We start from the raw sequence: 120,176 nt of genomic DNA on the forward strand, positions 1-120,176 counted from the left end.
CACACACACACACACGAAGTCCCAACATTCACACGGAGACACACACTCTTGACACTCGCAAACTAAAAGACAAATACTTGTCATAAAGGAAGACATGCACTGTCCTCATACCCCTGACCTTGTTCAGCGACACATTCCTCCAGTGCCACTGCACAGATCCAGACAACGCAGACACACAGACACTCCTGGCATGCTGAGTCCCAGGCCCTGGTAGACCACCCCCCGCCCGCCATGCACACCCCAGGTGCACCGTGTTGCACACCCACACACAAAAGAAGAGTCCACTTCTGAAACCACGCTTCCTAGGGTTTCCCGGAGCACTCCAGCCCCAAACACTGCAAGCTTCACCCTAGCCTCAAGATCCTCTCTTTCCAAGTGCCAGAAGACTCAGAGCCAGAGGTAAGGGGGCAGGCATTACCTCCCCACCACTTTCCTTGACTCTCAGGGGCCTTCTGGGCCAGGGGTCTTTCTAGGAAAACTGAAGCCAAGGCCTCTGCAGAGGCAAGGATGGGAAGGATGTCTGTGGGTTACACGCTGGTTATAGGGGACTAGCTTTCTCCACTTCCTGACAAAGCCCTTGGGAACAAGCATCCCTCCCAAGAACCAGTCCCACTCCACTCTCTGGGACTCTGTAGGCCTGGTGGCTCCGTCCTCAGGTCAGGTTCAGCTTCCCGCCAGGATCAGGCCAGCGGCCGCTGTGCCCCTGACCCCTCAGTGACCTCGACCCCGTGACCAGGTCAGGCCTGAGCCCGCGGTCAGGAGCCAGGCGCTCGCAGACGGCGGAGATGCGGCGGCGCGGCGGGAGGGTGAGCCTGGCTGCTGTCGAGAGCTGCAGGCCCGCAGCTCTGCAGCGCGGAGAGCCCAGGGTAATCCTACTCGGGGCCCTGGTTGCTGGGCCCGACTCTCCGAGCCCTTCCTGTTCCCGCGGCGGCTCAGAGTCAGAGCCTGGACCCGACCGACGCTGAAGCCCGGACCGAAACGACGAGGAACCAGAGACAAACAGGCGCCCGGGATCCGGGCAGGACCCCAGACTCGAAATGCGACACTCGGAGCGACGCCGGAGTCTGAGTTGAGCGGGAGCCGGAGATGGGGGCTTAGGACGAAGCGTTTGGGTATGGGACGGGATCTGAGAGCTGCGAGGCTAGTGCTTGCAGCCCGACCAGACCCAGACCCACGGAGGAGTCAAAGGCAGAGCCGGAGCAGGAGACTGGAGCCCAGCTCGAGGTCGGCCGGGAAAGACGCCGGCACGGCCGAATCCGAGTGGGGTGGAACCCAGAGCTGGAGCGCCCTGGAGGTGCAGCCAGATCGCGGCCGGGATCGGAGCGGGTCGGGGCGAGCGCCCAGGATGTCAGAGCTCGACCGAGGCGCTTGGGTCGGAACGGGAGCCAGACACTCTGCAAGACCCGAGACGGAGCCAGAGACGCGACCAAAACCGAGTGGCCCGCAGGAACCGGAGGCGGGTCGCGGGCCCGGACCTGTGCCGGCACCGGCGCGCGGCCTGGAGCTCCTCGTTCGGGGCGCCGAGAGCGGGCGGGCTGAGCCGGCGCGGCGCGCAGGGAGTGCACTCGGGGCCGGGGCTTCGGCGCCAGAGACCACGCGCCGCCAAGGAGTCCTCCGCGCGCGCCGGGGGGCCTGCCTGCGGCGACACTGCTGTCCCGGCGGCCGCAGCCTACCTGAAGTAGTCCATCTTGCAGAAGATTTCCTTGTTCTTGATGTAGCAGCTGTTCTGCTGCCTCAGCGACGTACGACACACGGAGCACTCGAGGCACCGCACGTGCCAGATGAGGTTGTTGACCTGGGGAGGGGGCGGAGGTGGGGGACGGCTCAGAGCGGGCCTCTTTTCACGCCCGGCCCCAGCCTCCCCGGCCCAATTTGCAGATACTGTAGCTGGAGGTCTGAAGGTGTGTATGACTTCGCTACTTTCTTCTGTAACAAGGAAGCTTAGGAAGGTAGAATTACACTCTTCCCATTTTTCAGACGGAAACCGGGGATGCAGAGAAACGCTAAGATTTGCCCAAAGCCGCACTGTCAGGCAGCGGCTGAGCCAGGATTAGGAATCTAGTGGACCTGACGCCGGCGTTGCGGTCCTCAGGGATGCAACCCACACCCCGCCAACACACACGCAACACCCCGCCCGCGTCTCACCTTGAGCAGATACCGGTCCAGGATCTCAAGGCCGCAGCTGGAGCAGATGTTCTTGCCCGCGGACGGCACGGAGGAAGCGGCGGAAGGCGGTGAGCAGACAGATGGCGTGCTGGGTGTGCAGGGGGAGGCCCGGCCCTCGTCCTTGTCCAGAGCGCCTGCCAGGGCCTCGGCGTCCGACTGAGCCTGCAGTCGGGGAGAGAGGGAGAACCGCGCGCTGAGCTGAGCGCCCAGCCGGGTGCCCAGCGTTGTTGCTGCCTCGGAGACCAATCTGGGGCCCCAGCGCATCAATTGACAACGAAATTCTCCCGAGACACCGTTCCATGGGCTGCAGGATAGGAATGGAAGGGCCTATTGGAGAGGCAGGGACGGCCCCAACTTTTAACCCGCGCGTCCTGGGTGCTGGGGACGGTTAAAGTCTACATTTCCGGCCGGAAAACCGAGGCTCAGAGAGGGGCGGCGCCTTCCCGCAGTCCCCCGGCGCATGGGCAGCGGTTCGGGGCCGGAAAGCCGGTCAAGGTCCCCAGGGCCGGGCAGCCCGCGGACCGGGGAGCGAAGGCAGGGCCGAACGAACTCACCATGGCGGGCGGCGCGGTCCCTTCAAGGCAGCGGGTGGTCGCTTTGCAGCCGGACCCTGGCTGGGCCATCACCTGGGGGAGGGGGAGGGAACTCAGGCGGCGGCGGCTGCAGAACTGCCTCCGCGCAGCCTGAGCCCAGCGCCTCCCCGCGCCTGTTATATAAACCGGCGCGGAACAATGAGTCTTAACTTTGTAGTGGGCATTTAAAGCCCTTCCCCACAAAAGCGGTGTCTCTCTAATGAAGCAATTTGAATTTGGATTGGATTTTTTCCCTCTCTCTCCCCCTCTCCCTGCACTTAACCCGTGGCTCTTGAAGTAATCGCTTAGTTCCCTTGCAATCCAAGCCTCTGAGGGGGAAAAAAAACACGCGCACACACACAAACTACCTGCAATTAGAAATTGTCGTGAATGCCCAAGATAAGAGGTAGCCAGAGTGTCAATTCCAACTGTCAATCAGTGAGATCCATCAGGCCGCCCAAAGAATTGCAAATTTGATTTTTTAATGGTAGTAATTAAAAATCGAATTTTTTCTCCCTCCACCCACCCCCCTTCCTCGCTCCCTTCTCCTCCTCTCGACACAAAATGCAAAAAGGAGAAAAGAGAGAAAGAAAGAAAATAAAAAGGAGATGGGGGGGCGTTTGAGGAAAATAAAACCCGGAGCGCTGGGAGCATCAGCTCGCTAGCCCAGCGCGCGCTGCGAAATTGATGCGGCGATATTGACAGGAATTCAGGCGCCTTTCGAGGGCCAGTCCGAGGGAAGCCCCGAGCAAAATGGGGGCGCAGTCCGGGGGGAAATGGGACCAAAAAGAGAAAACAGAGGCGTCCAAGAAGAGGAAAAAGCACCGTCCAGCCCCTCGGCGCGCCCGGGACCGGCCCCGCGTCGGGATTCTCAGCGTTGCGCCAGCACAACCCCCGGCGCATCGGCGCTATCAGCGCCTATTCAGACGGACAATACCCGCCTCGCCTCCTCTTGATTCGCCTGTGTCTTTGCTAAATCGCTTTTTGAGAAATTCCTCCAACATTTGCATAATGTGTTCCCGCTTTCCGCGACCCCCCCTCCGCGCTCGCGCGCGCTCACACACTCACATACACACACTCACAGGCGCACCCCCGAACCCCTCCTCCCCGCGGCCGCCCGCCACCCGGCCCGGCCCGGCGGGGTCCCGGCCCCTGCCCGACGGTGGCCCGGGCCGCTCGCCCACTCGCTCGCTTGCTCACCTGGTCGGTGGCGGGGCCGCCCTCGGCCGGCAGCCGGCAGCCCTCGGGCAGCGCCGGGGCGGCGTTCTCATGCTTCCAGTACATGGGCCGGGGAGCGGCGGGCTCGGCGGGCACGCAGCGCGGAGAGCCGCGCCGAGAGGGGCCACGGCCGCAGCGGGAGCAGAGGCTGAAGCAGGAGCTGGAAGAGAGCGGAGGCGCCGGCCCCACTGCCCCGGGCCCGGCCCCAGCCCCCGCCCCCGGCCCGCGCGCAGCCCCGGCCTCCCTGGCTGCTGCCGCCGCTGCCTCGGAAGAAGGTCCCGACAAACTTGGAGAGGCCCCCGCCCCCTCCTTCTCCTCCTCCTCCCCCTCCTGGTAGTCCTCCTCCTCCTCTCCCTCCTCCTCGTCCTCCTCCCCCTCCAGCTGCGGCGGCGGCCGCCCTGCCGCTGGAGCCCCGCTCGGTTCAAGATGAGTCATGCGTGACCAATCCCCTCCCCGCCAAGGCAGAGCGAGACACACACAGCGAGGCAGCGACCCAGAGACACACACACACAGACATATAGACACACAGAACCTCAGAGCTGCTGACAGAGACTCAGACAGCTGACATACAAAGGCATCAGCCCCCCCACCCCCACTTCCACTCAGCTCTCACTACCGCCCCTCCCTCAGGGGGCACCCACGGCCCTTAGGCACAGCCCTACTCGCAGGTACAAGAGGGACCCATGGTCACACTTCGGACCGAGATGGATTCCATATAAAGTCGCACATTATACTCTGCTGATGTAGTCCCACTCCTGGTGCGTCTGTGTACATACTGATGCAAACGATTATCTGTTCACACCACTTACAGGAATACAAGGCGTCCATCCATCCACACCTGCACAAATGCCTCTGCTCCCTAACAACCAGAGTGGACTGGCTCCTAAGGGCTGAATGGGACTGGGTTGGGTGGGGCATGGGGAGTTACTTGGTGTGTGTGTGGGGAGGGGGCAGCTGTTGCCCTCAGTTCTCCTAGGAGGGATTGCCTGGGATATCCCCATTCCCTTTGGGATTTGCTAAGCCATCCAGGCTCATGCACACCTCACCTTCTGTAGGGTTCTACTGCTAGAGAAGTGGGCAAGGCAGGGGAGCCCAGGCATGCAGCTGGGAGCCACAGCCTCTACACACACAAAACCCTCAGCCTCAAATGTAGAGGCTTACACATACTAACACTCCACAATACACACACACAAGTGGACACTCAGCCTCCAGCCCCCTTCTCCACACACAAACTGAGCCTGGAGAGACACATGTAAATACACATCCTCGTTGAAAAACAAGTATGCACACTCAGACTTAGATCCAGCCTTACTGACATCACGACACCCGCACCCCCCGCCCCTGCCATCAGGCACACCGTCACAACCCCTAATTGCCCTCATTTACAGATGTGCACCCCACACAACTGTTTTTACACCTGTACTCAGAGAAGAAAGCACAGACACCTACAGAGCTCCAAACCCACGTAAAACCTCACGTCCTCTACTCGGACCCCCACAGATATGTACGCACATCCCTACAGATGGCAAAATAACCATTTATAGGCGGAAAAAGACACAGGATTCCCGGTAGTTACAGCCTCAGTCATGCACACACGTGGGCACACATGGCAGGCAAGGGTATCTGCACACCAATGTCACACTAAAAACCTACACCTACATCCCTGAAAGATACACATACTCTTCCACTACAGACACTAAGATACACAGTCCCAGCCCCAGCCCCAGCCGCAGCCAATGGCATCTCCCACCCCCTCCTAGTCATTTCCTGCTCTCAGATCCAGAAATTCGGAGTGCAAAGTTTCTCTCTGAATCCTAACCTTTTTTTTTTTTAAGATTTCATTTATTTATTCGACAGAGATAGAGACAGCCAGCGAGAGAGGGAACACAAGCAGGGGGAGTGGGAGAGGAAGAAGCAGGCTCATAGCGGAAGAGCCTGATGTGGGGCTTGATCCCAGAACGCGGGATCACGCCCTGAGCCGAAGGCAGACGCTCAACCGCTCTGCCACCCAGGCGCCCCTGAATCCTAATCTTTTACACGAAGAGCACGATTGCAATGAGAAAGCGAGTGAGGTGTGTGCATATACACATGTGTGCACACGCATACACACGCACCCTTAAACATCCGTGTAACCACAGATGAACAACCTCCACCCCCTTAATGATCTCTTTGCACTGAATAAACTCAGCTACTATAGTATACTCCTTAACCCTTGCAGCAACCCAACAAGGACCTTATGTTATTATACTTATTTTTTTAAGGAGGTTGCATGCCTAACGTGGGACTCGAACTCACCACCCTGAGATCAAGAGTTTGATTGCTCTTCCAACGGAGCCAGCCAGGTGCCCCGTTATTATATTTTGTGTAGTTGAGGAAACAAGCTTACAGGAGCCTCATCTCAGGCTGTAGTAGCACTCAGACTCAAAAACCCAAACTCTTACCTACTATGCGGTTCCGCTCCTGAATTCGGATTAGGTGCTCAGGAAATCAAAACTGGGATAAGGGGTGTTAATCTCAATAGTGAGAGAGACTCTGGAGCCAGACTGCTGTGATGCCAGTCTTAGCATTGCCCCTTATTACCTGGTAACCCCCGGACAAGGTATTCAGTCCCTGGCTCGGCCTCAGTTTCCTCATCTGTGAAATGGGGGTGACAACAGAGTCCACTTCTTATCCTTGTGGAAACTGAGCAAATGATCCATGTCAAAGGGCTCCCATCATGACAGCATGGACGGGCTACATTTTCCAGGTGTGATTCTACTAGAAGCTGTATCAGTTGTTTGTTTTGTTTTGTTTTTGATGGGGATGGCAGGGCATACATCAACCAAATAATCTAATATTCTTCTGAATAATTTACCTAAGGGGGCTGCAGAACCCTTATTCCAACCCAAGGCTTGCCTGACCTCAAAAAGGACAGGAGTGAACTTAACTTTGGAAAAGAAATCTCTCTTCTAACAACTCCTGACTCCAGCAGAAAAGAGTCCATATGTGAGTGACCTTGGCAAAATCAGGATCGGCAAACTCAGGGCATTCCATTGGGATACTTGATTTCTTCCTACAGGAGACTGTGGGCAAGTCACTTAGGTTCTCTGAGCCTTAGTTTCCTTACTTGCAAATAGAGATACCAACACTTATCTCTCAGGAATGTAATGACAACGAACCACCTATTAAAAACTAATATTTTAAAGTGTCGCCTCAGTTTCTGGCACCGTATAAGCACTTTAAGTGTATAATGTCATTCGGAGTCTGTATCTACAATGTCATCAGCATCGTGCATGTGTGACGTCATAAGCATCCTGAAGGTACAATGTGATCTAGTCCTTACCTCATTCTTTCTCCTGGTCACTAAACAGGATGTGGTCATCTCATCCTCCAAGGTGAATTTTGCCATCTTTCTCCACCTGAGTCTAGGTCCAAAGTTTGAGTTTAAAAAGAGGCTTCAAGAGTAACTGGATTATTCAAGGGAGCTCCCCCTGCAACCCCCAGCAGCGGTTCCGCCCCACTGGGGTGTAATTCTAGGAAGGTAATGTGAGCCCAGGGGAGGCTAGAGACCCAGCTTCACATTTATTTACTCTGACAGCTAAATTGGTGAGCAAGGGGGGGGACGTTAGATGAAAGCCATTTCAGAGTAAATACTCAATACAAGATTTAAACATGCAGGTTTGACAAATGGGAAATGAGCAATGGCTAGAGACATAGGCAGTACACCCTTTCCCAGCTCGGGACCCAGTCCTCACCTTGTGACCCTCCTGGGCATTTCCTGTTTGAGTAAAGGAAAGACCACAGAATGGGGGACGGACTGTATGACCTGGGCAAAAGCAATTTGCTCCTCTGGCCTCGGTGTCCCCGTCAGTAAAATGTGTGTGTTATTTGAATCAGATCACCAGGGAGGTGATGGAAACAGCACTAGCCTTGAAGTCAGATAGATCCAAGGTCACTTCCTGGCTGGACGAACTTGGAAAAGTCACCTAACTGGACTTCCGTTTTCTCACCTACGGGGATGATATCAGTCTCAGAGGCGTAAATGGAATAATCAGTGTGACAGGGCCTTTTAGACCTCAAGTATACAGCGAATGTGAGCAACCAGAGTCACCCAGAGTCCCCTACCAGTTCTGACATTTGCTGTGTGAATTCAGGCCAGCTCTTACTCCTTGCCAGGCCAGGCATTGGAAACACAGAGTGAACAACCCTGGTCCTCGCCTGTGAGGAGCCCAGTCTATGGGGAGAGAAGACAGCCCCAGCATTTGCAGCCTGACGTGACAGGAGCTACACAGTGGGTGGCACAGAGGAGGGGCGTTTCACCTGGCTTACAGGGGAGGTGTGGCAGGAAAAGCGTCCTGGAGGAGGTGACCTCTGAGCGGAGTCCTAGAGGATGAGTGACTGTGACTCAGGCTGCGCCTGAGGGGAGCTGGGTCAGGATGGAGAGTGGGTGCCCAGGGAATGGTCTGCTGGATGAGGCTGAGGAGGTCCAAGGAGCCAGACCGTGGCGGGCTGAGTGCCAGGTGAGGAGTTTGGGTTCATCTCGAAAGCTACGCGTCTTGCAGCCACACTGTACAGAAAGCAGCAGAGGCAGTGTGACCTGGTGACTAGGGAGTCTGGGTTTGGAGTCGGGTAGCCTGAGCTCCTCCTGACGCTTTTACATGCTGGTTGGGGGGGCCTAAGGGAGGCACCAAACTCTAGGAGCCTCGGTTTCCTTAACCATAAACGAGGCATTAACAGAGAACCCACATGAGCTGCGATGAGCCCGGAAGACCAAGATACATCTCCAAGTTAGAAGCCTGGCACCGGCCTGGCACCCAGCAAGCACGTGGTCGCCCAGCAAGCGTCACGAGAGCACAGAAAGTGCTCATTAAGTGGTGAGTCCTCAAAGGGCTCGATGTCCCCTCCTCACCGAATTCTGCCCTGGCCGCACTGTTTGAAGATCTCTCCTATTAACCTTTTTCCCAGCAGAGGGTAGAGAAGGCTGAAGGACAGATTACACTAAGATAAGCCCTGTACACCTGCTAAAGAACGTCAGCTTTCACATATAAACTCTGAGGGGCCATCGCAGGCTTTTAAGCGTGAAGATGACGTGGTCACATTGGGGGTTTGGAAAGATGACTGAAGCAGTGGCTTGAGGATAGACTCGAAGGGGCTGAGTCCTTCACGGAGTCCTGAAGGTATCGCAATAATCTAAGGGACAGGTGAGGTGGCTCTTGCAGGGACAGGAAGGATGGAAAGAAGGAATATAATGAAGACATAATTGTCACCTGTCACTTTGTTATGTTATTTATGACCATATATTATATGTATTTCTAACTATATATAAAACACACACAGGTTCCTAAATAATATTTATACATTGAAGCTACATGATGTTATGTAGAACCATAGTATATATAATATGTAATACATTTATTACCTGTATTATATGAGTCTTTGTAACATCACCAATAACTGATACGTAAAGTTGGTTATTTAGGAGATGGGATGTGAGGAGTGGGGGACCGGTGATGTTCCCCAAGGGCATGGAACACGGGAGCGATTGTGGAGGGGCAAGGGGAAATAATGAGCTCAGTTTGGGCTCAATGGGCCAGGGGAGTATGCAGGTGGAGATGCCCAGGAATGAACTGGGTATTAGGTCTGTGGTTCGGAAGACAGGCTGGAGCTGCAGAAAGGAACCCCAGAGCCATCAGTGCAGGGACAGCAGCTGAAGCCACGGGAGCTGAGATTTTTATAGCATCAAGGATGAACTCCACATACAGAAGAGGGTTGATTTGTTTGCTTTTTGTTTTCAGGGGAAAGCACCTTGTCCCCGAGGCTAATCTTATTTCCAATGAGAACGATTTTTGAATTAGAAAAAATTTTAAATAATTAAAAAAAATTTTAAAAACATACACATTTTATTATTTATATATTCCTGTAAAACCTACGGTGATAGAAGCTACCACAGAATCAGGCGTCTGAGGAGCAGAAAGACAATTAACTGCCTCGGGGGCAGTGAGGATGACCAGGAAGATGTCTGTTTGACAAACGGGGTGCGGATGTGCAGAGGGGACTTCGCAGGTAGAAGGAACATCTTGAACAAGGACACGGGGGTCTGGCAGATCGCATTGCATTTGGGGTGTTCGAGCAGTTGGGTCTGGTTAGGGGGAGAAGGTGTTTGGGGACAGACTGTGGAAGGCCTCATACACCTCGCTTAGCCTATGGGTCTAGGTGTTTGCAAGTGTCTTACCTCCTCTTACGATTAGCTCTCACTTCAATGGCCTTCGTTTCTCTTCCTCCAACATTTTTCTTAAACCTTTTGCCTGGCCGGTGTTTAAACATCCTGCAGCACTCAGCTCATGAGTTGCTTTTTCCAGAAAATGGTCTATGCCCTCACCTCTGTCTCCAGTTTGGTCAGGTGCCCGTCTTCGGCCCTCTCCCGGCTCCCGGATCTTGCCTTTATCATGGCACGTGAGAGTGTGCGGGGGACCGTGGCTTGCCATCTCACACTCGCCAAGCCTGGCACGGGGCTGATGGTCTGCGCATGTCTGAAGAATGAGTAACTTTCCTTTTGATGAGATCACCCACCAGAAAGCTTCTCAATAGGGAGAGACCCGTTTTTAGAAGAGGAAAACTTAATTTGTTTGATTTTCTTTGAGGCTACATTTTAAATTCTATTTCTGGCTTACGAAGGTCACAGGACATATTAAAAATGAAATGCCATTCTGTGTAATTAGTAATCCTAGCCAAGTAAGACCAAATGCAGGAAGAAGATACAGTCCCACGTCCTGGGATAAATTCTGACAGATCTGTTTTTTATACCTGGGATTCAAGTCTCTCTCCAGAGACCACTAGGGAGAGCCTGCCTGAGAATGAACCAACCCAGATGAAAACACAATCAAGAGATCGATTCCTGACTGTATCACTTGAACACCTGGACTTTTTGGTTACGTGAGCCAAATAAATTTCTACCAGAAGGCAGCTGGAGTAGTGTTTGTCACTTGAACGGAGTCCTGACCAGCCTGCTTACCCAGCTGGAGCCACCAGTCTAACTCAGGGGATACCTGATGCCAAAGCTCTCTGGGTCTTAGTTTCCCCAGGTGTACAAGGAGGGCGTCTAGTCCGTACCCATGTAATTTTTGTTTTCAGTGCAGCGATGGTACTAGGCATGGACGGCCAGTTCTCTATCTCAAAAGACGTGATGAGGGACTGACCATGCTCACTGTGCACCGTCCTATCACTGTAGTGGGAAAATAGCCAGACGTGAGTGGACATGGCTATGTTCCAAGAAAAATTTATTTTTACAGACGCTGAAATTTAAAATTCATGTATTTTTGATCCGTCACAAAATATATTCTTTTTCCTCAACATTTAAAAGCAAGTAAGCCATTCTTTTTTTTTTTTAATTGACCGAAGGCTTTTTTTTTTTAAGATTTTATTTATTTATTTGACAGAGAGAGAGACAGCCAACAAGAGAGGGAACACAAGCAGGGGGAGTGGGAGAGGAAGAAGCAGGCTCCCAGCGGAGGAGCCCGATGTGGGGCTCGATCCCAGACGCTTAACGACTGAGCCACCCAGGCACCCCGCAAGTAAGCCATTCTTAGCTTTGTGGGGTATACAAAAAGAAGGGACATGCCAGATTGCCCGGGTAACAAACACCAAACTCAGGTGTTTGCAGGCCCGGGTTCTACCTGGTGCTCTCCCATTAACTACATGATCCTAGCCAAGTCCCTTTTTCTCTCTGGGGTTATTTATTTTTCTTCCACCTGGGCCATGAGGGGCCATTGGGTCAGCCTCTCAAGGCCCTTCAGCTCTCAAGTACCACACTTCCAATTTTTCATCAACAAATATTTACTGAGCATCTGTTACATAATACCACACATTGTTTTAAATGTTGGGCATAGAGCAGTGAATAAAAGTTCCTGCTCACATGGAACTTACATTCTAATGAAAAAAATAAAGGTAAAACAAATTGATATTTCAAATTAGGTAGTGGTAAATGCTTGAAGAAAATGAAGAAGGGGGAGAACTGAGAGCTGACAGGACTGTGACTTTAGAAAGGGAGGTCAGGTGGCCGCTTGATCACTGATCTTTGAACAGAGACACGAATGAATGAGAGAGTGGGCTCTCTGGGACAGTTGATGGAAAGGCCTTGGGGTTGGGGCCCCCTTGGATTCAAGAAACAGTAAGGCCAGGGTGCCTGGAGCCCCGTGAACAAAGGTGGTAACAGCGTGCCCTAAGGACAGACAGGCAGTCAGGGACAGGCCATTCAGGGCCCTGTAGGTTTTTGGATTTTACTCAAGGTGTGATGCAAAGCCAGACGCAGGAATGACGTGCTCAGATTTTAAGAAGGATCGCTTTGGCTGACCGTGTGGGAGATTGACTCTACGGAGGCACCAGGGAGGCAGGGAGACCATCAGGAAGGCACTGCAAGAGTCCGGGCAAGAGAGGACAACAGCTGGAACAAAAACAGGGGTGTTGGGGGTGGTGAGAAGTGGTTGAATTCAAGATGGATTTTGAAGGTAAAGTTGACAGGATTTGTTGAAGGACTGGACAAGCAGGAGAGGGAGACATCAGGGTAAGTAGGATAGGATCAAATCATCTTTTAGGATTTATTTGAGAGGGAGGGACACCTGGGTGGCTCAGTTGGTTAAGTGTCTGCCTTCGGCTCAGGTCATGAGCCCGGGGTGCTGGGATGGATCCCCGCATCGGGCTCCTTGCTCAGCGGGGAGCCCGTTTCTCCTTCTGCCTGCAGCTCCCCCTGCTTGTGTGCTCTCTCTCTGTCTCTGACAAATAAATAAAATCTTTAAAAAAAAAATAGAGAGAGAGCAGGGGGAGGGCAGAGGGAGATGGAAAGAATCTCAAGCAGACTCCCAGAGGAGCTCAGAGGCTGATGTGGGGCTCGATCTCACAAGCCTGAGATCATGACCCAAGCCAAAACCAAGAGTTGGGTGCTTAACTGATTGAGCCACCCACGGGCCTTGGGATCAAATCATACTTTAGGAACATAGTGATTACATATAGGAAATACTTAACATTCAATTTATAAGGCAAGAATTAATCCTATTCCTTTTATACAATAGTATTAAAAAATCACAGATGTATTTGCTGATTCAGAAATTAACTGTATATAACTTAATAGACAGGGGACAGCGCTCTGGAATATTTGGCTTTAAAAAACTTTGCTGTTGATTTTTGACATGCTTTGAAAACCTTTCCTCATGTGATCCTCTTACCCAACATGGAGATGCCAGTTACGGATGTCCGTGGTTAGGGTTATATTTTGCATTTGATAAAACAGAGCTGAGATTACAAATATAGCTCATACCTCTTTCCTGAATATTTCCCTCAATCCTTCACTCTTGTAAATTCAAGATTTTATTTATTTGAGAGACAGAGTGCAAAGTGAAAGAGAGAGAGGGAAAGAGCCAGGAAGAGGGACAGAAGGAGAGGGAGAAGCAGACTCCCTGCTGAGCAGGGAGCCCAACACGCGGCTTGATCCCAGGACCCCGGAATTACGACCTGAGCCGAAGGCAGACGTTTAACCAACTGAGCCATCCAGGCGCCCCCACTCTTGTCATTTCAAACAATGGGTCAACCAAGTTAACACTGGTATTTTACAAACCTTTCACCAGACTGCTTTCAGCATATATATGACACATACATTTATTCTTTGAAACCTCTACACTAAAAGGACCAAACACAGTGTGATACTTTCCCAAACTTCCACTTATGGCTTCTTTTCAAATGATTAGGTTTGCTGTGAGAACGACTAGTCTTTCTCATCTCTAACAGCAGAAGTAGGCAGGCATGACGGGTGGAGAGAATGGTCTCTGAGGGCGCCTCTAGCCAGAGTCGAATGCAGAGAAGGCACTTAGAAAAAGCCCCACCTAGACACCCCGGCCCAAGTCCTGAGGGGAAATGAGCCTACCAGAGAACCGTAGCCTTTATTCCACAAAATGAACGAGAGAAGACACAACCACACAGACACGGTCTTGCATTTATTCACACAGAGGAATTAAGAATCCATACAAATAATAAACATTGCTTTAAATACAAATAAATAGCTCTGGTTTCTAAAGGAAACAACTCTAGATAATTCAGAGTTAAGTACTTTCTAGGTTCCTATTAAAAATAGAAGACTATTTTGCGTTAAGTAAGTCCTACTCCACCATAACCCTTTGAGGACGGAAGGATAAAATGGTAAATTCTGTACTCTTAAGAAGTCACCAGAAAAATGGGAGACAATGCTCCCACCTCCCTGAACTAGCCCTCAAATGGAAGGAGAGTTACTCGCATCACAGACAGAGTTAACAAATACAGAAAGCGCTTACTATCTAAAGATAGCTAAAAAGACTAAGCTAGGGAAAGGGGTGAGATTTCTCTGAACCGGTTCTGTGAACTCTGAAACCTCACTATGCTCACGATTTGGTTCAAGTGTCTTACACTCACGTGTGCTCATACGAAGGCTTGAATCTAAAGTGAAAGCTTCCTCTTGCTGGGAACGATCATGGTAAGGTGTCCGTGGTCACTAGGAATGGCGCCTAGGTCTCAAAATGATTGACCTGGTAAAGAAGCAAAGGTGCTGCCCAATGAAACAGCTGTCAACCTGGCACCAAAAGGACCAGAACTGCTGACAGAAACACACTCCCACATCTGCGGATTTATTTTTCTTTCTCTGTTCTTATATTTAAGATATTCCAAGTAGCAAAACATATCCGGGCAGAAGTATGTTCTATGAAGGAAGAATCATTTTAAAGTCATGCAGTCTTTCAAGCCTTTAAGAACTACATAAGCCGTGAGGTCATTTTACAATCTCAGTGCCAGAGTAGGCCTGCTCCGTTGACTTTGTGTCCACTGCATGTCCCCTCCTCACCCTGCACAAGACAGTTCAATTTCTTCAACACAGCCCCCTACGTAATTATTAATAAATAGTATGCTTGATAGAGCTCAATACAGCAATGATTAGGTTTTCAAAGAAATGCTGCTTTTCTATTTAGATTGACCATGATACAATTCCAAATAGAACATTCTCATGCTATAAAAAACAATCTCATGCAATAGGTGCAATTTTAAAAGTCCCACGTTAATAACAACATTTGGTATTATAGAGGCAGGATTATTCAGAGATTTAAAAAATGAGCACTATAGAATAAAAGCTGGATTTCCAAAGAGAACTTCCGCTGCGGTATAAAATGCTAAATTTGAATCTACAGTTTTGTTGATGCAAACAATTTTAAGATATACACCAAGTTTTCCTAACCGGGATTTTGAAACAGTAACCATAATTCTTAAACAGATGACCACAACATTTGCTCAAAGAATCAGCTCCCTTTTGCCAAGAATTTTTTAGTCCAGTTGGAGGGATTTCCATAATAAATTCCGGAACAATAGTTCTCAACATGATTCAAAATCTCGCACTTCCCTCCCTCTTACTTTCCTTTATGTTGTAAAGACATGTGAGCACAGAAAAATGCTCTGGTTTTTTTTTTTTTGAAAGACAGACGTTAATAAATTTAGTTTCTTGATTTAAATAATGACATTTTCTATGTTTGCCTTTCTCTCTGGCATCCTATATAACGTTTCTGGAGTTACAAATCCAAACAAACCAGCCAACTGGAGCATCCCAGTGTTCAAATCACAAGTCTGGATACAATCCTATTTATTCTGGATGATGCTCACTTCCACACATACTTCAGGGAAGAAACATCCATGAGACCATCCAAAAATGTTAAGTTACCAATCATTAACATGTGATTGTGCTCTGTTGGGCAGTACCATTCACATCGACAAAGTACAAAGGCAGAGGATTTCAGGCGTGGAGACCAATTTGCTTTTGCTGCTACAATAATTCATAACCATCATCTTCGAGATTTCCAAGCTGTTCTAGAATAAGGAGTAGTCCTTTTTTTATCTGGAGGCTTAAAGTAGGAATAAACAGGCGCTGCTGGATACTCTGCGTCAGGATTTTCTGCCATCATTTTCAGCTTGGCTTCAATGGCTTTTATCTTTGCAGTGACACTGAAAAAGGAGAGCAGAGCATCAGAGCGGGCCTGGGTGCAGTCCGGAAAGACTTGCGTAGCTCATCTTCCTTGTGCCTTGTATGCATATCACAGCAGCAACAAGATAACTCAAATACGAACATGCACATATTTCACATAACACACACACCCAAGTAACATTTTAGAAAGAGATCAAACCGGAACCATCTATTAGATTTTTACTAAAAACCCAGACACCGTTAGGAGTACTTCGCATATGGCTTCCTTTAATCTTCAGACACAAACACTGCTGGACACATTAGGGCTTGGCAGACAGCAGAAACTGAAAGTGGGGTCTGGAAGAGACCTTTGTACACCTGTGTGTTCACAGCAGCATTGGTCACAATAGTTAAAATGCAGAAGCAACCCAAGTGTTCATCGATGTATGAATGGATAAGCAAAATATGGTATATATCACACTTTGGAATATTATTCCGCTTTAAAAAGAAAGGGAATTCTGACCTACGCCACAACATGGATGAACCTTGCGGCCATTATGCTAAGTGAAACAAGCCGGTCACAAAGACAAATACTGGATGACTTCACTTGTACAAAGTAGTGAGACTAGTCAAAATCAGAGACAAAGTGGAATGGGGGCTGCCAGGGGCTTGGGAGAGGTGGAAAAGGGGAGTTATTATTTAATGGGTATAGAGTTTCAGTTCTGCAAGACGAAAAGAATTATGGAGAAGGAAGGTGGTAACGGTCGTACAACATTACGAATATATTTAGTACCACTGCATTTGTACACCTAAAATGGATAATACGGTAAATGTTATTTTATGTGCCTTTTGCCATGATAAAAAAAATCAGGACAAATATTCGTGTAGGATTGAAAACAACATTATAAGGTAGGTCACACTCCTCATTCTGCAGATGAAAAAACCGAGGCACAAGGTTACCTTGCCCAGTATGACATGGCTAGTTAAGTGGGAGAGGTGAGATTTAAACACAATCAGATTCCAGACCCCATGCTATTAACTACTACACTGTACACTTCTTGAATCACTGAATAACAATGGAAAACACACCCTGGAAATCCTACAGAATCTTTTTTTTTTTTTAAACTAATAAATAGGTGTTTCTCATTGTAATCATTTACGGAGTGCTTACAATAAGCCAGGCACTGGGCCCAGAATTTTACCTATATTGTTTCTAGTCCTTGCGATAATATCCACATTTTACAGATAAAGAAACAAATGCAGAGAGGTAGTCATTCGCCCAGGGTTCACACAGCTAACAGACTGCACAGGCAGGATTCGAGCCCGGTGTATTATCACCAAAGCCCTCGCTCTGTCCTCTCCATCAGGTTGGGAGCTGGACAGCCCCATATCAGAGAGATGGGGTGAGGAGACACTGCACAAGTTGGGAGGAACTCCCTTCCGAGCGAGGTCACTGCCATCCCTGGACCAGAATGCAAAGCCCTCAGGCAGTGGGTATTCTAGGACCCATGGTTCCCTTTCTACTCTCGATGCTGTCAGTGGTCAACAGTCAGGGAGAGAAACTTGGAAGGGAATGTACACGATGGCCTCTTAGAGATGCTCAAAAAGCGTGCTTCTGCTGCACATGCTCGTAACTACACGGCCAGGGTAAAGTTTACCACCTCAGTTACAATGAGAAAGAACACCCAGGTATTACCAAGATGCGTTCCAGCACCTCCTCCACTACCAGGATAGCCAGCCATTTGTCCCGTAGGAGTCACCAAAACACAACGTTCTCTAATTAGGTATAGACGGTAATAGGAAGATGTTAGCTGAGGTTCTCTGGATTACAAAGTAAATGGAAAACCCTAGACTGTCTAGTATAAGTGCAAACATCGAAAAGAAAACTAAAGACATGTCACTGTCCCGTCTAGAGCGCCAAGCATAAATGCAGTGGTCTCTTCCTAACAGGAGTCAGATTTATAAAATTTGAGATCACGGAGGTTCAAACTTTATGGGGAAAACAGCAAAGTGGATATGGTTCCCAGTGACAGCTACAGAAGTCATCATATATATTTTTTTAAATTTCTGGGAGTACAAAATAGTAAAAGAGCACAAAATTGAGAAATCAATCATATTAACTACTACATTTAATATTTACCATAAATACTAAATTGATTTATAATATATAAAACACAATTTATCAAATATTACATCAAATATTTTAGTAAGTATTATAAATAAATAAATCAATGACATTAAACTAACTCTAAAATCCATTTTACTTTACTAACTTTATCACTCTGGAAAACATTTCAGGGTCACCTTCCCCTGTAGCTTAGTGAGATGCTGAGAAATCTGTTTTGTTTGGTGCAGAAAACATACAAGAAAGGTTGTTTGTTTGCTGTCTGGTCCTCCATCCAAACAGGCATCGCTTTCCTGACTTTGCAACTGCAGGCTGATTGCTAACCCTCGTAGGACACTGATGCTCCTTCACGTATCTGCTTTCTCTCCCCTGGAACAGGCTTCAGAACTGTATCCCTGCATTCACAGCATGAAGTTTCTTCGAAGTAGTAACTCAGACCGAATTCTGAAGTCCAGGAGACCTAGCTTTGAATCTGGAATCTGCTATTCACTACCTGTGTGGATCTCGGCCAAGATCGTTTACCCTGCTAAGCGTCAGTTTACTCAGAGGTAAGATGACTATTACAGTACTTTGACCAGAATTTTCATAATTAAGTGACATATGGCATGTGACGTGTTTAGCACACCGCCCGATTTAGAGTAACCTCAATAAATCCTGGCTATTGCTATTGTTAAAATTTCTCCCTAGGCTACAATGCAGGGAAACAAAACAAAACAACAAAACCCCAAAACCCTCTACTTCTGCTCAACCATCCACTTAACTTCCCCTTTCTCTACCAAACCCCTTGTTCCTTCTGTTTTGAATTAACTCCGAAAAAGTAACAGATAATTTGTGCACACTGGAACCAACACTGTTGCTGTCACAGAAACGCAGCACAGAGAATGAAAGGGCTACAAACTAACACTCTGTATAAAGGAGCTCACAGTTAGGGAGGAAGGAGTGGACGACGACAAACGCCAATGAGACCTCAGGCCTCATGAAGATGCTTTTTTCTAGGGTAAGGACTGTCCGACGTACCTTTGTACTCCAGGGCCCAGCACCCTGGCTGCTACGGGGCAGGTCCATCCAGCCTTTTTTGAGGGCATGAATTCTGTAAGGACATGATCTTAGGGGTATGCAAGGAGAGGGTATGTACACATTCTGGAGGTTAACTGAACACATCTCTCGACATGTCAAAAGTTAGCAGATTCTATTCTAAATTAAGAGTCTAAAGATTCACTGAAGTGTGAATGAAGGCTTGGAATGAAGAAGCGACTCACACTCTTGAATACTCGTGTCTTTCTAGAGTACGCTGTCTTACCTTAGGTTAGACTGAGTGGGCTCAGTGCTTGAGGATGGCTCAAGACTGATAGGAAGGATCTTATCATTCTTGTTATGATCGTATCTCTGAAAGAAAACGGGAAATCACTTGGGTGAGCAAAAACCAGTCCTTTACTGTACTGAGTAGTTCAGAAACTCCAACCCCACCAGTGTATCGTTGGCATGGTTCTAGACAATCTGAGGACTGCTTTACATTTAGAATTAATGCAAAACTCCACAGTTTTGGCCTAAAAGCTATAAAGTTAGAAAAAGAAGTGCAGAAGAAGCTTCCCATCTAGCCACTAGTCCTCCTTATTTGGTAGGGAAAGAACTTCGACTTTCAAATTCACAGACGGTATAAATATACAATACAATTGCCCTCCTACACACTCTTGTTTTAACTGTCACATATCAGCTCTTACAATATTTACTTCACTTTATTCAAAAACACTTAAAAATTTTGCTCGACTTTTGCAAAGTATCAAGCATAACATTCAACTCTTAAACAGGCCTGACTGGAGAAGAAAGGTAGTAACAGCTTTCAGCCACTGACAGAGAAAACATTCTATAGCAAAAAGGTAGTCTAATTTGATGTCAGATAATTATACACCTCTTATAAAAAGTAAATTAAATACTAAAGAGTAATCAGGAGCCTGTGGTCAAAAAGACTTGTAGGAGAAGAGAACCATAAGGCATCGAGATTCTCAAATGAAAGATAGGAATGAAGGATGATGTCTCTTGCGTGTCTTTTCAACGAGACACAAAATGAGAAAACGACAGCCAGTTTGGCAAATGAGACTTGATTTTCTTTTGAGTACAAAAGCATTTGGTAATTCTCTTTGTTGTTTCTATTTTTAAGGCAATGTGTCCTAGAAATTGAGAAGGCTCCATGATGACCTGAGATCCTCCTAAGGATCCGAAGTGTCTGAGCTCTGTTTTTCAGTTTGGACTCTGAGCTCATATGCTTAATTGCTGTGACTCTTTACTGGGAAGCTTGATGGGTAGGGAGTCTCCGATCAAAATCCATGCTTCTCTAGCTAAAGACCGAAGCTCCAATTTTAATTGCCACAAATCTTTTTACAGGCAGGTTGGTCAAGACCCCACCATGAAGGAAGAGAATGAACTCTTGGGATGGCTCCAGTCCACAGACTTCAGTACGTTTGTACCAGGTAAAACAAAATGCCTTTTTTTTTTTTTTAAATGGTCATATCTTTTCCAGTGCAGTCTCTCAAGAGACCAGCTGTAAGATGAACAAAACGACTGGCCACTTCTCGGGCTTTGGAGACACTACAGACCCTGCGAAGGCCCGCAAATAACTCTCAAACTCTCTGGAGTAATGAGACGCCGATGCTTTAAGCGCTCATACATACGACCCATTTCTCAAGCATTTAGGATAAACATATTCAAACTCTCCATAGAACTGAGAGGCTGGGAAGAGTCTAATAATGCCTAAAGCAACTAATTTTAAAAATAAGTACATTTTTTCCTCCAAAGAACCACCCCCACCAAAAACATGATAGAGGTCTGAGTATACACATCAGCCACATGGAAAAATCAATCAAAAACAGAATCTGTGGGTATGTGGAGAGAAACAATGAAGGAACTTAATCCCTCCTGAGATGTTTCTCAAAAGAAAAATCTGGCAACACACATGGTAAATACAAGTAGGAGACCAAAGTATGACTGCTCCAGATGTGAAGAGGCTGGGATGCAAATGGGTAAGTGGACAACTATCTTCTGGAAAACTCACTTCGGGTGAGCTTGATGTTGTCTTTCCAGCCACCAGACTTACCTTTACTTGAGCGTGTGCCCAGCGCACCACCAGCTTCTTAGACAGAGCCAGCTTGCCGTTGAGACACTGGATGGCTTGTTCGGCTTCCTGTCCAGGAGAGGGATGGATGTTAGCCAACAATTCAAATGCCTAACTAACTCTATGTATCTCATAGGGCCTCACCAGCTTTGATGGCTGCAATCCTAACCAGACTGCCTCTGATACACAACTTACAAAGGGTTTACAGTAAAGAAAAAAAGGCAGAAAAACAGAAAGAGTGTAAGTTTTGTAAAGTCCGTCAAACAAAAACGCCAATCCTGGCTCTGTCACTTACTGGCAGTGTAATGGTTGGCAGGCCCCCTAATCTCTGTGAATATTAGCTTCTTCATCTATAAAATACAGACAATACTACTTGTTCCTCATTGGTTACTGTGAGGAGTCAAAGAGTGCGCGTAAAGAAAGCATGGAGCACACGGTAAGCACTCAATCAGTGTTAGCAGACTGTTCTTATTAGGTGATACCTTTCTATACACTTCCGTCTGTTAGGACCTACTGTGCTAAGAAATTTACTCACCCCCAGGGACTCTGGAACTATACCCCAGACTAGGGCTTAACCTCTGGATCCAAAGTGAGAAACAGTAAGGGCTTCAAACGATATGGGAGTGAAGGAAACCAGGCCGGAAAAAGCAGGAGTGAGTCAAAGAGCCTGTGAGCAAGGTATTTGTGTGAGCCAATCTATGCACCTGGCTTTTGGAGCCAAAAGTTCCCTGACCCTTTCCCTATCAGATACAGGAGCAACAAGGTTAAAAGGAATTCCTGAAGCTGGATAAGAGTCACTCTAGGACATTCCCAGGAAGCCTGGTCGTACTTTTCCATCCTGCCAAACCTTCTCTGCTCCATTTGTATCCATGAGGCATTCAGCCAAGCATAACCCACGTTTACCAGGGGGTGAAGAAGCCCTTAAGGAACAGGAAGAGGAACAAGACGAATCTATCTGAGATCGCAGTGTGATACCACCAGGCATTCCAGTCTAATTTTACCAGTGATTCTCATACCCCTCCAGAGCTCGCCAGCATGACATTCAACAAATACCTGAGTACTCACTATGTGTCAGCCATTGGACAGTCACTGACATCCTTGCTTAGCAGTTAGAGAGACAGATAAGAGATGTTTTACTCTTCTTGTAAGTTTCATCTAGCCAATTAGAATTTACACGGTACTCTCTATTGATTCTACAGCATCAGCAGTAATAAAATGCCAGCAAGGGGATAAATGTTTCAAAAAAATTTTCCTATCTCTATATGTCATTTCAGAGTTCATGTCTTCAACAGCATTATCAAATGCCGATGGTATTTTCCTACATACCCTCGTCTATTCTCTCAACTTCCTGGAAGGTAAGGAAGATATTTTTAATCCCCATCTTTAAATGAAAACTGAGGCCAAATGAAGTTAAAAGACTTGGCCAAAGTTAATAAATAAGAGAGCCAGCAACAGAAGCTAGGCGTTGTGACTTATAGTCCAGTGTTTTAAACCAACATCTATCCCCAGCATGACCACTGATTTTAGCTGTCTGCAAGAATGCTTATCACGCTCTGTCATTAGGGAAGAACAAAGTATTTAAAAATGTTAACCTTACACAGCATTCTTTCAGTTCCCCCATTTAGAACAGCAATGTATCACTTAGTGCCTATCTCATTTGCAAAAGTGAGAGGAAATTGAAAGAATCCCCAGCACAGATAAGGACAAACTACAGTCTAATACAGTCTCATAACATACGGATACATCACTGCTTGAAAGCAACTGGCAGTCGTATCAAGAAAAAGTATACAAGGCCTTTATTGACACCACTCCATTTCCACGGATATACGTACACATGAACATCATCAGAGGGATACAGACATTCGCTAGCACACTGTGGACACTTGTGAGTCACTGGGGACCTACCTAAATAGCTAACAATCAAGAACTGATCATATATTCCCAGGATGAAATATTGTGCAGTCATCAAAAATGATGCTGATTCAGTTTTAAACTGAGGTCTAAGTTACATATAACAAAATGTATATATTAAAGCCCTATATCAGTGAAGTTTTACAAATATGTAGTCACGCTGGTGAAACCACAGTATCACGATATAGAATGTTACCTGGATGTGTAGTAGAGGACAGAAAATTTTTAATATGCTCTGAGTGGTAAACAGGACGATGTGATCTTCTCTGTGTGCTCTAAGCCATATGTGCGTATGCGTGTGTGAATATAAAGAAAGACAAGACTAGAAAAATCTATAACTAAATATTAACAGCGATTATTTCTGGGTATTAGGCTGCTTAAGTGAAGTCACTTATCTGTACTTCCATCTACAGTTAACATATATTACTTTTATAAAAGAAAAACATCCAAATATATTATTAATGCAACAATAACTAGGCAATGTCCTTCCACATGACTAATAAAGTTATAGAGAGTATTAAACAGTATGTCTGTATTTAATAACATTCAAATTCAATTTCTTTAGCAAGGCATGTCCACCCAAAGAATATAATTCTACTGCAAGCAGACACATGTATACGTCATGATTGAAGCTGAATGCTCTCTTCCTTCATATATATTCAAATCTGCATGCAGTTGTTCTGAGACACTGAGAAGAAGGGGACATTTTTAAGTGGCTCACCACACACAGGGAGGGCTTCTGCACCACGGGGCAAAACTATTGAAAGAAAAGGAGGCTTTGTTGGCCTGCCACTAAAGGAACAAACAAACCAGACCAGGGAGGAGGATGTCCATGTGCTTCATGTGGGCACCCCAAAGCATCTGGTCAGAAAAGTAGGTCAGCCGCCTCAGACCGGGAGCCTGCGGAGGGTAGATGTTGAAAGCTGTTCACTCGTTTGTTTATCGAGGGTCACCTTCAGGACGCGGGGCGAGGCACACAGAGAGGAATCGGACATGGCTCCTGCCCACAAGGTACTGCTATTCTAGTCGTTGAGAGAGGCACAGAAATAAGTGGGGGAGTATGAGAAGCACCACGAAAGCGGAGCGGTTTCATTACCTGCTTAGTTTCGAAGTTCACGAAACAGTACCCTCGAGGCTGCCCCTCCAAAGCACCTGACTTGTGGAAGAGGAAGTCGAACTGCTTTACGGTGCCGAACTTCTGGAGGAGCTTGAGGAGGTGATATCTGCAGAGAAAGCGCAGCCCGTGAGCACACTCTGCGGACCTGGACAGCGCCTCGGCCTCAAGTGCGAGATAAAAGCACGGAGATAATTTACCCCGGGGCGGGGGCGGGGATCTCGCACCCCCGCCCCCTGCCTTCTTCCAAACTGCTGCGTTAGTTTATTTGGCAAACAGACATGTTTGCCTCTATCTGGAATGGGAACTCGAATTGTCATGGCTATGCGTCTGTCCAGCACAAAAATACCAAACAAAAAACCACACCTAATGAACAGCTGTCTGGCCCACAAGCACCATTTGTTTTTCTTTTGGAGAAAAGCTCAAAAATAGTGTCGATTTATTTATTTTTAATTTCTTGGCAATGAACTAGTATTTGTAAATAACTACAACTCCATCAGGAACACATACCCACACTCCAAACGCCAAAGCCTACCCTATCTCAAAAATAAAGTAGCAAACACATACACATTCACACAAACAGAAAAACAACCTTGGAGGACTTCTGTAATAGGTTTCATAATTAATCATTAGACCCGAATTGCACTTGTGAGAAGCTCTGCCAAAAACCAAAAGTGGTCCTTCCATAATTGCCTGTGAGTTTCGATCCCTGATGTGACTGAACGTTAGGGACAACGTGGAACCACAATGTGACTGGGGCTGGTCTCACAGAGGGCAGGGGAACCTGGCCAGTCCTATAAATCACCCAGTTGTGGGTAACTAGTCAACCTCAGTCCCTTTAACACAGTTCATACTTCGGAGCATGGTTGATTAAAGAATATGGATGGCCCAGGACGAAATTTTTTCCTGGCAGGAAGTTCACCTCAAGCTCTTGTTTGCCATTCCGCCCCTCGTCCTCTTCTTGAATTCCTTTCTCTAAAACTTATTTGGTTTCTATAGAGCTTTTAAGTTATTCAAACAGATGTGGCCTTAACAGGTTGCTGTGGCCAATCTCAATTCCGACTTCCTGTCATCTGATGTAAGGGTGAGACAAACCAACAGCTCTCCCGTTTCCTTTTCCTTTGGCCTTCCTCCTGGCATCCTCCACACTATTCAAATGGAGTCAAGGCTTTCTCTAAACAATGCTGTCCCTGTGATACTAAAAAGGTATCAGCCCACATGCTAAATCTGTTATTACTGGGAATTCTACCCCACAGGGAGTCAGTAAAGCTGTCGTTACAGCCACATTTATATTCACATTGTTTTCTAGGAGAAACTCATCAAGATTTTATTCTTGAGTAAGGATCTCCTTTGGGAGGCAGAAAGATATGAAGTGGATCATAAGCTATATATATTAAATTTGATACTACTGCACATCAACAAGCAAGCCCACTATCCTGGATCAGGTGCCTGACAGTGCAGCAGGAAAGACATAATACAGCTCTTGCACTGGGGCAGGATACAAGGATCCCAAGGCATATTGTGGACATTAATCTGGTCTTTAGACCGGTTTTGAAAGGGAAAACTGTAACACCCTAGATTTTAAATTCTCAACTCCCACCAGGAGACCTCAGCTGCTAGTGAGGATGTAGGAGGTGATTCTTCAGGGGAAAGGGAGCTACCTCAAGTGCAAATGTCTGGTTTTACTTGATTTTTGAGTAGGCGTACAGTAAGGGTGAGCCTCTCAAATGCACAGACATATGGACTGGGAGAGTCTCCCCTGGGTCTCTAATTAATTAATTAATCTCTATGCCCTGATTAATGAATTAAAGTAATCTCTACGCCCAATTTAGGGCTCAAACTCACGACCCCGAGATCTAGAGTTGCATGCTCCACTGGCTGAGCTGGCCAGGCGCCCCTCCCCTGGGGCTTTAACTCACAGCTGCATCTTCTACCTACTATGCCATGTGTTAGCTGCCATGAATGGTGGGTCAAACCCATTTTTCTAAACAATCTAAGGGCTACTGTGGGCTGGTCATCTTTTCATCAGCTCCATTCTGCTTAATAGCAGGAAGGTAAGGCGATCGGCATTTCCTAGGAAATGAATTTTAATTTACTTAGAAGAAAAAATGCCGACAGATTATTCTTTGAAAAGCTAACAAATACATTCTGCCCGAGAAGTGCGACCTTAAGATTCCAGGAACATCTGCTTAGGTCTGTGTCTTTCAACTTCTCCAGGATTTCTTTCCTTGTTTGATAATTTCTTGAAATTATCGGAACGCCGAAACAAAAGGAATGAAATGTTTACTATTTTGCTTCCTGGAGATGGGGACTGCGAGCTCTGATAGTGAAAAAAGCCTGAAGAATCTTGCTTTCACATCTGCAAGCACTTTCATCTGTTGCTGAAGTATGGGAGGGCTCACTACTCATCAGAGCCTCGCTTCACTTAATGAAACGTGGGCCCTGCGGCTTCAGGAGCTAGTACACCGGTCCCAACATATTTCTGCAACTTGGTGCTTTGCATATCGGGTCTTGAAAATGGCCTTCCTGCTTAATGGCACAGAAGTAATTAATCCACACAAATGTTATAACAGACACCTACTACTTGTCAAAAACTGCTTTAGGCACTTGAACTATCCAGATGAATACAACTAGGTTCCTGCCTTCAAGGACCTCACATTCTGGTTAGAGGAGAGAGAAACGCGATCAAAAAATTACAAAACACTATAATATTTGCACACAGAGGTACGTACATGAGCACACAGATGAGGAGGCCCAACTGTGCGGGGGACGTGGTGGTTAATGAGTATCAAGTACAAAGACATAAAGGTGAAAAAGAATCTGCTCCACTGGAAGAGAGTGGGGGTAGGGCAGCTAAGCGATGAGGCTGAAAGGCAGGCAAGGGACAGGCTGTGAAGGACATTGGTGTCCTTAGTGAGGGAATTTTAGTTTGATGTGTAGGCAATGGGAAGTCAATAAAAAGACATTTAGGACTGTTTTAAACGCATAATTTGTTTTAGAGAAAGTTTTTTTAATAAACTTATAGAAATTATTATTTGTAGGTCTTTATGTTCTCTGTTCTGTAAGTTATTAAATAGTATTACTGTGTTCCAAATTTAAGCAGCAAACAGTAAAGGCTGATTCATGCAAACCAAGGCATTAAAAGAAGCATGAATCATGATGGAAAAATAAGGAATGGGCTGAGAAAACCAGGGTTTCCTTAGGGGTAAACACACTGTTCTCACACATCCATGCACGTGCTCTCCCCTTTTGTTCTAGCTCATCTCTGAAAGTCGGCCTCAGAAGGACATTTCCCCCTGGATGGCTCTCTACTGCTTTTCAGTTTACTTAGGACAACCCACACTGGCCACCCCCCTCCACAGACACCCTTTCCAGCTAATCCACCGGTCTGTGTTGACATGATTCTCCATTTCTCAGGTAAGAAACATCCGGGTCATCTTCAACTCTCCGCTCTTCAATCATGTTCATCTTTTAGACTCACCTACTGGCTTCCAAGTTCATTATCTCTACCTACGTGGTAGACAGGCCTAGTTTCTGGCAGTCTCTCCTAGTTAATCTTCGTGGTTAGTCTTTGCTCCTCCAACCCGCTCTACATACCAACGTCTCACTTCCCCACTAAAACATCACTTTCGTGTTGTCAGTACCCTGCTAAACACCCACAGTAAGTCTCTTCTACAAGAAATTCAAATTTCTCATCTGAGTAAATTTAAAAAACCCTGTATTAATTGGGTAGTATTCTTTCTATCCAACTACTGTTTTCACTATCACTTAGTATTCAACCTCTTCTTTAGTCAAAAAGGTCCTCCTGATATTCTGCTCACCCACTCTTTATTTCTCCTTATATCCTCTACTTAGAATGCTCCTTCTTTTAGAATTTCTGCTGGCTTTGCTTTTCACTTCTCCTTATGAACTGTGCAGTGGCCATTAATTTGGCTTTCTACGCAGCACATTTAATGTTTGAAAAAGAAAGCCAATATTAATCCTTTCAGGGGAAACCACAGTGTGGACAATAGATAATGTCTAAGGACATTAACTTTTTTGGCTTCTCTGTTGCAGGCACTAGCAATAGTATTTGGAGGCACTGTTTTTATTTACTGGGTCCCACAACAACTTAAAAGAAGTCCTTATATTTTAAAATTTAAAAGAGGATACCTTAGGTTATGATTGTTCTGTTATGTGGACTACTGGAATATCTGTGCAAAGAGCACTAAATTAGGTGATGGGAGATTAGTCCCATCATTAACTACTTTCAGTATACTAAGTCAATCCACTTAACTCTTCTTGTCCCACAAAACAGGGAGAGGGGCACCTGGCTGGCTCAGCCGCTTAAGTGTCTGATGCTTAATCTCAGCTCAGGTCTCGATCTCAGGGTCGTGAGTTCAAGTCTCTCATTGAGCTCTACGTTGGGTGTGGAGCCTACTTAAAAATAAATAAATAAATAAATAAATAAATAAATAAATAAATAAATATCTGTATTATTTGCCTCACAAGGTTGTTATGACCTTAACAAGAGGAACTAATACAATGCTAGAGCTAGAAGAAATGTTCAGATCATTAGTTGAACATTTTTACCTTACAGCCTACGAAGTGTAATATAATTGGGAAGAATCAGAATACAGTAGAAAGAACAAGGGTTTGGGATGTGCTACCTCCACAGATAATACGTCACCATTCCCTTAAATTGAAACCTCTAAGACATATTTAGTTGTACAGGTATTCTTGGCAGCTAGCATAGCCATGAAATGGTGAATACCGCAACCACAAAACACTAAATGCAAATCAACATGAAGCGGAATACTGGAGTGTGAGACAGTTGGTTAGCAATGCATATTCCACTGGGAAGAGACTGAAGGGACATCCCAGGTAGCTTGAGCAGGACTCACATTAATAACTTAGAAGCACATACACATAGGAGGCTCGAATTAATTACAAAATAAAGTCTGAAAAATTGAGTGGAAAATCTTTTTTTTTTTTTAAACTGCCACTGTTTTACATATCTTGTAACCATTCATGACAATAAATATACACTATATATTGTCTTCTAACAAGAGGTGAGAGACCATTTGTATAAGAGGGGCATTCAAATCCATTTATAAGAGAGATCAGGAAGAGGAATGGTAAAGAGCAGGGATATGCACAGGAAAGAGATAAGAAGAGTGTGTTGAAGGGGGAAACAGGAGGAATTAGCAGCAACTGATGGGTGGGGTGTCGGTTTAATTATGAAAACTGAAGTGTGATCTGCAAATTTCTCTCAAGAGTTATTAGAAGTTTAAAGATCTGGATTCAAATAGTTTGAGACTGGACTACAAGCCAGGTGCCCCATTGTCATGAAAGGTATAACACCCAATTGCTACCATGTCTGGAAATGACTATTTTAATGATTCATCTAGGCTCATCATTACCCACTTTGAGAGGAACAGGATCCCGAAGTTTACGTAATTCAAAAACTTGGAAGGAAATCAGACATTTCCATTAGACCTACCTTACTAACACATTAGGTTTCTTTACTGTAATTAAGTAAATTAAATGGGATAATACTAAGCATTTCATGCTAACCATAGCTCTGATTGATATCTGTATCTTTAAAAAGAAATTTATTACTATTTTTGTTTGGCAGAGAAAAGGTTTTAACATAAGGAATCCAGAGAAGAAAAACAGTAAACAAAACTGCAGGTGACACAGAGGTAGGGAAGCCACAGGGAGACCCTGCAACGCCCCGATCTGCAGTTCAGGACATGATGTCCACCTCTGGCCTGATATAAAAAGGGCAGAGATACCAGTAGGAAAGTTTTGTTTCAATGTTCCTGTTAATGCTCTAAGTGCAGAAAACATTCATATACTCCAATTTATGACATAAACTGAGGTGGCAGATGCCTATTTGAACCTTCCTATCAAGCAGCAGACACAATTAGAACAGGTCTCATTACAGTGAATTGCAGCCAAAACAATGAACAGTGTTTCCACATTCCAGATTTCCATTCAGACAAACGGAGGTGGGAATGGAAACCACTCTTGGGAGCATCCCCTCACAGCTTGGGTTTTAGATGATGGAAACAGCTTCTCTGATCAACAGACATGACTGAGAGGCTTGGCTGATTCACACATGCATCCTCAAAGCCATGAGCCATAAAGAGAACCAAAATAAATGCACAGTTCGTATTCCAGGGCCCCAGTGACCAAGGTAACATAATATGGGGACAACATATCTTAAATGACATCATAGTTCCCAGAGGGACCCAAAGTTATCTATATTTAGCTGATCTGAACTTGAGCGGAATTAAAGAACTAAATTTTCTATTATGATCCTGATCCATTAGTTCACATCCCCTTCCTTTCTCCCAATCCCAATCCTATATACACCTGTTCTCAGCCTAGATTCAAATAAGTGGATTCTCCTCTCACCCTGCCTTTAACATTATTTCAAAGGGAGTAACTTTTAGGACTGATGGCATACTCCATGCTTGCTTTAAGCACTGATCCCACAGAGCCCAATCTACTCACTCTTTAACTATCCTGCCACCAACCATAGCCCTGTACCTACTGAGCAACTAGGAGAAGGAAAAACCTCTTAATTCTCTCCGCTAAGAAACTGCTTTCCACTATAATGGTCACAGTACAAAGAGTGGGGAGTCAGGACAATTTAATAAGTTTTGTTACCCTGGACAAGGTACTTCCATGTCTTAGGCCCCAGTTTTCTCTACTGTAGGATAAGAAAGCTGGATCATATCAGAGGTTTTCAAGTGTGCTCCATGGAGTCCTATAACTTACCACCAAAGAAAGGGTAGCAGTTGCCAAAAGGCTTTGGGTGGACCTCTCCCCATCCTTTAATCAGAGCAGCTCTGAGCTTTTATTTTAAAAACAGGTTCTAGTTACTTTAAGACAAGGTTCCTCAGATTTAAAAAGCTTGAGCACTGCTTAGCATGGCACCTGGCACAAATGGGCACTGGCACACAATAGGCACTCATATAGTTTAACGACTGAATGAAAACAGAAGGGACTGATGTGATCTCTAAGATGCCTTCCAGCTCTGACCTTCTGTGGTCCCACGGCTGCTTCACATGAATTACAATCAAGTGGTACCCTCTGCCTGTCTGTGAAGGTACTGAGACTTCTGCTTGTTTCTTCATTTTGAGGAACAAAAGTATGCCGTGGGGCTGATTCTAGAAAATAATGTTCTGTAGTCACCGGGTACAAGGGTTCAAATTGGTGAAAACAGGAAAACATCTTTGGCAAATAGGAAAAAAAGAGGTATGTGTTTTTTTTTATTTTTATTTATTTATTTTTTTTTAAAGATTTTATTTACTTATTCGACAGAGATAGAGACAGCCAGCGAGAGAGGGAACACAAGCAGGAGGAGTGGGAGAGGAAGAAGCAGGCTCATAGCGGAGGAGCCTGATGTGGGGCTCGATCCCATAACGCCGGGATCACGCCCTGAGCCGAAGGCAGACGCTTGACCGCTGTGCCACCCAGGCGCCCCAAAGAGGTATGTTTTAAACAATAGCCAAGCCTATGTTCTCGCAGAAGAGTTCAAATGTGAGAAAAATGTCAACATAACAGGTTACTAACAAAAGCACGTACCCTTCAAAGGTAATTGAATATATATATATAAAATAAGGGCCAAAATATATTCTCCATCTCTTGAAAATTCTTCTGAACATTATCCGTGCAAACATCCCAGTGCTGTCGGTAATGATTTAAGATGACTCAGACTTACTCTGTGATCTTGGGGTCCAGGTTGCCAATCCATAACCGGTGCCCTTCCTGCAGGGAACCCTCTGAAAGGATGGATGCGTTCTCCAGGGGAAGAGTTTTGGTTTCTGCTTCCATCAATCTCTATGAAAAACTAAAGGAAATGTGAACATTCAGGCAGGAGAGGAGCAACACTGTGTGAACATGAGGCTTCAAATTCAATTTGACAAACATTTATTCAAGGAGGGCAAGCTCTGGCCAGTGCTTGAAAGGCCTGTTATTCTGCAACCAGGGCCCCAGCACCAGTTCCCTTGGGACAGCTCCTCTGGCAGCCAGAGTGCAAAAGCTTCCATTTAAGGTGAAAGGGGCGTGGTTGTGTGTGCAGAAACTACAGCTTTCCTCTTCTGAAGCCAGAGGCAAACTGGGCAGGAGGCCAAAGGCTCTATTACTACATGATACTCCAGTTTAAAGACCGTCACCCAAAACCAAGTCTTGGAAATCACCAGAAAGAAGAGTCTTAATGGAACTGAAGGAGATGGGTGGGAAAGAGCAGCATACACGTCTTCCTCATGGAAGAGGCAATCTAGGAAATTCAAGGCCATAGATTTTGGAGTTAGAACTCAGTTTGAAAGCCAGTTGTGTGACTTGGTGAATAATCTGAACATTCTAGGCCTCCGTTTCCTCATATATACTATGAATGGAGATAATAGTTCTTATCTTACAGGGCTGTTGTGAAGATTAGAGATAGTGCATGAAAAATCATCAAACACTGCATCTAACAGCAGCAAGCAATCAGTAAATGTTCACTAGTATCATGTTTAATATTTTGGGAGAGACTCAGAAGAGACTAACTCCTCCGTCATTCCAGCTGCACCATTTACTAGCTGTGTAACCTTGCTCAAGCAATGCCGCCATTCTGTACCTCAGGTTCCTCATCTCTGAAATGGAGTAACACCTCATAAAAGTTGTATGGATTTACTGAGTTCACACACCCAAAGCGTTAAGAACAATACATCACACCCAAGAAGCTTTCAATTAAAGTTAGTTTGAATTATTACTAGTCTTCCATCCTGAAATGACTCATCTTACATCCAAAAAGGGAGGATGAGGGTTATGATGGAGACAGTAGTGGCAAGAGAAAAAACCTGGGTGTCAAGAAGACCTAGTTTCAAATTTTGGCATTTCCACTGGAAGTCACTTCTCTCTAAGCTTGTTTCCTCATCTCTACATACTAAACCTTGCCCTGCTTGTAACTTAAGGTTGCTAACAGGGCCAAAAATGAGGTGGCAGATGTAAAATAAAGCTTTAACAAATGTATAATGTGGTAGAGAAAGAAAAAAGAGCTAGGAAGATGGCAGGCTGTGCCAGACTTCAGAACTAGGAATACACAGAGGAACCATGTGTATCATGTAACCAGATGTGCCTCAGAGGTCAGTGCTGCAGGAACTGTGTCTTAAAAACAATAGGTGACATATACTGAAAACTGCCATTACCTCTTATTCATCTTAGCAGAGCCGATGAAGTCTGGCACAGGGTGGGCCCTAAGCAACTGTTTGTTGAACATGTTTATCTAACCCCACACGTGAGGGTATTCTTCTTCCTTTCCCACTCACATGTTCAATCTGTTCAGCAATGCATGATAAGCAACTGCTAACTGCTAAACCCAGGACTATGTGCTGAAAATAGAGAAAGGAATAAGCTATAGATCTTGCTCTTACCTCCTGAGGGAAAGATGAAACATACAGAAACAGAATCCCAGGAGTGGAAACACAGGAGGAGAAACATTTTGTCTCTCCCTGCTTCCCTTTCCTATTCTCCTACTGATCACTCATTCATTGAACAAACAAACAAGAAAATAGAGCTGCTATTTCTAGGCATTGTCTAGATACCGGGGACAGAGCAGTGAACAAACATGGTCTCCCTAGGGATGCTTGTATTTGGAAGAGGGGTGGGACAAAACAAAAGGAAAATAAATAAGCAAGATGTAATTACTGACAGCTGCAAACACAATTAAACAAGGTGATGTGACATGGAGACGGGGTTGGACCACTTCAGAATTAGTGGAGAGGGAAGGCCTCTCTGAAGGACTTAACATCTGAGATGAGGCTTCAGTGATAGGACCTCCTGATTTTCTTCTGTCTGAAAACAGCAAAACTAACAACTACTTAATATCACAGGAGGGGACCATGTTTTGGTGGCAAGAGTACAAGATATGGGGCCAAAAGATCTATATTTAAATCCTGACTTTTGTACCCAGTTATTGCATGACTTAAGTGTTTTCTCAGAAAAGCTTTCCCTGAGGGTTGAGCTCCTCGTTAGTCTCTATCAAAGCCACCTTTCCTTTCCATATAATGCCAATTCAACGTTATTTCCTATTCCGTATTGTTTCCCTCACTAGAATGTAAGCTTCTACAGGGCAGGGCCTTGCCTTTCCTAATCATAGTTCTATGCCCAGCACTTAGTACAGTGCTTGGCTCATGGCTGATGCTCAATATTTACTGAATGAATTAATGAGGCTCCACCTGGAGCCTCCGTTCCTTCTTCTTTTCTAAAATGGGCACGATTATCCCAACTCATGGGTTGTTAAGAAGCTTAAATGAGAGAGTATCTGTGACAGCTCTGCACAGGGCCTTTTGAGGAACGGTAAAGCGTAATGAGATCAAGATGGCATGCGACTATCAAAATTTTTTAGGTTTGCAATGGCGACAACTCCCTAGATTAACAGAGTTCACAAAACGCTGTCATCTATCCTCGCAGTTGACCTGCAACAACCTGGAAGGCAGGAATAATCATACGGGGAAACTAAAGTCTAGAGAAGCAAAGCCACTTGTTCCTAAAGCTAACGGTAACGGCAGGGTCTAGCCTGGAACCCCGGCTTCCCGATTCCTGGCCCCGAATTCCTAGATGCGATGGGTCATTTCTCGGATTGTTATTTCCGGGCTAGCGGCGGGACAATCCGGGGCGGGGCCTGAAAAGCCTTCTTGCTAGGGCAGCCTCCTCTGCGAGCCCCTCGCGGGGCCGGCGCTGGGGTACAGGGGCGCATCGCGGCCGGACTCACCTCGTGGCCTCGGTGTCTTCCCCTCGGCTCATGCCCCAGAAACAGGTCCCGACTCCACTGCCCGACGGCCCTCCAAACGCGTCCGCCTCAACGCCGCCTGCTTCCAGGCCGTCGGTGACGCGCTACGTCTGCGCCGCCGCGCCGCCCCGTGACGTCATGGCACCCGCGCCGACGCCGTTTCCGCGATCACGTAGGTCTTTTCCTAGTAACCTGGGCGATAGCTGGTGAGTGGCCTCTGCACGGCCTCGAGGCGCGCGCTGGGTCCGGGTGCCAGAGACTTCTAATCAAAGATTTGTGGGGGACCTTAGGGAGTCTTATCGCCGTCCCCCGACCGGTTCCATTCGAGTCCGGCTTGACCTTTAAGGCTGGGGGCGGGGTCTGTCGCTTCCCAGAGAGTTTCATGGGGTGGGGGCGGGGCCTGTCTCATCAGCTAGGAACTTGGAGGATGGCGGAGGGGAAGGGAGCTTACTCAATAGTAGCCACTACTTAGTAGCCCACTATTTGGCAGGAACATTTAATTTTCCCATGGGAGTAGGTATTATTACTCCCCATGATGAGGAAATGGAAGCGCGGAGAAATAACTACCAGGGTCATGCGGCTAGCAAATGATGGAGATTAAATTACAGAGCCTCAACTTTTAACTATTACTCTGTGTCTTCCCTCAGGGAACAGTTGTCATTTCAGTAGCTCATCCCTAGTTACAAAGTGTTTCTGCAGCCCTTATCTCATTTGATCGTCCTGGTAACCCTGACAGATAGTATTGTCATTTACATTTTACAGATGAGATTGAGATCCAGAGAGTTCCAGGTAGCTGAGGTCACATATCTAGGAAGTGCTAGAACCAGGACTCTTTCCCAGGTCTTCGTTAAGTTTGGTGCCATTTTCCTTTCACTACGCTCTATTGCACTGCCCAGAATCTGGTCTGACCATTCATTTTACAATTGAGGAAACACAACCGAGGTAGAGAAAATGATTTGATACAAGTCATATGTCAGTTGTAGAGCTCCCACAAATCCTTTTTGAGTACAGGTGATCATGAATCTATACAGGATGGTTGGCAGGGAGTGATGAAATAGGAATTTTGGGATCCATACCTTCTAACTCTTAGGCAAAAGCTCTTTCTCTACCCGTTAAAAAGTGTCTTATCCTCCTTTGACTATGTTAGGGACATAATTCTATGGTATAGTCATGATACTATGAATAGTCGGATACTATATAGTCAGTTGCTATAAACACCTTTAAATGGCACTGAATTTAGAGAGCATACCCTACTATCTCTATGTGGAAAATCTGGCAAACCAAGATATCATTGAAGCACTGTTGGGAAGTAGATCCCAGGACCTTCAGTCTGAGGCTTAGATTTCAAATCTTGCACCATAATTGTGACCTTGGGCAAGGACTTGCTCTTTCTAGACTTTCATTCATGTATTCATCACTTGTATTCAGTATCTTCTTTGTTCAGGGACTGTGCTAGTTACTGGAGGTATGGCAATGAACAAGACAACTACAGATAGTCGTTTTGATGGTTGTAGTCTTATGGAGGGACTTAGGCAATGATCAGGTAACTACACAAATACTAGCTAATATTGTTTAAGTGCTATGAAGAAGTGTAGGGTGTTAACAAAAGTGGGCTACAGGACATTTGATCTACTTTGGTTGGAGGAAATGACCAAAGAAGCATCCTCTGAGAAAGCAATGCTTAAGCTGAAATCTGAAAGAAAAATGGCAGGTAGTTCATTAAAGAGGTGGAGGAAAATCATTCCAAGCAGATTCAACTTCAGTAGTATGTTTGAAGACCCAGGAGCAGAAGGAACATTCCAGGAAATGAAAAATCAGTGTGCTTATTTGTAAAATATGGGTGGTAATCACAAATCTGGTTATCCGATAATACATATGAATGTATAAAAATGTACATTTTATAAGCTAATACACAGCTGGATTGGGAGAGGTTGCTGGGACAACGGACAGTGGGCTTTGTGTCCCTCATCTAGTTCTTTCCAAAATTAAAATTCACCTGTGGAAAACAGAGAAAGTCAAGTTTTGAGAACCTTAACTTTGGAAAAACAGTATGTGCTTCAAATAGTTTTAAAAATTACTTCAACAGTTTCAATAATAATGTCAGTAATTGCTCTGAGTGTTTCATGTATATAATAGTATAGTGTAGTGGTTAAGAGCACAGAGTCTGGAGCTAGATTACCTGAAATCTAATCTTGGGCAAATTATTTATCTGTGCCATTATTTCTTCATCCATAGAATGGGTATACTTATAGTACTTATTTCATGTTGATATCATGAGGCTCAAATGAGTTAATGTATGTCGTGTAGCACTTAGAATTGTTTCTGACACATAGTTGTAACTCTGTAACTGTTGGCAATTGTTTCATTATTATTGTTATAATTATCATTTTAAAGGCTCATAAGTATCACCATGGTAAAAATGGTTGGCAAACTAGCTCAGGCAAAAAGATCCACCCAAAGTCACTGAGTAAATCCCAGACTTGTGGGATTCCAGCTCACCCCCATGTCCAAAGCCCAGGTACTTCCTGACACATTTTTTTTCTGAGTGTAGGTTAATTTTGTTGGATAATACTTGGGCTCCTGTGACAGCTCCTTTCCTCGACTTTAATTCTTCTGTGCTGAACTGTTAATATGAATGTCCTTAAGGTAAAGGGCCCAGGAGACTGCCTTTATTGAACTTCCACTTTGAAATTTCCTGACTTCTGTGCAGTTAAAATCTACGCCTAAAACATTTCAGCAATGTGGTTTATTTATAGAGTTGTCTTCCGGTTCACATGTACTGGATCTGCTTTTGGGTGCTGCATTTTCTGTCAAAGGTTGTTTATTTCTAACCCATTTTGATTTCCTGTTGCTTTGTGGATTGGTATTATGACCTGCAACAGGAACACCGGGAAACCTTCTTAAATGGAGCAGCCAAATTGAGACCCAGTAGATTAAAAAAATAAAAATTAAAAAAACCACATTATTATACAGCCATATTTGGATATAAGTGTGGGTTAGGCATTGGCTATATTAGAAAAATCTAGATATAGAAACCTCACTTAGAGCCAGATTTTCTGAACGGTTTTGCCGAAATAGGGCAAAGCTATTAGTTCCATGCCCTTGGACAGTGACAGTGTCTTTGAACCTCAGTTTCTACATCTGTAAAATGGAGATTATTATACTTTCTTTGTGGCATTATTGGGAGGATTAAGGGAAATATGGACAGGTAAAGCAAGCAGCCTGGGCCTGGCTTCAATTAATAGTAGCTATTGATAATAATTGAAGAGGAGGAAAAGATACTTAATTTTTTAATCCAGATTAGTGTTTACTGACTTCATATACTAGTCACTGACATCTAGCATTCCTTGCTATTAAAAATTCCATCAGGGGAAAAAAAGAATTCCATCAGGAGAAATTATTTGCCTTTGCTCTACTCATTTACTTTTCTTTCAAGAAATAATAATGATAGCTAGCATTTATTGAGCAGATACCATATCCCTGGCACTGCGCTGGGTGTTTTCCATACACTTACTATTTCATTTTAAGATCAGAAGTATTTTTCTCTTTTTGGAGATGAGGAAAGTGATGCCCAGATTGGTGGAGCGAACCGCCCAAAGTTGAAATGTACATGCAGATCTGACTGACTAGGCTATCTGGTACATTCGTAACGACACACAAGATTTCTTTATCGTGTCTGGCCGTCACGTGGAGGTCTTTTTGAAATGGAAGGCGATAGCTCTCAACAGATAGCCTTTTTTGGTGCTCTTGCTATCCACTGGGCACTATGCCAATTATTTTGCCTGCATAAACTCATTTATTGTTCCCCACTCTAAGAAATAACTATAATTATCCCTATTTTACAGTTGAGGAAATCGAGGGGCAGAGATGCTCAGGGGCATTTAGTCAGTGGTGGCGCTGGGATTGGACTCCAAGTCTCTCTGGCTACAGAGCACATGCTCTGATTTAGCCCTGCTGCATCAACATTTTAGTATGGAATTTTCTTTCTTTCTTTTTTTTTTTTTAAATGATGTGTAGGATGGCTTTTCAAAGATAGTAGCTTCCAGGTATTTGATGAGAATCGTTCTTGGTTTTAACTGAGTGATCGCCAGATTCCTGGCAGATGCTAGCTGTACATCAGCTAGATGCTAGCATCTTTTCATGGTCAGACCTCAGATGTATAGTGTGTAACTTGTGCTAACACAGAGGAGGGTGGCATTTTCCAGAGCTTCAGTTCTGTAACATGGAAGACCTCAAACCTCAACTGTGCTTCAGACTCACATTAAAGTAAAGTGCGTTCTAATTGGTAATCAGTGCATAAGGAACCAAAGAAAATTTTAATTAAATGCTGTCGTGTGAATTTTCCAGTCATTTTATGCCTGTTGAAATGATTTTTTTTAAATTTAGTTTAAAGTCCTCTTTCAGTGCTCTGCCCTCCCTCTTTATAGTATAACTTTATCAAGATTTTTTGCCTTTTCTCATGTAAGGGTTTAATTAGCATCATTAAAGATTTAGGCTGCTGCACGTTTACTTACTTTATGTTCCCTGCGTACTCTAAGAGGCACTTGGTACAGTAGAAAGAGCCTGGCGATTTGGAGTCTTACACACTGTGAGCAAGTTACTTAAATCTGTGAGCCTCGATCTCTTCATCCTGTAATATGGGGCTAATCATATTTCCTTCGATGGCTGTTGGGAGGAGATAATCGTTTAAATTGCCTAGCACATAGCTCAGTGTGCAGGGGTTGCTTGATAATTGGTACAAATTATTTTCTGAAGTTGTAATACAGTCTGTTTTACTTAGATCTCCTTTTTGTCTTACTCTTTTTAGTGAATGTTCACAAGATCGTCTTCAGTCATGGCCTTGGGTTTAAGGTGCTTCCGCTTGGTCCCCCCTGCCTTTTGTAACTCCCTTGCAGCCTGGACCAGACCTGTTTCAGAAGGGACGCTGAAGACAGTGAGTGGAAGACAAAATGACCGTGGGCAATCCATGGCCTCTCCAGCTGTACCAGTCCGTCATTTTGCTACCAAGAAAGCCAAAGGTAGAGATGTATGACCTCCTCACTGCTTTCTTATATTTAGCCCTCGAACTCTCATAGCTGGAAGGGATCTCAGAGAGTTACTGAATTTCTCCCTTCATGGAAGAATGACGAGATGGCGTCTCAGACAGTTCAGTTGATCAGCTTAAAAGATATAGTGACAGAGACAGTGGTAGAACTGAGGGTCTGTTTGCTCATTACCATGCTGCCACCTGTGTTACCACTGCTTAGAAAATGTCTGAATTCCTTCTTCTAGTTTTAGAATTAGAGATGTAAGTGCCAAGCAAATCAGACTCTTTGTGGCAGAGATCAACATGTTTTCTCCCTATAGCAAGACCTAGTTGGAAGTAAAATTAAAACCAGAAGTTTGTTGGGTGAAGAGGTATTAGAGCCGTGGATTTAGATGGATGATCTTAATGGTTTGTGTCATCCAAGAATGAGACTTTGATATACCGCAGGTCTCAGCTTAAATGGCGCTTCCTCATGGAAGCCCTCTCTGACCTCTTAGACTGGGTCAGGTCCCTCGTTACGTGCACTCATATGCACGGTTATTTTACCTCTGACATCCTTAGCACAGCACTCATTAATTAATCAATTAATTGTAAGATTAATTATTGTTTGTTAAATGTCTTCTATGCCGGACTTTATGAGGCTAGGGTCTGTATCTTGTTTAGTACCTAACAGGGCCTGACATGTAGTATGTATCAAAAAATGTTGAATGAAGGAAGGAGTGACAGACAGAAAATTGTCAAGCACACCTGCTTTTGGCAGTGGTTGGTCAGGGCGTCCATTCCAAGGATGGTGCTGGAAATATGCTGCGGAGTATTTTTTCTACTGGCTTTCCTTTTATCATTTCGTATGGACCTTCCCTTTTCTATTAATAGGAAAATGAACAAGTTGCTGAAAGAGCATTAACACATGTTAGAAGACTTACATTCTGTTAATAGTGATAACGGCAACAACTTTTAATCTGTATGTTGCACTAATTTTTTTTTTAATTCACATATTTAATAAATGGATCTTCATAACTATCCAGTGCAAGAATTAGAATTATCCAGTGAAGAAATGTTTTTAGTTATCTGGTGAAGCACAGATCTTACTATTTACAAATGAGGAAGCCGAGGTGCCAATGTAAGATGTTTGTCCCTGGTTACATCCAGTTAGTGGCAGAACTGGACACAGGGTGGGAGGGGTGGGGGGGTCCTGATACGCCCAGCATCACACACATTGGCTACAGCACGTAAGCAACATCTTTTCCAGTTTAATTGGCTATTCAGTTTTTATCTTTTTTGATTGCCTCTTTGAGAAGTCGGTTGCTTGACGTTTTCTTTTAGGTTTATTGGATTCTTTCTGTAAGGAACGTGAGTCCTTTGTTGATTGTATGTGCTACAGCTGTCTGCTTTGTTTTTTACTTAGTGATACCTTTTGTTGAGCTTAAGTTTTGATATGGTGATATTTTTTAGTCCTTTTCCTTATCATTTGTACTTTTTGTGTCTTATTTAACAAATCCTTACCTATCCAAGGTCCTAAAGGTATTCTTCTGTATTTTCTTCTAAATATTTTAAATATTTTTACTTTTCATGGGTTTTTAATCCATATGGAATTTATTCCTGAATATATTGTGAGGTTGGGAATCTAGTTTTAAGTTTCTTTAGGTTTCTTTTTTATGATGGGTAATAAGTTGTGTCAATATCATTAGCCCATTCTTTACTCTGCTGTAGCATGTCAAGTTGCTTTTTATGTATTTTATTTCTGAGCTCTTAATTTTGTTGAATTGCTTACCTCTCCCAACACTAAATTCCTTTCTAAATTCCTGAATCACTGTCACAATATCTTGAATCTGGTGGTACAAATCTTTCCCTTCACCGTATGCACACACTTTTTCATTTTCTTCTTTCCAGCCTTTTGCTCTTGTATATGAAATTTATAATCATATTGTGAGTTTTCCTCCATAAAGATTTTATACATTTCTTTAATCAGGTTTATTCTTGGGATATGATTATTTTGGTCACATACATATATTTTTAAAGTAATTTTTTGAGTTATAACATATATGCAGGGAAGTACATACTTGTAAGTGGTTCCAGTTCAGAGAATTCTGATCAAGTGAATCCAGCCTTGTAACCATCACCCACACTCTGGAAGCTTCCCGCATGTCCCTTTCCGTTGTCACCCTTCAAGAGATAACCCATGTTATTGATTTTAGCACTGTAGATTAGATTTGCCCTTTGTGAACTCAGTATGGCTTCTTCTGTGCCTGGCTTCCTTTCCTAACAATCTGTTGGTGAGGTTTGTCCATGTGGTTGCCGATAGTAGTTGTTGGTGCATTTTTCTTCCTTTATGGTACCTAGCGAAATGCTTCTGCCACAACTTGTGTATGCTTTCTGTAGTTGATGGGCATTTGGGTTGCTTCCAGTTTTGAACTAAAATAAATCATGCTACTATGAACATGCCTGTACCTGGATTTTGGTGCCCATATGAATACCTTTCTGTTGGTGTACATAAACCAAGAGAGGGGATCTCCGTCTTTGAGGATGTGTACCTTCAGTTTCTGTATGTACAGTTCTCCAAAATGGTCATGCCGGTGTCCACTCCTACCAGAAATGTTTTAGCTTTCTCTTTGCTCCACATGCTTGTGAACACTTGATGCACAGTCAGTCTTTTCATTTCTTGCTGTTCTGATGGCTGTGCAGTTATATCTCGCTGTGGTTTTAATTTATAATTTCTTGATGGGTAAATGATGGCAAGCACCTTTACATTTGCTTATTGGCTCTTTATCCTCTTTCCAGTCTTGTGGCCATTAAAAAAATTGATTTGTAGGAGTTGTAATATCCTGTAAAGATAAGACTTCTGTCATATGTACGTATTGGTAAGACGCTTGCCTTCTCACTCTTTTAATGGTTTTCTGATGAACAGAAGTTTTTAATTTTAATGTAGTCCAATTTATCAATCTTTTCCTTTATAGATAGTGCTTTTTTTCCCTCCTATTTGAGAAAAATTTCCCTACCTTAAGGTCATGATTACATCTATTATATTATCTTATGGAAGATTTGTTGTTTTAAATTTGTATCTTTTAAAAATTATGTGTTCTGTTTGGTTGCTGGTGAACAGGAACACTTTTGGTTATTCTCCTCCAGTCTTGTGTTTTGCAACCTTGAAATCTTTTGTTAGAGCTATTGTTTGTGTATTCTTTTGGATTTTCTAGGTAATTATAATATCTTAAATAATGATAGCTTTGTTTTTCCCTTTCTAATCCATATACCTTTTCTTTCTCTTCTTCCCTTCCCCCCTCCCCCCAACTGCATTAGCTAAGAACTCTAATATAATTTGAATAAACGTGACTGATGATAGTAGGCATCCTTATTATGTTTCTGACTTTATCGGGAACACTTCTCATACGTTAACATCAGGAATTAACGTTTGCATATTTTTTCTGTAGTCTCTCTTTTAAGCAAATATCTTCTGTTCCTGTTTTGTTAAGAATTTTTTATTTGAATGAGTATTAAGTTTTTATCAAATGCTCTTACTGCATTTATTGAGTTGATCATCTGTTTTTTAAATTTTGTAATCTGTTAATGGGGTGACAACATCAGTAGCTTTTTCTGATGTTAAACCACTTTTACATTTTTGGTATGAGCCCTGCTTGCTTTTGGTACATAATTTGTACATACATCGCTTGATACGTAATCTATATGTACGTTGTTGGATTTGGTTTGCTAATATTAACTTAGGGTTTTTGAGTCTATACTTTTACGTGAGATTAGCCTTAATGTAACTCTCTGATATTGATGGGCATAATTTTCTAACATTATCCTTGTCTGGTTTTGGTATCAAGACCATATTAGTCTCATAATGTGAGTTGGGGAGTTCATCTCTGTCTCTCTCAGTGGGGTGGTCTGATAACATCAGGATTAATTGGTTCTTTACATGATTGTTAGAATGTGCCTGTGAAATCATCTAGACCTGGTATTGTATGTGGACAGACTTTAAATCATAGATTCAATTTCTTTAATGATTATGATGCTGCTTAGATTTTCTCTTTTTTCTGGAGTTAGTTTTAGTAAATTAAATGTTTTTAGCAAGTTTTTCATTATTTCTAAGTTTTCAAAGTTGTTGGCATAAAGTTGTCCATAGTAGTCTATTAAGATCATTAAAATCTTTAATGTTTTGGTAACTGTCTCCTTCTTTTCTTTCTTAATATTATTGATTTGTCTACTTTCCTTTTTTCCCCTCAATTATCCTTGACAGAAGTTTGTCAGTTTCATAAGCCTTACAAAAAAGAGCCTTTAATTTTGGTGATCTCTCTTTTCTTAGTTTTATTGATGTCTGCCCTTTATTGTTTATTTTCTCCCATGTCCTTCTTTTTCTATCCTTTCAACTGAACAGTTCATTAATTCTCAACCTTTGTTCTTTTCTTATATGCATGTACAACTATAAATTTCTTTTTATTTTATTTTTATTTATTTTATTTTATTTTATGTTCAGCTGGCCGCTGTATCATTAGTTTTTGATGCAGTGTTCAGGGATTCATTAGTTGCATATAACACCCAGTGCTCATCACAACCCGTGCCAACTCTCCAAAAAACATACGTTTGAAAATTTTAAACACTGCCAAATAGCTCATGGACTACAGAAACACATAATGAAAATTTAAAATATTTAGGAAAAGACAGTAAAAATACCACATATCTAAAACATCTAGGTGTCTCCTTTCTAGCTAGGTGTCTCCTAGAAGTTTTAGATATGTGGTATTTTTATTGTCATTTTCTTTGGAAGTCTTAAAAATTTTTCAAATGTATGTATTTTGGAGAGTTAGCTTAATCCTACTGTGATCAGAGAATGTGTCCTATATGATACAGAGTCTGATATTTATTGAGATTTGCTTCGTGGTTTAGAACATGGTCATTTTGTATAAAGGTCCAAGTGTGCTTGAGAAGAATTTGTATTCTTTTATTGCTGGGTACAGGATTGTATATATGACCATTAGATTGAGTTGGCTAATTTTATTGATCAAATTTTCTATTTTTTTTTTAATTTGCTCAGTTTATCAGTTATGAAGAAAGGTATTTTGGATGTCGTATGATTGTAGATTCATCAGTTTCTCCTTTTAATTCTGCCAATTTTGAGGCTATGTTATGGGGTATATTTAAGTTCAGAATTGTAATATCTTTCTGGTGAATTGTTTTTACTGTCATTATGAAATGGTCTTCATTTTTTCTAATAATGCATTTTGTCTTAAAATCTATTTTTTTGATATTAATATAATCGCACAGCCTTCTTTTGTTTAATATTCTCCAGGGTTATAATGTTTCCAATCCTATACATTAAAATTTCTGTAATTTCATGTTTTTGTAAAACCTCTTATGTATTGTATATGACTAGATTTAAAAAGTTCTGAGAATCTCTAACTTTTATGTGATTTTCTTGGTCTGTTTATATTTATTGTGATTACTGGGTATTTGTGTATCTATTATTTTATTTTGTACTTTATCATGCTTTTCTTCTTTTCTTTTTTCCCTCCTTTCTATTGAATTAATTAAATTTCTTTATTTCTCTCTTTTCATCTTTGCTGATTCAGAAGTTTTACATCTTATTTCTTATTGTTTTAGTAGTTACCCTTAATTTCTAGATATTTATAGATATAGATACTATAGATATTAAAAAACACCTATAGAAAAGTGCAGCTGTCATAGAAAACAGCTTGATAATTTTCACGAACTGAAAACACTTGTGTAATCAGCACCCGATCAAGAACTAGAACATTCCCAGCATGTCAAAAGTCCCCTTTATGCTCCCTTCTAGTAACTTTCTATCTTTTACTCCTTGCAGGTAACTGTTATTCTGACTTCGAATAAGTGGATTCGTTTTGTCTCTTGTACTGTATATTCTTATATCTGGCTCTGTGCTGCCCAGTCTGTGTTCTGGTGTCTAGCCTCTGCTCATCGTTATGTTTGTGAGAATCATTTTCTTCTATGCAGTTGTAGATCTTTCTTTCTCATGGCTGTATCCTATTTCATTTGTATTATCCATCCTAATATTGGTGGGAATAACTTAAAATTTTTAACATGCATTCTTAGTTCAAAAAAATCTGAAGTTGCAGATACTATTTCCATTGTTTCTAGCTCCTCTTGTTGTTCTTTGAAAGTATGCTGTTATTCTGAATTTTGATCCTTTATGGATCACTTGTCTTTTATCTCAGGCTGTTTTCAAGATCTCTTTGTCCTTGGTTTTCTGCATTCACAGGATGTCTAGGTGTGAATATACTTTTATTATCCTTTGTTTGGAACCTGTATTTCTGAATCTGAAGGTCCTCATCTTTCATCAGTTCTGAAAATTCTAAGCCATTATTCTGTTAACTTAAGAGCAATAAAGTTTCAAGCATGGTGGTGACAAAAGCAAATACATGTTTTTAAAAACTCACTCTGCTGCTTATTAGTTGGTACTTGGGGGAAAACATTTAAATAATTTGTGCTGTAGATTTCTCATCTCCCTGTACAAGGGGGACAATAATAATCTCTGTTCTTCCTAACTCCGAGAGCTGCTCTGACTCTCTAATAGGAGAATGTACTTTAAATTGCATTGCAAATTATAATGTGCTGTATAGATATCACAGGATTTAGTTCACTGTAGATGTTCAATACAATTTGTTATGAATGACTCTCAATAGATATTTGTTGAATAGTTAACAAATGTAGGATAGTATTACTTAATATTTTTATTCTTTTTTCCCTTCACCCACCTTCCATGAAGAAAGGCAGAAATATTTGTTGTACTCATGGAAGTGATCTATATATATATAAAATGTATCTGAAAAATCACCATGGTGGCTTAGGCATAAAATCGAATATTACTCAGTTCCCACTACTGTTGATTCTCTGAAATACAAGCCATTATTATTACCACTGGTGGTGGTTAATGTTTGTTAACTACTGTTGTTTGTTTTGTCTGTCCCAGCTATCAGGTACTTTGCATATCCTGTCTTAGTATTCATTTTAAAATGAATTAATGTATTTCCTGTGTCTCCAGTTAGATTTTTCGGAGACAATCTAATGAAAAGTTCATGGGTTTAAACTTAGGCAGATCCAGGACCAAATCTTGGCTTTACTATTTCATGACCTTGTGACATTAGCCAAGTCACTTTACCTTTCTCATCTTCTGTTTATTTTTCTAAAAAATAAGGAATTCATTTATGGATAATGTTCTTTTAGATAATTGAATTACTTAATTTGTATCATAGCAACCTTGGCAATATAGGTATTATCCCTGTTTTACAGGCAAGGAACCTGATACTCAGAAGAGTGGAGTAACTTGCCCAAAGTCATAAAACTGGTATGCATCATAGCCAGGATTTTCACCTGAGGTGTTTCATTATAAAGCCTGTGCCTTCACTAGTATGTCAGAAAGTGATTAGCACAATGCTGGGTACCTAGTGGACAGTCAGTGTAGGCTCTTTTTTAGGGCACTGATAATGTACTACTTTTTAGCAGTTGGCATTTTTCTCTGCACTTAATGGCACTTCTTCACTAATTGCTTATGGTCTCTGTTTATGCTGCTGCTCTTTTATTCACTGATTGTTGACTTCCTAGCCAAAGGGAAAGGACAAGTCCAAACCAGAGTGAATCTTAATGCTGCCTTGGTTGAGGATATAATCAGCTTGGAAGAAGTGGATGAAGAAATGAAGTCTGTGATGGAAGCTCTCAAAGATAATTTCAATAAAACTGTCAATATAAGGACCTCACCAGGTTAGTGGCTGAACCAGTGTTTTGGAGAGGGGCATAGTGGAAAGGTCATGGCTTTGGCAGAGCTGTGTTTCAGTCCCAGTTTGTTACTAACTGGTGACCATGGGCAGTTACTTTACTTTTCTGGTCCTCAGTTTCCTTGTCTAATTCCTACTTTATAGCTTTGGGGTGGGTGTTAAAACACATGAGGTCATATACGGAATGGTTGGAGCACAGTGCCTGGCTCATAGTTAACACTACTTTATTCATCCGTTCAGCAAATATTTGTCTACTATGAGCTAAGTATTGTGCTGGTACAGAGTGGTGAACAAAAAACAGGCATGGTCTTTGCTCTCATGGAATTGCACTCTCAAACCATGGGAGTTTTATTAAGGTTATATTATATAACACTTCTAGGTATACAATCTCACAGTAACTGACATCTTTGGTCTGCTTTTTGCAATTTGTCCTATTTGGCCATTCTTACCCCTTACTGGGAACCAAGTGGCTGCAGACCTGTCCATCTGAGGCATTTCTGTACCCCTGAGCTTGACCAGGAAGATTCCGTTTGGGTTAATAACTTCCTGAAAGTGGCTTTTCTAAGTGGGAAATGTCAGAACTGTCTAGGAGAACTGTTTGCAGATGTGATGGAAGAAGTGAGTTGTCAGCTAATGGTGCAGGCAGGCAGGAAAAATCCAATTGCTGTTAAATTGGCCTTTTGGAAATTGTCATCATCCTAGAGTCAAGCCTGGGACTCTCTCTGAAGGTATCTCTGGGAGCTTGGGCTGCTCCCACTCACATCTTGGTTGGGATCGTTCCTAAGGAAACTAGAAAATATTTCGTGAACTTGTTCTTAAGAAAACCAAGTGAAAAATATACAGCTCCATTTATAAACACCAGCAGAAATATACTGAGTTCAGGGAGACGAGATCCTATGTGAAATCAGAAGACCATTCCGTCATTTGTCAACCTTTGGACTGGGGCATTTCTGCCTTTGCTGACAGTAGAGCGTGCCATTCAATCTCTCCCAACTGTTTATTTTAAACTTGCTTATTATTTTAGGTATGAAACTGATAAAGTGCTTTGTCTCCCCTGTGCTTTCTGGCCTGTTAACATTCTGCAGCCGAAACCAGAGAGCAGTTTGAGAGGAGCTCAGGGAGAAATGTGATACTTAAAATTAGCCAGCAAGCTCCACTCTTGTTGAACTTAAAAAGATGATGGGCCTGGAAAGAGGCTGGGAGTGTAATTTGTTAAATGTTAACCTCTAAGAAAATGAGGGGCAGGAATGAGGCTGAGGGAGATTCTCGCTGGGGACAGATTGAGGGAAAAGGATTTGATGCATTATGTCGATACAGATTTAGGGAACGGGAACCACCACAATTGCATACTGAAAAGCCCGTGTTGCAACTTCTGTGGCAAAGGATCTTATGGCAAATCAGGAAGGCTGAGTTAAGATCCATTTTCAAAAGGCCTCCCGTTGGTATTTCCTCTTTGCCTCCTTCTCTTCAGGGTTATGTTTGTGTAACGTTCTCCATAGAACTTGGGGCCATGAAGAGACTGGGTGAAACTGAACTTAGCCAGTGTTTTGCATGCCAGATTCTTCCATATCCTCTTTCATTACTATCTGAGCCAGCAGGCACTTTTCCTTTCACACCTCCATCCGTCTACCAGCAATTTCTATCTCCAAGGTAGTTGATTGCTTTTATTAGTTGTCTAAAGTACAGATTTACCCATGTGTTTGTTCTTGCCCTCTTCCATTCATTTGTCCATCTGCACACCCATGTAGTCACCAAAACATTATTGAGCACTTATGCTGTGCTGATTAATAGGTGCTGTTAGATACAGAGAGAAAGACATTGTTTCCACTTTCCAAGAGCCTAGAGCCTAATGTGAAGGGATAGACAAGTAAACCAACATGGACAAGACCACGTAGCAGAGCAGAGTGGTGAAGACCATGCCTTCGGAGTTAGCCAGACTAGACTCCATTATTAAGAGTTGTTGTGACCTTGGGCAGGTTACTGTTTGCTCCTCAGTTTCCTCATCTATAAAGTAGTGGAACTATTTCATAGTGTTATTGGGATAATGAAAGCAAAGAAATTCTAGAAAGCATTAAGTACAATGTCTTGCTCATAGGAAATGTTCAGCAAATACTGATTATTATAGTGTATAGGGTCCTTGGGAGCTCATAAGGGTGTTTTAATCTGGTCTAGAAGGTCAGTTAAGATTTCTGAGATTGGATGCTATTATAGCTGAATGATAAAGAATGAGCAGGAGTTATCTGAGCAGAGAAGGGCATTCTCAATAGAAAGAAAGATATATACTCAAAGTCCTGAGGCAAGAGAGAACAGATTGTATTAGAGAAATTGGAAGTAGGTTAGTTTGGTTAAAACTTAGGAGAAAGTCAAGAAATAATTTAACATTTATTGGGCCCTTTTATATGCCAGGACAGTTACAAGTGCTTTCCAGAAACTCTTTCACTGAATCCTCATAACAACCCTATGAGAGAAGTACAATTTTTATGCCCCATTTAGAGATCAGGAAGCAGGTGCCAAAAGGTTGAGGGGATCTGCCCAGGGTCACACAATCAGGAGATGGCAGAGTTGGTATTTGAACCCAGATCATTGGTCTTCAGAGTCATGGAGACTTTTACCATTATACATCCTGGACTCTTCTAGATTGAAGCCAGTGGTATCAACAACCTCCTATCTTGCGACGATATTGAATCTGGTTGAATACTTCTAATCGGATCTTTGGGCCGTAGTAAAGTACTGCATTATTCTAACAACAGCTTGCTGGGACAACACCCAGTTTGTCTAAGAGGACCCCTCCCCACCTTTCTCTTTGTGTCTCAGAAAGAGCCATTTATAGTTGGCCACCCTGATGGATCGTAAGGATGTCCTCATTCTGTCAACATTTCCAAGCTCTTTCCATCATGTGACACTGCTGCTCCTCCGTTGATAAGGGATCTCGGAATATTAGTTGAATCTGAATTAGGTGGGCACTTAGATGTGGGGCTGTTAAAGTCCTTCTGAATTCTAAAACCCTGTGACTTTTCTTCTAGGATCCCTTGATCATATCACTGTGGTAACCGCTGATGGGAAGCTTGCTTTAAACCAGATTGGCCAGATCTCTATGAAGTCGCCACAGCTGATTTTGGTGAATATGGCCAGCTTCCCAGAGGTGAGGTGGCTTTGCCAAAGAGGATTCTTCTTCATGGTCTCTTTTGGAATGGAGGAGGCTGGGTCAGGTCAGGAGGAAGTATTTCCTACAGCTTGGGATGACACAAGAGAGAAGGAATAAAGGGAACATAAGGATTTAAGGAAAAGCTCTCTTCCTGTTTCTAAATTCCTTTTCTGTTGAACTCAAACACTAAAAGGCCAGGCAAGAAATTTGAATACTGAAACAGGCTCCATCTAAGAAAAACAACAGTGGCAATGCAGTGACTGGCACTTAGCCAAATGGAAGGGGCTGGGGTAAGTGGCAGAGCCTGTGCCCAGCTCCTGTGCATTGTTGCCAGGCAGACATGTAGACCTGGTCATCAGTGGTACCAGATATTAAGGTTTTTATTTCTAGAAGAAGCCAGTAACTCAAATTTTTATGTAAGATCTTTGTTAAATGTTGATAACTAATTCACTTTTTTTTTTTTTTTTTTAAAGACTATGAGACAGAACATATTCATGGGCCAGATTTGACCTATGGGTCCCCAGTTAGTGACCTTTGCATTACTATTTGGAGCAGACCCTCCGGAATTTATATTCCTTTCAAAGTGGACTGGTCATTGTAGAATTGCACAGAGCACAGAGCTTCCAAGGTGAAGATGGGTTGCCTTAGATCATTGCAACCTTGAGGCTATGATTTTAAGTCTAGTTGAGGAAGATAAATGGGCTTTTCCATGTTGGTCTGGTAGGAATTGACCTGGATTGGGAGTCCTGGAGAACCTGGAACCCAGTCCCACCTCTCCCCCCAGTTGACCATTTGCTAATCTGTTAATAGGAGGTAAAGGAATCTGAGGTCCCTTCCTATTCCGATGGTCTCTTTTGGTAGTTCTATTCCAGAGACCACAGTGGAACCTGTTGGATTTGACCAGGTGGGTTAGAGATGTGAGTGAGGGAAAGCCCTTACTATGAACACTGTTTCAAATCAGAGGGCTACTGTAACTAGTGTTCTGGGCACACTTGGGGGGGGGCTGTTACCACTCCCCCATTCTATTTTCCATACCGCAGCCAGAGTTAACTTTCAAAAAAATAGATTATGTCATTCCCATGCTTTAAATTTATCAGGGACTTCATGTAAGCTTTAAGAAAAAAAATTGTGGCCTTAGAAGGCTTTGCATTATGCTCTGGCCCCTGCCTGTCTCTAATCTCTGTAGTCTCATGCCACTGATGCCCTTGTATGCCTCTCTAGGCACATTGGCCTTTCAAGTCCTCAAACACACCACACCCTTTGCATCCTCAGGGCCTTTGCATATGTTGTTCCCTTTGCGTGGAACATACTTGTGTGGCTAATTGCTACTCATATTTTGGATCACCGCTTAAATGACACTTTCTCAGGGAAGCCTTCCCTAATGTGCTTAATCTAAATTATTTGTCCAAGCTAACCTCTCTTACATAGCCCACTTCTTTTTCTCCATCGCACTCATCACTAACAGTTAGGCATTTATTTACATCTTTATTTTCCATCTCACCTCTACTAGACTGTAAGCTTGGGCTGTAGGACACATATCTAACTTGTTCATTCTGTGCAGCACCTATCACAGTGCCTGGCACATGGAAGCACTCTGTCAGTTTTCCTCAAGTGCATGAGTACTTGTCATTAGACTGATGGAAGGAGGGCACTCTTTCTTGGTGTTACTGAGAAGCAGAGAAATGGACGAAAAGAGAATAGTCAACTCTTTCCCTTTCTGGCTCCCTCTGAATGGCTGAGGCCTTCTCCCTTGTTCATCTGATCCCATAGGCACCGCGGGCCAATTTAGGGAATAGCCTCCTAATTACACAGCTTGAAGACCTCATCAGGCAGATTGCTTTTCAGAGCCAGCCACTTCTGTTATTAAATGGCAAACGGCATTCGCAGAAGAAGCACCTGATTGGCCACCAGAGCATCTTAAGAGGCAGGAGGAGGTATTAACAGCTTAATTTTTTCTTAGGAAGTTGGAGTATATCTTCGTTTTTAACCACAGCATCTTTGCCATTTCTCTAAGTTGAAATTCTGTGAGTTTTGAAAAAAAAAGAAAACCCTTCATAATCATCTCAGTAGGTACTTTACAAGGACAGAGTGAGGAAGTGTGAGTTACATTGTCTTTTGAATTCCTTTATCTCATCTGGTGTATATATTAAACAAATAGCTCTAACTAAACATTTCCTTCCTCCAGTTTAGAAGCTGTCCATAGAGTACCCAGGTTCATAGCTTCAAAATGCTGAGCTAATCCCCTCTGTGTTTATGTAATTCCTTTCTGTTTCACATGCGGTTGGCTTTCTTTCCAAACCTGAGCATTTCTGTGTCGTGCCTCAGTGACACGATGCAGATTTACATGCATAATCTTTTCAAATGCATTGAGGACAGAAAACTGTGTTGCATTTGTTTAACATGTGTCCTGCTTGATAAATGATACACACAGTTGCTGCCTTCCATAAACTTGCCTGCAGCTAGAGTTAATGATGGGAAAGGAAAGAAGGGAGTAAAAACCACAGCTTGATTTGAACAAGGCAAATGAAAAAAAAGAAAAAATTCCACAGGCTCCACTCTTGCTCTTGTGGAAGGAAGAAAGCTAATGTGTATTGAGTGTCTACTATGTTGCCAGGCATTACTTTCTCCTGTTTTGTTCAGTGATCGACATAGGTCTTTTCTAAGATGAAGCATTATTTATTCCTTTTTACAGATGAGGCTCAGAGAAGTTAAATATCTTCCTCAGGTTCACACATTAGGATAGAGTCAAGATTTAACACGGGTCTGTTTGACACTAAAGCCTGTGTTCCTTTCACCATTCCTACAGTAATTCAACAAACATTTATTGAGTTTCTGCGAGTTATTAGGCTCTATTTGAGGTATTGGGAACTCATTGATTAAGACAGCCAGAGTTCCTGCCTTCATAGACCTTACATGTGAGGGATTCGTTGGGATATAAAGAGAATGGAAGGGTGATAATGAAAATGGCCCTAGCAAAGTTGACTTGAACCCACATTGTCAAAGTTCTTGTTCACCTGTCTGCGAAAGTTTTACCGTCTTTCGTCCTTTAACGTAGATTAGCTTAAGAATAGCCGTAGCAGACACTGCTAATGATCCCGGCACTCTTTCTTACCTGACCCTAGATGGGGTCGACGTGCTTTCTCACACAGTGCTCTGAGCAGCTACAACCAGTTGGTCACTGTTGCTATTTGAGAACAGCCCATTTGCCCTGGGGTACTGGTCAGCATCCCTTCAGGAAGGGAGTGCAGGCCGAAATGGAAGTGCAGTAGAAATATGTGCCTTTTTGTCTGAACCATGAGTAGTTCAGAAGTTATGTCAGAAAAATAGCTGTGATTCCCTGAGTTTCTGTCCTACCATATCAAATGGAAATTTACATATTTAGAATATTTTAGAGGAACTACCTCTTTTAATAGGTTTTTGCAAATGAAACCTCTCTAGATTCACAATTTTTCTGCATATGAAAGGACAGAACAAGTTAAGTATAGTATAAAATTTGCGGGGGGGGGGTTAGATACATGAAGTAAAAGTAAGGAGTTGAGTTTTTCTAACAGATCTAAGCCAGTTCATTAATCTTCCTACTCAGCATACTTTTACGGAGCTCTTACCATGTACCTGGCACTGTAATTATACTGGGAAGATGTACATATTGAGACGTAGCTCCTGCCTGGCTTGGAAGCAGCAGTGCGTGTTCCCGTGCCTATGGGGGAAGGTTGTATGGAAAGACTGGGGACCAGACCGCCAAAGATTGTTGGTGGCAGCAGAATGTTGACAGCTGAGTTCTCGGTCATTCGGTGAGAAGCTTCAGAAGAGGGGGATTCGGAGACTTGAGATCAGGCCACTTCAAAGTAGAGACTCTCCCTTCATTGCTAACTTTGGAAGTGGAGGAAAATTTCATTTCTTTATCCAGCTCTTTTATTTACCTTGACCATTTTCTTTATACACCAGACCAATTCCAAATTATTTTTGGCTACTTTATTTATTTATTTATTTATTTTTAAGATTTTATTTTTAAGTAATCTCTGCACCCAATGTGGGGCTCGAATTTACAACTCTGAGATAAGAGTTGCATGTTCCACCAACTGAGCCAGCCAGGCACCCCTATTTTTGTTTATTTAAAAAAAATCAAATTCCCCGTGCCTTAATTACTAAGTACAGTGAGCTAATAGATCTGGAAGAAAATTCAAAGTAATGTCATTGGCTGGAGAGTTGTGGTGCCTGGAGTCTCCTCCTAACTCTGCCAGTAACCGAAAGTACGTGGGCAAGGTCCTCACTGTCTTGCTCTTGGCTCTGAGGGAAGACTGCATATGTGTGTAGGGTCCTTGTATACATACAGAAGGAACTGTACTTGATGATGTCAGAGATCCCTTCCAGCTCCGGTAGTCTTTGGTAAGAGGTACCATTTTAAGAATGTACTATTTTAAGCAGTGGTCACACTGTTATATTCTGTGTACAGCCTCCTGAAGGGATGATTCATCGGCACGTGGACTTCCGGTTTGTCTTTTTGACCTTATGGTAACACCTTATGTCCCTGTAGAATTAAGGTCACGTTAAGATGAAATGGATAAGCTATTTAGGCGCGATCTCAAAAATCAAAACAAAACCTAGAAAAGTAAAATAGGTGTGCAGTAAACCCCATTCATTAAACCACAAAGTCTAAGAAGGAACTCAAGGCCAAGAATTGGCCCTGTGAATCCAAGTGAAGTAGATTGGCTTTGGTCAAACCTGAACTTCTTTGAAAATGTCAGAGGCCTTTTTTCATGAATTCCGTTGTCATGCCAATGAAAGGAACTTTCTTCCACACTGCTTGATTTTATCCTTTAGGATTTCATAACAGGTGTAGTTGTACTGTCGCTTGAGGTGGTGACCCAGACCTTGGGAAAATCAATGTACCCTTGTGCCACCTAGCCCAGTAAAGAGCAAGACTGTATCAGAGAAGACCCTGAAGGTTGTCAAGCAGGACAGTAGCGCATCAGCTGAGTGATGACATCAACTCAGCCTTTTTTGGAGGATTTGTGCATTCTTACCTTTGTATAGTAAGTTTATATGATAAGGCCCCTTGCCTGGGTGTCATTGTGTGCCAGGTACAGAGCCAGTTGCATTGTTCATGTTATCTCATTTAATCCTCTGTGAGGTCTAGGTACCTTGTGGTCTCAGATTACAACATGGAGACTCAGAGAGGTCAGGATTGTTGCCCCGGGTCACATGGTTAGCGGAGCTAGGATTTGGACTGAGATCTTTCTGACTCCAAAGCCGGTACTGCCTTTCCTAGAGCACATACCAGCAGAGACTCATTGTTCATTCCAAAATGTTGAGTGAGGTTGGTGTGAGTGTAGATGCGAATGAGTTAAATTTATTTACTCATTCCAAATCGGCACTGGTATATTTTGAGTGTAAAATGTCAACTGGAATTTTTAATGTATAAAATCTTTCATCTGTCTTTACACCAGTCTTTGCACAGACCAGCCCCCCTCCCTTGAGGATTTATTGTGGTTTTGATCTGTGTTGCCTCAAACCATTGAAATCTTTTCAAAGAAGCAGAGCTGTTTTCTTTTTCTTTTTTCCTTCTCTTTGCTTTTCCCCCCTCCCGCAGTACACTGGTACCAGGAGTGGACATAGCTTGCTGTTCAGCTTGATCAAAGCACTCTGCACCAATGTAACTTCCTGATCTTACTGGTAACAGAACTAAATGTTTCCATGTTCTGCCAAGATGGGTTGCCAGTTATCGACAGAGGGCTTGCATCTGGTAATAATTATTTACTAATTCTGTTTACCTTTTGATCTGGTTTTCAGTGTACAGCTGCAGCTATCAAAGCTATAAGAGAAAGTGGAATGAATCTGAACCCAGAAGTGGAAGGGACGCTAATTCGAGTACCCATTCCCAAGTAAGTTTGGTTAAAATTCACATATTTTGATGGAATGGGGCACTTGTCCTTGGAAGGAAACCAACATGTCAAGATCCTGTTAGGCCGGTAGCATACCTTGTCTGTACCCTCTATTCTGGCAAACCCCAACATCTTTTGAGATCCAGTTTACTGATTCAGAAATATTTATCGAGTGCCTACTATGTACAAGGGGCTGGAGATGCAGCAATAAACCCGGCAAAGTCCTTGCCTGTGCGTAGCGTACGTTCTGGTTGGGAAGGTCGGACACATAAGTAGCAGAGTCAATCCAGATAATGAAATGCTGTGAGGAAAAGGTGCTGTAACCCAATAAAGCAGCTTGATGAGGGTGATGGTGGAGGGATAACTTTGGCCTGGGAGGACTCTTTAAGGAGGTAAGATTTTTGCTGAGCTGAATGGTGAGGAAGAGCCAGCCTAGGGGAAGAGCTTTTCAGGCAAAGTGAACAGCCAGCACAAAGGCCCCAAATCAGAAGACCTCAACACTTGTGATCTCCAACCCATGCTCCTTGAAAAGTTATTTTTTTATATTAATCCTTGCTTATTGAAAAATTTAGGCAGTAGAGCAGAATGTTGTTAATTATATAAATAGAACTTAGAGTTTTGAGTGACTAAAAATGTATGTTTATTTTTAAACTAAAAAAGAAAAAAAATAACAAGACCTTGGCATGTTTGAGAACGAGAAAGCCAGTGTGTCTGAAGCTCAGAGAGGGTGGGAGACAAAGTGGTAGAAGAGGCTTTTCAGGCTGTGGGAAGACGTGTGGGCTTTCCTCTAATTGAAATGGGAAGCCACTGGAGGAGTTTAAGCACAGGGAGCCGATCTGATGTTGACTTTTTGGGGGTCTCCCTGGCTGTGGACTAACAAACAGAATGTGGGGGGACAGAGTAGACACAAGAACAATCCGGAGTCAACCGTGATGGCCCAGGTGAGGCAGGAATCTTCGCAGGTTCCAGAGCAGTCAGAAGTAGTTTCTCCTTCTGTCATCTCGTCGCCTAATTATCTGTAAGTCCCTCTTCCTGCACAGTGCCTCACCGACAGCAGGTCCCAAATCAGTGTTGAATTAATTCATTCAGTCATTCAACACATACCGATTAAGCGCTAACTACATGCCAGGCACTTTCCTAGTGGCTGAGACATAGCAGTAAACAAAATAAACAACAAAAAGCAGGTGTCCTCCTGGGCTTATCTTCTAGCCGAGTAGGCACAGTAAACAGACAAATCAGTGCATGATGGAATGTCAGGTGATGATACGGACTATGAAAAGGGATAAGCGGGGTAGGGAACCAGGGGGTTTTATTGTAGATAGGAAGGTTCAAAAGGAAGTGATTTTTTTTAAAGACTCATTTATGGGTCACCTGGGTGGCTCAGTTGGTTAAGCGTCTGCCTTCAGCTCAGATCGTGATCCCAGGGTCCTGGGATCGAGCCCTGCGTCAGGCTCCTTGCTCAGTGGGAAGCCTGCTTCTCCTTCTCCCTCTGCTGCTCCCCCTACTTGTGCTCTCTCTGTCATATAAATAAAATAAAAAAAAAAAAAGATTTATTTTAGAGAGAGAGGGCACATGTGAGCAGGGGGAGGGGCAAAGGGAGAGGGAGAGAGAGAATCTCAAGCGGACTCCATGCTGAGCGTGGAGTTCGAAGCCTGAAGTGGGGCTTGATCTCACGACCCTGAGATAGTGACCTGAACTGAGATAAAGAATTGGACAGTTAGGGGCGCCTGGGTGGCACAGCGGTTAAGCGTCTGCCTTCGGCTCAGGGCGTGATCCCGGCGTTATGGGATCGAGCCCCACATCGGGCTTCTCTGATGGGAGCCTGCTTCTTCCTCTCCCACTCCCCCTGCTCGTGTTCCCTCTCTCACTGGCTGTCTCTCTCTCTGTCAAATAAATAAATAAAATCTTTAAAAAAAAAAGAGAATTGGACAGTTAACTGACTGAGCCACCCAGGTGTCCCGAAAGGAAGTGACATTTGAGCAGAGACCTAAGTGTAATGAATGAGTAAAGCCTCCAAGTAACTAGAAGGGAAATAGCCTTTTTATGTCACACATCATCTGGTATTTCTTTACATATATTACCTCACTTCTTACACAATCCCCATTTATTGTAGGTATGGAAATTTAGGCTCAGAGAGGTAAAGTAATATCTCTGAGATCACTCAGCTTATGCTAAAGCTGGGACCTAAACCCAGGTTTCGTTGATTCTAAAGCCTCGTGATGTACCCATGCTAGCAACAAGAATCAATCCCAACACTGAAAGTCCACGGAACTTTTTTCCTGCTTTATGGCCAGAAAACAGCTCTCTTATTCCATTGTGTTCTCAGTATTCTGTAAATCAGAATTAATGCTATGCTTTGAAATTGGGAGCAGTGTGAATTGGGAGCAATGTAACGTTTAAGAACCAAGTAGATCTGGGTTCAAGTCCAGAACCTGTTTGCTCGGTTAGTTCATTAATTTGCGGAGCAAATTTTTACAAATGTATCATGTGTCCTCAGGCTCTGTGCTAGGGGCTGGGGATATATTTTGAACCCGATGTTTGTCTTCATGGAGCTCACAGGCTGTGGCCAGGTCCCTTCTTTATATCATCTGCAGCTTATCTGTGGAATTTATTACTATTACCCACAGTTTACAGATGAAAACACTGAAATTCAAAAGAAATTAAGGGACTTGCCCGAGATCACATGGCCAGTAAGTGGCAGTCAGGATTCGAATCCTCAGTGTTTCTGTTGCTAGAGTACATGTTCTTGATCCTGCACGTCTTTATAGATGGGTAATTCTGGAAAGTGCTAAGTGTGTTCATGGACATCGGACGTAAGACTCGCAAGTGGAATGGATAGTAGTCAGCTGATTTGTTTTTTAGTTCTTGCTATTTTGTCTGTGGAATATTGGAAAAGTCACTTCACCTCCATGAGCTTCAGTTTCGTCGTATACCAGATGAAGAGATTGTTCTCGGTGGCCTGCCACTTTAAAACTTTGTGGATGCTATGAATTTCTGCTGCTAAATGCTCATTGCTGACTTGGATTCTTCTGAGAGTGGCCTGGTTGTGCGTCTTATTCTTTCAAGGATCCAGTCAACGTAATGTGCACCTCCACAGCCCTGCGGGAGTTAATGATCGCCCTCGTGCGTTGTAAGTAAGTTTGAAGGGTCGTTGAGTTTCACTTAATTTTCCAAAGACTTGGGGATCTGTTACATTGTATTTTATATTATTGTATGTTGGTTAATGGGAATAATCTAAGAGAAAGTTGACGGACCGAAACCGTCTGCTCCTGCAACCCTCATTTTTTATATACTTACTTTCCTTTGACAAGGTGGTAAGGTCATGAGGCCCTTTACTGAATTTTACGTTTGGTAGTTTTCCAGATAAAAAATGAATGATCTGTTCTTCATTACGGAGGCTGCGTCATATGAGAGGATAAAGGTCGATGTCGACATGAAGAGGACCAAGGTTTTTATTTGGTTTTGGCAGTGACTTCCTTATGACCGTGGGCACGTCGCCGTAACAGCCTGCTGCCTTCTAGTTCCGGACTTGTAAAATAAGTGAAATAATACATAATGATAGGTAGAGATTTGGTGGGATTAGTAGAGAAAATAGATTAAGTCGTATGATCTCCTTAGAGGAAAGAAGCTATATAAATATAAGATACTGATATTATTTCAGTAAACTTCACTTTCTAGATATACATAATTGTAGTTTAGGAGAGAGGAAGAAGTGAGGAAGGGAACTAACATGTTGAGTACGACTACATCCCAGGGTCTGTCAGGTGCTTGACGTAGACCGGGAAAGTATCATGGTTATATTTCTGCCTTGGTACCACAGAAGCATGTAGTTGAGTTCATCCTGTCCTACCTTTTAGCTGCATGCCAATGGCAACTGTCCCCACTTCTCTGAGTCTCAGGGGGGTCATCTGTGAAATATTCACAGGATCTGCCTTCTGTGATTACTGGCAGATTTCAGTGAGATAGTATACCCAAAGATTTTGATGCTTAGCTAGTACCCAGTGAATGCTAGCAAATGTTCCTCCATTCCCTTTCATAAATAGGCAGAAGCACTGTTCCCTTTTAAGGATGAGGAAGCTGAGATCCAGAGAAGTGGGGCGTTGGTTCCGGGTCAGATAGCTGGTAATTGGCAAAGCTGTGAGGAGGAAAATAATGCGCTAAAGCCTCTGTTAGGAGGGTGGGAGGTGTGAGGGAACCAGAAGCATACATTCCTAGGAGCGGATTCTGATTATAAAATTTCAAGTTTAGTTCTAGGAAATTTGCCTTTCGTGATCGATCTTGATTCTTCCTCCGCCTAATGATCAGTCTCCAAGTTTTCTGGCCTTGACTCTGGCTGCCCAGAGCGAGGTTTTATTTGCAGTTGCCCTGGATCTCGGCTACAAGATCTTGGCTGCACCTCGTCCTCACTATACTCCTCTGATTCTTCTATTCTTATTTAAATGAGTCTACTGAGTCTGTGACTCTTACTAGAATCTGCCTCTGATCCTTTTGGGAAATAGGGGGAAGATAAATCCAAGATCGACAACAGGTCAGACTTGGAGCCCTCTCTGGCGGCCTCTGGGAATCCAGCCCCATGTGGCTGTGCACAGACTCTTCTCGTGGCTGTCCTCAGTCCGGTACCGCGGAGCCTCCGACGCTGGCTTCTGTCTGTGCCCACGGGCAGTGTGTGCAGCTTTTGTTTTCTCGCCTGGCCAGGGTTCTTTCATTGAGAGAAGTCAGCCTACCGGATAGATCATTGCTGTTCATGGTTCAGAGTCAGTGAAATCGTTCCTTCTACTTTTTCTTTCCTATTTATGTAGTCACATTTAGGGTACTGTTTATTAATCACTTGCTCTGCAGGTGTAGTGCCTGACAGGGTGCTGTGCTGAGCGCCTTATAGTTTCTCCCCAAATTCTCACAACAACTCCGATGAAGTCGGAGACTTCTTCTGCCCGTTTGATCGGTGAGTTGCCTGAAGCTCACGGACGTGAACACCCGTCCTCATAAAGCTACTGAGTGGCAGAAGCAGGATTAGAACTCATGTCTTTTGTACTCCCCTTCTCCCTGTTCTGGTCTCCTGATGGCAGGTCTCTCTGGAATATTACTCTTTCACTTCATTGGGTGAAGTGATCAGGGACCCTGAAAGGTTTTGAGCAGGAGATCCTTTTCATCAGGCCAGATTTCTGCCCCGACCCATTCGCATCTTTATTATGCCCCCAAACAGGCACACAAACACACATTCCATTGCTCATCGTTTCACCCAATTTCAATGAGAAATCCACACAGAGTGGAATGAGGCTGCTTGTTGGAGAGCACTGACCTCATGTCTGCCTTTAAAGAAACCTGTGAGGAATCATGAATTCACTGAAGAAATAAAAGTATGTGTGATTGACTCACTCCCTGCTGAGGTTGCATTCTTCCTTGATTGTCCCCCTCTGTCGTTATTTTTCATCAATGTCCGCATTGATTTTATTTTAAGTAGAATTAAAGAAAAAATTAAAATACCTCCATCCTGTTCTCCATGGGGAACCACTCTTAGCACCTTGATTTTCGAGACTTTTTTCTATGCAGATTCAAACACGTGTCTCTATCTCCTCCATTTTTCTTGTAATGGTAAGGGATTAAATTACATATACTGTTCCGCACTTGTTTTTTTTAACTTAACAATGTGTCATTACTCTCTGATGAGAATTCTTCCACACTCTTTTTAAAGGATGCAGAGCGGTTGCGTTTTACACACAGCATTAGCTAGTTTGCAGTTGTTGAATGTGTTGGTTGTTGAAAGTTTTTCTCTTTTACTAACAGGGTCATAAGGCTCTTCAGGGTTTGCTTCCGGTTCTCCTGGGCGTAGGAAGTGGTAGGGTGGGGGGACTGTAATTGGGAAACAAGGGAACAGGGGGAGCTTGGTGTGGCTGTTGCTGCTTGATTGTCTCAGTGCTCGTTTGCAACAGTGTGCTGCATATTGCCGAGCTTCTTAGTGACGAGGACATTTCAGAGCCAGATGGCCTTCTGCAGCACACCCAAGTGACCCCTCCAGGGTTGCTCAGATCCCAACTGCTTTACTCAGTCTATTGATTAAAATGTTAAATTCATCCCAAAACACCGTCATAGAAATTTCCAGAATAATGTTTGACCAAATATCTGGGCATCCTATGGCCTAGTTAAATAGATGCATAAAATTCACCGTCATAGTTTTATAGACCACGATAAGGATTTTAGCTTTTGGTTGGAATGAAATGGGAAGTCACGGGAGGGTTTTGAGCTAGGGAGTGACATGATCTGAGTTAGGTTTTGAAAGGATCATACTGGTTGCTATTTTGAGAATTCTGCTCTAGAAGGCAAGGGTGAAAGCAGGCATGGTGATGGCCTGGATAGCTTAGTAATGGTGGAGTTGGTAAGAAATGGCTGAATTCCGGATGCGTTCCAAAGAAAAGGCTGCCAGGATTTGCTGGTGGGTTGGTTGTGAATTTAGAAAGAGAGGACTCAAAGAGGCCTCCAAGGTTTTTGGTCTGAGCACCTGGAAGGAATGGAAGTGCCACTCACTAACAGGGTAGACTGTGGGAGGGCAAGTTGGGTGTAAGCGAAAAACAGGTTTTGTACATGCTCATTTTGAGATCTGTGGGATATCTAAGTGGAAAGTCAAGTAGGCTGTTTGATCTGTAAGTTTAGAGTTCAGAGGACAGGTGTGGACCAGAGAAATCTGGGAGACGCGAACCTATAGAGGAGGCTGTGAAATACCTTAGGTGAGATGATTTTATGGAGTAAGGTAGATCCTGAAGAGAAGGGTGGCTATGGTCTTGATGCTCCACTTCAAGATTGATGGGTCAGGGAGGTGAGGAGAAGCCAGCAAAGGAGACTGAGACCAAGTGGCTAGAGAGCCAGGAGGACATGGGTCTGGGAAACTGAGCAAAGCGTTTTAAAAGGGAGGGGGGGGGAGTCATTGGCTGTGCTGAACATGGCCGGTGAGTCCAAGGAAAAGGTCTGAGAATGATCACTGGTTTTAGCAACCTGATTTATCCACCACTAGATCTCTAGGTATAAAAGAAAGCACAAGGGCTTTGGGGTTCAGATCCCTGTTCTGTCACTCTGGGTAGGTCAGCTTGGGTCCTATGAGAAACAGATGCCAGGACCGACTCAGATGTGCAAGCGGTTTATGGGAGGAAATGCCCGTGAAAGAGACAGAGAGCAGGTCTGCCACCACTGAAGAAAGGAAGAGAGGGGGAGTGGGTGGGAGGAGACTCACCCTGCAGTGCACCTCTGAGAAAGTCACCCAGGCTGAAGGCGTTCCTGAGCAGATTGCCCGTTAAAGGAGCCCCTCTGTCATGTATGGCCAGTGCCTAGCAGTCTGGGGAATGTGCCCATTGCTTAATTATTAGAAGCTTTGGCTTCCTTATCTGTAAAATGGGTATAATTTCTATGGTTGGGAGGGGTAATGGGATATCATATGCGGTGCTCTTAGTGTGGGGCTTGGCATCTCATAGGTACCTAATCAATTTTAATTCCTGTATCTTACAGTATTTGGCATTATCTAATTCTCCTGGTGAAAGAGTTCTTGGAAACATTCTTTTTCTGATTATTTGGAAGTAAAGCCAGTGATATATTACTTCTGTTTAGTGATTGCTGTTTTAGTCCTTAACTCTCTTCCTCTTGCTCACTAACTCCCTCCCCCAACCTCGTGTTCAATTTTTTCTATCTTTTCCCCCATTTTTTGGGGGGGAGGAGCTGAGTCATGATGTTGTAATTATCTCGGAATTTCAGTTGCTCAGGAATACTATAGTTTGATTGTTAATGAGCAATCAGTTTGTTCTTTGAATGTGAATTATAATGAAGAAGACCTCCTAGAAAGTATATCCCAAATAAGAAAATCGAAGACCAGTCCTGGCTGTGGTCTGAGATTTGCTTTGTGTTTCTGGTGAGCAGAGGGACCTTGGCTCTTCTTAATAACCTCAGCCCACTGAGCTGCTTGGCCGGGCCTCCCAACTGTCAGACAGTTGCCGTCGTCAGCTCCCACTTTTCCTCCGGGCATCGTTGGGGGTGATAGACCTTATGCCCAGGCTAGGCTCCTTCCCTCAGACTTTGTTCCGAGGTGACAGCTTGGAGGAGAATTCTCTTAGGATCAGACCAGGCTGTTTCACCAGATTCCAGTAAAAAGCCCTGTGTTACAGTTCTCCTAAGCCTGAATTCCCTTTCCCAAGTGCTTTTCCCCCACTATATCCTGACGAATGGTTTCTCATGAACGATGACCAGGTTTTTCCCGGGGAGAGCAAGCTGGGTAAGGCAAAGTAGGGTGGTCCCCAGGCTGAGTTAACTAGCGGCGGGGAGCTGCAGTGCAACCAGGGAAAGGCAGCACTGAAAGCTGGGGGAGCTGAGGTTACTGTCAGAAAAACCGTGAAAAGGAAACCAATAAAGAGAGTTATGTGACCTGACATTAGTTATTTCAGTTCTCTTAGTCTCGATGTCCTCATCGTAGAATGGGATAATAGCCACATTAACTTTGGAGCAGATGTATTGGGAGACACTCCTGAGAAGAATAAAGGGGAGGGGAAGCCAGAGTAGAGGGGAGAGTCTTTGGACCGTGACATAGGCCTGACACCCGTCAGGAGAGGAAAGAAAGTCAGGCAGTGAGAGTGAATGTTAGTGTTTAAGTGGTTGCTGTCTGACAGAGTAGCTGTTGTCACAGAGCATCCCTGTGACCTTCCCCGCTGGTGATTGTGAACTGTTGCCGGGAGCAGTATCAGCACTGCCAGTCCCCAGGTGAGGAAACAGGCATGGGCCTCCTGTCCTTACGCTTTCTGTCCAGGAGACGAGCACTGTTCAATGACAAGAACCAGAGAGGCACAGGACCCTCTTAAACAGCTTTTTTTTTTTTTTTTAAGATTTTATTTATTCATTTGACAGAGACAGCCAGTGAGAGAGGGAACACAAGCAGGGGGAGTGGGAGAGGAAGAAGCAGGCTCCCAGCAGAGGAGCTCGATGTGGGGCTCGATCCCAGAACGCCGGGATCACGCCCTAAGCCGAAGGCAGACGCTTAACGACTGTGCCACCCAGGTGCCCCATAAACAGCTTTATTGAGATATAATTCACCCACTTAAACTGTGTTCAGTGGTTTTTGATGTATTCAGAGAGTTGTGCCACCATCACCACAATCAATTTTAGGACATTTTTCATCACCCCAAAAAGAAACTCTGTACCCGCTAGCAGTCACTCCCAGCTCAATTCTCTAACTGCCCCGCCCCACTTGGGATTGCTGTAGCAACCACCAATCTGCTTTCTGTCTCTATGGTTTTCCCTGTTCGGAGCATTTCATGGAAATGCAATCACACATTATGTGGTCTTTTGTGACTGGCTTTTTTCCCCTTAGCATAATGTTTTCACATTCATCCATGTTCTAGCATGTATAAGTACTTCATTCTTTGTATTGCCAAATAGTATTCCATTGTAGGGGCATAGACCACATTTTATTTATCCATCCAGAAGTTGATGAACATTCTAGTTGTTTCCACTCTTTGGCCGTTAGGAATAATGCTGCTGCTATGAACGTCATTGCACACACTTTTGCATAAACATATTTTCAGGTCTCTTGGGTATATACGTAAGAGTGGAGTTGCTGGGTCATATAACAGCTCTTTTTTAACTTTTGAGGGTCTGCCAGACTTTTCCACGGGGGCTGCACATTTTACATGCCCACCAGTAACGTATAAGGCTTCCAATTTCTCCATCTCCTTGCCAACACTTGTTTTAGCTCATTGTTATTGTTACCACCATCCTAGTGAGTATGCTGTGCTGTATCAGGATAGTTTTGATTTGTGTTTCCCTCATGACTGCTGCTGCTGAGCGTCTTCTCATGTGCTCGTCTGGCGTGTGTTTATCTTCAGAACAATGTCTGTTGAAGTTCTTTACCCAATTTTTACTTGAGGTGTTTGTCCTTTTGTTGAGTTGTAAGAGTTCTTTATATATTCTGGATACTAGACGTCTAGAAACGTAATTTTCATCTCTTAATTGTCAGAAGGGGACACATTTATTGCGAAAACTCAAATCCTATAGAAAAATAAAAAGTTCTTTTATTTGCCCAAATATTCTTCCATGAAGTAACTTGATGAGTTTGGTATCCTTCCAAATTGTAAAAGATGCATATACATTATATATATATATATTTACGTTTATGTAAGTGGGATTGAATATCTGCCTCTTTCTTTCTTTCTTTCTTTCTTTCTTTCTTTCTTTCTTTCTTTCTTTTCATCATGCCTGTGTACATCTCTTTATGGTGATCTCATTGTTTTTGCCGCTGCAGAGAAATACCTTTTTGAGATGGGTATAATACAGATAAGGAAACTGGAGCATCAGAAAGTTTAATTTGTTCAAGGTCACAGATTAGTAAGTAGAGAGTCATTATTCTAATTGAATCTGTCTGCTTCCAGAACCCATGTTCTTGCCACGCTGTCATGTTGCTCGTCGGGCTGCCGACCTGGAACCCATCTTCCAGCTCTGTGGCCTCCTCTTCTAGCTGCTTAGTGCCTTGTGGACTTTGTACCCGAGTAGTGTGTCTGATGTGTGCATTCCGGGAAACACCCTTTTCTTATGTACACCACACGCGAGCAGACCTCCAGCGGTGCCAAAAGGGAAACAAGTGAGAGAAGAAGGCCTAAGGACCTCACTGGGGCTGGGGTAGCCACACACTGCATTTGAGCAACCGCAGCTGCTTTTCCAGCCCTTTCTTGCTTACCGCCTGCCTGCCACCGCCACTTGCTCGGGGCCACTCGTTCTGCTGGCTGGGTTCCAGTCCCTTGTTGCTTCCTGCCTTCCAGGCCCTCGAGGGCCTCCGTACACTGTTAGGGTGCCTGCCTCCTCCCCTGCGGCGTGGCTTCCCACCCAAGCCTGCAGCTTTTTAGGCGCGCCTCCTTACTATTTCAGGATCCACGTGTGTGAAACAGGGGCTCCCTCCCAGCACATAGGTTCTGGTTGAAACACTTAAGAAAGTGCGATCAGGAATCAAGAGTGGAGCACGGGCAGAGGAGAAAGTGCCACCAACACCTGTGCGAAAGCTGCACCCCAGAGGGCAGGCTCCTCTCCTCTGTCCCCCTCCTCTGTCCTCCCTGCTTTGTGTCCTGCACCCGTCTACAGAATGTGGCAGCTGACTGCTGTAGGTAGATCACTTTTCCACTGTGGTCCTCTGTAGATTCCCTTTCTCCTTTCTCCGCATTGCACTTGGACTTGTAGGAGAGCTGGAGGAGTGGTAATGAACTGTATATCTAAGTGGGCCTTAATGTAAGAGCAGTGCTGTTCTTATCACTTCCACTAGAAAGAAGAGCTACTTCGGTTTGTCCAGCACCAGCAAGGGAGGTCTAGAATGCAAGGGTCAGCCACACGGGGCTCACATCCCAGGTCTACCAGGCCTTGTGGCCTGCACAGGGTACTTGATCTGTCTGAGCCTCCCTTTTCTTATCTGTGAAATCCAGATAATAGGGTCACTATGTCATAGGAGTGTTGTGAGGATACACGGAGCTAATGCACGGAGAGTGCATCAGCTCAGGCCCTGGCATGGGGAAAGAGCTCTGCAGACATTAGGTATCATTATTATTGAAGGGGAGCAGATGGCATGCAAGTCAGATGTCTGGGTAAACGCAAGCGGGCCCTTAGTGTGACAATATTTAGATTCTTCCGTATTTCATTGTGGTGTTTTATTTTCTTCATAGCACTCACATTTCATTTTATATACTTACTCGTTTCTCTCTTTCACTATAACATGGATAGGAGTTACTCTATCAGTTTTGTTCATGGCTGTATCCCTAGCCCTGGAATAGAGCCTTGCATGTAGTAAAAATGCAAAAATGCCATCAGTGTTTATGGAATAAATGAATACAAGCACTTACTGTATGCTCACTGCTATACTAGATGCTATTTGTATTCACTAATATAGTCATAACAGTCCTTTGAGGCAGGTATATTATTACCCCTCTTTTACAGCTGAAGAAGCTGAGTCCTAGGGGAATGGGGTTCCTTGTGCCCAGAGTCACACAGTTAGTAAGTGGAAAAGCAGGCAGTCTTTCTCAGAGCCAGGGCTTGGACCCCCTTCTGCTGTGCTCTCCATTAGCAGGAGACAGTATTTTTATTACTGATAGCATTGGTAGCTTTTAAATAGTTAATATGTACATAGGCAGAGTCCTTTAACCATCTGCTCATTTGCTCCTAACACTCACTGTGGAAGAAGCGTGACATATTTATTACCCCCCCTTCATTTGACGGCTGAGGAAATATTAACAGATAATATTTATTGAGCACATTACTATGTGCCACACATGTATTAACTTTGGATCCTTACAACAGTCCCATTAAGTTAATGGTGTTATACACATTTGACAGATGGAAAAACTGAGGCAAAGAGGTAAAATTACCTGCCCAGGGCCACACGGCTAAGACATGAGAGATCTGAGCCTCAAACCCCAGTAGTCTGGCTTCAGGGACTGTTCTCCCAAGTGCTTTGCTAGATGTCTTCCCAATTCAGAGAGGACAAGTTACTTGTGCCCAGTCACCCAGCTCGTAGGGGGCAGAGCCGGGATTGGAAACCAAGTCTGCCTTCACCACCAAACCTCTGTTCTTTCTCCTGTACATGAGATCTGAGGGAAGTTACCTGCACTCATCTTTGGACGTGGGTTTCCGTCCTGCTCCAATGATAGGGAAGAAGTCAGCTGACTTCATCAAGGTCACTCTGCTAAGAACGTGGAGATGTGAGCCCTGACCTCAGCCTCCTTTATCTCTCCATCCTGCTGGGCTGTATTTCAGCATGATGTGTCTGGCTTAGCCAGGCCGTTTAGAGTCACAGGACCGTCGTCTGAAAGCAGTGGCCAGTTCTGTCCCTAGAGAGAACTAAAGTGACTGCGGGTAGTAGAAGTGCCTACAAAGTGTGGGTATGATTTCCTTTGGGCTAAAGGGACACCTAATGTCTTTATGAGACATTAGTATGTGTACAACAGGCTGGTGAGCTGGGGGTGGTGGGGGTGAGGAAAGAGGGGAGGGGGAAATTGTATACCTAGAAGCATAGGAAGTCTGGCTGGGCTACACAAACAAAAACATTTCCTTCAGGGCCAGTGGCCCCAAGGCAGCGGGCAGCGCCCGCCAGCGAACAATGAAGTCGGGCATGTGTCTGCTGCTGATTGCAGGCTGATGCTCCTACTGGGGGGAAGTGTCCCAGAAGCCGGCGAGGAGGTGGCAAGCTTTGGCTCCGTGGAGCTGTCAGAGATGTGTTTTGATGGGACGTTCCCTGGAAGTGCAGCTTCCTTCTCCCGCAGCCTGTGCCCCTCAGCTGCTGGAGGAGAGTGCATGCCTCCACCGTCCCCACCACCCGCTCTCCTCTGTCCCCATTCTTTCCCTCTCTGCTTACCATCCACTCAGCAGCCCGAGCTCAAGCCACTAAATGCTTTTGACGCTTTTCTCCCTCGCCATTCACTTCCTGTTAGTATCCCCAAGCCCGGGAGAGCCTGTGGTAAGAGCCTGTGGTAAAGAACGCGGCCACCCGGCAGGGAGCTGCTGTAGTGCGCACACGGCGGCGTGCCAAGCCCCTACCACCACCGTTTCATCGAATACTGGCTTCTGCCCCCTCAGTGACATTCTTGCTGCCACTTGATACACGAAGAACCAGTTTGGAGAAGTTGAATAGCATGCTTACAGTTCTGAAGCTAAGAAGTAGCAGAGCGGGGCGATTCCAACTTAGGTCTGCTTGGCTTTGCAGCATGTTTTTTCCACCTTTTAAAGTCCCCTCTAAGTAACCAACGATCCTTTTGAAGTTGAGTGTCTGACATATCATAACTGGGTTTTACTGTAACTGCCCACGCTGAGCATAGCTTCCTCTGATATACACCTGGTGAATAGCTTTGTACATGTGTCCCATTCTCAGTGAAACAATAGGAAGTATCGTTGCAGTCTGGGGGATTCTCTGCTGTGTGAGTTACCATCAGGGCATGCCCTCTGCTTATTGTTCATGGGAACATGCTCAAGGAATTTTGCAGGAAGGCCCCCATCCAGGATGTTACTGGAAGACCTGCCTGGTAGAGTATGTACAAACAAAGTGTGACCCTGCCAGCTCAGCCAAAACCCCGGCCTTATGCTGGGAGGCTCTCTGACCCTAGCGGAAAAGGCTGCTGTCTTCATCATCCAGCCAAGAAGCTGTTACAGGGCGGGTCCACAGCTTCCCATCTGCCTGCCCAGCGGCTCTTGGGTAGACTTTGGCCAGGAGCTTAGATCTCGTTTGTGCATTGCTATCTACGCAAAATACAAATCCGATCATGTTTCCTGGGCCTCACTCAAACTCACGGAACTCCATGTTGTTCTTAGGAACAGTCTGCTAGGACTCTTTTAAACTTTTTTATTGTGGTAAGATATACATAAAAAAATTTACCATTATTTAAAAATGTATGGTTCAGTGACATTGAGTACATTTACATTGTTGTGCAACCATCTCCAGAACCCTTTTTCATTTTGCAAAACTAAAAGTCTATACCCATTAAACAGTAACTTCCCATCCCTTAACCCCCCAGTGAGCCCCAGGAAATTGCTATTCTGCTTTCTGTCCCTATGAACTTGACTATTCTAGGTACTTCGTAGAAAGTGGAATTCTACTGTATTTGTCCTTTTGAGTCTGGGTTATCTCACTTAGCATAATGTTTTCGGGATTCATCCACACTATCGCATGTGTCAGATTTCCTTCCCTTTCAAGGCTGAATGCAGTTGCGCTGTGTGTCTGTACCGCTCGTGTGTCTGATTGCTTGCCGACGGACCTACGAAGCCTCGGTGTGACGTTGAATGGCTTGTGTGCATACTCTTGTGCTCGCCAGGCTCGCCAGCCTCGAACTTTGGGATAGTCTTTTTCCTCTTTCTGTCCTCAGCCTCACTGCCTTTTTCAGTCCCTCAGAGAGCAGTACCCGCCTTCGACCTGAAAAGACATCTTTACTTTACACAGACTATTCCCGCAGGTGGAAACGACCTCCCCCAGCCCCTCTACTCTTACACAGCTTTTTTTTTTTTAATGTGTGCCCTCTTTTTTTTTTTTTTTTAAAGATTTATTTATTTGACACAGAGAGAGAGAGAGAGCACAAGCAGCGGGAGCGGCAGGCAGAGGGAGAAGCAGACTCCCCACTGAGCAGGGAGCCCAATGTGGGAGCCAAAAGCAGACGCTTAACCAATTGAGCCACCCAGGCGCCCCACCACTCTTACACATCTTAATTCAAATATCACTTAGTTGACATGTCCCCACATTTTGTTCCTGGAGCCCCACAGGGGACCTCGGTCAGACTCCCCTCCCCCGCTCATTATTTTCATAGACCTCTACATGTCTTTATTGTGCTTGTTACAGCTGTAACTTATTGATGAGATATACAAGTGTTTGTTTAACGACTGCCTTCCTTGCCAGACAGTAGACTCATGTGTTTAGTGCTACATGTCTCTTGTCTGGCATTGGGCTGGCACATAATATGTGCCCAGTAAACAGCTGTTAAATGAAACTATAAACTAAATGAATGACTTAGTACTGAAAAGAGAAAATTTCAGGGCTACATGCTGGGACCATTTGGATTATAAAATGTACACAAGCTGTTAAATTCCTAGTAGGATCTCAAAAAGTCATCTTGCTGGAGCGTCGATTGTTTGCCCTGTCATTTCTCTGTTGATAAAACCCTCCAGGAATAAGCTCTTCATTCTTGGAAGCTGCCTCAGTGAGTGCCAGCACGTAAACAGCAGCAGCAAAGGCAGCTGGCATTCCCTGATTGTTTGTTCTCTACCAGGCTGTTGTGCTGTGTCCGGTCCACGTGTTCTCTCGTGGAATCCTCACAAGAACTCTGAAAGGTAGATGCTGGGTTTTTTTGTTTGTTTGATTTTAATTTCTGTTTCTAGATGAGAAGACCAAGGCCCAGAGAGTTGAAACAACTTGCTTGAGGTCCCTCAGCTAGCTAGTGGTAGGCCCAGAAGGAGAGGAGAGTGAAGGTGGGGTACCCTTTGTAAGCCTGGGGTAGAGCACACCTCTCCCCGAGTGCCCTTCCCCGCATTCACTGGAAGAGCTCTCTTTTCATTTGTTTTATACATTGATACATGGAGCCTCTGCCTTGGTTTTCTTGAAAGCCAGAGTTTTGTGGCTAAAGAAGAATTTGAAAACTCCATGTCTGCAGAAGAAATTTGACCTTTGCAGCCTCCGGCCCTCCTGCTATTAGGTCCTTCCCCACAACCGTGCTTCTGCCTGAAGTGCCCTCTGCTCTCTTCTGCAGCGGACCAGAATGCTTCCAAGGCATTTTCCAAATCTAGAGGCAGAATGAGTTGTACTTTTCTGCTTGTTCCTCCTGTGGAAGGCCCATCTCTCTGCCCCAGTGGCACTCACGCTCTTTCTCAGTAGTGGCTGACACGTTTGTCTCCGCCACTGGGCTGAGCCTCTGGGGCAGCTGGACCAGGCCTGCCTTCTCTCCGAAGCTCCTCAGCCTGGCCCGGGATCTGGCACAGAACTCAGGGGACTCAGCCAGCGCTTGATGAGCGAATGCACGCCGAGTACAGAGCGGGTGCGCAGAGCCAACCGGCTGAGTGCAGGAGCCTGAGAACAAACGAGCGTGTGCTCAGAGAACCCCATGAATGCGAGATGGAGATGATCAGATGTATTAATCACTGGTTTGGAAAGGAATTAAAATATTTCCATAATATAGTATGTTTCTTTTCTAAAACAGATGTGCCCTCATTGTTTCATGAGGAAGTAATTAGGTGTATTTGATTAAAACATTCATAATCGTTATCATTTATTCAAGGCTACTATATGCTGCTGTCTTTATTGGTACTTCATATATGTGTTGTGTCTGCTTCTCCCTGTCACCCTGTGAGGTGTTTTTATTATCTTCCCTTTAGAGATGAAGACGCAAGTAATGAATCATGGAACTTTACATCAAAAACTAGGATGTACTGTATGGTGACTAACATAATATAATAAAAAAATATTATTATAAAAAAAAGAGATGACGAATCTGACGCTCAGAGATTAAGTAGCTTGCCCGAGGATACTCAGCTTCCGAGTGATAGAGGAATGCAGCGGGTCTGGCTGACCTCAGGCCAGTGCCTTTGCATCACCCCAGGTGCTTGTGAACTTGTTTTTGAGATACCGGTCAGCCCAACACCCTGAACCAGCACGCATATTCCCTTCCTCTCAGCCCTCCTTTTGCCCGCCCCGTCCCCCCATTCTGCTCTCCGTTTCCTTTGATTATTGCCTCTGTACTTGCATCCTTAAACCGAAATGTTTTTGTCACTGTCAATAATTGGATCCTTTTATGTGTAGAAACTGTCTGGTGTTGATAGTATACTAATGTCACATTTATATTAATAAATACAAAATAATACGTTGTATTAAAGCCAATTTACATATATTATGATTTTGTTTTCTTTATACAGCCTTTTACTCCTAAGATTTCTTTGAGTCCCAATTTATATAGTTTTAAAAAGATAGGTTTTTTTTCTTCATGTAAAATGTAAATGTAACAACGTAGTGAAAAGCAAGTTCATTAGATAAAATTTTTTATTTTCTGAAAGGTTGTCTAAACAGTGGGATTACCTATTTCAAATTATATATGAAATATAAGATTGAAATAGCTCTCTTTGGAGAAGTTTAAGAGGTTTCTTACAGACTTAGATTCATTTATTTTCTGCCCCTCCTAGTATTTCATCGGGATTAAGTTTTTTGAATCAGTGGATCAAGTTTTAATTTTCCTGTTCCTTCCTTGTACTGACATATGCTTTGGCAGAACAAAAAAGAGACCTAAACATGTCAGCATGATTTTTGTCCAATGAATTAAAAACCATAAAAGTAACAAGATCTGATCCAAATCCCTAAACTCCTGACATGGTGGGTTTGTCCTTTTCAGTCCCAAGATTCGTATTACTGACTTTGAAAAGCTTTCTGCCTGGAAGCAGAAGTGATGGCAGCAGTGCAGAATTTATTTGAAATAGATTACCAGGGGTGGGCAGCACAGAGGAGGGGAAGCACACAGGCCGGAGAGATCTGGATTTGAATCCCAGTCCTGTCGCTCAGGCCCATGTGGAAGTTGCTCAGCATCTGTGCGCCTCAATTTCCTCCTTGGAAGATGTGGGGGTGAGAATCCAGCTGGAAGAGTCGTTGCGAGGGTCTGTGAGGTGCGGTACTTACAGTACTCACCTGGCAGAGACGGGCTTAATAATGGCAGTAATCAGGATCATTTCTATTTCGAGAATACCTTCAATAGCTGAATCCAGAGGGATGGATTTGTAATGCAGCCGTCCGCTTTGTCTTCAGAGCTCATCTTTTCTCAAAAGTCTTTAATTTTTTTTTCTCATCCTGTCAGGGAGAAAAATAGCAGGTAGATGCCACTAAATCTTTTAACACCCACTTGTCACTGCTTCACATGGGACATATACCCAGAATGTGGGCTCGTCCTTACCAAGCAAGAACCACACTGATTTGAGGGTCAGGAACCGCTGCCAGTGATGTCCATTTCAGGACCCAGGGGGCAGAGGAGTTTTGTCATACTAAGACTGTTGCCGTTTGATTCAGGTCAGCCTGGGTTTGGCCCAAACTTCCTGGGCCTCGTTTTCTTCATCTGTAAAATGGGGCTCATGATCTTGCAAGACCCTCCATGACACGGCTTTCCAGACTCTTTTCTTGTCACTCTCTTGTTATCTGTGCTCCAGTTATTCCTCAAATGAAACTTGGTCTCTTTGCAGCTTAAAGCCTCTGTATGTGCTCTTTCTGCCTCCTGGAAGCCCCCCTTGCCGTGCCAGCGCGGGCCGCCCGCACTCCTTCTTCAGATCCTCGTGTGTGTATTCGTCGGGACGAGATGGGTTATGCTGTAGTAACAGGCAACCCCCAAGCCTCTGGGGCTTAGCCCAGCGATCTGCTTCTTGACCAGGCTGCACGATGGGAGCTGTTTATCCGGGTCGCTCTGGGGCCCACGCTGATGGAAGCTGCGTCTCCGCTTGTATCGCAGCCCACAGAAATGAACGTGGTGGAGCCCACAGCTCCTGCCCCGAGGTGACACCCCTCCTTTCTGCTCACGTTTCATTGACCAAAGCGAAGTCCCCTCTCCCCTTAGAGGGGAGAGGAAAAAATGCCTTCCTACTGGAAAGACTTAAGAACCAGGACACTAGTGAGCAGACCCGGAGATGCCCGCCTTTCGGGGTTATTATTATTACTCGCCGCCTGCCCGAGCTCAGACAGTTCCAGGCCAGTGAGTGGAGCTGCTTTTGTGCTCCTGCGGCACCTTGTACTTCTCCGCTTCCCTGACCGCAGCACTGCCCGCGCTCCCACTGCCCCGTGTCTCTTCTTGCCTCTCTCCCTGCCTGAGCTCCCAAAGAGCCGAACAGAGCTCGGTCCGTGTGCACCGGGGCTCCCTCGTGCCCGAGCCTGGTTGTGCTGGGTGAGTCGGCCCTCACTGTGTAGAGGACCAAGAAACAAAGGCAGAGCAAACTCGCGGGGTTACTTTGCTGGGTTGTGATGAGTAAAGGTAAAATAAGAGTAACAGTAAGTGCCTCGTGTAGTTGTAAGGGCCAGCTTGGAAAGTGCTTGTGGCCGGGTGCGTCGGGGGCCCTCCGGGTGCTCATGGTGGTGATACGATGAGCAGGGGATCGGTGGAAATAGCTGACGTTCAGTAAGCACTCAGACGTGCCAGACCCTCTCAGGGCTTCTTTGGGCAAGTTAACTGTGCGGCGGTTCTCACGTGTTGGGACTCATGTTGCGTCTTGGTCACTTTTGCTTATAATCGTAAGATTCGGAGATTGCTACTGAACTTGTTTTGGGTGGTTTAGAGATTGAATGGTGCAATTTCTGTAGCATCATCCGTTCATTTGCGCTGCATCTTTAGTGGCAGAGAAGGGGGTAGAGTTAGAGCTAACAATTGCTCCCTTTCGTTGAGCCCTTAACATGGGCCAGGGTCAGCGCTAAACAGTTTACATGCACTGTTTCTTATCACATCACTCCATCCCCATTTTACAGATGGGAACTCTGAGGACACAAATCAGTGATGCATGTAGTAAGTGGTGTGGCCAGGACCCCTGGCTCAGGCTTTTAAGCAGTCCTGCTAGGGGCTGTCCTCACCTACTCCCCAGGAGCTTCACTGGGCCCCGAGCACACCCCTGGGCATAGCATCATCACCGATGGAGAGCAAAGCTGCTAACTGCTGAGCTGGTGGACAGGGTGATGTTAAATCCTCAGCTGGGAGCTAACATGTGGGATGATTCTGTTGAATGGTCTGTTTTGTTTGTTTGTTTTTAATCAGGGTAACCAGGGAACACAGGGAAATGCTGGCGAAACTGGCCAAACAGAACACCAACAAGGCCAAGGATTCCTTACGGAAAGTTCGTACCAATGCAATGAATAAGCTGAAGAAATCAAAGGACAAGGTCTCGGAGGACACCATTAGGCTCATAGAGAAACAGGTACTGTTGCCACCAGATGTAGTACTTGTGTGTCTGACCCAGGGAACCACCTGTTTGTGTCTGAGAGAGGAAGACTAAAATCGAATACCCCTGATTCTTTCCTTGGCGTGATGAGGATCGGCCGAGTCTCTGTTCTGGCTTAGCCCTGGGAATGTGGAGGAAGAGAAGACGCTGTTGACTCTTTGCTGTGTTCCAGGCTCCGTGCTGAACACTTTCTGTCATTTCGTTTATCCTTGTTGCTACAGAGTTGTGAAGGAGGTCCCGAGGAAGCTGAGGTTCAAAGAAGCTAAATAACTCGCTCAGAGTCACACGGCTGGTCAGTTAGAAATGGATCCCAGCGCAGGCAGACCACCTTCAGAGCCTGGACGCTGGCGCTCTCGTGCATGTGGTGGCTTGTCTGGGTGCCGGGAGGTGAGGACTTAGCCGTGTTCTTACTGCGCCGAGCAGCGGCACTTGAATAAACTGCAGGGAAATAATGAGAGACTGCGGGCAGGTGGAAGTACACGTGCAAAGGGGTGCTGTGTGAAAGAACGTGACACGGGTGGTCATTGCGGCGGGAGCGCTGGCTGAGGCTCGGGATGGCTAGCACAGCAGCCGGTTCATAGCAGGGCTTGGAGACCAGGCCGAGCAGCTTCCGCTGCAGAGACACTCCCACGCTGGCCATGCCGCTCTGTCGGCCGTCTGTGGCCACGATAGTGCTGCGTGACGGACCACCTCAAAACCCAGCGATTGACAATATCAGGCTTTATTTCTTAGTCTCATTTCTGTGGGTCAGCTGGGGAGTCGCTGGTCTAGACTGGGCTTCGTGGGCTTGGCTCCAGATGCTGGATTGGGTTCAAGTCTGCTTTCTCTATCCCTCAGTCTTTTGGAGTCAGCAAGCTCCCAGGACATCTTTTCTTTTTTCTTTTCTTTTCTTTTCTTTTCTTTTCTTTTCCTTTCTTTTCTTTTCAGAATTTTTTTACTTATTTGTCAGAGAGAGAGCATAAGCAGGGAGAGCAGCAGGCAGAGTGAGAAGCAGGCTCCCCGCTGAGCAAAGATCCTGATGCATGACTCGATCCCAGGACCCTGGTCACGATCTGAGCTGAAGCAGATGCTTAACCAACTGAGCCACCCAAATGTCCCCCCAGGACATCTTCTCAACAGCATAAGCCCAGCCATTCAAGGACATTTGGAAGCACCTGCTCTTGGCACGTCCCACTGGCCAAGCACGTCCCACGGGCCAAGCCCGGTATCACTGGGCCAGAGAAACATATATATTTGTGGAGGTCTGAAGGAGGGCGTGAAGATTTGTTGAACAGTAATTGAATCTGCCACAGCATCACGATCACTTAAGGAGCTTATAAAAATACAGGTTTCTGGGGCCCCACGCCCAGAGATTGAGTCAGTGAGTCTGGGGTGGGACCTGCAGGTCTGCATTTTTAAATGCTCCCCAGGTGATTCTGATACATTAAGTCCCTAGAAAGACTTTTTCCCAGACAGTGGGGAGAGCACATCTGTGTTTATGAAAGATGACTATGGTGGCTGGGTGAAAAACAGATTGTAAGGATCAAGCGTGGAGGCAGGGAGGCTGTTGTGGAAATCCATCCAGGAAATGGTGGCCTGAACCTGAGTGGTACCAGTGGATTGAAGATAGGAAGACGAATTTACCAGTATTTAAGAGAGAGAATAGTGTTTAGCGTAATATAAAGGGCTTGCTCAAAGCCTCTGCATCCACCACAAAAGCATTATTTTAGAAAGATTGAACAGGAGTGTGGGCAGGATGGGGAGTCAGGAGGGAAGAGGCTGGAGGCAGGGAGCGTGAGCGCTGTTAGAGGGTCATCTGGAGGAGGCCGTAAATTGACTAAGTGCTCCCCTTCTCCTGGCCCAGCAGTTAGAATGCCAGTTGTAGGCCAGTCCTAACAATCACCCAGGAAAAAATTTCAGATGGATGCCTGGGCTGTGCTGCTGCATTTACTGATTTTTAGTAGGTCTCCCCAGGAATGTATATTTTTTAAAAAGCTCCCCAGATAAATCTGCAAAAGCAGACACAGATGGTAACTAATGACCTAGAAGCCTGACGGTGTGTCCTTGTGATGGTACCAGAGTTAGGTCTAGCTTGTTCTGCACTTGATGTCCTGTGACCTTGGGGACGTGACTTGACTCCTTGAAGTCCATTTGTTCTGTAAAAAGGGGTTTGTAATTCCTGCCTTACAGGGTTGCCCTGACATGCTAGAAGAACCATTAGAGTGTCTGACACCTGGACCCTCAGAGCTCCCTTCTTGTCTTCTGTGTGCCCTCCTCTTGCCCTACGTCAGCTAAAAGAGGTTCCTAGGTTAGGCTGGCCTTTTCTGAGCTCCAGTCAGGCCTTATAGGAGTCTGTCCTTGGCCCCAGCTGGGCCAGCTCCTTGTCCATCCCCAGGAAAGTCCATCTCTGCAGTCAACACTTGACCCTTCCCTTGCTTCTTCATGGTAAGCCCGTGGACCTCACGAACATTCCAGGTACTCCTCACTCAGCAAGACAGGGCCTCTGCCTCAGGGACCAGAGCCCACATTCCCCAAAAAGGGAGGAATGATCGGAGAAGCAGTACTCTTGATCAAACCCACTTGACAAGGACTTTGCTAGAAGCCTTCACATTAGCACCTGGCTTTTCACCTTCCTCTTCAGATTAGTTTCTCCAATGCTTATTACTGTTGATTGTTATTATTTTTCAAAATGAAAATAACTTTATTAGTTTTTTCCAATACTAAGCTATACACGTTAGTGTAAATTTTTTTTTTTAATTAAGAAGGAAGTAATTGAAATTTCATCACTCAGAGATGACCATTGTTAACGTTCTGGTGCAGACCTGCACGCTATCTCTGTGAGGACATGTGTAATATTACAAGAGAAAAGATCACAGTCATGTACATAACATATCCAGCGCAATAATCTTTATTATTTAAGATATTATCATTTAAAGATGAGTTCTTACCATTACTGTTACTAACTGCCTTTCCTGTCGTATGGTTGAAAGTGGAGTGAGAAAATCTTGGGACAGCCTTGTACGCCCTTTATATCTGTTCTTTTTCCTTGGCAGAAGGCACTAAGCTGGAGTTTAGGGTATGTGGGTTTTGTTTTTGTTTTTTAAATAAGCGAGGCAGGGGGCTGATTGTTGTTTTATCAGAATATTTTAAAATTTGTTTACTTTGTGCCTGATTATCCAAGTAATGTATGCTCACTGTAGAAAACGCAGCGAGCTCAGAAGACTGTTTTAAAAGAAATGGGGGGAAATTCACACCATAAACCCACATTGCAGAAGCAACTGCTCTTAACATTTTGGAGTATTTCTTCTTTCCCTCTTTTTTTTTAACTACATAGTTTTTAACATGACTGAATATGCAGTATGCATATGGTTTTGTACTCGGCTTTTTATTTTCTGTTTAGCATTAAAACCATTAGCATTTTCTTGTGTCTTAAAAAACTGTAAACAGCCATTTCTGATGGTTGGAAAATAGTCCGTCTTGTGTTATACCATAATTCATTTTCACAAGCCTCTTGTTGGACATTTAGTTTGTTTAAACTTTTTTGTTATAAATAAGGTTACAGTGAATATTTTTGTACATAAGTCTTTGTTGAGATGGTTTCCCTAGGATAGAGTCCCAATTGTGGAGTTATTGCACAAAGGGAATGCATATTCTTAAGATTCCTGGTATGTACTGCCTAAATCACTTGCAAAGGTTTTAGAATATGCGTATTTCTTTTTTTTTTTTTTTAAGATTTTATTTATTTATGTGACAGAGAGACAGCCAGAGAGAGAGGGAACAGAGCAGGGGAGTGGGAGAGGAAGAAGCAGGCTCCTCGCGGAGGAGACCGATGTGGGACTTGATCCCGGAATGCCGGGATCACGCCCTGAGCCGAAGGCAGACGCTTAACGACCGCGCTACCCAGGCGCCCCAAGAATATGCGTATTTCTTAATAATTTTGCCTTTTCTATTCCCTAACATTTGAACCCAGAATTTTTAATGCAAGCTTGAAATGCTGATCTTGGAAGTATTGCTTTTACTTCTACACTCCACAGAAAAGATTAAGTTCTTTTTTGTATAAATATATACAACCTTTCTAAAGGATAATATAGAAGTATATACCAAAATCTATACATTTCTTTTTTTTTTTAAGATTTTATTTATTTATTTCACAGAGATAGAGACAGCCAGTGAGAGAGGGAACACAAGCAGGGGGAGTGGGAGAGGAAGAAGCAGGCTCATAGCGGAGGAGCCTGATGTGGGGCTTGATCCCATAACGCCGGGATCACGCCCTGAGCTGAAGGCAGACGCTTAACCGCTGTGCCACCCAGGTGCCCCTAAAATCCATACATTTCTGACTCAGATCCATACATTTCTGACTCAGAGGCTTAAGAATGTATCCAAAATACATTGTCAAGAATGTTACCTACAGAGGTGTCGGTTGATGTATTATATATAATAGTAGAAAATTAGAAACTGTCTAAATTTCTGACAGTGGGAAGATAAATTGTTTTACATCCATTTACTGGAATCTATACAGAGACAGTTATAGAAATATTTTGCAAGGCACCTGGGTCACGTAGTCGATTAAGCATCCTAGTTTTGGTTTTGGCTCAGGTAGTGATCTCAGGGTTGTGAGATCAAGCCCTGCGTTGGGCTCTGCACTCAGCGTGGGGCCTGCTTGAGACTGTCTACCTTTCCCTGTGTGCCTGCTCTCTGCACTCTTTCTCTCAAATCTTTAAAAAAATATATTTTAGAGGCACCTGGGTGGCTCAGTTGGTTAAGCGTCTGCTTTCGGCTCAGGTCATGATCCACGGGTCCTGGGATTGAGCCCCACGTCTGGCTCCCTACTCAGCAGGGAGTCTGCTTCCCCTCTCCCTCTGTCCCCACTCATGCTCTCTCTCAAATAAATAAATAAAATCTTTAAAAAAATATTTTGCAGGCATGGTAAGTTTCTTTTGGAATTTATTTTTTTAAGGTAGTTTACACAACAATATTATAATATGATTCCATTTTTATAATGAAAATTTTCATATACATAAAAGTATTGGCAGCTTAGGAGTGCCTGGTTGGCTCAGTCAGTAGAGCATGTGGCTCTTGATCTTGGGGTTGTGAGTTCGAGCCCCACGTTGGTTGTAGAGATTACTTAAAAATAAAATCTTAGGGGCACCTGGGTGGCACAGTCGTTAGGCGTCTGCCTTCGGCTCAGGGCGTGATCCTGGCGTTCTGGGATCGAGTCCCACATCGGGCTCCTCCGCTAGGAGCCTGCTTCTTCCTCTCCCACTCCCCCTGCTTGTGTTCCCTCTCTCGCTGGCTGTCTCTCTCTGTCAAATTAATAAATAAAATCTTTAAAAAAATAAATAAATAAAAATAAAATAAAATCTTAAAAAACAAAAGATTGGCAGCTTATCCACTTGAGGACGTTAATGGTGGTCATTTCAGGCATTGGGATTATGAACAATTTCAACATTATTCTTTGTGGGATTTTTAATGTTCCAAAATTCTTTTGAGGTCCGATTTTTTAAAAACTATATTATAAAAATGTTTCTTCTTTGGTGTATAAAAATGAAGGGATTGAGTTATAGATTCTGTCCCTACAGTCACATCTGACCCCCCCCCCAACACACGCACCCCCAGCTTCCCAGCCCACAGCCCAGGCCAGCTCTGCTGAGGAAGGACCAGGGCCTACGCGCTCGGGACTCGGACATCTGCCAGCCTGCTGTTTCACCTTTGCCGCAGTTTACTATAAATGGGCCTGCTGAGCATTAAAGCGCTTGGCAGAAACCACCAGTAAATCCGGCCAAGATCCTTTCACTGCTGCCTTTTTCTGAGAAGCCGTGCCGCTCTGAAGTGAAGCTGGGTGCTAGCGGGCTGAAGGAGGGAAGGGCTCCTGGCCAACGGGCAAGCAGGCGGGGAGGCTGGACTGGGTGAGGCAGTGGGTGTGCTGGCCTCAGGGAGGCTGACTTGCCCCCCGCCTGCCCCCTCAGTGCGCTCTGGGCTCTGGCCTTCCCCTTTCCTGTCTCCGCCTTTCACTTTCCTGAACGACAAGGGAGCAAATGTGATGATGATGATGATATGGCCTCTATGAGGCAGCAGATTAAAATGGAAAGGGCTCTTGCTGTGGAGTCCGGCAGGCCTGACTGGTTCAAATCCCAGCTCTTTCACTTCTCGGCTGTGAAGGTTAGCAAATGGCTTCACCTTTTTGAGCTTCCGTCTCCTCGTCTGTAAAGTGGAAGGAGGGGTGCTTATCTCGCAGGGTGGGTGAGAGGACCAAAGGACACACATACTTAAAAGTGGCTGGTGTGGTTCTCGGTCCTCAGTAGGTGGCCGCCCTGTTTGTCCGTCCCATTCCTTTCCCCACCCTTTGACTCCAAATATGGGGCTGGGATTGGCTGTCGGAATGACCCTCACACAGCTGGCCTGGAGTGAGGAAGGACTAGGCCAGGTGCTGGGGACGCCTTGGACCGAGTAGCAGCACCAAACCGGCAACCCGGGTGGGTGAGTTCCTGGCTCAGTCACACCACTGACTTTTTAACATGACCTTGGGCAGACTAGTTAACATTTTATGCCTTGGTTTACTCCTCTGTAAAATGGGGATAATTCCTGTCTCACCTGCCTTATAGAAGTTCTGTGTGGATGTTGGATTTGGACAAAACCCCTTTGCAGACCATGAATCACTGTGCAACTGTCAGGTGAAATAGTTAAATGTTCACAATGTCTTAAAGGGACATAGTAACAGCATTTCACAGGTTTTGCGGATTATGTGAAATAATGCATATAAAGTTTTTAGCCCAGTGCCTGACACGTAGTAGTTCTCGGGAAGAGGGAGCCGTTGTTGGTGCTGTTGTCATTGCTGTGAATCATCATTATTTTATTGTACTTTATTATTTTTTTTTTAAAGATTTTTAAATTTATTTTAGATGGAGAGAGAGAGTGCATGTGCAAATGGGGAGGAGCAGAGGGAGAGGGAGAAAGAGAATCTCAAGCAGACTCCCCGCTGAGTACAGAGCCTGAGTCAGGGCTCAGTCTCGTGACCCTGAGATCAGGACCTGAGCCAAAATCCAGAGTTGGACACTCAACCGACTGAGCCACCCAGGTGCCCCATGTTCATCATCATCATTTAAAAAGTCTGAGGAAGATGGAAAAGATGAACTTGCAGGCAGACTGTCCCCAAGGGCACTTTGTGCCTACAATTTGGTAGAAAGTTAGCAAATATTTTCATTAATTGATTAATTTGAGAAGAAGTCAGGAAGTGATAATAAAAATCAGAGTAGCGGGGCGCCTGGGTAGCGCAGTCGTTGGGCGTCTGCCTTCGGCTCAGGGGGTGATCCTGGCGATGCGGGATCGAGTCCCACATCGGGCTCCTCGGCTGGGAGCCTGCTTCTTCCTCTCCCTCTCCCCTGCTGTGTTCCCTCTCTCGCTGGCTGTCTCTCTCTCACATAAATAAATAAAATCTTTGAAAAAAAAAAATCAGAGTAGCACAAGCAGCATTTGCATAGCAAATAAGCAGTTTAAACCGTGCTTGCATATGCACGAACACGGTCAACCCGCACAACTACTCTCGGAGGAAGGGACCGGCATCCCCATTTGATAGATGAGGAAACTGAGATTCCGCGACTTACACATTGTCACCCCACTGAGAATTTAACCCAGCACCCACATTATCACACTGTTATCTTAGGCACTCTTCCTCTCCCCAGTCCCGCTTCCTGTCCCCAAACTGCCCTTGCGCCATTTTTCCTGAGTAGGCTTGCTGGAGGGAGTGCTGCTGGGCATCATGCCACCCGCCACGCAAGGCAGCTGCTCTGCGCGGGGGCAGCAGCATCTGAAGAGTCCGTGGCGGAGGGAGGAGGGACCGAGCAGCCGTTCTGAGCCCAGCCGCTCTTCCAGGAGCCCCCGAAGCCGTGCTTTCCCCGGCTACAAAATGTGCAGTTGTTGCTATGGTGAGAGCCTGGTTGTCTCCCCGCCTGGGACCAATTGCTCCAAATCCTTTTTCGTTTCTACCCTTTCCAATGCATTTAGTTCCTAGTTCTTGGCCAAGGCCTGTGGTCTGCAAATAAAGATGTCAAACAGCCGGCGTGCTGCTGAGCACACGGGTCCCGGGCACCATACTTCAAGGCTTCCTGTCTTATGGTCCCTTTTAGACGTGGGAGGGAAGCTGCAGTGCTTACTAAATTGTATTGTATTTTGTTTCTCACTCTTAGTACATGTTTATTTTTGAAAATTTGGAAAATATAGAAAAACACAGAAAACTTTAATAATTATTCATTTAGTAACTATTTCCTGAGCACTTGCTATATACTTGGTCTTTTGCAAGATGGGCCAGGTGGGGACAGGGATAATATATTGCCTATCTTCCCATCACTGAACGATAAACACTATTAATATTTTCACGTTTCCTTCCATTTTTAAGAAATATCCATTTTTTACATACTTGAGATCATTTCTACTATGTATTTGCACAATTCTGTATCCTGCTTTTTCTTTAACTCTAAAGGTAACATGAGCATTTTCCCATGATATTATAAAGAATGTCTTGACACGTTATTTCTTTTTTTCTGATTACAAAAGCAATCCATACTTGGCGTAAACATTCAAACACTTCAGAAATATGTGCTGGAATGTTATTCATATTTGTACCCTTTCCATAAGAAGTAGATAATCGTAGCCATTTTTAATGGGTATATGTATTCAACTACTTCCCTGTTCTATCACTTTAGATTTTCTGATTTTTTCATTTTTTTTTAAAGATTTTACTTATTTATTTGACAGAGAGAGACAGCCAGTGAGAGAGGGAACACAAGCAGGGGGAGTGGGAGACGAAGAAGCAGGCTCCCAGTGGAGGACCCAGGACCCCGGGATCATGCCCTGAACCGAAGGCAGACACTTAACGACTGAGCCACCCAGGCGCCCTGCTGATTTTTCATTATTGAAAAGAAAGCCTAGAAAGGGGCACCTGGGTGGCACAGTCAGTTAAATATCCGACTCTTGGTTTTGGCTGCGGTCGTGATTGGTTTGGGCTCGGGTTGTGATCTCAGGGTCGTGAGATTGAGGCCTGCGTCAGGCTCCTCGCTCAGTGTGGGGTCTGCTTGAGACTGTCTCTCCCTCTGCTCCCCACTCTCTCTCTAAAATAAATAAATAAATCTTAAAATAAAAAAAGCCTATGAGCACCTGAGTGGCTCAGTCAGTTAAGCATCTGCCTTCAGCTCAGGTCATGATCCCGGGGTCCTGCTTCTCCCTCTGCCTCTGCCCTGCCTCCCGTCTCTCATGAATAAGCAAATAAAAAATCTTTTTAAAAAATAATAAAGCCTAGATAAATATCTTTGCATATGGAACTTTAGAAATTTTTTTCAGATTCCATCCATGTGGTAATTTCCCAGTTGAGAGATTTGGGGGGGGGGGTTAAAAAATGGTGTGGACATTTGCATCAATTTGAATTCCTATCATTGATATATGAGCTTATCCATTTTACCATAGCTTTCTGGCATTGAATATTATAATTAAAAACTACAACATCAAACTTTGTTAACTACGATAACTGAATTATATCTTGTTTTAATTTGCATTTCTTCAGTGTCTGTTGAATTTTCCATGTTTGTTAACCAGATGTATTTCTTCTTTTCTCAAGACTTTTTTTTCCTGCTTGACTACTGGGATCTTAATAGTCTTATCAATTAGTATGAGGGCTTTATACAGCAAGGTCTGAGGAAATTCTAGAGGGTCATTAAGTGACCGATAAGGCTGGCTTCCCTGTATTCTATAATAATAGTTAAGAATCTTGGGCTGTGGAATCAGACTACTGGGGATTAAATTTTGTCATTGCTACTTTCAGCTGTGTATCCTGATGGGATCTAACTGCCTCAGTTTCCTCATCTGTGAAATGGAAAAAATGATAGTATCTATCTCATGGGGCTGCTGCTGGCAATCAGTAAGAGTGTGTATATAAAGTTCTTAGCACAGTGCCTGGGTGGGACTAAATAATATGAGCTTCTGTCACCATCGCTATTTCCCAGAGAACTTTCGCAGTCTGGGAATGTTTGTCCCCCTACCCTTCCCCAGCCCCAGTCATCGGGCTGTCTCATTTTGTGTTCCTGCAGATCAGCCAAATGGCCGACGACACCGTTGCAGAGCTGGACAGGCATCTGGCAGTGAAGACCAGAGAGCTCCTCGGATGAGAGCCCGCCCGGGGCAGCAGTACTCCAGAGCCCAGTTTCTGGTGGATCCCATGGGTGGCAGATGGGCCCTCTCTTCTCTGTCCACACAGAAGGCTGTCACCATGCAGCTGGCAGTCTTCGTGAGGCTCAGACTTCTAGTGCGTTTTCTTCCTCCTGTTTCCTGTCCACCCCATTCTGCTCTGGCTCTCTGCCACGGGCGGCCCTCGGAGAGTATCTGCTGTGACAGATGGCCTCTACTTAGGGCATTTGCCCTGATCATGACATTGCCAAGATACTAGGACTGTTGGCTGCCTCAGCACTGCCAGTTTCTTGTCTCAGGAGCCTCCTTTTCAGTTAGTTGGGCCCTGTCCCCAACTTTGAACTCTGGGCTGATGTGGGCCTTCACCTGTGACTGGATCCCTTTGCTAGAAGCCCATTTTTACCTAAGAACAAAATCAAAATAAATGGGGAAGAAAAACCACCACAAAGCAATGGATAGAGTGGGTCTGGATTCATGTTCTCGAAGGACCTGTATGTAAAGCCACCAGAACGATACTTTGGCCTCTGAGTCATCCTCACACATGCTCTTCCCTCTGCCTGGACCATTCTGCCCCTGCTGACCTACCGGCCAGTCCTGTCCATCCTTCAGGCCTCAGCTTGGGTATCCCCTCCTCCAGGAAGTCTTCCCTTTTCCCCCAGCCGAGGACTGCTGTTATTGGCTCTCAGGACTGTCCACTGCTTTTAACTGAACCTTCACTATGCTTTTCGATAATCAGTCTGTATATCTTCATTATCCTCAGAACTTGGCATAACGCCTGGAACACAGTAGGCGTTCAAATGTGCTGTAAATGAATTGTACGGAGTAGCTGCTCAGCGAATTCTGGCGGCTTTTTCTTTCTTTCCAGTCAGAACACCATCACTCTGTCCTTTTCCACTCTTGCCTTTGTCCTCAACATTTACTTGGAAATGAGATACCTTCCCCCAGGGCCTGCCTGTTGACAGACAAGTGGTTTGTTGTGGCTTATCTTTGGGTACTGGGTTAAGTAAGGGTTTTTTCCTCCAGTAATTTTCTTTTCCTTTCTTTTTCTCTTTTTTCTTTTCTTTTTCTTTTCCTTTCCTTTCCTTTCTTTTCTCTTTCCTTTTCTTCTCTTTTCATTCTCTCATTCATAATACAGCCATCATGAGCTAGGCACAGTTCTAGGCAGTATCTTTCATCTTCCTGGTGAACTTGCGAGATGGGTAGTGTCTTCATTTTATAAATAGGAAAACTGACAGCTGACAATATTAGATAACTTCCGCAAAGCAGCAAGCCTAGTAAGTGACAAAAGGTTTCGTTATTCATTGTCAGACTCATTTTGCAGAGAGGGAGGAGCTCAAGAGGTCAAATTTCTTGCCCAGGGTTACACAGCTAGCAAGCCCGCAGAGCTGGGATTCAGACGGAGGCCTGATCTAAAGCTCGCGTTCAGCTCGCTGCATAAACATTTAGTGAGCGCCAACTGCATGCCAGGTACCGTGCTACATGCTGGGAATGCAAAAATGGGTAAGACGTGACCTCTGTCTCTGAGGGGTGCACGGCATGCTGGACTAAGACATTATCCAAAATGTCTCGGGTGGAAGATGGGGAGTTCATTCCAGTTTTGCCAGATGTCTGCCTTTAGAGTGGAATCTGCTTGGGCCGCCACGGGGCCTGGCTGCACTCCTTCAAAATAGCATCCAACTTCTCTTCACTGTCTGACTCCTCTCAGATCCCGTCCCTCGCGGGAGGTCTGCTCTTCGCCCTCTGCTTATACTGGTAGAGCACAGTGTACGTGGCCAGGGGGGGTTCAAGGTCAGAGTCAGGTCGAGAATGAGTCTCCCACCCCGCTTACCTGTCCTCAGTCCGACCCCACTCCCCAGCCCTGAGTAGCCATCACACGATCAGAAGTCAGCTGCGGGAAGAACGGGGACAGACATAGCAATCAAGGAGCCTTTTTTGGGGTAAGCCACATGGCGGGGGCATTGCAGCAGTCTTTCGTGAGTGGCCGAAATCCCCCACTCACAGCAAATGTGCTTCTCAAAGATGCAGGATTTTTTAATAAACAGAGGAAATGATAAATTATGTTGTAACTCCACTCCAAAGGCATTTGGTTCTTAACAGCCAAATCCTCTGTAGTCTTTAAATAAACAAAAACTTATTTGGTGAACAGACGGGGTTGGGAGGGATGGAAAATGAAAGATTTTCTGTACTTGGGTCCCACATGTCAACAATTTCTCTCCTGTGTGTATGTTGGCCAAAGCTGTATATCATGATAAATGAATAAAGGAAAACCTCGAGCCCAGGGCAGTCAGACAGCTCAGCAAATGGCTTTCAGCTGATTGCTCTATTCCAGTTGACATTTATCAAAGCGTTGCTCTTTTCCTCTGTGTCGGGCTGCGGTAGTGGCAGGGACCAGGATGAGACTACCTGTGTGGATCTGCCGAGTAATGAGTAATGCTCGAGCGATGCCTTCTCCCTCACTCCTTCCTTGAACCTCTTTCTTTCAAAAGGAGAAGCTGGGGCTGGAAATTCCTACCCTCGCCAGAAGGATTAACCGCCTCCTCCATTCAGCTCACCAGCTTTCCAAGTCCCATGAAACATACAGGCCAAAGAGAATTCGAAAACTTTTGTCCTGTTGGGTTTTTTCTTTTTTACATGCTCGTGTGTGTGTGTGTGTGTGTGTGACGTTACAAAAGAAACTGGAATATAAAAAGTTAAAAGACAAACTTCTCATAAGTTCCCAGTCTTACTCCTCTGTAACGATTAGATGTGTATCCTTCCAGACCTTTATATGTACATAATTTTTAAAAAGCAGGGAAGGGAAATATTCTGTTCATTCTGAAACTTGCTTTTTTTTTTTAAACCCAGCAACACATAATGGCCATCTATTCATGTGTGAACATGGAGATATAACTCACCCTTTTTCACTGCAGTGTGGTATTCCATAATACGGATGTACCTTAACTTCACTGCTACCCGTATGATATTTTTAAAAATCATTTTACAGGGGTGCCCGGGTGGCGCAGTTGGTTAGGGTGTCTGACTCTTGGTTTCGGCTCGGGTCATGATCTCTGGGTCATGGGATCGAGCCCTGTGTCAGGTTCCATGCATGAGTCTGCTTGGGTGGGCCTCTGTCTCCCTCTCCCTTTTGCCTCCTGCCTCCCCCCTCAAATAAATAAGTAAATCTTAAAAAAAAAATCATTTTACATGCATGGGAGGATGTTTTTATTTAAAGATGATTTTTTTTTTTTGCTTTTTGAGAAAAAAGAACCCCTATTCTAAGTTTATCTGCTTAAAGATGATTTTCTTGCTTTTTGAGAAAAAAGAACCCCTACTGTAAGTTTATGTGAGTTTAAGAGTTTTAGCTACTCTTCCCCAACCTCAGACTAACCTTTACTGGGTGCCTACCTTAGAGCAGGGGCCATACTGGGCACTTTGCAGGTGTTACTACAGTTAAACTTCTGAATGGTACCAGCTGGTGTGAGTATTACCCCTGTCGGTTGACAGGAGAAATTCAGGATGGGCATTCAGCTCGTCCAAGGTCACACAGCTCATCAGTGCCAGACTGGAGTTTGAAACTCAGATCCGGCTTTGAAGTAGGTCCTTACACAGTGCACTTCAGTTCGGAAGTCTTCACCGAATCCTTACTCAAAATGCACTGCTCCAGCCCCGACGGTGGGAGAAGAGAAGCGGAAAGCTCGCTCTCCTACAGCAGTTAGCTACTTCTAATAAAGGTGTGTGTCGAAAGCTGCGCAGGAGCTGGCACACGGTCAGCACCGAAGGGATGACAGCAAAGGTGTGTGTGCGTATTTCCACCTCCCACCTGTTCGGCAGACTCCGCTAGAGCGTGTAAGAGAACCAGCGAATAATGACAATGACGACGGGAATAGTGTCGTTATATTGGCTTGGTCCCTTTTAGTTTTCAAAGCGCTCCTACGTCCTCTATCCCATTGAAACCATTGAGCAAGGCTTTGCCGTTTCTTTTGCTCTAATACGTGGTCAATTTCCATGATGTGCGTTAAAATGTATAGTCTCTGGGGGGCGGGTACGAACTTTGCTATGTACACAGGAAGTGTAGTTTACAGACTGTATTAGGTTTTCTGTATTCTTTTTTGGCCTTTTGGTGAGTCTGGGACTGGTGGTGGTGTTTCAGTCTCCTGTTACTAGCGTTCGTATTTCTTCTTGCACTTCCTACAATTTCTGCGGGATGACTTGCTGCTGGTTTGTCCGGTGCCCAGAGAGCCTGACTCTTCTCTCATCTTCATCTCACTCCGTGCTTAGAGTCTCTAGTTCTGTCTTGTCCTCTATCAAGCTCACAGCCCCCACTTGCTTTTTGTTTACATTTGCTTGGTGTAGCTTTCCCGTTCTTTTATTTGAAGGTTTCCAAATGACTGTTTTAGGTGTGGTTTCTGTTTGAGAGCTGGGTTTTGTTCTGTGATCCATTCGGAAACGCCTTTTAAAAATGACCTCTATTTTTAATTGTGATAAAATACCCATTACATTTGCCGCCCTAACCATTTGTAAATACACAGTTCAGTGGTAGCACGTACATTCCCATCGTGCAAGGAGACCTCCAGAACGCTGTTTGTTTTTGTGTCCGGCTTCTTTCACTCGGCACAATGTCCTCCACGTTCATCCACATTGTAACAGGTGTCAGAATTTCTTTCCTTTTTAAGGCTGAATAGTGTTCCATTTTTTTTTTTAAAGATTTTATTTATTTATGTGACAGAGAGACAGCCAGCGAGAGAGGGAACACAGCAGGGGGAGTGGGAGAGGAAGAAGCAGGCTCACAGCGGAGGAGCCCGATGTGGGACTCGATCCCGGTACGCCGGGATCACGCCCTGAGCCGAAGGCAGACGCTTTAACGACTGCGCTACCCAGGCGCCCCTGAATAGTGTTCCATTATGTGTACATATGAAACTCCTTTTCTTTTAGGAGGTGGCCTAAACTCCTTCACATGTATTGATAATCCTGAAATGTTTAGTAGACGTCTACACTCTTTTTTTTTTTTAATTTTTGCATGCAGTATTAACACTAGGTGGTTGCGTGTCTGAACCCTTAGCAGATGAGGGGCTCGATGTTAGGTTGAGGAGAGGGGTTACTTCTGCACAGAGGAGGCTCGCTGCTTGTCGAATGAGCAAAGTGGCAACCCCTGTCTCCCATAGTCCTCGGTTCTGGTCTTTGTTTTAATCCGTCACGTGCTGCAAGGTCAGCTCAAGCTGAGACGTAGCTTTCATCATGCTGCTCTTCTGCTGCACCCTGCAGTGGCTCCCGGTGGCCTACCGAGTTGTGTGTGGACCTCACCCGACGTCCAGTGACGTCTGCCATCTCAGCCTCTGCCTCTCTTCAGTTGTGATACGCCTCCCACAACTACCCTAAGGCAATTGGTGCTTAAGCTCGATGCTATTATTACCTTTTCTGAATTTGGGTGCTGCTCCCCCCCGCCCCCCGCCCCATGTCTTGGCTTAGGCTGTTTGCCTGCTAGGCGCTCCCTTAGATCGCTGCCCCACCCAATAGGCAAAACTTGTCTAGCCTTCCCAGCTCTTTTTGGTCCCACATCCTTGCACTAACTCATTCATTTCTTTATCTTGACGTTTCTCCTGATCCCTGAACGTGTGCCCATTGACCTGCATATGCCTCAAGCACCCCAAACTCAGCCAGCCCCCTCTGGAATACATGTCCCTGCCAGGCCAGTCTCTCTCCTGCGATGCCTCTTGGGAATGCCTCGCTGTCCACCCAGGTGCCAAGCCAAGACACTGGGAGCCGCCTGCGCCTCTCCGTCCCTCACACTCTCATCCAGGAGGTCACCAAGTCCCGTCGGTTCTACCTTCAAAGGGCTCTCCTTTCTGGACACATCCTCGAGTGGTACGTACCAGGGAACAGAAGTGTCACATGTTTCAGGCTGGCCCCGCCTGTGTCTCTGGCCTTCCTCAGAGGCAGACCACCACCAGCACTGGATAAGCCTTGTGTGAATCCCTGGAAAGAAGAGTTCCCCGCTCTCTTCATCTTTGCATCCCCTGCCTAGCACAGCTCAGAGCAGCTGCTGGGGAAGTGTTTGTCCAACCCTGGCCTTGAATACCAAGGATGTCAATTTACATCAATAACCCAAAGCTTCCCTAATTACTCTCACCTGCTTGCTCAGACCTCCAACCTCATCTGCTGAGTTGGCCTCCAAAATTTCTGGGCATCTCAAGGCTGCCTCCCATGGTGTCCATGATCATTGGCATTCACCCTGCCCCTCTCCTGTCCAGGGTCCCCTTCGCTGGCATCTGCGGCCACGAATGCCACCTGGAGCTTCACCTTTGCTCCCACTGGGAGTGTCCGTGTCCGTGACTGGAGTGCCTGAGCAAGCTAGGTGGGGTCCTGAAGAGCAGGGTGCCATGGCCCTGGGTGGCAGGGTGCATGTGCCTTCTCTCCCTACCAGGCTCTAGCCTCAGCCCAAATTACCCCCCACTTGGTGATAATAATAATAATAATAGTGGCTAACAGTCCTGGACCTTTCCTGGGTGTCAGGCAGCTCTAGGAAGCTAGTTACTATTTTGCTCATTTTACACAGGACGAAAGTGAAGCACAGCGAGGGGTAAAGTGTTCAGAGGCGCACAGGACCAGAGGAAGACACGAAATGCAGGGGGGCCTGGTGTCTGACCCCCAGCCAGGCAGCCTCCGGAAGTTCTTTCAGCAAAGAGACCGGAGGGGCCCCGTGAGGTGTGGGAGTGGCCAAGGAGCTCTGGGTCCTGTCCCAGCTTTGCCCTTGCTACCCAAAGTAAAGGTCACTGCCTTTCCCCATGGGTACAGTGAGGGGCTCGCACAAGATCAGTGGTTTCCAACTGGGCTGGTCCCTGACAACATTTTCACCCATTTGGGGCAGAATAAGTAAAATACAGGGATGTTCCAAATGTTTTTGTAAAATTAAATTTATTTCACTTAAAGGACTTTTCTATTATTGTTAGATCTTGCTCTTCCTATTTTCACTGTTGGGGTTGGTTAAAATGTTCTTTCTATTCTAGAATGAGAAGAAGTTGGTGATTCTAGAAAAAAAAATTCCCATTTAGAAAGATAAACAGTCACCCTCTGTTGGTCACCTCCGTTTTTTGGGGGGTTGTTGTTGTTTTTAACTTTACAGATGCACGACTCCCAAAGTCTGGTAGCTATGGGACCTCACGCCTACTCCTAGCACTGCCGTCCTGAGGCTGTCATCCAAGGGACGCTGGAGCTGTAACCAGGGAGCGAGGCAGCGGAGGGAAGCAGTCTGACCCGTGTGGGTGTCGGGGACCCAGTGGGTGAGCAGGCGGTGGGGTTGGAAACAGGACAATAGTCAATCAGGAGGGTTCAGAGACCCACAAGGAGGAGGGATGGGTAGGGAGAGGTGAGTCAGAGAGAGGAGAGAGAGACAGAGACAAACAGGGAGGTAGAGACAGATGCACAAAGGCCAGAGGGAGGGAGAAAGAGGCAGAATCAGAGAGACAAAGACACACACACACACACTCATGTGCACACACACGTACAAGCACAGAGTCAGCAGGTAGTGACAGATGAGAGACACAGATAGTCAGAAATGGAAGGAAACAGAGGGTGAGAGTGAGACTGTCATCCCGAAGAGACTTTCCAAGACGCCCAGAGAGAGAGAGAGAGACACTGAGATAGAGACAGAGACACAGAAGGAGATAAACACACGCGAAGAGAGAAAGCGGCAGAAATCCAGGGAGAGAAACACAGTTGAGAGAGAGGAAGAAAGGAAGGAAAGAGAAAAGAGAGAGAGAACAGAAAACCGGAAAGAGGCACATGTAGACAGAACGGAGACGGCGTGAGGCAGAAGGAGGTGAGGGGGGCGATGGAGGCTGCGAGCTGGTGGTGGCTGCAGGGCCCCAGGATCGGCGGGGCCGCGTGGGCAGGGCGTGGGTGGAGGAAGAGGCAGCAGCAGCCCGGGCCAGGGCTGCAGGGACCAGATAAGGACGCCTGCCAAAGGAAAGCGGGGAAGGAAAGACGTTTACAAATCCCCCCGGGGGAGAAAGCCGGGGAGGCTGCCCCAGGCCCAGAGAACAATGGGTACTTGACTTCAGTGGGTCATTAATGAGACAATTAATGGAAAGAGTAACAGAGGCCTCCCCAGGGAGAACTTGGAGGGTGGATAAGTGGAATTATTGTGGAGGGCGGTTCTAAAGGGGGGGAGCCTGTCCCCACACTCCCAGATGTCCAGCATGCCAGCGGTAGATTCCTGGCCTGGGGCTTGGGGCCTCCCTCAGCTCCCCGACACATGCCCGGTGCTCCCTGGACCCCTGCCAGCCCCCAGATGCACCCCCCGCTTTTCCTATCCCCATGCTTTGCTGCCGCTGCTTCCTCTCCCTGGAATGCCATCCCTGGATGATCTTCCATCCATGGAAACCCTACCCACTGCAGGGGTAGATACGCATGGTGCGTCCGTGGGCTGCCATGGTGAGCCCCAGCCATGTGCTTGAATGAGAAGAGAGCCCCGAGACATAATGGGCAGTGGAAAAAGCAAGCAGAGTCGTAGCTACAGTGCGACACCCCTTACGTAAACTGGAATGACACAAACACAAAGTAATTAAAACGATGATTCCTGACTCTATTTTGCATTATAAATTCATTTTTTGAAAGGGAGAGTTGTGAAATTCATTACACAAATTCATACTGGAGATTGCCACTGCCAATGGAAGAACTTAAGGTACCCAAAAGTCATCTCGTATATGTGGATCGAAATGAAAACTTGACCAAGTGTTGATTTGGGGTTGCGAAAATAGGAGTGGTTATTCCTTTGTTTTCTGGTTTTGTTTTATTTATTTATTTTCCAGAGAGACAAAGAGGGACACATCTTAGCTATCCTTCAGCCCAGCTCAACGCCACTTCCTACAGGAAGCCTTCCAGGAATCCATCCACCAGTCAGATGTGGTCTCCCTTTTCCCTAGTTTCAGTCTCTCAGGGCTCAAAGCACTTTCTCTCTTGTGTTTCCCTTTGTGATGTTCATGGACTGTCTTCCCTACTGGATAGGAGCCCCCGGAGGACAGAGACCTCCAGCACAGGGCTGGCACAGAGGCAGTGCCCAGGGGTGTCTGTGAGACTGGACTTAGCTCTCCCGTCCACCACTGTAGGAGGCAAACCGCCAAGGCTCTGATGACTTCTTAGATCCAATACCCATAATCAGTTTTGGGGAGAGAGGAGTGGGCTCCTGAAATTCGAAGCATTCCTTCCAGAATGGGGATCTGCGGAGCGGCAGCCGCTACTCAAAACTGTTTAGGAGGTCTTGTTTGATGTGACCAGGAAATCACCTGATCTAGTTAGCCAGCACCATTGCCAGCAAAGCCTGAAGCTAGAGTCCCAGGGGCGTCCCGTCTCTCCCCTCGCTAGTGAGGTAGAGGTAATTAGCTTCCGCCCACCCAAATCTACCTGTTAAAAGAATCTGTGGATTCCACTGGCCGCCGGTGAATCCTATTTGCTGGTAAAATGAGGCTACTGTAGAGACCAAAGGAAGAAGAGGGGCCGAGTCCTTGCCCACCCACCCAGGCAGGCATGGCCCAACCCTATCCACGGCCCCCATCTCCGGAGCATTTAGTCCATGCTCTGCCCCAAGCTACCGTATCTAATTTGATTCTCAAAGACCCCCTGTGTTACCAGTGAGGACGAGTCTAAACAACTCGCTCGGGGTCACAGGATGGCCCTAAGTGTTGGAACTGGGACTCCAGTCTGACCTGTTACGTGGAGGGTGCGTCCTGGTGTGGGCAGTGGGGACGCATAGCTCTCCCTACTTCTAGGCAGTTCCCCCTCCCCCGATTGTTTGTTTTTGAAGGTAGTTTCCTGGAATTCCATGGTACAGCGGGTCTAGTGTGGGCAGCAGCTCAGAAGGATCCTTGTGTGCCAGTCTAAACCCTTACCTCCCCAGGAAGGAGCCGGTTGCTGGGCAGAGACCGAGGCGCAGAGAGGGACCAGCTCATTCATTCACAGCAGAACAAGTGAGTAGCAGGGCCGGGCCCTGAGGTCCAATGTCCTGACTGCGGCAGGCCCCCCTGGCCGCCCATATAGCAGGGCGGACTTCACCTCGGGACTCTCCATCCACTGGGCTTTGTGGTGTCATAATGCCTTCGTGGGACATAGAACTACAGAGTTTGGGGGACAGGGAGGAAACTGAGAGATCATCTCTTGTTTGACTCTCTCTTTGTAGTGATGAGGAATTTAAGGCCTAAAGAAGGCAAATGACTCACAAGGCCGTTTGATGTCAGGAAGTCCAGGCTAAAGAAAGCAGCCTCATGAGCCACAGAATCCCTTGGATTCTCAGAAGCTACTGACTCCAAGTTTAGAACCCGTTTTAATAATAGGTAACCTGGTAGGCAAACCCAGAGCCTACTGGAAACTATAGATAAGAATGCAGGGAAGAGCGGTTTGCACTCAGTTGTCTGCTGAATGCTGAATGCGTGCCCCCATGAATGAATGAATGAATGAATGAATGAATGAATGAATCGCTGCTTCCCACCTGGTTCCATCTCTTGCTGCCAGATTCATCATCTTAAAATAGCCTTTGTCATGACAGGGCCTTGCTCAAAGGCCCCTGAGATCTCGCCATCACCAGGGTAACCAAGCAGCCTCCAAACCAGTCTCATTCCTCCATAGCTGGCCCCTCTGACCCGTTCTCCATATGGCGACAAAATGCAAATCACGCTGCTCCCCCTCAGAGGCTCCCGGTCACCTCCAGGAAAAGCCCCTTATTCTTACCGCAGGTTCTCAACTGCAAGGTTTCTTTCCATCCCCATCTCACAGCAGGCTCTCCCTTGCTCTGGCTCTGACTTCCGTCAGGTCCCTGCAGACCCTGGTCACTTCAGGGACTACACTTGCCATTCCCTCTGCCTGGGGCACTCCAGACCCCACCCTGCCTGGCTAGCTCCTGTCCATCCTGTAGATCTCCACCTCATTTTCCTGCTTCCTGGCAGCCTTCCCTGACCGCCCCGGCTTGGGTTCCTGCAGCCCCTGGACTGAAGCAGTCCCCCGGTGTCCCATTCGGTTATACGTAAAGGACCTCAGTGTCTGCTGCCTGCCCAGACTGTGAGCTCCAAGGGGCAGGGACTGCCTTACTGTCACGCACTGTGCACTCCACAAGTGTTTGCTGAGAGATTGAGTACTTACGTTTGGCTGCCCGCTGAAATTGACTTATTCATTCACCTTTTATTGAGCGTCTACTGACTGTCAAGCCCGGTTCTCCACACTCCACAGTGGTGAACCGACTATGGTAAAGTCCCTGCCCTCGCGGAGCTCACAGTCTACTCGGAAGAGGCAGATATTAAACAGATGAAGGAATAACAACGCGAGGCAGAGCTAAGTGCTACGAAGGAAAACAAAGCAGGGCTGAGGGGTGGAGCATTGTGTGTCTGTTTGGTGGGAGTTGCCAATGTAGAGGGAGCGGTCAGGGAATGCTTCACGGAGGAGGTGACATTTCCGTGATGAGCCAGGGCTCCCGAGAAACACAGACCCGCTCCCCCACTTGGGCTGACTGGGCCCTAGGGGTGTCCAGGGGTGACAGTCCCAGAGACCCAAGCCCTCCCTCCCTTCCAAGGCAGGAGCAAGGAACCCAGACAGGGCTTCCGGCCAGGCTTCTGGCGGGTGCGAACGCCCGAAGCTGCTCTTCACAACAGCCGTGATTGGGCTTGAATACGTGGCAAGAGGCGGCGATTGCTTTGTGCACGGAGGACTCGACTGATTGTGGCCTGGCGATTGGCACCCACAGACCGTGGCCGCCAGGCTTTACCTCGCACCCCCAGCGCCGCGGCGGGCCGTGCGCAGCGCGCCAGCCCAATCTCGCCTCCTATATTCAGAGTTGATTAGACGCTATTTCTGCCTGGATTTTCAGAAGGCTCAAGAGCTTTTTTAATCACTACAGTGGCTCATTACGGTTTTGCAGTGACACTCATGTCCTTCAGTTCTCTTCTCAGATTAGATTCTATAGTCAGATGAATATTGGATGATTTCATTACATACAAATGCAATCAACAGTTTTGCATAAATTTCTTCTCTTTTCTTGAGTTTCAATTGACCCCAGCACCCATGGTGGCAGGCACGATCCACATGCAAATGAGCTGGGTTTGCAGCCGCAGAGGGGCCCGGAGGAGGCGGGCACTTGCACCAGCCCAGGGAGGGAGCACGCCTTGATTGCTCAGGCTTTGGGAACGGGGCCCTGGCAGAGGGGGTGCCGCCCAGGGGGCAGCCTCCACGGCCAAAGCAGGGCATCTCCGTGCAGGACGATGTCCCTGCAGGTGAACCGGACACAGGGATGTTCAGAGTCGGGCAGGCCTTCGGGGCAGAGAATGGAATGTCGAGTTACAACCCGGGCGGCTAGGGGTGTGTGCAGGACGCCTGGGACAGTGGCTCCTTAGCAACTGGTGTGGCCGCAGTTCAATATTTTAACAACCGCTAGGGCCTCAGCAGAGTGTTCCTGCTGAATGTTAGCTCTGCCCCAACGGATGCAATTGTTTTTATTATTATTGCCTTTGTAGTCCTCCTGTGGGCTTGAGCTGCAGCCAGCAAAACTCAAAAGCTAGCCAAGGCAGGTGGGAAAGTTTGGAGCCTGGGCAGCGGCCCTTCACCACTTTCTTGATTCCTTGCACTCTTTTTTGGGTGGGGAGGCAGGATGTTCTCAGAATCGGGCCTCAGAAAGCCCCTGATCCCTCATGTATCTGGCGACGATATCCTTTCCACCACATTCCTGTGGAGAGGTATAGCTGCTCTAGCTTGTTCTCCCCTGGGGATGAGGAGCTCCCTCCCTGCAATGAGCCTCTGCCAGCTTCCTCAGCTCCTTGCTGACCAGGTGCTGTCCACAAGCATGAGCCCTCCCAGCCCTGAACCTGTGCTCCCTCATGACACCCCCTGAGGCCAGCATTTGGGACCGTGCCCTGCCGAGCCGCCTTTCCTACAGCTGGTCTTCTCAATTCCTGCAGCTTTTCCCAGGAGGTAGCCTCCAGCCTCCCATATGGGTCCGTCCTCCACATGCTCCTGGGGAAGTTCACAGTCCAGCTCTGGACTCAGTACCAGGCACGAGGCTGGCGGGTAATGTGGGGAGTAAGCTGTGTGTGGTCAGGAGCCCAGGCCTGAAGGCTGTGCACGTCACAGTGGGCGCTGGGAGGAGAGGACCAGGGTGGGGACATTAGCCCTGAGGATCCTCCACGACGGGGGTCTGTGCATCCCAGACCTCGTTTCTTGCGGGTGGTTCTTTATTACAGGTCCCCGTGTAGGCAGAGTGGACGATCAGGGACTCAGAGAGAGACACGCGGATGCACGAGTAGTCAGGGACCCATCAGGGATGTGACCCAAGCTGCAGTCATCATCATGGACACGACGGAAGCCTGAGGTGGACAGAGCCGCGGCCGCAGCCCTGGGCATACATGGGACACCTCCGTGCCACCACAGCCCCAGGCGCAGGCCCAGGCCGATCTCTGCCCTCAGCTCCCCAGGTTGGGGTTACGGAGATCCAGGAATCCGAACTGAAGCAGGGGTGCACAGTACTGCTCCCGTGTTGCTGGTGGGACCACTCAGTCCAGAGAGGGCAAGGTGGGGCTAGGAGCCACACAGCATTGATGCCAGAGCCCCCTCCGCAGCCCCTGAGGACCATTCTGCTTTCTGCTGCTTCTCGGCCTCCCCAGGCTCCTCTTTCTGTTTGCACCTCTATGTGCTTTTTCCCTCTCCCCTGTCTGTCTCTGTCTCTATCCCTGAGTCTGTCTCTGTCTGTCTGGCCCTTGCTCTCCCCCGTCCCCCCACCCCCACCCCGTCCCCGGTGACTGACTGCTGGTTCTCTCTGCCAGGCCGCAGCTGCTCTTTGCTCTCAGCCACCTGAGTTAGCAGAGCTGGCCTCTGGCTGGTCGATCTGAGACCACAGGGCTGCTTCCCTCAGAGCTGTGGCCCCTGGAAGGAGGAGGGGGCGCTGGGGGTTGGCTTCTGAACCCTTCCTGCAGTGGTCAGCATTGGGCCATTCATTTTCCCGTCCTGCTCAAGGAGAGCAGGAAGTAGCCATCACAGACCTATTCTCACACTGACCTGGGAAAGAGGGGCTGGGAGGTGGGGGTGGGCAGGGTGGAAGAGGACTCCTGTTGACTCCTCAAGGAGACTGGGATCCTCCCAACAAGGCCCCATCATGGAGCTGGGTTCAAATCCCCACACGGAAGCTCCCCTCCTGCACATCCTCCCAGTAGAACCCGTTCCCCCAGTCCAATCAAAATCTCGTCCCCAGCCCCTTGCCACCTCCTCTCCTTTCCCTGCAGAGCTCTCGCTCACCCAGGCACAGAATACTGCTTTCCAACCCTGGGCCTCGGCACCTGCAGGGCAAAGAGGGAAAACCTGGGCTCCAGAGGCTGGTGGGTCTTTGCCACATGCTAGCTGGGTCATCTCAGGAAAGTGACATAACCTCTCTGAGCCCAGTTTCCTCCTCTGAAAAATGCAGATACCACTCCTTCCCTTGCAAGGCTGGCATGAGGACTGAGTAAGGTAAGTTACGTCAAAGTACCTGGTACAGAACTGGGCACGAAGTGGACATCTGGTAAAGCATTTGTTGTGAATGAACAAAAGGAGTGAAGAGGGAATGAATAGTAGAATTTAGACATGCATAAGTGGGGCAGCGAGAAGGAATGCCTGGTGTCCCAAATGGCACAAGCAAGGACATGCAGGTTAGAAATCTTGGAGAGAGAACAGGGAGCCAGGAGTGCTTAGTACAAAGGCAAAACCCAGAATCCTAAGGGGAAGTCTTAGGAGATGAGGTGAGAGAGACCTGGCAGGCTCAGAGCCAGGCTCAGGGCTGGGTTTTGCTTTGTTTTAATTGACCATTCCTTGTAGCAGGGAAGGGAATGATGAGAGGACAGGAATGTACTGAACGTCGGCCGTGCACAGGCCGCTGGGAGTAGCTGTGGCAACAGATCCCAGGAGCAGAGGGCCCACACAGAGGCATTGTGCGAGCACCGTCTCATCTCACCTTCACAGCGACCCTGTAAGAGAGGTGCCATTTTTATTATTTCTATGTTGCAGATGAGAACATTGAGGTCTGGAGAAGTAAAATGATTTTCCTAGGTCAAATCCAGCCAGGATTTGAACCCTCATCTAGTCTGGCTCCAAAGCTGGTTGTCAGTCCTCTTCCAAAGGGAGGACCCCCACAATCTACCTGCTGTGAGTAAATAGCTTAAAATACTTGGTTAGTGAAGGAGAGTGAAGAAGGCCTGGTCGGAGGGCTCAAATATCAGGAAGCGAGAAGCTTGGCTCAGATGGATCAGGGAAGGCTTCCCAGAGGGAGCTGGGCACAGATGCCAAGAACGGGCAGAGGAGGCAGAGGTGAGGTCGAGGCAGCCCTGCTGGGAGTGGAGGGGGGGGCTGTCACCCCGGGTGACACCGGGGTACCATGTCTCTGCTACCGGGCAGCCTGGGGTGAGGGCTCTTAACCTGGATCTACTCTTTACTGGGGTCGCATTCCTCGGCCCCACCTGGCCCAGCTTATGCTTCCTTCTTGCCAAGAGTGGGAAGGCCAGGTTTCTGGGGACTGCAGCCCTGAGCCCACGTCCCTCCTTGTGACTCTCTGGCTGAGGGACTTTGGCCAAGACAGCTCCCTTTTCCGGCCCGTGCACTCCCCACCTGTGAAATGGGGCTAACGATGTTCACAAGCTGGCACAGCTGAAGGTCAGAGGTCAGCAGAGCTTGCACCGGGCCGATTCAGAGCACGTGCGCGCTGAGCGATGTCAGCTCTCCCTCCCTTGCGCAGGACCCCTTTGTGCCTCGGGGCAGGCTCAGACCCCCATTTCACAGCATAAGAAGCAAAAAGACAGGACGTGTGCTGCTGCAGTCAGACTCTGAAATCAGACTGCCTGACCCCATCTTGCTGTGTGACCTCGAGCAATTCACTTCGACTCACTCTGCACAGTCTTCTCGTCTGTGAGCTGAAGATTTAGTATAAGCCCGGAGTCCCTTATCGAAACCCTGCGAAGTCAGATGGTCTCAGAGCTTTTCCGAGAATAAAGTCTAATAGAGAACATAACCCGTACACTTTACCACCTCCCAGTGGGGTCTGGGGCATTTCTTATAATCAAATTCATATTTTTTTCTCAACAAAACATGAATATTCACACCAGGCAGGGAAATGAGCAAAAATAGCTTTTGCTTGGTTCAAGTCACTTTGGCACTGCACAATTTGGCACCAAACCTATGTAAAACCTTTTGGTCGTCGAAGCTTTTAGGATTTCAGTATTGTGGGGAAGGGATCTGGGGTATTTGCCTCACGTGTGGGGCTGAGTTAGGACACATGGGGCATTCAGAACCATGCCTGGCACACAGCACTACTTAAGATGTTCCCACGTGCTATGCGAGGGGGTCCCTCCAGAGCCCCCCCTCAGCCCCTGGGTCCTCAGGCTGAAGCGCCTGCAATTTTAAGCAAGGCCCTTTATGATCGGGGCCCTGGCGACCTCCATCCTCCGTCTTCCCTCTGCCCCGCACACCCGAAACTTGAACTTCATTATCTTTCTCCAGGTCCTCACGTGCACCAGGCTTGTTCTCTCTGCAGGCTATCGTACTTGCACGGTGTTTCCTGCCTGAAATACCTCCAACCCCAACCCCCCTCCCCTTTCTTTAAGTTTATTTATTTAAGTAATCTCTACACCCAAAGTGGGGCATGAACCCACGACCCGAGATCAAGAGTCACATGCTCTCCTGACTGCGCCAGCCAGGCGCACGCCATCCTCCCCCGCCCCCACACACACCTTTTAAAGTTTATTTCTTAGTAAATCTCTACACCCAACATGGGGCTCGAACTCATGACCCTGAGATGAAGAGTGGCAGGCCAGGTGCCCCAGGCCAATCCCCTTTCTTTTTTTTTTTTTTTTTTAAGATTTTATTTATTTATTTGACAGAGAGAGAGGCAGGGAGAGAGGGAACACAAGCAGGGGGAGTGGGAGAGGGAGAAGCAGGCTTCCCGCTGAGGAAGGAGGGGAGGCAGAGGGAGAAGCAGACTCCCCCCACCCCCAGCAGGGAGCCCAATGCGGGACTCGATCCCAGGATCTGGGGATCATGACCTGAGCCGAAGGCAGACACTTTATGACTGAGCCACCCAGGTGCCCCCAATACCCTTTCTTAACTCTGTGTCATTCTGTAGGTCTCCAGTCCTCCCCTGAGCATAAACCAAGTGCTGGGAAACCTGCCTGGCTTCCCCCAGACTGTGGCCACATGCACAGTCAGTGTTGAATGAGCGGATGGTCTCACCCATCAATGTCTTTGCCATTAGCTCAGGAATTGGACACATGTTTGTTGAATGAATACATGAAACAAGGAAGATCGCTCTCCCATTTGGACCCCGGGCGAGGAGTCTTAGAATGCTCTTCCCTCCGTCTCTCTTCAAATTCCTTAAGTGATTTTTTGGAAAAGGGTCCTAGTCCTTGCAGGGGAGCCAGGAGGGGGGCTTCCAGGATTGCAGGGCCTGGGGGAGGGGCTTCAGTACATTAGGCAGAAACTTCTTGTCCTGGGTTGGGAGAGGCCTCTGGGGTCTGGGGAGCAGGGGGTGGAGCGAAGGCGGCCTCCAGCACTCCGGAGCGATTGCTATAAAATAAACTCCATAATCAGGTAAATGCAGTTGCGCTGGGGGATGGTTCCCGTGCAGCTGCGGCCGGCCGGGCGGAGGGGACCTGTCTAATCTCAAAGTAATGAAAACGTGGGTCCAATTACGACGGAGGGCCGAGGCTTGGGCCATGGCCGGAGTTTGGGAGCTGGGCCCCTGGCAGCGGAATTAGAACATTTAAGCTGTCAGGCTGAATCCGGGAGAGGCCTGATTACCTGGTCCGCGAAGGGGCCGCTTTGGTTTGGTGTCGACTATAATTTCCTGGCCGCCAGCCGTGAAGCCACGGGCCACCTTCTCTCCCCTGCGATGGGGGTCCGGGCCCTGTCTCTCTGACCTCCCCCCGCCCTACACTGGCCCAGAGGGCCTGACCCGGGCCTCCCAAGCCACCCACGTGGGGCAGGAAGGCGAACAGGTACATGAGTGACACGGCTGGTTACGTGTAATATGTGGACGGAGGTTAAGGGTAGTGTACGCTGGCCACGTGTGAACGGCACGTACGTAGGAGGTCTATGTGTACCCGTGTAAGGATATGCTGAGTGTGTGTAATGATGTAAGACCTGTGTCCACGTGCATCATGTGCTGCCGGCTTAGCAGTAAGGTGTGCGAGCGAGTCAGACGCTTGGGCTCTGAGCACAGGGTATCTGCATGTGGACATGCGGCGCGTGCACAGAGTGTGTGTGCACAGTTGTGTGTGCCGGTCTGTAAGGGCCACGAGAGCAGGGATCAAGTGTGCTGTGCCCCCAGCACCTCGATGGTTGCCTGGCTGGGTGGATGGGTATTGATTATATAAATGGTGAATGAACTCCTATCTATACCATGGGAGCTGTGTGACGCGTGTATACGGAGTCTGCACGGCATGTGCTCTGTGCGTGTGTGTGCGTGTGTGGGGGCGTTTCCGCTGTGTAATATGCAAGCATGTGCCGTGGAATACTTCACGGGCCTGGACGGTGTGATCACACAGATCTGGGCTTGAGGCTTGCCTCCTCCACTTACAGACTGTATGACCTCAGGCACGTCCTTCAACTTCTCTGAGCCTGATTTTTCTCCTCTACAAAATGGATATTAATATTCCCAGGTAGTATTTACTGAGCACTTACTATGCACCTGGTCTTGTCCTCTGTGCTTCTCATGCATTATTATCTTACTGACTTCTCACAATAACCTTTGAAGTAAGGACGGCTGTTGCCCCCACTTTACAGACGGGGAACCTGAAGCTCTCAGAGGTGAGAGAGTGGGGTAGCCAGGATTCAAACCCAGGCATTCCGATCGCAGTGTGAGCTTTGAACGGCTAGGCTAAATAGGTCGTACCTGTCGCATAGAGTTTCCTTAACGATTGCATGAAATAATCCAGGTTAAGCGCTTGTGCCTGTGCTGCCCGTACTAAGTACTCTGTAAAAGTTATTGCGATGATTCGCGCAGGGTACGGGTACACGGGATGCATAAAATAGGTACAAGGGAATATGGGAAATGTGCATATAGTATGGACGAGCGAGAGAGGCACGTGCGGGTGTGTTTGTGGGTGTGTAGAGTGTGGCCATCCATTTACTCAAGGCTCATGGTATGTGTACTTGGGTATATGAGTATGTCATCTATGTTACATTATGGGCACAAACGTATTATGATGTACTATATTGACAAGTGTCGTATGAAATGAGAGGTATGTGACATGTGGGCCTGACGCAGGGCTCGGTACACGTGAGTTGAAGAATACATGGAAATGGGGGTGATGGTAGATACCTGAGAACCAGGCACGGGCATCGGTGTGCACACTTGCGCGTGCATGGAGGTGATGCCACGTATACCGCACACACACAATGCATTGCGTGGGGGCTGGTAGGCGCTGGTGGACGGGAAGGGCGGACGCGTGTATGTGGAGACACACTGATGTACACGTGTATATGTGTAATGCGTCTAGTCGGGGGCGCAGTGCATATCCTTTTGAGAGGTACGTGTTTGTGATTCGTGTCCGGTGTGTCTTTGCTCAAATGTCCCCTCAGTTAAAATATCCGTAACCACCCTATTTAAAACAGACCTAATATCCCCTATCGGTCAGGCCCTTCTTTATTTTTGCCTAAAAAAGTATCACTTTGAAATTACTGTGGGATGCAGGAATTTAGGGTGTTGTTTTCCCCCTCACTAGAATGTCAGCTTCGGGAGGCCCAGGGCTTTGCTAACTTTTGTTCACTGCTGAACCCCCAGCGCCTCGCGGGGGGCCGGGCACGCTGGAGATGGCCAGCCACAAGCGAGTCACTAAGTGGATGTCCGCGCCCCCGCGGTGCAGCCCGGTGGGGACGTGCGCGGGACGGAGCCGCGACCTGGGCGCGGAGCACACCAGGCGGCCGAGCCCTAGCGGCGGCCCGGCCACCCCCGGCGAGTGTGCGCCCGCAGCCCTGCGCTCGGGGCACGTGTCGTCGCCGCACGCGCGGCGGGGCCAGCGCGGCTCCCCTCCGCCCCTGCCCGCGGCCCTCCCCGGGCCCTGCCGTGTACCGGGGCGCGACCCCGCGTCCCGCGGCGCGGTCGGCCCGGGCTCCGGCCCATTTCCCGGCGGCCGCAGGGCGGGGAGCGGGAGCGGGGCCGCGGCCGAGCCGGGCGGCAGGAAGCGGCGCATTGTTCGCGGGCCGCGGCCCGGGGCAGGGAGTTCCCGGCCCCCGCACGGACATAAAAGGAGAAAGCAGCGCCCGCGGAGCGGCCGGCCGGCTGGCGGCCCCGCGCTCCGCTGACCCCGGCATCCGCTCCGGGCCCGCGGCCCGGGAAGGAGGAGCGCGCCCCGCCCCTGCGGCCCGTCAGCCCGGGTTCGAATCCCGGCTCGCCGCCTCCTGAGCCTGCCTTGCCTCCGTGTCGATCAACACCCGCCGCTGGAAGCCCAGCTCCGTTCCCGCCCCCTCCCGTTCGTTGGCCCCGCTAGAAACCCAACCTTGTGCCGCAGTCCCTGGAGAAGAAAAGACACGTTAGTGAAACTCAGGTTGCCCCGGGGGGAAGTGCTTTACCCTATAAAGGAAAACTCACCAGTGTAGCTTGGGCGACACCCCCTTGTGCAAATGGGGCTGCGCGTGTCGGGAGCCCGAAGAAGACCCTCTTCAGGGTGGAGCTTTGCGGGCACCAGTGTGGATGGGGAAACTGAGGGCTGGAAGGGGAAAGACTTGCTCAAGGTCATCAGTCACGAAAACCGTATCAGGCAGACGTTCCAAATCCAGAGTCTTTCTCCCGGTGCTTAGAAGTATGGCCGTTTTTGTGATTGCTGTTGACAGTAAATGGGATCCAACGAACACCGCTACTGGTGTGTATCTTTTCAAACCCGCTTTAGGCTCGTTACTCATTTGACCGTCACATCCCCTCTGGAGGGGGTAATGCGTTAACCGAGGCCCAGAGGCCCAGAGCCTTGCCCAAGCAAGTGGGGAAGGTTGGAGGTGGGGTGGCATGCCCCTGGTCTGCTTTATCTGTTAATCCCAGCACCTCTGGCACCATAATCTTGGGTGGAGATGCATTTGCAGGAGGGTTAAGATCTAATCAACACAGGAAAAAGTAAGGGATTAGCAGCCCCACCCCATTCCAGCCCACCCCAGCCCAGCCCGCAGAACTGAGCTTTGCCCTCCAGACTTGGACTGTACTCTTGCCTCGTTGGGAAGGAAAAGGTGGAATTGTCACCATTTCCACAGGAGCCCAGAGAGGTTAAGTGACTTGCACCAGGTCACACAGTAAAATGGCTAATGGCTATAAAGCAGAGGCTCTCCACCGCAGCCAGACCTCTCCTTCCAGGGAGAACCCCCTCCCTGAATCCTTAAATCTGGGGGGACCTGTCCCGGGGTGCTTTCACCACTGGGCCAGGAGATTCTGATTACGGAGAAGCGGCCTTCCCTCCACCCCTGCCCCCGCCCAGCCCTGGAACCCTACACCGGGGGTAATTGAGATCAGATGCGGCTGTGACCCAAGGAATGCTCCCCAGGAACCTGGAAGCATTTATTGTCTGGAAGAGAATCCAGGGCCCACTCTAGGCTGCCCTCCCTCCCTGGCTGTCTCCTCCCCAGGCGGCTAAAGGTGGATAGGGGCCCTGAGGAGCCTCTGGTGCTGCCCGGGGGTTACTGCAGCCGGCCTTGATGAATACAACTGCTGAAAGCGCCTTCCTGGCTTCCTCCTTCCTGGGGATATGGTTACAGGGGGCCAGACTTCCTGCCCAGCCTGCCCAACTTTGCGGTGTGGATCTGCAGGCTCTCCCGGCAGGCAGGCAGCTCCGCCCCCCACCCCCAGCTGGGACACTGGAGGGCCCCAACTCATTCAGAGTGCAGCTCAAATGTCACCTCCTCAGGGAGGCCCTCCCTGACCACCCTATAGGAGCTAGCCCACCTACTGGCAGTCTCTCCCTCCCACTCTGTTTAATTTTCTTCCTATCCCTTATCTCTAGCTGGTTGCCTTGTTTGTTTTCTTATAATAATGTTTATTTCCTGCCTCCGAGAATGTGAGCTGTGTGAGGGCAGGGACTTGGTCTTGTTCATTGCGGTATCCCAGGGCCTAGAACTGTGCCTGGCGCATAGTAGGAGCTCAGTAAATACCGACGGATGAACAAAGCAAGAATGAGCCCCACCTTTGGCCTCTGAACTTGGAACTTGACCTTGAATCTCTTCTCGGAGCTGAGATTTACTATCCCTGATCTCCACCCTCTGGTTTGTCTGGGATCCTCCACTCTGATTCCACATCTTTGGTATAAAACTCCAATTTCTGATGCTCACCCTCCTGCCTGGATTGTATTGCCTCAGGCTCTTGTCTGGGCCCTCATGGCTGACCTCTGACCTCGCATCTTTGATCCTCTCCCCAGGCTCTGCCTTGGGACATTGGGCAAGTCTCTCGTCCTTCCTGAGCCAGCAAACTTCTTTAAACGAAAGGTTATACAACAAAACCTATGACGTACTATATGTTGGCTAGCTGAACATAATGAAAAATAAAAAATAATAAAATTAAAAAATACAGGAAAAAAAAAAAAGAAAGCTTATATGGGAAGCCCAGCATATGAGACAGGTAAAAAGGTCAAAGGGCAGGAAGGGGACCTGACCCCCGAGTGCCTAGTTTCCCGTGTCCCCAACACATCTTTGCAGATCCCTATAGCTTTGGAGAATAGAGCTTGAAAACCCCAGAGTCGATGATTTCTCCATCTCTCTTAGCTTTGTAATTCCACAATGCCCTGACTTAGATGTCTAATCTACCGGGACCATTTACTTGTCCATCAGACATTCATGGGCCACAGTTGTGTGCTAGCTTGCCCTCATCCCTGCTCTCCAATGCCTTGTGTCTAACTTCTGCTCTCCTTTCCTCATTCAACAAAAAGTCCAGGAGCGTGGCTCACGTGCCCGGGTCATGAGATTTCAGAGAACATGGGCAGGGCTGCCACTGGCCAATACGGTAACTTCGTGCAACTTAAGGAAAAGTCACTGTCTTTCGGGCAGATGCAGCCTTGCGGGACCCAGCTTGACCAGCAGACAGTGCCCTTGAATGAAGAAAAAAATGCCTGTGTTCTTGGCAGACAAAACCCCACGTTTGGGTGTGGGCTGATCGGGGTTTCAGACCCCTTGTGTAGCGCATAAACTTCACGGGGGGCCCCACGGGTGTGCGATCTGTCTGTGTTTGGTTGAATGATCGACTATCATCATCTTTTCATTTTAAGTAATTTTTGAAGAAGAGGTTGCACGTTTTCATTTTGCACTGGACCCCACAAATGACGTAGCTAGCCTGATCCTATACAGAGTCCTGGCTAGATAATAGCAGCCAGCATTATGGGGGGAGGGGGCGGGTATGGAAGCAAAAACCCAAGAAAGACAAACTATTTGCTAGTGTGGCTTGGGGAGGCCTGGTGGGCAGAGCTAGTCTGCCAGCTCCCAGCTGTGTGAGGCTGGACTATTCTACTATGGGGGACTCGGGCATGGTCCCCACCTGGAGGTGCTCAGGAGCAGGGAGAGATGTGTGTGCGCGTGCACTGAACATGAAATCCTCAGAGCCAGAGGAAGTGCTGTTGGCTCGTTGGAAGTGCCTAGCCGCGGCAGGTGCTTGGTGACTGAAGTGTGGGGCAGCGCGGAGGATGGAGGGACTTTCCACCAGGGGCTTTGGAGGAGCCTTCCCAGAGGCAACCTGACATTAAGGGATGAAGAAGGCTTGAATCAGAGGGGAGGAAAGGTGCGTTCCCGAGGGCAAGTCCGGCCTGGGCTGAAAGACTAGAAGGGCGTGGTCTGGGTGGGAGAAGGCATGGAGAGGTGGGGAGTGAAGGACCTTGAATGCCGAGGTGAGGGGTCTGGACTTCATCCTCTGTTGGGTTTGGGAGGGTCCTCCACTCCAACTAGAGCACATCAGTATGACTCTGTGTTCTGTGTCATATATGAGGCACTTGGGATGTTGTAAAAGAAAAAAAAGAAAGGCAATTGCCTCTAAACTATGTTTGAAAGCCACAGCTATTAGAGGTGGAAAGCCAGAGAAGCAGCTCAAAGTCCCCCCCCCCGCCAGCTTCTGGCTCCCCTGCAGGGCTTGTGCTCTTTATAGGGGAGAAGCTGGGCAGGTGCTGGCTCTGGATCCCAAGGAGTCTCTAGAACCCAAGTCTCCCGTCTCCTAGATCAGGGGCGGAGTCTTTGCATGCTGCACGTGCAGGAACTCACATTTACAGGCCCCTGGGTGAGGCCCTTTGCCCACTTTCAGAGGTCTCCCCAGTGTGTCTGCCCTGCCTCTGGGAGATGCTCCTTTCTTCCTCCTTCAGCGGGCCTTTCTGGGAAAAGGTGGCCTATGCTGCCACCTGGTGGCAACGCTGAGGTAGGGGCGGTACCGCCTCCCTGCTGTGAAGCTATGGGGCTGTCCTGGTCCAGACAAAGCGTCCTGTGCCCTGGGGTGGGGGCAGCCCTGGCCTTCAGGACTCTGGGACCATTAATGATGGTATAGTCTACCCCAAATCTATTCTTCCTCTGTCTTACCCCATGTCAAGGACTTAGCACCCTAATTGTCAAGTCCAGAAGCCTGGGTGTCACCGTTGGCTCCTCCCACTCCCTTATTCCCTAAGTCCAGTCTGTCCTCAAGTCCTGTCAAGTCTGCCTTTCCGGTAGACTTGGAATGTGTCCACTGCTCTCCATCACCAAGACCAAAGCTCAGGTCCCACCAGCACTGTCCCCCCCGCCCACCCCCCACGCCCAGTCCTCTGCAGTAGCCACATTTGGTCTTCTCCCCACTCGTTTTCATGCTTCACCCAGAAGGATCTCGCTGAAACCTGCAGCTACTCATGTCACTCCCTGCTCGAAAACACCAAGGACTTCCCACTGGCCCCAGGACAAAGTTCAGCTTCTTTACCAGGGAACCCCTCTGGGAATTCTCCCCTGCAAACTCTCACGCGTCCCCCCTCAGTCTCCCCTAGTTGGGCAGTACAGCACGGTGGTGACAGGCGTAGACTGCGGTGGGCCTGGCTGCCTGCTTTTGAATTTCACCTTTACCCGCCGTGCCCCCTCAGTCAGGTTGCTTAACTCAGTTTCCCAATCTGTGAACCAGGACTGATGGCAATAATACCTACTCCAGAGGGTTGTTGTGGGGATTAAACGCACGACCGTGGGAGGAGTTGCAGTGACGTGGGGCCAACGACAGGTTGGGGAGCACGGTCTGTGCACGAGACTGTCCTCACTTCTGACACTAGGTGCGAGTTTGGGAGGTGCTTCAAATCATTTGCTGAAAGACTCACAAAACTCACTGGAAGCCCTTATGCTCACAGTTATGATTTACTGCAGGGAAAGGGTAGAGATTAGGATCAGCCAGGGGAGGAGATACACGGGCCAGGGTCACGCAAGTCCCACGGCTGGTGGTGGCTGAGGCAGGACTTGACCTTGGAGAAACTCCCAAAGGGAGCACGCGGTCGGGGAAGGTGTGCAGCTTGCCCGCCTCTGAGGCGCCATCGGGCAGAGGAAGGTTCTGGAGGCAGCAGCAGAGAAGCCAGGGAAGCAGATTTCGGTTTTGTGTGTCCAAGGACCTTCCAAGAATGAAGGCTGCCTGGTGGTGGGGGTGGGGGTTGGGGAGTGGGCTCCAGCCCTTCAAGGTCTGCCGCAAGGACAGGGACCTGTCTGGAGGTCCAGGCAGGGCTGAGAGTGGGTAGAAGCAGGGGCAGGCCGCCCTTCCTGCCTCCCCCAGGCTCTGCTGGGCCCACGGTGGCAGTGGGGAGAGAGGGGTTGGGGGAAAGGGGAAGGAAAAGGCGGAGGCCAGCAGAAAAGCAGCAGGAGGAGCGAAGGAGGGCCCGGCCTTCCCAAGGCCTGTGCAGGGAGTTGGGATTCAAGCTTCCCTGTGTGTTCTGAGGAACAGGGCACTCCATGGTTGGGACAGTTCACTTGGGGAGGAAACTACTTGAATTTGGCCTCTTGGGCAGATGGGGCAGGCTTGGGGCCCAAAAAGTACCCCAGCCCGAGAACTGAGAGCCTGCTGGGGTTGGAGCTGGGTGTAAGGGCCAGGAGCCTCGGATCCTGGCTCCTTTTCCTGCTACCTATCCTTGGTCAGTCTCCTCACCTCTCTGGGCCACAGTCTCCCAACCTGTTCAACGGAGGTTTGGGCCCAAGGATCTGAGGCCCCTTCTACAGAGAGGCGGGCAGCCAGGGGCTTAGAGAAGGGGGAAGGGTACCGGAGGTCAGGCCACGGCTGGTCCCAGTGGTGTCTGTCCAAGGCCTAGGAACCAGTTCCCTCCCCTCCCCAAGTTCTCCTCTGCCCACCACACTGACCACAGTCTTCTCTTCTCCTTTTCTATTTTCGGACCTTCTAGGGTTCTGAGGAAGCCCAGGCTGGCGCCAGCGCAGGAACTCCACGCTGCGGACGGCGAAAGCTCCAGACCTAGTTAGAAGTGCAGAGTCACGGGCTTCGCAGGAGGTCGCGGGGGCCTCCCCTCTGGGCTGGACAAGAGCCCTTTCTCGGGCCTGGCTCTGGCCCAGCCCCACCTGGGGTTCTGGTTCCTGCCGGAGGCCGGAGTGGCCAGGAGGCTGGTGCTGCCGGGTGGGGTTGGGGAGGAACGCATTCCTGGCGCTTGGCTGCCCGAAGGCTCACCTTCATGAAGCCCCAGACAGGCCTGGGGCCGTGCCTGGCCGGGCAGGGAGCCTGCAGCCAAGGGCTCGGTGGCTGGGCTCTGCTCCAGTCCGACTAAAACCTCGGCCCTGCCCCTCACTGTAGCAGGCTCTGTTGCATGAGGCCAAAGCCCGGCTTCGTCCTCTCCCCCAGGCCTTCGACGGCCTCCTGCGTACACTCTCAGAATTGTCAGGAAGGGTCGGGGTCTGTGGTGAATGACCGTCACCCAAAGGGCACCCAGAAGGTTTCTTGTCTCCTTTCTTCCCTACCCACCACCCCTGCCTGCTGCCCCCGCCCCCTGCGATAATATGTGTTACTATGAGACAGACGGAAAGACAGACAGAGAGACAGGGAAGTGCTGCTCTGAGATGGTGTGAAAAGCAGCTAATTCCCGTGTTCATGCAGGTGGGTTCTGGGGGCAGGTGCCACGGTCCTTCCGTCTATCTCCCAGCCAGTCTGGTACCCAGACCTTCCTCCTGTGACTTCAGAGTCTGAGGTCTCTAGGCGACAGTGTCTTGTTCTTGCTCCACTAACTCTAAACGAGCCCCCTGCAGTCTCTGGGGCTCCAGTTCCTCATCCATGACAAGATGATTGGCCTGCCCTCCTTTCCAGCTCTGTGGACACAACTGTGATTTCCTGAGTGGGGAAGCCACTTGAGCTCCGGGTTCAGCAGCCTCGGAGTGGCTCGCAGACGGCCTGGGATGACTGCTGCTCCCTTGGTACGGAGAAGGTGGAGGGGATGAGGGATGGAGACATTTGTGTTTGGGAGAAAGAGCTCCCCAGCCAAGGCACAGAACATGAAGCAGTTTGTGCCAGAAATAGAGACAGAGATGGAGAGGGACAGAGTCAGCAAGGGGGAGTTAGCAGCAAGAGAGATACCGAAAGAGGAAGAGGGTGTTTCAGACAGAGATGAAGAGATAGGGCCACCCACAGACGGAGGCAGAGATAACGGGGGGGGGGGGACACACAGAGAGAGTGAGAAACAGAGATACAGAGATATAGAGACCAAGATTGAGAGATAAAGACAGGAACAGGGCAGCCATAAAGGATTAGAAAGAGATAAGAGATCTAGGAGGGTGGGCAGGAAAGCCAGAGGCAGAGCATTCTGCTTCCTGGGGGGTCAAGCCAGATCCTGCCGTTGCCCACACTGTGCCCAGGTCTGGTGGTCACTCTTCTGACCTTTGGATATCTTCTGGGACTGGAACCCTGAGGCTCTCCAATCTAAATGTCCTCCAGACGTCATGCCCCTGGGGGTAATGTGTGCAGAGATGAGAACCCTCACACACTTGGGGCGTCTGAGGCTTCATGGCCCCAAGGGTTCATTAAAGGGTAGGGATTAAATGGTGGGGAATCAGAGATGACTGAAGGTTACCAGCAAGAGATGAGGTTAGGGTTGGGAGAAGAGCAAGAAGGTGGCAAGTCCAAAGGAAAAAAAATTCCCCATCTTTCTTTAAATGAGGCATTAATTTTGTGCCTGACTATTTAGGGAATGATAGGAAATTGGGTAGTGGGGTGAGGGTTGGAATGCAGGTCGTAAGTGTTGGAAAGTAGGAGGAGATACAAAGAGAGAAAAACTGAGCTGGGCAATATGGGTTAGTTGAGCTGCATTAGTTTGGTTGGGCTGAGCGTGGTTGGTGTGGGTGGAGTAGAGTTGTGTTAGATCATGTGGGGGGGTGAGGTGAAGACAATTCAGTTTGATTAGATTGAATGGAAGCTGGGTTTGCGTTTGGTTGAGTGGAGCAGAGCTGAGCTGGTTTGCCTTGAATTGAACTTAGACTTAAGCCGAGTTGCGTTGTGTTGAGTGGAGTGGAGTTTGATTGAATTGGGGTAGGCGGGATTTGGTGGGGTAAGTGGAAGTAAGTTGAGTTGGGTTGATGAGTTGAATTTAGGAGAATTGTGGTGGGTTGAGTTGAGTTGAATTAAGTTGGGTTGGTCTGGATAAGAAAGGTAAAAGACTCCAAGAAGACAGGAGTAAGGAGGAGCCCACATCCAGCGTAATCCAAATTATGTTGCCAGGGAAGGAAAATGAAGTGAGATACCAAGGACAGACCTGGTGAGGGGAGATAAGCCAGGCTGGTTTACAGACTTTAGCATTTGGGAATTGGGATCCTCTTAGGGATCTGGGCAGGGGGGCCTTGCAAGGAGATTCCCCAGGGCTCCTTCCCCACTCTTTGTCTTCTGTTCCTCTGAGGCTCACCTCCCCAGCTGAGAGCTCTGTTGAGAGCAGAAGTCTCCAGCAGCCGGCTTGGAAGTTGGCCCAGATATCATCTCATGACAGTTTGTAGGACGGGTGGTGTGGAATTGAAAAATCACAGAGCAGTGAGGCCACTCCTGTGCTCTGGCTTCGAGATGCCTCGAGGAGAGAGAGCCCACTGCTGCCCCGAGGGGGGGCTGGGGGAGGGGAGCAGGTCTGGGGACTCTGGGCACCTGTAAAGCTAGCGCCCCTCTCCCACTGTGGGCAGGCAGCTGACCAGTCCTCACTCACCACCCAGTTCTTTCCTGTGGTCTTGTGGTCCTGGCCACATGGCTGGGCTGCTTTCCTCCCAAACCCTTGAGTCACACACACACACACACACACACACCCCTCACAGAGCCCTGGGCAGCCCAGTGAGAGAGCCTCATGTTGGATGAAGGGGACTATGGTCCTTTGTGGCTGTGGGGTCAGGACAACCCGTCCCTTTCCAGGTGCTCTGAGAGGTTGGAGTCCCGGCAGCTCCTTTGTGGGCTCCTTCATTCTTGGCTTACAAATGCATATTTGCAGGGGAACCCAGAGTCTGAAATTCCAGAGGCAGCTGAACAACCAGAAGACCCTGGCTGTGTCACCTCATCTCTCTGAGCCTGGGTTTCCTGTAAAGTGTGCATAACGTTCCCTCGCAGGGCAATGGAAGCAGTCCAAGAAGATAACAAACTCACAGTGTTTGTAAACCGTGAACTCCTGATTGTGTGTGTGTGTATAAAAGATAGTCATTCATTTATTATTTTTTTGGCTCGTTTGTTTAAGAAAAACTGATACAGTGCTTATTAAGCATCGGAAAATGTGCCAAGCATTTTATAAGCCTTAACTCATTTAATCCTCATAACAACGCTATGAAGAGGGTACTAATATTGTCCCCATTTTGCAGAGGAGGAAACTGAGGCACAGAGGGGTTAAGTAACTTGCTCAATGCCACAGAGCTGGGATTCACATGTAGTCCTGTTTGACTACAGAGTATTTCATTCATTCATTCACTAAACATTATTAAGTACTTTCTCTGTGTCAGGCCCTGGGTCCACATAAAGGAGGCAGACTTGGTCCTCATGGTCTTGTGGTTCCCCTCCGGAACCAGAGGTAGCCTCTTGCAGGGGAGAGAGTTGGAAACGCATGGGGCAATTTTTGGTTGTGGCCCTTACAGAGCTTAATATGAGCCAGCTACACTTCTTGCCCTCTGTGGGACAATCTTTTTTTTTTTTTTGAATTTTTTTATTATATTATGTTAGTCACCATACAGTACATCCTTAGTTTTTGATGTAGTGTTCCATGATTCATTGTTTGCGAGTAACACCCAGTGCTCCATGCAATACGTGCCCTCCTTACTACCCATCACCGGCCTATCCCAGTCCCCCACCCCCCCTGCCCTCTGAAGCCCTCAGTTTGTTTCCCAGAGTCCATAGTCTCTCGTGGTTCATTCCCCCTTCTGTTTACCCCCCCTTCATTCTTCCCTTCCTTCTCCTACCAATCTCCCTGCTATTTCTTATGTTCCATAAATGAGTGAAACCATATGATAATTGTCTTTCTCTGCTTGACTTATTTCACTTAGCATAATCTCCTCCAGTCCCGTCCATGTTGCAGCAAATGTTGAGAAATCGTTCTGATAGCTGAGTAATATTCCATTGTATATATTATGGACCACATCTCCTTAATCCAGTCATGTGTTGAAGGGCATCTCAGCTCCTTCCACAATGTAGCTATTGTGGACAATGCTGCTATGAACATTGGGGTACATATGGCCCTTCTCTTCACTACATCTGTATCTTTGGGGTAAATACCCAGTAGTCTGCAGGGCAATCTTGCACAAAACGTCGCTAGTGCCCCGCTAGTGAGAAAGCATTCAGGAAAAGAGCACCGGCTTTGGAACCATTCCAGACCTGGGCTGACTCCCAACCCTGCCATTCCAAGACTGTGTGACTTGGACAAACAGCTTTACCTCTTTGAGACTCAGCTTCTAACCCCTGACAAACATGGTTGGAGAGATCCTGTCCGGTGCCCGCAGTATCTGGTATGCCTTGAAATTGTTCAGCAACCATGAGCATTCTTTCCTGCTCAGGCACATACCAGGACGTACAGAGAAGCAGCAGCTTTGGACACCAGCATCCTTCCGAACCCTTCTCCCTTCCTCTTGGGGAGGCTCTGATGCCTGCTGGGCTCCAAGGACAGCAAGAGTTCACTCACCCACGTAGCTCTTTCCTCTTCTCTCCATCCAAGCTCAAGCCAAAGGCAAGAAAACCTCCCTTCCTAGCAGCCCTGAGGCTTCAGGCAAAAGCCAGTTACCTCTCTGAGTGCTGGCTTCCTTGTCCATCAAATGGAGAAATAGAGCACAATTGTTTCTGCCTGCCCTGCATTCCTTCCCTCTTCTTTTGATAGCAGCACTCAGTTTTCTTTTGGGGGCACATCTCTCTCCCCTTCTCAGTTCACATGGGTACACGGTCTAGGACTGGCCAGTCCAAATCAGGATATGCCATCTTCCTGGTCACACCATTTGGTTTAGGGATGGGCCCCTGAGCTGAGGCCGACCAATGGGCACAAAAAGTTGTCTGAGAAGGAGGCATTGTCTTTTCACATGGGCTGGGGCACCGGGACAGTGTAAGTCTGGAGCAGCCCTAGGGCTTGGGGAACACCTGCTGAGGCTGAAGCCAACAAAAGGGGAAAAACCAATGAGACAGAGAGTGAGAGCCAGAGACAGAGAGAACCTGACACCTGGATGTAGCCATGCCTGTCCCCAAATTTTCAGCTTGGGAGCCAACTCTTCCCTTTCCTTTGCCAAAAGCAGTTGAAATTGGATTTCTGTCATTTGTAATGGAAAGAATCCTGACTTATTCAGGGCTACAAACACCAACGTCAAAAGAGATGATGATGTAAGTGAAATATTTTCCTAAACTGCGTGCAGCTCGGTGACGGTAAGTTATTAACGAGGTGCTAAAGCAGGAGCTCACATTCCGTGCCAGGGATGAGTCAGTCCAGTTCTGTCTGAAAGGCTCAAGAAAATGCACTTTTAAGGCTCTTGCCTGAAGGCTCGTTTGGAAGTGCATATTCTCGCCCACTAAGTTTTCAGTCTATTGGGTACAGGTTTTCAAAGGACGAGACGTCCTTGCAATCGGGCACAACAATTTCTAGTGTGACTCGTTCCAAGACTGGTCATCTTACAAGAGGCCAGAGGACACAGAGGAGAGATACCTGGCCTGTTCGGGCGAGTCCCTGCTTTGCTCTGAGTCTCAGAGTCTGTCGCCGGAGAGGGGTGGGTGGGTTGGACCTTCTTCTAGGGCAGCTCCTGGCTCTGACCTGCTGCGGGCCTGCAGTTCTCAGACCCCATCCTGGGGACAGCAAAAGTCCCCTCGTCTCTGGATTCGGCAGCATATGCTGTTTCCTGGATTCTCCCGGGGAAGCCGCACGTCGGAAACCACAGCCCACACCAGAAAGAGACCCTTCGGCGTTTGGCCGACGCTGGAGGTTGACTGGGCCAATCTCCATTTCCAACACCCTGTCCTTCCTGCCTAATCCAAGAACCCCACTTCCCATTCTTCTTTGCAGCCAAGCGAGGTCATGTGCCAGAGTTCTGGCGCGAGGCGTGGAAGCAGAGCTCTGCTGGGGCTGTGTCTCTCCTTTCTACCCTGTTCCGGCCTGGACCATGGCCTGAGGACACAGCCCATTCGGAGGGTTGATGGAGCACAGCGGAACAATGGGAAGAGCCTACGAGAAGAGCCTCCGCCTTCCCCTCTCCAGCTTCCAGGTTCGGGACATCGCTGTACGGGCCAGATGCATTCCTGCTGCACGACCCTAGCACTTGACGGCCGCCATTGCCCCTTACGCTCTTTTTTGTGTGTCTAGAACAAGTTTTTTTTTTTTTTTTCACATCTGGGACCACGCTGACAGAACTGGATTAGTTCTACGATAAATAAGCATAAGAATTCCCCCGTAGTGATCATTGACCAAGCCCTTCCTGACTGCTGGGAATCTTGGTAAGCGCGGTCTCATCCTCACAGTGGTCCCAGGAAAGAGATCTTACTCTTTTTTTTTTTTTT

The 120,176-nt window shown here is 46.7% G+C and overlaps 3 protein-coding genes and 3 long non-coding RNA genes across 13 annotated transcripts in view; 4 read left to right on the forward strand and 2 right to left on the reverse strand.

Moving 5' to 3' along the window:
• LHX6 (LIM homeobox 6) overlaps positions 1-4,132 on the reverse strand; it is a 24,721-nt gene extending 20,589 nt beyond the window's left edge. For both annotated transcript variants that reach the window (XM_040631839.1, XM_040631838.1), the window contains exons 1-4: positions 3,939-4,132; positions 2,721-2,792; positions 2,146-2,328; positions 1,674-1,795 (exon numbers count right to left, since the gene is read on the reverse strand). In XM_040631839.1, coding sequence (XP_040487773.1) covers positions 1,674-1,795; positions 2,146-2,328; positions 2,721-2,792; positions 3,939-4,022 — 461 coding nt within the window. In that variant the 5' untranslated portion in view covers positions 4,023-4,132. The remainder of the gene's footprint in view (positions 1-1,673; positions 1,796-2,145; positions 2,329-2,720; positions 2,793-3,938) is intronic.
• A 9,773-nt stretch (positions 4,133-13,905) lies between these two features.
• RBM18 (RNA binding motif protein 18) lies at positions 13,906-35,038 on the reverse strand. 3 transcript variants are annotated; one of them, XM_040631843.1, is made up of 7 exons: positions 34,904-35,038; positions 31,871-31,989; positions 24,139-24,265; positions 23,853-23,942; positions 21,114-21,200; positions 19,323-19,408; positions 13,906-15,938 (listed from the first exon to the last, which is right to left on the reverse strand). In XM_040631843.1, exons 2-7 carry the CDS (start codon positions 31,981-31,983, stop codon positions 15,779-15,781), a joined length of 663 nt encoding a protein of 220 aa, XP_040487777.1. In that variant the 5' UTR covers positions 31,984-31,989; positions 34,904-35,038; the 3' UTR covers positions 13,906-15,778. The 3 variants fall into 3 exon arrangements, with proteins under 3 accessions (XP_040487777.1, XP_040487776.1, XP_008697029.1); XM_040631842.1 differs by having other exon boundaries at positions 31,871-31,999; XM_008698807.2 differs by lacking the exon at positions 23,853-23,942 and having other exon boundaries at positions 31,871-31,999.
• On the forward strand, positions 34,957-87,750 carry MRRF (mitochondrial ribosome recycling factor). 5 transcript variants are annotated; one of them, XR_005835240.1, is made up of 8 exons: positions 35,004-35,127; positions 39,729-39,939; positions 47,523-47,678; positions 50,716-50,834; positions 56,628-56,719; positions 76,963-77,122; positions 77,368-77,533; positions 87,202-87,750. XR_005835240.1 is itself a non-coding variant. In XM_008698809.2 (7 exons), the coding sequence occupies exons 2-7, from the start codon at positions 39,732-39,734 to the stop codon at positions 87,277-87,279; spliced, it is 813 nt and encodes a 270-aa protein (XP_008697031.1). In that variant the 5' UTR covers positions 34,957-35,093; positions 39,729-39,731; the 3' UTR covers positions 87,280-87,750. The 5 variants fall into 5 exon arrangements, 4 of the variants coding, with proteins under 4 accessions (XP_008697031.1, XP_008697030.1, XP_040487774.1 ...); XM_008698809.2 differs by lacking the exon at positions 77,368-77,533 and having other exon boundaries at positions 34,957-35,093; XM_008698808.2 differs by lacking the exon at positions 77,368-77,533.
• On the forward strand, positions 71,824-74,082 carry LOC121103092. The gene is made up of 2 exons (XR_005835241.1): positions 71,824-72,532; positions 73,571-74,082. It is a non-coding gene; the product is annotated as an uncharacterized LOC121103092 (long non-coding RNA).
• A 4,337-nt stretch (positions 87,751-92,087) lies between the features above and the next one.
• LOC121103093 lies at positions 92,088-114,215 on the forward strand. Its single transcript, XR_005835242.1, has 3 exons — positions 92,088-95,093; positions 97,170-97,239; positions 113,605-114,215. It is a non-coding gene; the product is annotated as an uncharacterized LOC121103093 (long non-coding RNA).
• Positions 114,216-114,350: 135 nt separating this feature from the next.
• On the forward strand, positions 114,351-116,869 carry LOC121103052. The gene is made up of 2 exons (XR_005835168.1): positions 114,351-114,619; positions 116,662-116,869. It is a non-coding gene; the product is annotated as an uncharacterized LOC121103052 (long non-coding RNA).
• Positions 116,870-120,176: the final 3,307 nt, after the last annotated feature.

The sequence above is a fragment of the Ursus maritimus genome, unplaced genomic scaffold (assembly GCF_017311325.1).
Source record: "Ursus maritimus isolate PB19 unplaced genomic scaffold, ASM1731132v1 scaffold_17, whole genome shotgun sequence".
In the NCBI taxonomy this organism is placed as follows: domain Eukaryota; kingdom Metazoa; phylum Chordata; class Mammalia; order Carnivora; family Ursidae; genus Ursus; species Ursus maritimus.

Excerpts from the sequence above, each read along its gene's own strand:
- MRRF (XM_008698809.2), top strand. The coding sequence starts at position 39,732 with ATGTTCACAAGATCGTCTTCAGTCATGGCCTTGGGTTTAAGGTGCTTC. Across the intron at positions 47,679-50,715 it reads CAATATAAGGACCTCACCAG|GATCCCTTGATCATATCACT; the intron begins GTTAGTGGCTGA and ends CTTTTCTTCTAG. Across the intron at positions 56,720-76,962 it reads ATTCGAGTACCCATTCCCAA|GGTAACCAGGGAACACAGGG; the intron begins GTAAGTTTGGTT and ends GTTTTTAATCAG.
- RBM18 (XM_040631843.1), bottom strand. The coding sequence starts at position 31,983 with ATGGAAGCAGAAACCAAAACTCTTCCCCTGGAGAACGCATCCATCCTT. Across the intron at positions 19,409-21,113 it reads GGGCACACGCTCAAGTAAAG|AGATACGATCATAACAAGAA; the intron begins GTAAGTCTGGTG and ends GTTTTCTTTCAG. Across the intron at positions 15,939-19,322 it reads CCCACTCAGTCTAACCTAAG|TGTCACTGCAAAGATAAAAG; the intron begins GTAAGACAGCGT and ends CTCCTTTTTCAG.